The sequence below is a fragment of the Chamaea fasciata genome, unplaced genomic scaffold (genome assembly GCF_029207755.1).
Source record: "Chamaea fasciata isolate MVZ Bird 193981 ecotype frontalis unplaced genomic scaffold, bChaFas1.0.hap1 SCAF_7, whole genome shotgun sequence".
Taxonomy (NCBI): Eukaryota; Metazoa; Chordata; class Aves; order Passeriformes; family Sylviidae; genus Chamaea; species Chamaea fasciata.
Genome location: NW_027094092.1, coordinates 52,935,477 through 53,055,309, shown reverse-complemented (window position 1 = coordinate 53,055,309; position 119,833 = coordinate 52,935,477). Strand labels below are relative to the sequence as shown.

Sequence of the window (119,833 nt, the reverse complement as noted above, 5' to 3'; positions counted from 1 at the left end):
TGGCAACCTTTTCCATGGGCAACCTGTTTTTACGCCTCAGCCTCTTGCTCTTGCAGCAGAAGTGAGGCTGGAGGGTGCTCTGGAGCCAGGGGGGTGTTCAGTCCCCTTTGAGAAGAGACTGAAGCTTAGTTCTCAGCTTGGATGTCGTGCCAGCCTCAGTTAGTCACTATCAGGACTGGGGGTGCCTCCTCTTCTGCGTGGCACTTCCACACCTACAGCCTGGCTGTGAGGCATCCAGAAAATCCTCCAGCATAGCCAGTGTAACAGGTGCAATCAGCGTAACCACAAATTTCAATGCAGCACCGTGCTGATCCAGAGCTTTACTTCCAGGCTTTTGGTTTTTCATTTAGCAGCATGTCTATCTTTGGTTCAGTCCCAATTTAGGACTTGTTTTCATCCCCTGCCTTCCCTGAACTCTGCTGCTAGATCAATGAAACTCAGCTTTGCAATGAAATGTGGAATGCTACTGCTCCCAAGACAGAAAACTGGGAAAAGGCATCATCTGAGTGACAAAAAAAGGCAAGGATGAAACATTCTTTATTCTCACATGTTGTTGGAGGACAGAAGGGGAGGGTAAGGCAGAGGTAACAGTAAGTTAATGAGAAATGCTGGATGCTGGTTAAATAAACAGCATGTGTCTGTCCCTATAAACCTTGGCTCTCGTCCCCCTGCTTTATTTTTATCCTTGGTGAATGCTTTTGTCACTGCCTTTACTTCTACTGCTTTGCAAAGGTGGTTCCACATTTCCCCACTTCTTCAGCAGTATTAGCCAGACATAAGACCATTTTTTTCCTGGCTATTTTGCATCATGCAACACCCACCCTGGCAGACCCAGCTCATAATGCCAGCAGTAGACAGGAAATTGGAGAAGCATCTTTCATTTTTAAGCTACCCAAGTTATTTGGTGCACAAACCAGAGCTCAGCTCCCCTTTGCACACAGCAGAATTCTCCCCTGTGCCATCAGGATTCACCCGAAGTGCAGCTCTGACCTAAAAAGTGACCTTTAAAGACAAGATGCCTCTTGGCCAGCAGCTCTGGTCCCTGCTGTGAACTGTCACTGTTTTTGGGCTGGTTTCCCAGAGAAACAAGCCTCATGTAGCCACACATGGTGTGTGAGAGCTTGGGCTCGTGTAGGCTCAGTCTGTGCTTCCTGGAGCTGTGGAACCTGCAAGTGAGCTGATGGGTCAGAGAGAAACCTCCCTGCTTGTGCCCTGAGCAGAGCTCAGAGCAGGAATGAGCCCCTCCATGCAGCCCTCGTGGGCTCTGCAGCTTCAGTTGAAGAGCTGTTTATTCCAACAGACCGAGACAATATGGGAAACAGTGCACTGAGCTCCAGACTCAAATCCACACAAGCACGGGGCGCTTTGAAGTGGTGCTCACTGAGCTCCTCTTCTGCCACTGCTAAGCTCCCACCATGTCTCCCTTTTCACCTTCCACTATTCATTCCCATGTCCAAGTGGAGCTAAAGGACAACCAGGGAGAAAAATGGATGTGGTTTCCCACGGGAACACGGCCAGGACAAGCTTTTTCTCCCTGACAGCCCCAACATCAGGACAGCCCTGCCCCATCCATGAGCACCCAGAGGCCTTACAGCCCTTCACTGGGGTGTTCTGGGGATGTGCACCCTGCCCATCACTGCATGGGCCCAATAAAGAGCATTCTGGTGAGGTGGTCGATTCCCTAAGGAGAGGCCTGGAAAATTCCCTAAGGAGAGGCCTGAAAAACACCCAGGGACAGAAGTTCAGTCATCCAGAACTGATGACTCTTTTTCCCCCTATCCTAGGGCCTGCTCTACATTCTAGATCCATCACAGCCTTGACTTTAATTGAGCTAAGCCATCCTGCAGGTCTGGACTCACTTCAGCAACTGAACACTGAGGAGATCCCATTGCTCTTGCCATGCTTTGCACCAAGGACCAGCATGGAGATGCTTCCCATGAGAGCATTTGTACTCTTTCTCCAGCTAGAAAAGCACTCACAGATTTGGTCTGTAGAGACTCATGGAGCTCTGACACCAGAGCAGACTTAAAAAGGGACTGTCCCTTGAAGCAAGACTTAGCTCAGACGGGTTCAGCCAAGGCTTGTCTCTGGAGATAAGGAGCAAGCAACAAGTTTTGGAAGTCAAGGATAAAGAGGTTCATCAAGGGGTCAGTTAGATAAAACCACAAAAATATATTTGACCTAACAAAGTTCCTCTGGTGGCTGCTCCCAGATCACTGATGAGGAACAGAACTTCCCAACAGCAGAACTCTGCTTTCACTGCTCCCACTGCAGTCACACATGATGGGGTGAATCCTGTGCACGCCCCTCACAACTAACACTCCAGGAATTGCCTTGGGAGGCTCAGAAAAGGGCTCAGCAGGAGCCCATGGTTCTGGGACTGCAGAAAGGAGGGGATGAGACACAGGACTCCTTCACAGAACAAGCACGGAGGAGCCTGAAATAAACAGCTTCTCCATTCCCCCTTGCCAAGTCCAAACACCCCAGTGAAAAATATTAGTACCAGTTACTATTAATCCCACAACTGCAGAACTTGGATTACAATACAAGTGAAAGCTGGAGCAGAATATGTGATTTGAAAAAAGCTCCTGAGCAAATAAGGAAGTTTTACTTCTTGCCTACTTGAAGCACATGTGACATGATTTGTTTGAAGAATAAAATAGACTGCAGGCATGGAAAATGCCAGGCATAAAGCTTTAGAGAGTTACTAATACAGTGGAACATAAATGGCAAATGATCCCAGATTATTTTAGAAAAGCCTGCCTGCAATTTACAGCCTTGATTAGACTGATTACTAAAGGATGAACAGCAAAATAACTTCAGTAATTAAATTTCCGAAGAGGAAACCAAAGGTTCTTACTCGTAAAATGAGCTGCAAATGAATTTAAATATTCAATATGAATTTCGCCCTTCTCAGCACAAGAACATGCTGCCTGACATGGTCATTTTCTAGGAAAGGAGACTGAACAAGGCTTAATGAAGAAGTGAAAAAGGGCTTTGTAGCCCTATAGGTTTTCCATGGGGAAGGGAAAGCCCATTGGAACTACAGCTCAGAAAACAATACAACTTAATGGAAAAATAAACATATCATTAGGGTGTATTTCAAGTTGAAAAACAGTTTCCATCAATATCTTGTGGTCAGTTTTCCTCCATAATGCTTTTAAGTCAAAGTTGTCCGAGCGGATGGTAACACCGATAACCGATGTGAAATCGCAGGGAGGGAGTGATCCATGGAGCTCTTCTCGAAAAAATTCCAAGAGAATCCAAACAAGAGCTGTTTCTGCGTTTGGGAGACATCCTGTGGCCGCTGCAGACACTGCACCGACCCTCTGCAGCTCGCCCTGCCGTGCAGAAGGGACCGACCATCCATCCATCCATCCATCCATCCATCCATCCATCCATCCATCCATCCATCCATCCATCCATCCATCCATCCATCCATCCATCCATCCATCCCCACTGACATTTCAGGGGGTCCCCCCCGCCACCAGCCCCTGCTCCGCTGGGCACCACAGACACAGGACCACTGTAGCAATGCCTCCAAGCTCCTATCAGTGTGTTTTTCCCATCCATGTGGAAACACGTGTGAAAACACTTCATTTCACGCCTTTTGACTGTGTGAGCTGGGGGAGAAAATTATTCCATGCTTAGAAACTTTGCTGTTTGTTGCTGTTTGCGCTGAGGTATTGGTAAGAGGCACCTCTAAGCAAACAGGATTTTACCTCGAGACAGGCAAATGATTGTAACACCAGTCGAGTTTTACTTTCTGAATTTGCAACCCCATATGTTTTAACAGAATTATTTTCGTGGTGAGGTATTTTGTTATCTGATTTTATTCACCTAATACATTCAATGTGATCAGTAACTACAAGGAAACACAAACTGTACAAATATTTTGGTTTTTTGCCCTGAATTTTTAAAGGATGTTAAATTATAACATAAGGGTATAAATGGAATGAGAACTGCAACGTTTCTATGCCTTGAAATTCCATGCTGTGGTTCCCACAGCAACCATAACCATGGCCACTTCTCATGGGTTTTACATCCGAGTCTGAGCACGCCGTTCCAATTGCTCAACATACATAAGCAAAAACCAAGCAAAAGTTCTCTTTCCCCGGTGCAATAAACATCTACCTGCTAAGTCACAACCACTACAAGGTGTTAATGGCACTCGTAGGTGAAGGTGAACTCCCAGCAGCTGACAATTAATGCCCTAAATAAATGTGGCTTCTGTGCAGAGATACTTGTAGGATTCAAAGTGCTGGTATTGACACTCTTCTGATTTCTGTTATTGCTGGAACAAGAACCTGCTGTTTGTACCAAAGGTTAAAGCATTCTTAGAAGGCTAAAAGAGAACAGTTAAGGGTCTTTCAAATCCTTTTGTTTCGAATACCAAACTGTTTCAACTTCAGAAGCACTCAGTGGTCAAGAGACTGCTCCTCCATGGTTTTGCTTATTTTATCCAGCCCCTTTGCTTGTAGGCAGTGGCAGAAACAGGAACATGAAAACCATCAAGTTATCCAAGTAAGTTTACTGGTTTGCCCTTTCCTGCTCTCAAGTTTGCCAGAAGTAAGGAGCATGCACAGACAACAATTCCTATATCCCCCTTGTTCTTGGTTTTCCTTAAGCATTTGCTGCTGTTGCAATGCAGGACTCCGATTGGTCTCGGGTATGAAAAAGCTGAACTTCTAAAAAATTATTAATTTCTTTAGGTAGAGCTTAATCCAAAGCTCACGCCCTTTCCTGCTGGATCACAGTTTATTCTCTGAAGTGATGGAGTAAGTGTCAGTTGTGAAATCAATGAAATAATTCACTGCTACTGGAGGGGAAAAATTCCAGTCAAAGGTGGAATTTTCAAAACTCCACTTCATCAGAATGTCAAATCAGAAGTTTAATTGGCAGCACCGATGACCTGTAATAACATGACCCTGTCTTTACTGGAAAGCTCCAGGACTTTTCTATGAAAACTTACAGAAATGAGTCTGGATGGACAATTACATGTCTACATATTTAAAATTATATGTTAATCCACAGTGGCAACCGCTTTCCAAAACTGTATTTATTTCTGAACATCGGCAGTGTAAATTAGAACCCAAAATTTTACATTAGTATGATCCCCCCTCCCCAGATGGCAGAAATACCATCAGCTACTGAAATTCTCTAAATATTTACCACTTCAGGTTACTAAGAAAAGATGTGGTCTTGGATAGCACAGCAAGAAACACCCAACCAGCCCCCTCTGAAATACAAAGTGACACTGGCTGGAGGGGCCTCTGCCCACACCCAGGGGTACCTGGGCCCTTTGGGGACAGTGACAACCCTGACAGAGTGGGTTCCAGCCCAGGGGGCTGGGCACACCCTGCTGCTCCAGACCAGGGCTGCACAGAGAGCAGCTCTCTGGCTTGGCTGCAGGCCTAATTAAATTGCAATCCACAACGTGGTCTGTGACACAGCAGCTGTGGGAAACACTGATTAAAAGCCTCTACACATTATCCCAATGGGCCCACGTATAGCTGAGCTTTTAACTGAACTGGAGAGAGCTCTTATTTAAATTCCAGATATGCCACAGTCTTTCCATATGACTGGGAGAAATACTGAACCCTACACTTCATTTTTGCAACATAAATGGATGGATACTAATTCTATATTTTTGTAAGTAATCTAATTTATCTTGACATAAACTTCTGCAATAAAAAAAATAGGATACAGTATCTTGCTATATTTGATCATGAAGCCCCGCTGTTATGCAAGAAAAAAAAGCTAAACCTTGCCCAGGCTTGAACAGAAGTAGTGTGCAGAACACTTAGCTCAGCAGGACTAGCTGTTCCTCCAGCCTACCTCTCTATGCTTCTTCTCAACATGGTCAAGGATCTCAGGTCTTGTAAAGAGATCAAATAAATTGAAGTGTTTCAGAAATCCTAAGTACAGGGAAGGTTTGCATAAGAAAGAGTGTATCTGAACTTGTTCCTGCTCAGTGTTCATTGTTTTATGTATGTATCTTTAAATGCTTTTATTTAATTAAGTAAAACCCCGCAACCCAAACTCTTAATACAGTTTTCTCTGCCAGATCCAGCGATCTAAAGACACCTTCAGGTTTCAGTGATGCAAACCTTCAGTCATGAGCCCATTACAATCAACTCCCAACACAGCACTTGGACCACACATTCCTGGACACCAGTCATGTCATTAAATAAAAACACTTCTCAGTTGCTGTTCACGTGTCTCAAAACACTGAGACCTGCTGCTGCCGCCTCACCACACACGGACCTCTGATTATTTTTAAAACTTGTCCCTGAAGGTGAGAAAAACCAGCTATGGTTCTGCAGAGTCCCATCAGCAGTGGTGCCTGCAAACCTACAGAGATTCCCAAGAAATATGAATAGGTAAAAAGCCTGTTTTGGAGAAGCAGTTTATCTTTGGTTCAGAGAGCTGAAGAAAGAATTTTTCTTCCCAGGCAGCAACCAGAGGCTTGAACACCAAGCGTGCAGGGTGCTAAATATTCCCACAACTCAGTAATTTTACAAGGCATTTGGGAAGGAAGCTGTTAAAAATCTTCTGATTATAATAAGTGATTTTTTTTAATACCTCAAATAAAGATTTACTCTGAAAGAACCTCTTGAGAACACTTTAAGAAAAAATACCAAAGTACAAATTTTAAATATCCGAAGTATGATACTGGTGCACTTTTTAGAAACACTTACATACTTAACAGGTGAAGTAGGAAGAGAGTATTTCAGAAAACATTTAATATGAAACCTTTTGGAACTTCCATCGAATACAGATTTACATAATTTATCAGAACACTTTTTCAGTTCAGACAACAAAGTGCACTGCCAGGTGAAAAAAATACATTTGGAGGAGTGCTTAAAACGTAGGGAGTGAAAGGATAGGTGACCATTCACCTGAGAAAGTACAATGACTGCCCTGAAATGTCTTATTGCTATTACAAAATGGAGTTTTCATGGAAAAAACCCATACTGAGCAGCACAGGCATGGGCAGAGCACTGAAAGCCAACTGAACTCCGGCAGCACCTGGAGTTCTCAAGCCATGGCATGATACAGAATATACAGAGAATAAAATGCAAATTCAGGAATATTTACTACATTTAACAACTATGATTACCCTTTAAACTAGCATAATCAATATCAATGCTTAGGGGGAAAGAGAGGGGAAGTCTGCTGCCTTCACAGACTACGGATCACAAGAGCTAACTTGCAAAATATTAAGGACTTTGCATTTTCACCTCGGGTCAAATCTGAACTGTGTACTATGAGTAACTATTAGCTCACTGCAAATTTAAAATGCAAATTTAGGCTCCAGTTTAAAGCACATGTTAAGTACATGCGTAAGTGCTTCACTGAAATATAACCACAAAACATTAATACAAAAGGTCAAGTAGATAATGCAGGGTATTATCTACACAAGTCCTCGATGAAATAAACTGAGTATCGGTAGGAAACAACGCATGAAGAAGAAATCTCTTCATTTTCTAGTTTGCAAAATCAAATCCGCTTCACGGCTGTGATGGTTACAAAGTGGGGGCAATCCCAGAGCAGCTGCATGTCCTACCCACAGCTAGCTGGCCATCCGAGTTCATCGGGGCAGGCTCCACACTGCACGGGACAGGGGACAGTGACTCCCTCGGCAGCACGGCCGGAGACACTGGCACAGAGCCATCCGAAGCAACGCAACCGGAGCCAAGGGGAAGCACGCTGGAAGAGAACTGCAAGGAAAAGCTTCAGCTCCTCCTGCCTATGGCTGTGGTTTAGCAAGCTGGATGTTTGGACAGAGGAGATCAGTAGTCAATTTGATTGCCACTTTTGGGTTTCAACGCTGAGGGGTGCCCAGGTGAGGGACGGCACTGCCCAACGTGCAGCAAGGCCTCGGAACCACTTGGACGTGGCTTGTGGCAGAGAATGGCCATGGTTTGAGTCCCTTTGTGCTTTGTATCAGCCTGACCTAGTCTAACTGGCAAACCCGCTCTCAAAGAAAACCACTACTCAGCAATTAGCACCTCCTTTTACACTGCCTCATTCCCTAGAGGAACAACAGAGAAATGTTCTTAGCTGCGATCAATACTCATAAGCCAAAAGGACAAAGGTACAGTTTAGCAGAAGCTGCAGAAGAATGGAAGCATTTACCAAAATATTAATGCACAAATTAACTACATTATTAAAATTTGATTCAGACTTAAATAATAAATAGGTGGGCAAAATATAATGCAAGACTTACTCAGTAAAAGTGAATTTTTAATCATCTCATGAGATCTACTTAGAAAACAGGACTAATCATGTTCACAACCATAAATCCAAACCCTTCACACACGTTTTTTTTCTTAACACAGCAGTGAACTGTAAACCTGTGTTTACTGGTTATCGCTTCAGTCATTTTAAATATTAACTCAAGTGTTTCCTCCTTGGCCATTTCAATTTTTAGCACCAAAATTAGCCCAAAAAAGAGGTACTGGTACAGCTCAATGTTGTAAATGAATTGTTTACATATAATACTTTATATATTATACACACATACTGTACATTCACACATCCACACAAACAGGAGGCATATTTAAATGAATATATTCTGTGTTTCAATTTGTTGTCAAAGACTTAGGAGCAATGGAAATAAAGCAGAAGGGGTAATATTTTACATAGTAGGCAACTTTAATGCTGTAGTGCACTTATAAAAAAGTCCAACTCTCCCTCCCAGCTCAGCAGCTTTTTTTTAATATCACTATTCAGAAGGATGCAGAAGTTATTGCCTAAATGTTATTCTATACATTTCCATCGGAATTCTCAAAAACACTTTAAATTGCTAACTAATTTACAACTTAACTATTTTTTCTTGTTACAGCTTTAACTCATTGGCAATTTTGGAAGCAATGTTTTTGAAAGCTATGGATGTTCCCGATATCCGCTTAAAGCGAACTCCATTCAGGGACAGTCTTGGCAGTTTACACACCTCCATCTCCCACTGTACAAGGTTTTCCGCGTGCCCATCTCCATGGACACAGAAAAGCAAGAAACGCTCTCTTTGTTCATAGTCACAATTATTGGCATCCAGGACCTTTCGTATTTCCCTCATCATGTCATTGGGATCCATGGAGCTGGTGGTTTTCATGCTCCAGGTAAAACGCAGCGACCGAGGCTTGGCTTCCTTGTTCTCGTCCTTCTGATCCACAGCTACATTGCGGCTGAAAGACAGGAATTTCGGAGTGAGCAGGGCCAGCCACCCTCCCCGGGGGCCACGTTAGTGAAGCTGACACTCAACGCACACCACCAGGAATAGAGCAGCGCTGGAGGCTCCGGCAGTGCCAAGCCCCGCTCCCCCAGCTGCTGTACACACACACAGTCAGGGGAAAGCTGTAGCTGCTGGGGCTGGAACGAAGGTATGGCACCAGGTGTGACACAACTGGCACTCACTGGATTCAGGAGCATGGGGGCAATGACCTTCTGGGGGCAGAACAACATGCAGCACCTACGACTTGATTTTAAGGCAGCTTCTGCTCAAAACTGTACTCTGGGGGCATGTGGGCAGCTGAAACACCAGCTCTGTACTAGAAGTTTCTGGAACATAGAAAGAACAGCGCCCTGTGACAGGAGGGTGCTCAGCCCAGGCCATGGGAGGTGCCCACTCACAGGGAATGGGGCGAGCCCAGCCACAAAGGTGCTGGGGGCTCCTCTGCACCTCCCTCCTGGGCAGCAGCCGGGAAAGCAAGCCCAGGGAGGGCCCGTGGAGCCCTAGAGCAGCTGGCTGCAAGCAGAAGGAAGGACAGAAGGATCAGGGTCACCCACCTGCTGCCCAGGGTCAACATGAGCCCCCAGACCTGGGCTGGCTCAGTTACACTCCGGCCTTCCTGCGCTGGGGTGAGTTTGAGAGGATCCCTAGGGACACACCATGCTGCAGGCTCTGGGCTTGCCTCAGAGAGGAGATGCCTCCTCCTAAGTTGGTCAGAAATTCTTTTAACTATCAACCACTGACAGAGGTAAAGTGATGAAATCTTCCGCAGCTACAAGCTCTGCAGTTAAGTGCCTCTGGGGGGGGATGTGCGTAAGGAGAGCTGGAAGTCACTATTAGACACCTCTTCAACACAGTTTGTAACGATGGTGAGAGGGCACCATTATTATCACTATTATCACATTTAAGAGATGAAGTACAAAATATTGAGGGTGTGTTTCCCAAATCTGCAACTTTTTTTTTTTTTTTTTTAAATAAAAAAGGCTTTTCTTTTGGTATGGATAAGTGAAGTTAAACAGGACAAAGGAAAGAAAGAAAGAAATGTTCCAGAAATTTCTAGTTTGCAATCATTCTTCTTAAATTAAAATCAGTAGTCATGCAGCTAAAGAATAAGGAACTACATTTGGACTTCCAGGGACAAAATACAGATTTGCTTTGTGAGACACTGTCATTCACCTTTTCAAATTTAATTAAATATATTGACTGTGATGCTTAACTATTTTCTGAAAATAGCTAACCTAACTGACCCCAACCATGCAGTTTAGGTCTCATGTTAAGCCTCCATATTAAGCCAAGCTGCTCTTTGAAATAGATGGCAATGGTTACATCACGTTTTATTTCTACTACCATTAAGCAGGCAATTATGAAAAAGTTAAATAAAAAGTGATAGCAAGGCCACAACTAAATAAATATATTTCTCAAATATAACCTATTTCATAATTCTCCTATTAAAAGATCTCTTGTGACTGTGAGAGTCGTAAGACTATGCAATGTGATTTGTCAGATGTTATAAAATTCATCACACAAATTAAAGAGTATTCTGTTTTAAGGTTTTAATTTAATAGGACTGTAAACGGCCAAGGAAGACCCCAACCTTTATTCAATGCTCATTTTATTTTTGGAAACTTTTTCTTCTTGAAAACAGTTGGCAAAATCAGCAGTTTGATAATTTCTAATATTTTTTTTTGATATGCTGATTTTGGAAGAAGAGTAAAACATGAAAAATATTTAACTACCTGTGATTTTGGAGATGAGAAATATCTTATCACCTTTCAGTGGTTATTCCACACATTTGCAGCCTCACTAGATACCACTTGTCTACACATCTACACAACAACAGCAAATTACAATGACTAAAATGCAAAAAAAAGAAAAACCACACAAGGGAAAAGGCAACAGGAAAGATGAAAGTTTAGAACCAACTCAGTCAGTGCTTTAATAGCTGTTTTGCAGACAGAAATGCTTCTTTGTTTAGTTCCAATGACTTACATGAAACAAAAGCTGCTGCCTGAAGCCACTACGCCACATAATCAAGGGGAGAAAGGTTCAAACTCACCTAAGTAACATTTTAAACAAAAATTTTACCCTCACCTTGAGCCCTCAAATCTCCCGTTCCTCTCATATTCAGTCGGGAGCCTCAATGAAAAGAATGCAGAAGCAAAAGGAAGTGGGAAAGAGAAGACAAATCTTACACTACAATATATAATATCTGAGTAGTTACTAAAAGATACTGCAATCATACCAAAGGTGTGTTCAAATACAAAACAACAAAGATGTAAAGAACATGGTAGCTGAGGCCAAACTCAGAATGTACCATATTGTCAAACTAAATGGAAGTCTATAAACTAGTGTTTAAACTGGCCATAACTAATTTTAACAGTATATGTTTATATATTAAATCTGTAGAACTCACTGAATAAATCTGAAGTTCTAAAAGCAGAAAATGTGAAACTAAAGTTACAAAGCATATTCAAGTGACTGTATTACTTACTAAGTATCTCCCAGAAGAGAAATAACTCCCAAATATTTTTAGGCTAATGTTATTTAACAGTTTTATCTGGAATAAAGTATATATATGAAAAAATCCCCATGACTATTTACAGACAAGTCTGATGACCTTGTGTACTTGCATGCTCATCAGATCTGAGGAGTTCAAACACTACCAAAATACCTTATGAAAAAGAAGAAGGTGCATATACATTTTAACAGAACTTTAAGAGTAAATCCAAGGTTTCCCAAGCTGTGATAATTCCATGCTATTAATTCCCACACTGATGGATCTTCTCCACCCAAGAACAAGCTTAAGCTTTCTGTCTTCTTGCAGCGCTTAAGGCTACATTGCTGGTCACTACCACCTATTGAAAGCCCAGGATCAAGAAGAATTAAGGGGAAAATTATCTTTCTCTACTTTCCCACTGTTGAAGGAGGATGGTTCAATGTATCAGCATTAACTCTGCTCAGAGGGATGCTGCCTGTACACTGCTCTCATCCATACTAAGGCAGTACATGGCTTCCCTGAGTAACACAAACACAGCAGTTTGGGTGGCAGGTGTCTAGGGACAGGAATGTAAGACAGTAACCTTATTTTCTGATGCAGAGTGGAGTGGTATTTATATCAGGGTGTGTGGGGTGTTACAAGGCGTGATTTCCTCCTTTCCTTCCTTCTGAGAGCTGTGGTGAGGGATCAGCCTTGCAAGGTGACTCTGGCAGTCCCTGTCACAGGGGACCAGGAGCTGTCCTGGCACTGAGGGGCAGGGAGGCAGCACTGGCTGCCTGGGCCACAGAACCAGCCCAAATTCAACTCAGGTGCTACTGCAAAGCAGCTGAAGTGAACAGGGTGCAAAGCTGCTTAGCTGAGAGCTGCTGGTCATGGCAGCATCTGATCAGAACTCTGCTCTCTTAGGTACCACAGCTCACGGTACAACAGGGACAGTGGCACTGGCAAATGAACCGCTGCCACAAGCAAAAAAAGATACAGAAAAAATGAGAAGACGACAATTGGAAATTCCAGCGCAGAGTGGGCGTTTTTTGTAGTTATTTTCATGAGATCTCATGCCACTTATCTATGGTGGATGTAAGAGAAGGTGGAAAAAGATTTTTCATGCTTGTATGTACAGAGTCCACGAAGTCATCCTCTGAGATGGCTCTACAGGACCAAAAAAGGGGTAGGTAGAAACCACCACAGGTACCAACTGAACAGATCTTCCCCTTTCAGATGATTGTTTTACTGGGCAAAGCAATCAACAAGTTAGAAAACACTCCTCAACTGAAAAATTAAGAGTACTTAAACTTCAAAGAGCCTTCTGTGTTCCTAAGAAGTGGAAGAGCTGCAAACATTTACAGATTTTTGTTGGGGTTTTTTGTGTTTTGTTTTGAAACTTGCCAAAGGTTGTAGAAAATGGGAGCACAACCAGTTTCCCCAACAATGAATAGCCTTACTGTTGCTGGAATCTGACCAGAAAAGTCTGTAAGGAAAAATCCCTAATGAAGTTCTGACACACTTATCAGTTTGAAATAAAGCCAAAGTGTTCAGTTTGTAAACCACTGTACTCTAAATCTAAGAAAGGTCGTTATTTAGAATATACCTGCCACCTTGAAATAATAAACACTCTCATGGAAGCCTCTTGGAAAATCCTCACTTTGCTCAGTTTTTCCATGCATCAACGTTCCATTCATTGAGCTGGAGGAACTGCATAGAGTGACACAACCTCAAATGTTTGCCACCATGCCAAGCTTAGGAGAGCTGTGCCAGTCTCCCAAGGTGCTCCTTCCTTTATGACAGACAGGGTTATGGTCCAGCTCTACAGCCCAGCACTGCTGCTCTGGGAACAGGCACTTACTGTACTGCCAGGATTGTTTTGGTTGGGGCTTGTGAGTCAGATGCAGCCCCGAGGCCTTTTCACTTGCTAATACAATCTTCACTTCTGTGCAAGTTTATGCTCTAAATTTTCTGCTTCTGCTTGTGTTTTACATAAACTGATTTTATGGACCAAGATGCTTCTTGGTCTTGAGAATGGAACAAATACACAGACAAGTTCTGTTCTCATTTGTCATGCCATGCCTATACATTATATACCTTATGGTTTATGAAGAGCTTTCACAAATCGGATTGTTTCCACACAATCTGTCCCAAATTATGCTGTGTTTCCTGTTCTTTACATCTTTGTATGCTGTTTTAAATATTCAAGTAAACACAAAGAAAACTGTCTAAAAAGATACTGAAAATCAACAAAAAGTGCAAGATGATAAAATAAGATCAATTTATGGAAATGAAGAAATGATGCTGCAATAAAATCCAGAACATTGAGTCATTTTTTGCTGTCAGAAAAAAAAAAAAAAAGTTAAGACTTCCACAAAATGCAGATTGGCAAAGACAGTGCATAGTACAAGATATATATATATATACTCACACATATATATATATTTGATAACTCTGTGTACTGAGTACAATATTAAAACTCAGCAGTTTACAAGGTGTGACTGATTATCTACTTTCATTCAGCTCCCTAGAATGGATGTTGGTACAGTATGTATATGTGCTACTGGGTTACTGTAGTTATTTCAGAATCACAAAGACGGAGAGCTCAGGTAGGATTCATAGCAAATACAGCCAGGAGAAACTGTCAAAAGCCCCAGCATTTTCAGTTCTTGTACCTACATACAGGTCAGGTATGGAGGGACACCACGCATATTTAAAACAGAAAGCACACTGGTCCTGTGCAGGTCATGTAAGATTTTACAATTTCTTATTCAAAAAGATGTATTCGTGGAAGCTGTAGTAGATATTTCCACCATGGTCTAAGACTCCTGGCCTCAAGTCAAAGGTAATTTTTAAAAAATTACCTGAATTCTCAAATTTAAACAGTAACCTTCTTGTTTAAAACTGTACTCATGTTAGCATTTCCCATCTTTCTTCAGAACAAATGTAGATGCGTCCAGCTGTGGAGGGTTGCACAGATCACAACCCTTTGTTTTAGAAGTGGGCTGCACCCCACAGCTCAGGATGCACTGGGTTAAAGCCACTGTCACTGCTCAGTTCCAGCTGTATGTTGAGTTGGATGGTTTCTTTCCTTACCTAAGTTGTTGCATTTTCTCAAGTCAGCTGTGACAATGCCAGCCAAGCCAACCAGTTCCAAACATGGACATGTTTGAAAGAGCACTGATTATTATCACCATGGCATGGATGCTCAGTTAATCAGGTAGGCTACCTTTAGTCTCTCACTGTACATAATAAATCCACATTTAGGCAGCAATTTACATATGTCAGGACTCCCTAATCTAAGCATTTCCTTGAATTGGTCTAACTCCAAATTACAGCCACATGCATAGCCTTATATTCTGAAGGTTAGAACAGATGCCTGGTTTTTGGCCTCATCTCCTTGAGTTTGATCAGTAGTAGTAAACTGGAAGTAACACTCTTGAAGAAGTTCCAAAATGTAGTACAACTAAACAGGCTATTACAAAACTACTGGAAAATTTACCTGCACATCAAAACTGTGTAAGCGATTTTCATGAATCACAGTGGATTAATGAGAAATATAGCAGCTTGTTTCATTCCCAAATTGCAAAACTAAATGCAATCCTTTGGCTTGAAATGTGAATCAGACATCTGAGCTTTTCCCTTTTGTTGATAAATTTGCATAAATGTTGTACTTTTTGTTTATAACTGAAGTGCTCTATTTGCACTTCAGCTGCAATTCACTTCAACAAATGCACCCCATTTTAACATAAATACACAGCTATTGAATGTTCATTCAATCTTCCACACAAAACTGTTCAAGTCACAACTCTGCTCAGCTGCAGGCAATACTTCAAACCCTTTTTTCTCTTCAGTATCATAAAACAGAGAGATAATATAAATTTAACATTACTTACCTTTATTTGCTTGTAACCTTATGTTTTGTTTATACTTTCATCACTGTTATCAAACACCTCATTCTTCAAACATAAGCATGCTAAGTGTATTAGTACAGAGAACAGAATTACTTTGGCACTACCAACTCTATCAAAGAAAGAAGAATTCACAAGGCATGCTTAGCATCTTGTTATACAACACAGATGGTGCCACAGATTCTTAGGTATCATCATGAGTTAATGGATTTATTCTATGCTTTCCTCTGAAGAAAGAAAGTATTTAGTTCTCAGCAGGAAGTTTAGTTTTCAGAAAACCAAGGCTAGAAAAGCCAAATCTTTTGTTAATTGCAGGAGCCACTTTTTTTTTTAAATATAAACAAATCCTACCTTTTGATAAACCTGAATGACATGTTTCTAAAAGAAATTAAGCCAAAATAATAATTAACAAAAAATTTTGTACAAAATAAATTGAAAAAGGCATTTAGAGCGAAACATGCAAAAATATCTCATTTTAAATACACAATTACACTTCAATACATTCTCAGATTAGGCAGATGATTTAGGGGCTGAAGAGTCAAACTCCTGGAACTGCTACTTTCAATTTTTTCTGGGAAATATGTAACCAGTATTTATTCTGAATTAAAAAAATGTACTGGTGTCAAAACACTTTAAAACTCAAAATCTGCAAGGTCAGGTAAAAATATGTTTGGATTTTCTTTGTATATTTACCATAGAAAGCAAAAATCAGTAACTCTGCTCTAATTTTATCTTGAATATCTTCAGAGTTAGGTTCCTTCCTTTCTTCATAACATTAGGTCAACCATGTTGTGCCAAAAACTGCCTTAAATATTTAGCAATTTTAGTGTCGGAAGCTGTAACAATTGCCTACACCAGAACATAAGTAGCTCATAACCAAAAGAATTCTGATTCCCCATAGAGAATGCTACAATAAATTAATGAGTAATAAGGTTTAAACTTTTTATTTAACAGGAAGAAACATAACCATGTCCTTCAGTGGCACTATCCACCTCGTCAGTAGTTTGTACAGCACTGAATATAACAGAGCCCCAGCTGCAAGAGATCCTCCAAGAGCAAACAAATCATGTGTAACTGTGCTATTGTCTTACAACTTCATGTTATTTAACCAAGTCCAGATGGAATTTAAACTACTGTCAAAAGTCGTAGGGAAAGACCTCTTCAAGAAAACCACACTGCACTGCAAAAGTTGAAACTCTGAGGTAATCATAGAAGTTTGAATGCTGCCTAAACAACTGAGTGAAAAGTTTGCATGTTCACAGTTTGAACGTCCACATTTGGAACGTCAAATGGAAAATTAAGTAAGGATATTACAAACAAAAGTACAGAAAGAATAATGTGCCAAAAGGATGTGGCTGATTAAGACTTCATTTGACATAAAGCAGATGGCTTAACACTTAAAAAATATTCAAATTAAACTTCTCTCTCTCTCAACATAAAAAGAAAGGGAAAAAACCCAAACCAAATTTCCTAAGGCACAGTGTTTCCCAGAGAAGTGTTACCTGGCAGAGAACTGAGCAAATTAAAGGATTTATCAAAGGCTAGACTGTCATGTTCTTGTTTTGCAAAGAAGCAACTTCTACATTTTAAAATAAATTTTCCATTTGCGAAAAACTGGAGTCTGGCTTAGCATTATTTTGTAGGAATGTGAGATGGCAAAGGGGATACTGAGAGGGAGGCATCTATAGTCATAGAAATAGACAGGAAGGAAATGGCTTGCTGCTGACGTGGTATAAGCTTAAAACAAAAGCTAGCAGGCCAAGATCAGAGTGATCTTGTCCAAAAAACTTCACCTGATAAGGAGTGTACAAAAGCTTGATGATTATCTTAAAGCGAAGACAAACAAGCCCTCAATTCTGCAAATGCAAGTAGTGGAGATGAATGGTCTGAAGTATGTGGTATGGGAACTGACAGGTTTTAAATACAGAAGGAAAAACCAATTTTCAGTTTTAGAGTTTGCAGTAACTAATCTAAATCATACGTGGTTTTGAAACTAAAAGTTCAGTTAGAATAAAAATTTTGAGTGCAGGAGCAAGACCTGCTGAAGCTTGGCTTTGGCTAGACCACCACACCTTCACAACCTAACATAAAATCTGCACATGAACTAAAGGCCGAAGTAGAAATAGATTTTTCAGGGTTTGACCAGACTCCTGACTAAACTGAAACCCTAATACTGCCATTATTTTAAGATGGCCTGTGACAGCACTACTGCCAACAGAAGCTTTTGTCTCCTGCCCCTACCCTTTCACCTGTGGTATTTCTATTTCTGTGTTGGCAGCTGGAAACACTGATGGACTAAGTGACTGGGAAACAAAACCTGAGCTTAAACAAAACCTGAGCTTCTAATGCTACATCAAATACCTAGGCTGCGATTCTAGTTTATGCCATCTACTGATGGACTATGCAGCCACTGAGCAGCTTTTCAACCAAGCTGAAATGTTTCACCTCTGCAGCATTCATACCTCAGACATGAGGCTGAAGAACACAGAAGAAACAGCACAGACAAAATTGTCTCATATTTAATCCCATTTGACTCAACTCCCCAAACCAAATGGCTTCTGTAACTAAAACAGAACTATGAAAAAAATCGTAAGCACCTGCATTTTAAGTTGCAAAACTTAAGCCAACGATCAGTGAACGTGGACAAAACCACCTAAGCAATGAGGTACTTCTACTATAAAAAGGAACAGAAGACAGAAATGCTGCACTAGCATTTTAAGAGGCTTACCTTCTGGTTAGTTTGGAAGTGAGTTTGCTGAAGAGGTTAGTGGAGCCCCGGGTGCGGGTCTGCGAGAGCGGCGTGGCCTCGTGGGACAGGCTGGGCGAGGCGGGCGGGCCGTTGTAGGTGGCGGTGCGGCGCTCGCGCAGCTGCCCGTGGAACGTGCTCCGGCTGGCCGTTCCTCTGGGGAAACGAATACGGTCAGGGGTGGTCGCACTGCTAATGTTGTGGGTTGAAGCAACGGGAGTTCTCTGATCGGGAATAGTGCTAGGGCAGAAAACAAACAAAATAAAAAAAAAAACAATGCTAGAACGCCTTCACACGGGCACTGCGGCTCAGCAGGAAACACAAAACACTACGTTCTACAGTAAAGCATAAGCAGACACTTTTATATAGGCCAAGGTTGGAAATACCAACGTTATTACAGCACTGTATGGAATCAAAACTTGTAAGAAGTTAGGATTAAGAGGCTGCCGAAACAGAAACCTACATAGGCAGAAAAGTGCAACAGGAGTATCCTGGAAAAGACCAGATCAACCAGGCCTACAATGTTTCACTGAGAAGACAGATAAAAGAATAGACCGGTAAAGTTTCCTCCCAGGAAAGAGAATAGGTAACTTTAATGTCTCTCCCTCCACATTCTGTACATACATCTTTGAAAGTCTTGCTAATTTGGAAGTATCCTACACAAAATTCTCTACAAGCGAACCGCTCCAAGTAGCGAAGTCCTTCAGGATACACAGTTAAAGTCTCCCACAAACTTTGACAATAGGGAATGTCCAATATTCCTAACAATAGGAAAAAATTAAGGTTCACTATTGCAGGATTATGTCACAGACAGCCTGACACACCACAAGACAAATGTAAACAAGACTAAAAAAATGAGGAAACACACATCTTGTGGGCAAAATATACTAGAACAATCTAGGACTAAAATTCCACAGCACAAAGTTAAGAAGCAGTGGGTATAAGTTAGTGTCACAACGATTTCTGGTTCTTACATAGGCCTGAAGTTATCTGCGCCATTGTCTATTGGAGGCAACATCATCTTCGTGTGCACAGAGGCTGACATGGACATCGACTTCTGATGTCGCAGCCGAACACTGGAGAAGGATGTGGTACAAACTGAAGCAGGGCTAGCTGCGTAAGCGAACATTTCTGTCAGGCTGTGAGGGGGTTTGGGTTCAGGCAGAGGCAGAAAGAAGAGCATGATGGACCAACAACAAACTACTGCATAGAAAAAAAAAGCAAACTTTTCCTTCTATTAACTGGTTTATCAAAGAACACGAACTCTAACAGCCCTTCTCTTGTATGTAAACAGCAGTAACTACCCTACACTCCCCTTAGAAAGCATCCTTACTTACATGGCACTGGACATCTGTAAGTGACCATGCTCTTACCATTAGCATTAGTTTGCAATGATACCCTCCTTGATGTACAGAACCTGAGTAACTCAGAATTCTATGCCAAAGCTCTATGATAAAGCACTGATGTAACCTGTATTGCTCTTAACAGTAAACAATACATTAAAACCCCCACCAAATGCACTTTCCAAAAGACTCACGATAGCTCCATTACTACAGCGAAATCCTGTTTTCAGAATGCATCAGTGTTAAAAGAAATTAGTGAAATTTGGGCAAGCTGTCAAATCTACATCAGATAACCGAGAGAACTTCACAGATACAATCAAAATCAAAGATACCATGATCTTTAACAACTCCAGAGAGGCCAAAAGAAAAAGGCTGCTAATAATGAACCTGTACAAGTAGTAGGCACTGAGCATGCCTGCTGTTCTCTGAAGAAAGAAGAATGACTGTTGAAGAGCACCTTTGTATTGCTTTGATCATGAACATTAAATTCTCCAAATTACCATTCAGGCTTTGAAGGAAAGTATAGAGCACCATCTTGGCAGAATAGCCAGTAAGCTGCCAGCTGTACAGTATGTTCAAATAGGAGCATAAAATGTATTTATTTCGGCCAAAATACTCTTTGCAGCCTTCACATTATCTAGTAATGATAAGGATAGGAGAAAAGTGAGAAACCACAAGATGCTCTGGGCCTTTCAGACTACACCACCATATCATTCATCTGAAGATTGCTTTAAAAGTAAGACAGCTGTAATTCAGAAATTTTGCTGGAGGTTAAGAAATCAGTAATTCTCAGTGACAGTTTCGTGACACTGCATGTTCTCTTCCACGTTACTTCATGGTTACACACACAAACTCAAGTCCTGTTACAGAATTCTGGTACATCAGACTCTGGAGAGGAACATGCTAGTGCAGCTACAAGTGTCAGCTCACCCACTTCTCAGGCTTGGCTCCCAAAGCACCAGTACAAACCACCACGTGGCTCAGACATCTCAACTGCTACCTAAAATGCTTAGCAAAACATACTTGGTTTTGGTTTGTTTTTAACTTTTCAGCATCTGAAAAACTTCATCTGAGTCACGCATGCATCGCAACAATGCTGAATCCCTCAGGATGACAACTTCAAGCACTACTTACAATGAAGCCTTCAACACAGGCCCAGCATTCACATTATCCCAGGGTTTTAAGGAATGGTAAGAAAATGAACATTTATTTCAAAACTAATACCCTGAAGTCACAGTCACTGGTCACTAGTCTCTCAAGCTCTTCCAGCTCCTTTCCTCTATATTTACTGCGAAAGACAAAGAATCTAGTTTGACAACACAAGACCCAAGTTTTTAGTCACCTGCCTCCAAATACGTGACATCTAAAGGTATCAATAAGGGACCTTCTCTTCCTCTGATGCTTTGCTAGAAATCAGCTTCCTTGGATTACTAGCCTGGAAACACAGAACAGGAAACTAACTATCCACAATTAGTGCCAAGGCTTATTAAAAATCTGAAGCTGTTGTAAATCATTTGTGTTACAAATGATTTAAAGCAATTGCCTATCATTATGAAGAGTGTTTCATGAGTCCCCAAGTGCGTTAATTAATGCTCAGGCTTTGGAGGAAAGCCAACAGAGTCGTCTCCAGCAGAATGCCTGTGTCAGCCACACAATGTGTTAATGCAGAGATGGGGGACTTAGAACTCTTTGCTTCTATCAGTCTCACATGGGTCTTTAAGACTACTTTCTCCAACATCAGATCTAGTCACTACTGATGTTTTAAAGTTTTCATACTTTCAGAAATAGTGCTTTCTCAGAATTCAATGTGCAAAATAAAAGCAGAATAAGCAATGTTTTAACACTTTCTCTACAGAAAAAAATAGATATTTTAAATGTGTGCATCTTGCCTTTTACAGTAAGTCTCCCAAGTTTTCACTGCGCCACAGCCAGTATCTGACTAGCTATGGAAAATCTAAAATCCAATCTGTAACAAACCATTTACAGCAATTACTCCTGCCTGTAATATTTGCCACTGACAGATACTTCAAAAGCACAGAAGTAATTTTTAACTAAACCTTAGATATATACAAAGCCAGGGTTCAACTTCAGATCTTGCTTTACAGAAGAAAAAAGAACAAGTTTCTAGAGTTACTTTCTGCCAAGCTGAGAGTACAATAACATTAAAGATTAATTCTGAAGAGCCAGCCACATCAATAGCCATGTTGATTTTTCCTGCATTAAAGGTCCCTGCATTTCATGTGACCAGTCAATGCTTTACCCAGTTACAGCAACCAAATACATTCAGATGTAAATTCTGAATTCCGTGCCAAATCACAGCAATTCTGAAACTGTGCCAAAATGAACATGCAATTTAGTATTGAAGCATTTCAGACAATAAGTCTCCAACTGTAATACAATTAGCAATGCATTCTCGTTATCTTTTCTCTTTCTAACCCTCTATAAAAAGTAACGAATATAGTAATCAAAAAATGCATGATAAAAGCTATAAAGACATTTTTTACCTGTGCAAATATAAATTCTCAGACATTTCAAATGACCCAAATAAGGCAAGTTTGTAGAGAGAGCAAATTATGTTTAAATATTATATTGACAATAAAAGGTAAATTACACAAGGATAACCAATTATGAATATAAAACACAACTAACATAGTTGTCCAGTGCTACTCAATCTTAACTTTGAGTTTAAGGTCTACATGTGACATAAGTTTCCTGAGAAACTCAAAGCTGGGGAAATAAAATTACTTCAAAAGACAGCTCTTTATGAGTATGAACTTACTCCCAAATTAAGGCAACATCTAAATCTCAAGCATTCCTAGTAAACAATAACAGCTTTAAAAATTTAATAAAGAAATTTTAGACAAGATATTGGTTTAGGGATGAATAAAAATGGTAATAAACCCAGTAATAAAAAAATTATCAAAACCACTATGGACAGAAAGATTCATTTTTTCAAGGAGTGTTTGGAAAGAAAAAAGCTATTAACATACCTAATCAGAGAAAGGATGGCGAGGTTTAACCTAAACAACTTGATAACAACAAGGAGTAACCAATGAAGGCTCAGACAGACACACTAAGAGACAGTACCAAAGAGCTGTGCTGTACTTCACAAGACAGGGGACTGCAGGCCCAGCTGGCCAACTAGAATTTTGGCAGTCTTCAAAAACTTATACTTGACTCTTTCCTTAATCACTTTCCATTTGCAGAAAGCTAGGAGGAAGAGACAGGGTCAAAATAATGTTCTTTATGCCTAGGCTTCAGGAATCAAACAGGGAATAGACAGGCTTTCCATTCAACATCACAATTCCTCATCAACTGCCAAAGGGAGGAAAAAAAATTCTGCAAAAAATGCCAGATCTTCTGCCAATTTCAACACAAGTTAGAAAACAGGTATTTTCTTCCCACCCTTTACAAAATATCATAATACTAGAAAAGGCTGGAGAAAGCATAGTAGAGGGGTACACATTCCTTTCAGTACCTTGCCAGGAGTGCTCTCCTGGCAAGGGTTAACTACTTAATTGTTACCAGCTTTCGACAGCAGTAAAATTCTGAGGAGAAGAAGAGCGGGAAATTAAAACACCTCAGCCAGCCAGGAAATTTGGTGGTATTCCTCCCAACTGCTACTCTACACCTGATATCTATGTTCACTATAATATTTCTGACAGCTCTTCTCAGTCTTCACAGGATGGCAGTAGATGTGACCACATTGCCAAGACATACCATGGTTAGCTCCAGTTCCACTGCATGCTTTACTCAGGATTTCATTAGGCAAATTAAAAAGAAATTTGTTATTCCTCCGACCGTTTTCACTCAGAATATGAAGATACCCTGAGGAGGGAAGTAGCTGAGTTCTGTAAATCCTGGGAAACAATTATACTGCCACAGTATCAGCAGGGAACACTCTTAGTCCAAGACAATGGCCGATCACCATTTCATTTTTGCTTAGAAAAAACTGCCTTCTCCCTGAGACTTTGCAGCAAAATTGGTATTTCAAATAATCCCAGTGAAGCAGAGTTTAGAGTGAAATGTAAAAAGAGAATGGCTCAAGAAAGATGGACTTTGTAGTCTGACACTAAACAAGGCTCTTCTGCAAGGATATGCTGTTTGGCCACAGATTTCACAACAGATTTAAGATGAAGGCTGCTACAAATATTTCATGCATTTAAACAGAAATTAGAAACTTCCTTTTACATTCTAAGTACAAAGATTATAAAATTAAATATAGGAAAAAACCCCAAGCCCCAACATACTTACAGGTGCTCCATAACCAAAGATCTGTACTCACCTTTTGTTAAGAATTACATTAGAATATCATTTATTTTTAAATTAGGCATTAATTTTTTTTTGGAAAGGTGAAGACAAGGGACATACACCATAGGAAGACATTTCATATACCTGTTCTCCTTGCCATTTTGTATCACTGAATGCCTATCAGCAGTGGTTCTTTCACTACAAACATATGTGTTGCGCCGTGTCATTGCTCCAGGGGTAGTATTATTCTACAATTAAAAAACATAGGTTTGTTATTCCCCACAGAAGGCTTTTCTGACGTTAGTCTGCATATAATTGAAGGCTTTTTACTTAATGCTAGTTCTACGCAGTTCTAAAACTTACAATAATTAAGTAACTTCATATATAAACTCCATCTAGTATTTGCAAGGAATAATGCAATCAGAAAAAATAATTCTAACAAGCTGTTCTTGTATTTCATATTGATGGCTCAAAATTAATATTCCTTAAAGTTTTTAATTACAAATGCTCTGAATTACAAATTCTGAGTATACACAGTATTCTTCTACATCTGGATAGCCTTTGTAGCCTATTTTTGAAATACTTTACCACTTGTAGCTTGGAGAATTTTCCTTTAAGTTAAAATCATACCCTTAAACAAGATAGGAAAAGCAAAGACTTAACAAACAAATGTGGTAAAATTCAGTGGGAAGGTAAACATGGACTTTAAAATATTAAGATACTATGAAACACTAGACAAGTTTTAAAAACAGGGAATAATAAGAGACAAATTGCAGAGAATTTTAGTAAGACATTTTTAAAAATACACATTTAAATACAAGCATAGTACATTGAGGACAAGAGAACCAGGGGAACTTAAACTACAGACCTTACTTTAGAGGGGAGAAAAGAAATAGAATTACTTTGCCTCTGTCTTTACAGAGAAAGAGGGTGGAGATATGCCCAAGTTGGCGGTCAATTTTCCAGGAACGACTGAGAAGCTATAGGTAATTCACAGATAACAGAATTATAAAAAGTTAGATGCAATTACTGTAGGAAAAGCACGGTGGTCCAGACAAACATGCACCCCCAGGTTGTAGAGGAAGTAAAAGCTGGCAAGCCTTTGTATTTTTTCTCCCCACCCCAAGAACAAAACACAGGAAACTGCAAATGGTTGGAAAAGTGGAAAAAAACCTTTAAAAGTTTTCTTTAAAGAAAAGGATCACGGGGCAAAGCAGGAAGCAAAAAAGGCTATAAACTTCAAACATCACTGCTGGGGAAAGTCTTGGAGGAGGCCAGCTCAAGGGAATGACTGGTCAGCACCTGGATAAGCACATGTTGAGTAAGGAGGGCCACTAAGAATCAGGCAGGGGACTTCATGCTCAACTAACCTTTTGGAGCTCTTTGAAGAATTATGCTATGACGGACAAGGGAAACTCAGCGGATTTTAAAAATAGCATTAAGAAAAGGTTTCGCATAAACGGTCACAGGAGAGAGTCATGGCAAGAAGGATTAAAAAAAAAAAAGAAAGGAAAAACTAGTTCAAGCACAAAAGCAGAGTAGCCAAACCTTTTTTGTTTCCGAACCTGAAATAAAACTGTTAAAGTGGAGCATTCTCAATAACTAGCAAAAGCTCCTCCAGTGCCTTAAGGCAAAATATCTGCTATCTAGGAAGTCTCAAGCAACACGTTCCCTGAGCTATTTAACCATGAAGCCATCTTGTCTAAGAGACTGCTGACTTGTTTGTTACGCATCTTTTCACGCAAATGTACAAATTAAAATGCAACAGTGAAGTGCACAACCTCCTGGTGTTAAAAAGTACACAGACAAAGGGTGTTTTAGATCAGCAGAACAATTAATTAACTTGTAAGATGCATGCAGCTGTCTGAAGGGTTCTCAAGTATACTTCGCTAAATATTCCTTAGGGATAAGCATGTACCAAGTATCAGCAGAAGCCTTCCTGGCCCTTTCCTTGTACTTTATTCCTTACACATCCCTTGTCTTCATCTATGTTTGTTTATTTATTAAAAAAACCCGAACTGATTCTTCTACTTTCCTCTGGCATTTCTCACTGTACAAACTCCCTTCTCTTTACTAAGCTTGCCAGCAATGAAAGCTGTGCACCAAAGGTGAGGTTTTGTTTATTTGCTGTTGGGAGGTCACACTGTGCACGACACTTCATGGAGGCCTCACAAACAAATGGTACAGTGAAATATTGCTTATTAGTGTTTGCAGATCATTTTGTTCTGTGTTCTGAACATTCTAGGGGATGAAGCACCTAAAATATCCAACACTGGTCTTCTGGTGGGGAAACAAGCACAATAATCAGTGGCTTCCTTCTTTCCACCTGCTCCTTTTGAACATGAAATGTTGGTTTCCTTTGAGAAAACACCACATAACATTACAGTGTAATGTCATGTTGCACATCTGGAAAGACAAGACTGCTATCTCTGTGCTGGATCAGATTTCTAAGACTGTGCACTTTCAGTTTTGGCAGCAGACAAGTTTTGGTATCCATATCTGAAATTTGAGGACCGCAAGGACACGCTTTCCCAGCTCATTCTGAAATGCAGAGATGGAAGCTTCAGTATACATTTTTTCCTGTTTGACTCAGATTTCAGAGGTCAGGGGAAGAGATTTAAGCATTACAAGGTTTCAAATTTCAGTTTCGGCAAGAATAGTCTTGGTATTGGGGCCTTTACACTTTCTACTGTACGACCTTTCACGATTCATCAAGGAAACTCTTCAGCTGTGACTTTTTTGTTCAGCCAATCCACAGCCTGTTAATCTCTGGACATGACTAAATAGCACAGGTGCACAGCACGGAGACTAGTGTGAGCAGCATCCCACTCCCTGATGGAATGACAACCCCTAGGATCAGGGTTAGCTGCCCAAGTTCATCTTCATGGCATTGTCTGCCTTCTTTGCAGGAGGAGAGGACACACCAAAAGGACATGTTGGGACTTGTGAGCACATGCACAAGGTCCAATGACAGCACAAAGTATGAATCTGTGGTACAGAGTCCACCTCTTCTCCTAGACAGTCTTGTGTGCACTGCTCAGGCAGGCGATTTCCCTTTAACAGACACCACTGATGAAACACTTCCAAAAAAAACTTCTGACTTACAACAGTGAACCAATCTATTGAGTTAAGAGCACTAGTACGGTATTTGGTCCCAGATGGTTTTCCAAATCTACCACCTATTCTTCTCTTCCAGTTTTCTTAAAGCTATTTTAAGGGTTCTGGGGTGGCTTTGTTACAACATTGAGGAAAAAATCCAGTTCTAACAAACAAACAAACAAGGAATTATTAAAACACAGATATATCAGTTCCTGCTAACTATCCAACAGCTGTAGCAGGTTTTCATCAGTAATCCGGTATTTGCCCAAATAGCTTGAAGATTTTTGATGTGTACTTGTTCAGCTTGCAGAACCATTTGGTTTACAAGAGTTTAAACACTCTGTCAACTTTAGAAGTACAGCTTGGAGCCCCTCACTCCAGTCCCAGACTTAGCTATCTGCTCTATAAGCACAACTCTTATCCTCAAGTGCATGCTTTTAAGCTTTATTATTTAATAAGAGTAGCACACTACTGATTAAGGGTCTCCAGCAAGGACTGGTTCTACTGCTTTTGCTGTTCTGTCAAAATAATAATTGTTTTTATAGGGTATTTTTCCATCTCTTCAGTGTTTTTTTATTGTATTACAGATTTCAGGACTTCAGTGCTCAGTAAAACAGAAACTGTCTTCACCTCAAACTGTTTTCAACCTCAGGACAATATGGTAACTCCAATAATTTTTTTCCTTCTAGATGCATGCCAACACTGTAAGAAACAGAACTCCCTACTCAGCTGCAGAAAATGAGTAAAACGTCAGTGCTTCCCTTCATTCCCAACAGCCAGAAAGCCAAAGTGTCATCTTTTGCAGAGGGGAAAAAATGGAAATTAAAAAAAAAAAAAAAAAAAAAAAAAAGAGTTTGAACTGTCTGGTGTGAAGAGCTATAAACAGAGACAATTTTAAACACTAATTATTGAGTGACAACATAAGTCTGATTTCCTGTTCACCACCTGGTATCACTGCTAGTAAGAGATCAGCTGGATCAGTTGCACACTGAGTCAGGGAAGCAACATATGGTTATGAGCTGAAATTTTATTTCAGGTACAGTAGTAAGAATTTTGGAAAAAGCCTCCTGGAATAAATCTCCAATATTTGGGAGTGGCACAGAATAGCAGATGAAAAGACACTGAATGTAAAGTATGTTGTAACTGTGACACAAATCTTTTGAATAAGGCACCATACAACTGAACGTAGGACAAAACCGATTTGATTATCCTACCATTTTGAGATTAAATAGCTAAGGACTGTCTTTTAAGAGAAAAACAAATCTGAATGGCTTCTGGACTTACCAAGAACAAAAGGAAAATGTGGAGGACCACAAAAATCAAAAAAGGGTCCCCCCAAAATCCTGAGTTCTTGTTCACATTTATGTATAACAGCTGCTACAGTAGAAGATGTGTTTTTCCAAGGAAACTCTTGGGCTGATATCCTTGAGCCAAGTCACTACTAGCCACTGAGCCAACTGACAATACAGGGCAAATAAAGTAAAACAAGTTTCATTTCACTTCTTTTGCTTCAGACTGTCAAAAAACTACAGCTCAGGAAGTTATGTTCTCATTTGTTGTAAGTAATGGTGCTGAGTATTATGACCAAATAAATATGACAGCTTTGTGGGATAAGTTTTAAAAAAAAATTCTGTTCCAAGTTGAACAAGTTGAATAAAGGACTGAGAATTCTTTTCTTCTGAAAAGAAGGAAGTTTTTCAATACAAAATCCTGAAGTTTTAAAAATTAAATGTCGCAAGACTGAAGCATTATGTGAAAACGAATTTCCAACTTTGCCTCTGTGGGAGGAACCATGGAGAGCACAAGTTAAAGCGAAAATGAACAAAGGATTTTCTTTCTTTTGGCACACTGCCTTATTGCTAAACACGTACATCCACTACTTCTGCTCTTTGTATGTTTTTCTTGTTGTTGTTGTGATTTAGAGGCAGGTGGGGGAAGCCCACAAGGACAAAGCCAGGCACACTGCTTTTGAATACAGGCTGAAATACATCTTTGAAGGGTTTTTAGAACTACATTTCTTTGATAATCTTAACAACATAACTATAACTTAAAATAGCGTGTTTGAGGACAAAGATTAGGTGGCTCCTTATACACATGAAACTACAGAACAGGAAAACAAAAATAGAGATTTCATTCTTCTGTACAGATGCCACAGAGGAGTGGTTGGTGATATCAGGAGTAACAAAACTACCTTTTTTCCTTGTTTTACTTTTTTTTTGATACCCAAATCATGTCTGTTTACCAAGAGGTACTAATGCTAATTATAAATACTGACTACTTCAAGACTATTAAGAGGTCACTTGAATAGCTGACACTGCAAGGGAAAAAATACCTACATTTACTCTTGATAAATGAAAAGTAAAATCAGCACCACCGATTTATCACAGGTTTAACTTTTTTATGTCTCAAACAATTAATGGTTTTGATAAATAAATGTTTCTACTTACACTAGGGACAGCCGAACTTTTCTTACGTTCAGGAATATCAGCCTTATTGGGATTGCTGGCATTTCCAAGCATTGGGCTAGCTGGTGCAATTCCTCTTCCTGCAACAGCACTACTACTGGATTTTCTTGACTGAATTCCTTCCTCTTTGAGGTCACTGTCTGTAGTACTAGTCTGGCTTCTTTTGGGATATGCCACTACTGAGGGGATGGATGGTCCAGCTTCAAAAAACAAACCAAAGAAACAGGAAAAGGATTTTTCTTCTCTGAAGTTCAGCAACTATTTTTTATCACAATGGAAATGTATTCACACATGAGAACCAACATAGTTAACACTGGGAATCAGGGTTGCAAAAAGATAATTAAATTATTGAAATAGATGTATTTCAGGAAACAGTAGAACATTGTGAAAAGCAAAAACCCTGCAAAGTGAAGGTACCACTTGATTTCCATGAAAGTTTCAAGAATTTCACTAAGGTTTCTCATTTGGCTTGCTAGAAAAACCTTTTAGGGTCATCTTAAGGACACTTAACAAGTAACTGACTCACTCAAAGCAGGATTGTTTTCTGACATCTCACTTACACCCCTGAAGAGAATACATCAAGTTACATCAAGTTCTTAGTCAAGCATTTTAACAAGAATTAATCAAAAAGTGTATGTATGTATGTATATACACAGACTAAAGAATACATATAAATATATAAACATATAAATTTATAATATGTAGCTAAAACATGTTTTGTAAGTATCAAAGACGCCAGTAATTGGCATCTCAGAAGGCTCCCCAAGGAAAGCAACCTCTGAATGCAGAGAATGTAGGCCTAAACTGGGATTCCTTTCGTGAGTTAAGTGTCTGAGCAGGAGGATGCTTAAGACATTTAGAAAATCCTAATCTACTCCATTGCACTCTCATTAAGTAGAAGAGTTGTAAGTTTGTTAGAGTCATTGTTCTTTGGAAATGGAATTCCTGCAGGACAACCAAGTGACACTGCCCTCAGGAAACAGGAAACCAAAAATACTGGCAAACTGACACTTCTTCAAGTTTTAGACACAAGCTGACCTACTAGTGTCAAAAGAAAACAAAAGCTGAACAGACATACAAGAGCATGGGGGAGGAGTGCTGTGCTTTTCATGAAAAAGGGGGTTGCAACATTCTCTTCAATTTGTGTAACAAGACTTTGCCAACACAGTCAGGAATGTAAGGGACAACACAAGGCAGAACAAGAGAATTAGGTTGGTGTATTCAGGGTTCCTCTAAAAGCCCTTTTGAAGGCTTTATAACAAAACCAATTAAAAAATCAGTTATTCACTAAAATATTTAACCACCATGCTGTGAACTATGCTGTTGTCATCCTCCTTACACTTGGGGGATGGAGATAAATTCAGAAACCGAGCAGAACTGGAAGCCACTGTACTCTGCAATACTGAAAATGAGAAATGCTCACCGTGATCACTGTACCGCCGCTGTTTCTGGCTAGAAGATATGCTTCTCTGAACTTTGTGATGAGGAGATTGTCCAGTGCTATTATTAAGATCACTACTTGGCCTAACTTTGGCAAGTGAAAGATTGCTGCTGGAGCTTGAATCACTTGCATCCAACTACAATACAAATGAGAGTATTAAAACAAGGAGTTCAGACAAAACAAATTAAAACATCCACTGCGTTCTGGGAGCAGGAACAGGGAGGTGGAAGATGGCTCTGCTACATGGGAAATCAGTGATGGCATGGGCAGTTGCTTAGAGGTCCCTCCTTCTTTAAGGTTGTTGTACAACTGTCTTAGGTAAAACTCAGTGGAATTTGCAGCTCCTCAAAGGATAATCAGTAAAGAAAATCCATTTGTCCTTTCAGAACTCTCCCCTCAGAGTTCTCCAAGACTTCAACAGGAAGAGAGGATACACTTTGTAGAAGCCACCACACCGACTCCCCAGCAGAGGAACCAAGAGCAGCTTACTGATGCTGAGCCCTCTCAGCATCACATGGAAAGGTAATCAACAATGCAGGAACTTTTTCAGGTTGTTCTGTCCTGCTCCATGGTTCTCTTAAAATAGTTACAGCTGGCATATTCAGATCTGACCTCCTAGACTAGCCAGGATAGTAACAGATACAAAATCTTGCAGAGGAGTAACTGCAGAGCAAAGAGGACAGTTCTGGAGAGCCTAAAGGCAAGAGTTTACTGGCTCAGAATCAGGTGAGAACAAATCTGATTAATATGGACTGCTGATGAGTAGAACAACATGACTTTAAGTGCAATGGATTTTAGTGCAGGAATGCAATGCCTACAGTAACTGACTTAATTTTTGCTTCTAACTCTGCTAAGGACACTTTCTGATTTGCTTCATTGCAGTTTTAAGAATGGTACTTACCTCTGATGACTTCCTTCCTAGCAGTAAGTATGTAGCTGTGATTTCATCATACTTCATTTTACTAAGGGATTCTTGAATTTCTTCTTGAGAATATCCCATTCCTACCATAATATCTAAAACCAAGCAGACATTCTGTAAGTAACTGAAAGTCTGATGTTCAGGCCGGCTGAGTGTTCAAGAGAAAAGATAGAACATTTAAAGAATTAAAACAAAGTATTCATTTTGAGAACATAAACCTGATCAAGTATCAGTTTTAAAGGATTAGTTATTTTTTCCAAATATCAAACAGAGTGGTGGTGGAGAAAAAAAACCCCTCCCACATCATGCAAACAGTATCATACTCCGGAAAGTACTCAATTACCTATTCTTTTCTGGTCCGAGATGTCTAGTTCTGGTTCAACAAATGGTTTAAGTTCATCCTCCTCATGCCCTGCATTGATCCACCTGTCCTTCATAATTTGCTATGGTAAAAAAAAAAAAAAATGTTAGCACTGTACACTTAGCAGCAAAGAAAACAAGCTGAGAGAAGAACGACTTCTTTATGGAACAACTACTAAGGTCTTCCCTAGTTTTTGTTTTCCAGAATATTTCCGGCACCTATTGCATTGCTCCAGTGAGGAGCACCAACTATGCACGTCAAGCCAAGCTTCTCCCCAGTCAGCTGCATTCTAGCTCACAGCTGAGAGCCAAAAGCCTGCAACACAGACCAGGAGCGGTGTGACAACTTTGACAGGTCTTGGAATTCCAAGTTCCACCAACAGAAGTCCATGGAAGCCCTGTTTTGGTCTTTACTCCTCCATGATGATACAAAAGGCAGGCAAAAGGCAACCACAGCAGCCAATATCTCCAATTCACAACTGAAAATGTGGAAAACAACGTGGTGGATCATCCATTAATGGAGGAATCCACAAGCTAGTCACCATGAAAAGCAGTATGAAATAGAAAGTGTAGTGACACATTGATTCTGAAAGTAACTGGAGTCAGGTGTGTTACAACCCCAGTAAACAGTATCTTTGAATCACCATGTGCTTTCATCAACAATCCCACCTACAAAGACCACTCCAAATATGCATAGGAGTAGCATGGAAATAACAGGTCACAGCTCAAAAATGCAGTTTGCAAAATATGCTGAACTTCGGATGCACCTCATTTTTGCAATTACCTCTAGAGTGCCTCTTTTTGTTGGGTTTAGCACCAGGAAACGTTTGAGGAGGTTTTCACAGTCTGTGGACATGTAGAAAGGAATCCTGTATTTTCCCCTTAGCACTCTTTCTCTAAGTTCCTTGGTTACAGAACAAGAACATACAGTAAGTTGACAGCAAGTCACTTAAAATATTAGATAAAATATTAGATATACACGGACAACACAGTCTACAAAAAGTTACCTTTAAGTTCTGTCCATCGAAGGGAAGAGATCCACTCACAAGAGTATAAAGAATAACACCTAAACTCCACACATCTACTTCAGGTCCATCGTATTTCTTCCCTTGAAAGAGCTCTGGAGCAGCATATGGTGGGCTGCCACAAAAGGTGTCCAGTTTATTTCCAACTGTAAACTCATTGCTAAAACCAAAGTCAGCTATTTTAATGTTCATATCTGCATCTAGCAATAGATTTTCAGCCTGGAAGAGAAAGAATGGTTTGTAAGATGAATAAAATACTTGATTCAGAATGCTATTGTTTGCTTTTACTCATTCTTAAAAGGCAAGAAGCTGGAATACCCGTTAACATTCCCTTCCTTCCAAGGTCTTTAGGTACGCTTTAGTCAATCATTAGCATATCCTGTTTTAAAAATCTCTGTACAACAGCTTCAGACTATGGGACCTGTTTAACTACCTGAAAACTTGTTACCATCTGTTTTTCTCCACAGAAATGTATCTTACATTTTGATCTATTCAGATGAAAATAAGATATAGTCTCACTATCCATACATGATAGCATGTGGTATTCTTGCAGTAGTTTGGTAATAAACATAACCTTTAAAGTGTTTTCAAGTGTTCTTTTTTTTTAGTGGGGGTATTGTTTTTTGCCTTTTTTAAGTTACAAAGCTATGACAAGTTGACCAAATTACGTAGCAATACTATTAATATACAAGGCACAGTTTAAAGAAGAGATACGCTGTTTCATGCCAAGCTACAAAGAAGCCATACTTCAGTTTCATTATCACTACTGGTAATTAATTCTGTTCAACATCAACTCTTGTCATATCTCTATCAAACTACCACTTATTTAAAAAAAAAAAAAAATTTCAGCTAACAGTGACTTGCATCAGATCGGAATGTGACCACCGGGGGAGAGGTTATCTTTCAGCAGCCATTAAATGTTTGCATTTAAAAGCCTTATAAATCCTCTTCCTTTTATTTAAAATTATTCTAAGCTGCAAATATTTCTCAAAACTTGCTACAACGTATGTAAATAAATAAATCAGAAAGCTCAGTGTAAACTGTATTTTATAAACAATAAATGTTGCACCCACAGGTACAGAAGGTGACACACACACTGCACACACTTTCTCCTACTCACCTTGAGATCTCTATGAACAATATGCTTTTGATGGCAATACTGCACTGCAGATACTATCTGGATAGAAAACAAGCCAAATTATGTAAGTGACATCTCAAAGAAGCAGTAGCTTTAATCAAAGATTTCAACACTTATTACTGAAGTTGACCTAAGTTATCCAGTCAGACCTACATCACCAACTCCTACAGTGACCAGCGACCATTCGGGAAAAAGCTGCTGAATAACTTCGATGTTATTTGATCTATTTGCTTTCTCCTATACTTGAACGAGGATTTTGTTTTTCCTGTGGGGCTAATTATAGACCAGTAGAAGCAATGACTTTCAGAAAGGTTACTGAAGTATTTCCATTCCAGTACAGTATACAGCTATAAAAGCTTTCCTCCTAGTCTGAGGTTTTCCAGGCCCTATGCAAAGGTGATTTTACACGCCATGCCAGATAGAAAAGGGTAAGAAATGGGCTTTGGTTACTTGAGAAACTACTGGGAAACAGCCTGTTTGTCAAAATTTATGCAATGAGAAGCAACTATGCATCTGACAGAGATCTGCTGTCTAAGTGCATATGGTTTAGTGTACTTTGTATACCACAGCAAGCTCAATGGAAAAACTCTCTTATGTCCCTCAAGCGTAATGGAATAATTTCTTCCATCATAATTTCCAAACATCATAAAGTTTTTCCTGCTTTATACAGCAACAATATAAGCTATTTACACAGTGCAGTGTCATAGTACATTGCTTCTTAAGAGTTTTAAGCACTGCTGCAAACTTCACATGTATGGAAAAGCTGGATAAAATATTATTCTTACATGACCACAAATGCAGTTAAATGCATTTTGTCATACATGCATGGTCAGGTTAAGGCAGAAGTTATGACTTCTTAAAATAAGTGGAACTGCATGTAAAAATAGTAACTACATTTTAAAAAATGTATTTTCAGTTTTCATTTAAGAGTAAGAAGACTTCCCTGGCAGCAAGATGAGGCAGCATAACTGTTACAAGAAAATCACTCGTGATCACATCACCAGTTTAGTGTAAGGATCCTCCTGTACTGGTAAAGAGCAAGGGTTCTCTCCCTCAGCATTTAGAGCACATGAAAGGTATTGGTAGGTTCTTGGTAGGCCAAATAACTGAGGCACCACTAAGTTTTGTATTTGAAGCATAAGCACCAAAGTGATCTTTGTGTCCTGTAATATTGAATGGTGGAAAGTTGAAGTACTATTTCCATTCCCTACACCTTCTTTTTGGTTTTGCTTTTTCCTTTCTGTACTGGTTCCCTCTTTCAGACTCCAAGTTCAGCTTTTCACATTACTGAAACTGCCAAAGTGCTCCCATGCCACCACTTGTCCCATCCTTTTGGTTTCCCTTCCCTTTCTCTCTGCTACCATTACCTCAGCACCAGTCACAAAGTCACTCTGCAAGCGCTTCCAATGCTGACAGCATGACAAACACCTCAGGTTTTATTCAGGATTGCAGAGACACAGCACTATTACCACTCACTCCTGAACTGCTTTATTGTGACTGCCTAAGAGCGGAAGGTTGAGCAGATGATCAATCAGTAATTTCCTTTGGAGACGCTTTTGAACTCCTCTGCATTGCAACAGGATGGCACAGAGACTGCAGAAGTCAGTCCAATCCACATGAAGTGAAATAATGCAATGTGTAGGACATTAATAATTGAAGAAGAGCAGTCTTAACTGAATGAAAAATAGCACAAAGCATGGCTACACCAGACTGAAACCCTTGTCTTCCACCTTCCATCACTGTTTCCAAAGGCAGCTCCCTCACTTCCTAACCTTCTTGTGTGAGGAATTTTCGGACACTTGGCAGGTGAAGAGAAGAGGGGGAAAAGCATCTGAGCTTTTTGCTAGAAGTAACAATAGGGGCATTGAAAAACTTTTCTAAAGAGTGACTCAATAAATCTGTTTCAATACAGGTTTTGAAGAAGTTCTCTCTAGGCAGAAGAACCATTCTCTAAAAGGATTAAATGACAAAAGGATAAATGATCTCTCAAGGCCCCTTCCACACTGCTAAGAGCATTCTGTTGCTTTACTGGAACACACCAATAAGATGTATTTTGTGGATTTTATGATTTTCTAAGATCTGTCCTAACACCTACCAGCATTAAGAATTCTAAACTGCTTCAGCAGGGAAACAGCAACAAGACCGAAAAAGGCCAGATCTTATTACTTGCAGAAAAGAGAGGGAATTAGTACACACAAGTTTAAGGAGACTTGCTGCTCTGCATCGGACTTTTCTGTGGAAAAAGGATGAAACTGAACCAGAACTGCCTGGAAGTCTGTAATGGGGAAGAAGAGTAAGGTGACATTAAGAAGGCAAAACATTCTCAATTTGAATTTCTCACACATGTCTTCACAATAGGAGTTTGAAATGGAGAACTCTATAGCATGATTGTATTTTTAGATTTTGTACCTTCTCCTTTGTTCCTTGTCAAGTGCAACTGGAATAATATGGTTACTGTCTTTTTATGATTACTGCTAAAAACCTAACATATGCTTAACAAAATGGACTAAAAAACAGTTTTATCTTTAACAAGCAAAGAAGGGAGAATTACTAAATTCTGCTCTTTGCCTGCTAGAGAGGAAGTGTCTCCTCAGAAAAAACACAAGTGTTTGATCCAGAAATCACATCGACTGAAAGAAGAAACATGATCTGAAAACAAGATACAATACGGCCTATTGTAAGAACTAATCTCAATACCACGGCACAACTGTTTCTTCAGTTTAGAAAGAGCCACTGTCTGCTAAAACAGTTAACAAATTAAAAAAAAAAGAAGACTATTTTGTCATAAGTCTCCATCTAACAGAGAACAGCTGCACTGCATCAGATAAAAGGTCTGCAGAGTGCATTCTTCCTCCAACAATGACCAAAAGCGATACAAAGCTATTCCGGGACTACAGTAAGGTGAAATGAATAGTTTTATGACCTGTGAACCCAGCAAGATATAGTTTCCTTGTTTCCTTTGACACTGTCCTTCAGCCTGAGCTTTAGCATCTAATAAATTGCCAAGCTCTCATCAAAGTTACCTGACTTTCATCCAGCATGATTGCTTTTCTCTCTAGCAAAGCCCAATCAGCTTGTGCTACAGTTTCTCTCCTCTGCTTATTTCTAGGGTTCTCTCTTTTTCCCAGGAACTGAGGTTTTTGAAGCTTTCAAGAACCTCTCTTCTTTGAGATCAAGGTCCTCCAAAAAACTGGTTGAGCTCAGCAGCTAGGAAATCAGCTGTGGGGGGAGGACAGAGCACAGCTGTCCTGGTGACAGCATTTATTCTACTGAAATATAAAAAAAACCCCAACAAACCAGCTCAAAAAATCATCAAGCTGAGAGTACACAAACCCAATTCTTGATGGGTCAAATACCAAGCTCAGAAGGTAACTCCCTTTTAAATTCTTTTCCTCCACATTTCTTTTCTAAAATGAAACTACATTTATCCTGTACTACCCACATTATCCCATAAAATTAAGCACTAAGTGTACCTGTAAAACATGTTTGACCTGTTTCTGTAAGTTTTCACTTAAAGGGGAGTAAAATTAGAATTTTAGGGAAAAAAAAGGTATTTATTGATGAAACATGCAATTTTAATGTAATGAAACATGTAATTTTAATGCAAGATCTTTTTCTACATAGCTACAGATGAAAGAAATTGAGGACTGAGAGCAGAGAGTCAATCAGTAGAAGTTTCCAATATTCACATCTGAGAAGAGAACAGTCAATCCTCTCAAGTTACTCTGAAGCTCTTCAGGTGACATTACAAAGGCAACAGCCAGGGATTTAGAAGAGATGGCTGAAGTGGGAACGACTGTTTCACATCCCACCACTTCTACTCCCAACACAGCACAGAAGCATAAACCAGAAACCCTCCATCACAAAGGAAAGCACTCTACCTACCAGAATATGAAAGTGAAGGCAGCAGCTTAAAAAAGGTATGTAAGACTTTGCTGAAGAATAAGGAAAATTTTCCCTACTGTCAAGCTGTATAACTCCAGTAATCACAAATGACTACTGGGGAGATACAGTCTACAGCTGCTTTTGGGTTGTTTTATTTGTGTGGTGGTGGTGGTTTTGGTGTGGTTTTTTTTCCCCAAAAAAGATAAAAAAGGGTAAATACAAGATTTAATAAGATGAGAGAAAACAAAGCAAAATCATTAATTCAGTTCCTGAAAGTCTCGTATCTTATACTGAATTTCTTTTATGTATGGCTACGCTTAAGAAGTGAAACCATCAGAGCTTCCCCTTTCATTCAAAAAACCACTCTTGTTCCTACTCATTATTTTCAAGTGTCATTAAGCTGGAGCATAATTTTGACATTTATTATTTTTCACAACATTACCGAGGCTTTCTAAGTGACCAAAGGGAATAGGCATTTACAAACTTCAGCACAAGAACAGAAAACAAGTGTGTAAGACTGGTCAGATCTGAAACTCTAGATGCTACAAGAGCAGACATTTGGATTTAAATTAGTTATGCAAAAATATCTGGATATGTTCAGTACTGCTTTACCGTAGAATGGAAATGCTTCTGCAGATCGATGAAATTCCAACATCTTGGTAGGGCTAGCTTATTCATCATAAAGAAAGCTAAACTAACAAGTTCGAAATGACTTTTCTGTGACTTTTTAGAACAACTATTAAACAGTATCTTCTCATGTAAGCAGATGAATGTGAATGGATTCCTATCACATGCCCCATCTGCATTTTGAAACTGGCCCATTTGTAGCCTGTTACATTTGAACAACTTCCAAAATGTTACAGACCTGCTGAGCTAAGGACGTATGAAATCAGCCCAGAGGAAATGCATTTTGGAATGGAATACAATTCCAAACCAAGCAGTCTCTGTGCTCTGGCACTCCTGGACATCCTGGCACTCAGCACTAAGGAAACCAGCACCACTGAACAGACTACTGACTCCTTCAAAATACTGCTGTGACCTAAGTTTTTTCTTATTCAGAGCTACAGGCCCACAACATGCTGAACACTGCTGTAAGTCAAATGCAAAGGACAGCTGTTTTACTCATTTCAGCATTAAAAACAGGGGTGAGGGGAAAGCTGACATATAGGAATGTTATACATACCTGTCTAAATTTAGCTCTAGCCTCCTTTTCCTTCATTCTTCCATGTGCAACCAGATAGTCAAACACCTCCCCTACAATTCAATAATGAGACACATTAATGCCAATTTCAGAATGTAGAGATTCCTCTCCAGCAGTTGCCCACAGCAGCTTCACTGAAATGACTGTACTTCAAGTTTATGATTACAGGACAGCTCAAGAGAACAAGGCACAACTGCTGTGCAATTTACTACACCATCATCTCCTTTACAAGAAAATAATGAGTGACTGGATATACACAAAGGAAACCATTTCCTTCCAATTACTTAGGATAGAAACTGAGCAGCATATTTCTGGTTTGTATACAAAGATGACATCTACCCCTTCACAGACTCTCTCACAAGAGTTTCTTTTGCTTCAGAAAAAAAATAAAGCTTCATATATAAGAACAGTTGATGATATTTGTAAATGCTGTCATATCAACACTAAAAATTTTAATTTGTGCATGTGTATAAAATGGTTCTAAACAAAATCAGAAACCTTAGCTTTAACCTAGGCTTGGAAGGAGGTATCCACAAGGAGGGTCACAAGAATGAGCATAGCAGGACACACTGATATAATCCCTCACAGAGACATCATACCTGTACAATACACTGAACAAGCTCAATGTTGTATGGCTGTGGATGACTAAAGATTACTGAAGATCTCTACTGTGTTTCAGTTTTTCCCCTCTTTAATCAATGCAGTCATTTTAGAGCATGTCAATACAGACTACAATGTTTGAACTGTAGGTGCAGGCCACTGGCCCATTAAATACTGACATGTTTGTGAAGGCATGGGAGATTTTCTTTACTAAAAACCAACAGTCAAGTACATAAAAACTACAAACACAGAATAATAACACAGCTCTTAAAAGTCCTCACTAGTATGCAAAACCCATAAAAACTTCAGAAGTGGTTCAAATATTTAAACATTTCCTACTGAGCAAGGAAACATGGTTTTGTAGACAGCCACCTCACAAGGGAAGAGCTGAGTAATATCATATTTATTTTTTAAAAAGATGCAACTCCACCAGATTGCAATAAAAAAAAGGAGTCACACAGCAGGAAAAGCAACAACTGAGCCATCTGAGGGAATGTCAGGACTTCTTACAAAATAGTCTTCTATCTGCAGTCTATATTCCTTAATACTCAATTCAGCTAACTCTCTCAGCTGTACTTGACAGCTGTTTCTGAAAAACCTTGAAGCAGCAAACCTGAACACATCATTATTCAGGGAAAAAGACACCAGGGAAAGAATGATCCCCAATTTATGTGAAGCATTGCAGCTGTAGCAATAACGTCTTTCATCCTGCAGCCAGAGTTCATGTGCATCATGATGACCTCTACCTTGATAAAGAGAAAATAAGGAAACTGATGCCTGCCACTGTGATTACCAGCCATTCCTGTCTTGCAGAGCATGGCATATCAAAAGGTATTGCTCTTGGCCTTTTATACCAGTACAGTACTTACCTCTCCCTTATCACCCTAGGCAAGGTCCTCACTCCTTTAGAGAACCACTGGCCTTTCTACCTCCTAGAAGCCAATCACTAGATGGCAATAAGACTTCACTTTTAAGTCTAGTACTAACAAACAACACAGAGATATCACCCCAAACACCTGTACTACTCAGTGTTTTAATGGCAAAATACCCATACTGTTCCTGTTTAAGCAAATCTTGGCTGAGCATTTAGGAAGCTGCTGGAAGAAAACACAGGTGGGCAGAGAATCCTGCTTTATTTGTAGCAATTGATTAAACTTCACACAACCTAATGTTGGAGTCTGAATTCAATGCTGATTTTCCCTGAAAAAAGTCTATCTCCTTCCTAAACCTAAAGAAAAGCTTCAACTGCTTGAGATTCCCAGATGCTGGTGCTCAAGGGTAACACTGACAAGCTGAGTGATATTAAGTTCTAGCCAGCAAGGAGTAACTTAAGCCTGAATACCTTAATTCTGGCTCTAGTGAAAATATCTGACACTGCATGATGTGCATTTTTCTATCCCCTTTACAATCAGGAAGAGCATGTAAGCTCCTCCTAAAATGGCATAAGGCTAAGCCTAGCAATTCTTGACAGTAGAAGGCCTGTGATTAAGATACGTAAGACGTCATCAACATCTAAAAACAGAAGTTGCAGTGCTCATGCTTTTGAAAGCAACAGTTAAAGAAACACAGAAATGTTCCATCCAAACAGGATTTTACCAAATATCTTATACAAAACAGGACACCAGAGGTAGAGATCTGAATACAATAAATTGAGAACATTAGTATTTGTCATGGGCAGGAACAATCAGTAGCCAAGAAAAGATTCCCAATTAATTTGAGTTGTGAATAAAAAGCAAATGTTACTAAGTTGTAGTAAGTTTAGACGCTGGTTTTACAAGTTACATTTATTATTTATGTTAACCAAACAAGTCCCAGTGAATATTAAAGATTTTGCTTAATATTTTACACTACCTTGACATAAATATTTGCTGAAAAAGAAAGCAAAACTTTCAAGAAAACAAGTGCTTTCTCTCTCTTGGCAATTTGCTTACGTGTGTCACTGCAGCAAAGAGATACTTACCCCCACTTGCATATTCCATTATTAAGTAGAGAGTTTTTTCAGTTTCAATGACTTCAAATAGCTTCACTAGAAAAGAAAGACATTTAGTCATCAGTCAAGTAGCTGTGGAATTATTATGTTAACTCCCCCCAGAATTCTGTGAGAGAAAAATACCCAAATTGTTTGCCTGCCACTTGATGATATCAGACTATTTACTCGAAAGAAGTTTTTTCTGTTGAATGTTCCTATGTAGAGAATACTGTAACACATTCGGTCAGCTCATACAGAACAACATATTCTCAAGAAACAATATTTTGCTTCTGTTACATGGGAACATAATTAAACTAAGCAGGACATGCACAGATTTGAGCATCAGCAATAGCCACACACGTGCACTGAACTGACACATGTAGTGACAAATCAGTTACCAGTCTGCTGACAGGCCCATAGGAGTACCACATTATTTAAATATACAAACTTGAAAAAATTCTTGACCACTTCTTGGTTTTGGTGTACATGCTAATTTTTTATGAGCGTCTGAATTCAGTCAAAAATCAATACTATACTCAAAAGGAGCAAATCTATCAGTCAGCTATGCAAATAACAGTTCTGTGCAAAGGGACCAAAATGTTTATTTCTTTTTTAAACACACTGTTCTGAAATAGCATTTATTACTGCTATCTTAGAGTAAATTCACACTCTAGTGCAAAATAATCTTTTTAACTCACACCACAGCAATCTTAACGGTGAAAAAGCTAAAACTTCTCCAGAGATGGAAATTATGTGAAAGAAACAAGATACCTATATTTGGATGATTTAAGATCTTCATTATTCTTACTTCTCTAAAGAGCTGAAATAAACATAAAACATGAAATAAATTAAGGAAATCATTAACAAACAGCAGATCTCCTTAAAGACTTTGATATACTTATTTAAACACACAGGGCAAACATTAGCATTTCAATGAAATAAGCATGTTCATGATGTTCATGAAGTAAGCACTTATTAAAGGGAAGAGTTCAATGCCTGCTTAACACCCCTCCCTAACAAACCAACCCTCAAAAACACCCAGGACGGACTCTGGACAACTCAGGAAAGAAGTGACCTTAGCCCTGTGGTTTGCAGACTTTTGGGGTCAGAAAACAATTGTGAGCCCATGCAGCTTCAGGCTGACTAGTACATCTCACACATCTTTCACTGCTTCCACAAAACGTACAATTCCAAACTTCCGTGAATCCCCGGCAGAACATCTCTAGAAGACCACTGCAGCATGTTACTGGTATGAATTCAGCATTCTTCAGTACTTTGCTAAAGCCCAGGAATTACTGTGCTACAACAGCAGATCACAGGTGAAAAATCAGCTGCGCTATATTGTGCAAAAATCATGTTATCCAACTACACCAGCAAGGAGCAAGTTCTAAGGAGAGAAGAGAAGACAAGGCCAGCCCTGAGCCCCTCAGAAGCATTCCTGCAAGGCAACTGAGGCACAGCAGCATCCAGTCCTGGGTCTGCCAGCACAGCTCCACTGACTCACTTCCAGACACAGCCTCAGGCCTGCCTGGACAGCGCAACACACTGAATGAACTTGCCAAAATTAACAGGGTAGAACACAAACGGTGTTTTCCTGACCCCATCGTGCTGCTTCTCTTTATGCAAGCGCTGGTGTTAACCCTGACTGACACACAAGGTCCAGGAATTTTTAAACTGAAAACTCTCACAAAATTCACAACTCCCTCGTATAAAAGCATTCCATCTCTAGTCCACCCCAGCAGGATGGGACAACTGACCATTTCAAGCTGCAGGATGGCATTAATCGTGGTGTAAATCCAAAGACAAGTGTACTGATTGTAAGGATATTGTCACATTTCATGTCCTGTCTGTCCCTCCCCCACAAACAATACTTGTGTGAAGTGAGCTTTGCTTGACTATTTCTGAAAACTTCAACTTTGCCTGCCACAAAGAACAAATTCCGTCCTTCTGCAACTGAATGAAAATATGGAGTGACATTTAACAAAGCAGAAATAAAAGCAGAGTCATGAATGAACAGTTAATAATTATTTTCACCTCTCAAAACTCTTCTGCAAAACATACGTAATATACACATAAATTCCTAACTGTAGTATAAAAAATGCCACAGGTGGTGTTATTGCAATATAAAACATTACTTTGAAAAAAGCTGGCAAATCGCAGATTAATTAGAAGCAGTTCCAAGATAAAATATTAGTACAAAAAACTTGAAGCACAAATACTCTTGCATGTAAAAAAACAAAGAATTCTCTTTTTATGCACTACATTACACAGCAGTCAAGTGTGTAGCTCTTCTCCCTCTGCAGCTCACCCATGCGAGCCCAAGACTACAGAGGGCTGATATTCTTCAGTATCAATTATTTTCTAACAGCATGCTTCAAAAAGTGGGAGTAATCAAGAGGTTTTATTAGAAACATAAGACAAATTTCTACAGGATTATCAGTAACCTAAGATCATACTGAATCAGATCATACTGAACTTCATGTAAAGAGACTGAGGCAAAATAGAAGTCCACAGCTCCAAAAGAATGCAGACACAGGAAAAAAACCCCAAGAGCTTTGTAGATAATTACAGTAAGGAAAAAAAAGTGCTGCTGGAAGATTTGGCTCAGGTCGGATTTCAGATAAAATGAAGAAATTTGTCTACACATTTGAAGAATATGTCTACACATACTGGTAACAACCCAAAAACTTGTAGGTGTATTTACTCAATAAAAGCAAGAAAAGGTTAAACTTTGTAATAAAAAAAAGAATAAGTGAAACACTAGAAAAAAACAGAAAACAACTAAAGAGTTGACAAAACAAAATCCTTACGCCTTTGTGATTTTTAATAAAAGAAAATTAAGGGGTGGGTTTTAAATAAATGAACAGGACAAATTCACAATTTGGAAACCGGTTTTCCTAACCATTCTCTGCTTTCTGATATTTCAGAATCACAGAATTTCCGCAAATGCCAACATCTGGGGAGCAATCCTCACTGCACTGCCTAGGGGATCTTCTCCCTGCTACAGCCACAACTGGGATTGGCACATTAGCTGAACATACAGAAAAAACAAACAATTTTACAAATGCTTTTAACTATCTTGTTATCCACGTCTGTGCCTGACACTTTGCTAGATGACAAGCTGCTTAAATGAAATCACGATTGATTGATCAAGTAAATTATTGGCCACGCAAAATAGTTTCAAAACCTTTACGTGCACATTTTCTTTATCCTCGAGAGAGGTGAAATTACCTTCTTTTCTTTTTTAAACTATGTTATTTCTGGAGCTTTTTCATATGTAATTAGACAGGGTAGACTACATCATCTCTCTCTTGATCATCAGGAATTTAAAAGCAGTTGAATCTATAGCTATTTTTTTCTTGCTTTTCATTCATTTCAGCTAAACTGGCATATAATATATTCTGAATACTCCATTAATACTTTTAATCACAGCTTATATAACTGAAAGCCTCTTATGAGTTTTTACAATTTCAAAGAGAGTTCGCTTAATTCACTCTTAATTGATATCTGATATCTTCCACCCCCAATACCCAGATAAAGTCTGCTGGGTCAAACTCTCAGCAAAACACTGGTCCACCAAATGACCACTCTGCTTTACTAACCCGAATGAAGCATGTCAAAAAGCAGCTTCTGCAGTATGAGCCATTTGTTCAAGTGGGTGACTAGGAACAAGCTCTTTCAAAAAACAGACTATTTCTGTCTCAGAGGAAATTAAAAATAAAAATACTTGAGAATAGGATACAACCACCACCAAAGTGTAATTTTAGTTAGATAAATGCACTTCAGATTGTGCACCCTTAGTCAGTTTATCTATGTCGCATTTTGCCTGCAAATGCCTGACATTGTAATATGTATTAGAGTCTATTTCTTATAGAGGAATAAAATAAAACATCATACAACTTTCCCAAAGTATGCTGGATAAAGGTTTTACAGATTTCATTTCCCCCAAAATATTATGTGTATCAGCTTCTAGGAAACGATGTAGTAACTATCATCACACAAAAATACTCACTGCAAACAGCCAGGTATTATAAACTTCATACCTCTGAGGTTCCCTGCCCACAGGAACACAGAACAAGGTGTAATATCAGAAAATGTAACATGAAGGTTCTCAATACAGAAAATTATTTTCTTAGTTTCAGGAACTCACTTGTCATAGTTAAACTATAAAGGCAGACTGTCATGGGTTTTGTATCTAAACCAAGACACAGACAAACAACTGAAAACAGTTCTCAGCAGTTCAATTTCTAATACTGAGATTAAAAACTACTCCCAGCTTGTTGAACAGCTCATTTTCCGTCAACAGGAGCTCTACAAATGTTTCCAGGCAAAGACAAACATCCTTAGTCTGCCAAACAAATGGCTTTCAGCTTTGTTGTGGTCTGGTCCTTTGAGTGTAAGCCATGTCAGATACAGGAAAAGAATGCCATTTAATTAATGCTGTGAGCCAAAAAAATTGAATAAAAAAACCCCAATAAACCAGCAATGGAAGCTGGTTCTTTTAGGCTAATTCTGTCTGAACACAGCAAAAGACAGACTAGAAGTGCTCCTGCAGTAACTACCACAAGACTGTAACAAATGATTTTTAAAAATACTGAAAAAGTTTGCTAAAAAGTGAGTCAGTGCCAGCTGCAAAGCACCAACCTCTCCTGGGCACCTTCTCCCTTAAAGGAGGAGGCTTTTCACAGGATGTTGACCCAAGCCAGCTCAAGCCTGACCTGTGTTTAGGCTTCTCCTGGTAACTGCTCACTGAAATATGTCCTACATCTAATAAAGAGCCTCAAGCAAAAAGTCTTTACACAATACAAGTTTGCCTCAAACTAAGCACAACTTGAAAACAGAAAGGGATACTCAGTACAAACAGAAAAGCCTGAGCATTTATAATTCTCATCCTTTTTTTGCAGTTCTTAAAACACTGATTGACCCATGGTCAGAAAGGACATGAAACATGTTAAAATTGATGTTTAAGAACACTTAAATGCTTTAACAATAAGTACTGCTCAAGTAAGTGGCAAAACATCTGCACATAATGAACAAAAATATTTGGCTGAGGAGCCAAGTTCTAAAACAGGAAAACGAGAAGTGATTTAGTGCTATTACACAGACTTGCTAAAAAAACCCTTGCATATAATGGCATAGCTAACTCAAAAGAAAAAAAAAACCCAAACAATTTTATTTTTTGTCTAGGAGGAAGTGAACTCCATAGCATCAGCACTTGTTTGCAGTAAGACCAATATCCACTGGAACTGCGTACGCAAGTCCATTTGTGGAGAACAGCGACTATGACTAACACCACCAGCATGGGAAAAAACCTCTAAGAATTCCCTTTTCTTTCAAAGCAGGGAAGTACCAGTTACAGCTTCCTCTTCACTAAGCAAGAGCAGCAGAGCAGTAATTAGGTCCTAAAACAGCAGTAAAGAGTGGCTGCATGTGGCTGCCACAGAACTTCCTCAGCAGCAGACGAGAAACGCGATCCCTCCGAAGAGCTGGGCTGCTGAGTGTCAGCGTCGAGCTGTCAGGGCTGCAGCGAGGGCATACCAAGAATTACCGCTCCGGAAAGCAAAGCAAGTCCTTAACAAGGTTAACTTCTTCCTGGCAGCTGAAGTATCGATGTGGAAGATGGAACACAAAGAAATCAGAACTGGCAGCCTTTAATCACCATTTGTTTCCCCACCTAAGGATGACTCGGGCATGCAGCTACACCGCAGCTGAGACGCTGTACACCACACCCTCTTCTGGGCACGGCCCTTCCCTCCCCACCATACCTCAAATATTTTATCTCTCTCTGCAGAAGTGCAAGATCAGAAGCACTTCCATCTCAGCTTCCCCCACATCCACAGGTCGCGTGTGCAGTTGCTCCAAAGGCGCCGAGGCTGCGGCACTGCCGGCAGTGCAGGGGGGAAGGGGGCAAAGGCTTGCAAAACAAAAAGCCTTGGTCAGGCAAAGCTGGCGAGCAGTATGTTGTGTATTCACCCTGCTTCCTGGCAAGCAGGCATTTAATTTTAATAAAACTGCCTCCAGTTTTTGAATTGAAAACGGACACATCTTGCTAAGTCCTTTCCGTGGTTGTATAACAAATGAGCTTAGAGAGGAGAGCACATTAGCAATTTCACTCCACAAATTTGATCTGATATCTACTCTCTGCTGTTTGGCACTATTCTTCCAGACTCCTAGTTAAGAAATCCAGTGGTTCACAAGATCATACTACAAATCACACTTCATAATCTAATTTTATAGATTGTAAATAAAAATTAAATTACAACAGAGATGGAGCCATGAGTGGACACTGAGCTGGCTCAAACTCGGTAATCAAAGGTCCATCACGCACACTTGCAGCTTGTGGCTTTACCAACTGAACGCCTGTGACTTGTAAAAGGTTTGTATTGTACCCTGATATGAGCTCAAACTGGCATTAGAGCCCAATCTCAAATAATACCATTTGAAGGATTATGGTTTTACATTTGTAATTAAAAACATTGCCTCTTTCCTTCTCTCTGACCATTCTTCCCACGCCCTGATGGTTCCCCTTTTTATCACACAGCTTTTGTTTCGCTTTCAAGTGCTTCAAGCATTCAACCATTTTTATTTAGGTATTCCAAGTTGCAATCTGCCACAGAAATCAACTTTATCTAATCCATCATATTACCTAATTTGCACTTCATTTTCACCCTCCTTACCCAGAAATCACCAATAACCTCAGGACTAAACTGAGAAAAAATCTGAGAAAAATGGAACCAGATTATCTACTTTTACCCCATCTATAGAGTCATACAAAACTGCTACCTGCTCAGATGACAAAGCCTTTCTTCTACAGGCTATTCTTTGCCTCTCAACAAAACCATAAAATGTAAGAACTTGTATGTTTTTCCAATTTACTTTTGCACCACTAATCTTGATAAAAAATCTAGTCATATGATCTTTTTAGTATTTGCATAAAATACAAAGGTGTATATTCTCCAGTTTACTCTAGTTACTCTCTTTCATTTTGCTTGCAGGTAAATTCTGCATATTCTCTTGTTCAAACAGAAATATTTCAAGGGGGGTTTTATCAAAGTACTCAAAAGTAAACAGAAATCCTTTGACTGCAGCACTTAAAAGGACAGAGTTAGAGAAGTCCCAAGTAAAAGGAACATTTAAATGTACTTCCTGCACGGACTCCCAAACAGACTGGGCTGCTTAATGAAAGAGCAGGGTTTATCACTCTGTACTAAAAAGATAAGGTGGTACAACTCTAACAGCACATTAAACATTCAGAGCTACAGGGAAGAAACCAGAATAGCCATGGCCCAATTTGTTTCATACAACTGCATCAACTTCTCCTGCTGCAAACTACATAAAGGCACATATCCTGCCTGGCCTTCAGTCCACAGGCAGCATTTTCAAGGCCACTTTAAGAGGACAGAACATAAGTTTTGCATTTCTAAGTTTAACAAAGTGACTGGCACAAAGGAGACATGGGGGCATGACACCAAACCACAGACGTCCTCTCTACAGAGTCAGCTCTGCTTGGGAGACAAAGGATGTGGCAAATACCACAGTTTTCTCAGTTTACAGCTCCATACGAGTTCAGCTTGAACAACTGCAGGGTTGTCAAAAATATCTGTTACAAAACCAGTTATTAAATACAGTAGTCAGACGTGTGCTAAGGTATGTAATGCTTCAGATTCTCCAGCACAGGCATTCAGGGTTAATGGAAGGAGGTGGGGAAGTGAACAAGTTATAATACAGTTGAAAGATTAAATGTAAAAACATACCTTTTGCAGACTAGTTGGGTTCAGCTGTGTTTTGTCAATTATTTTTATGGCAACCTAAAGAAAGAGTTCATGATCAGTATCTTCCATAGGAACAATGCCATGTTATTACAACATGCTCAAATCCAGTAACAGAAATGGAAAACATGAAAATTACACAAAAAACGCTTAAGTTCCTTCTGCAAATTATGTACTTGTATTTAAACTAGAAGCAGGAGTGGGAAAACCCTGATATTTTAAGGATGAGAAGCTTTATTAAGATGAGAAGCTTGCTGAGTCTTTGACTTGACATTAAGACCATCACAGTCATGACAGTGGAAGCTCCAACTGTGCCCCGATAGAGAGCAGTGTGCCTACAGATAATATTTACACAGTATGATTACACAACAGATTACACAGTAGTGACTGGGCACTGGCAGTTTCTAAATGCAGAGATTTCAGAGCATATTGAAAGCATTTCCACACAAATTTGGCAAGAACTAAGTTCATCTTTGGAAATTCACTAAATATTTGTGTCAGTTTGCTCCCTGATGGGTATTAAAAAAAAGTATTACTTGGGAATCAACAAAAACAAGTTGGCTGTAGTACAATACTTTGGGTAAGTACGTTCCTTTAGTTAATCTCCTCTTTTCAGTAAATGCTGCACAGAAACAGTAAAGAAAAAAATAAAAAATTCACATAACGAGCAACAGAGAAATTCCATACCATGCTAGCTAGTCAGAACCTGAAGATTTGAAGCAGTGAATACGCAACAGAAATTTCAGTGCAATGCAGTTTGGATATTGGATGAGGTAGAACAAGAAATGAGAATCGTTCTAGAATTACATGCCAACTGGTATCTTTCCTTTCTAAATTAGAGACTAAACATACCAGAAGTAGTTCTGTGGAAGGAGATGGTGCCTCTCAAAGAGGCAAGATGCTGCAACTCAGCTGATTATACCACCTCACTGGTGCAAAGCAAAGGCTTTCAACTCCACTTCAATTTTTGGCTCAAACAGTAGATGCTGCTGCTTCCCATGCCACAGCTCCCATTTCCCTGCTTCACTTTGTGCTATCTTTGTCACCTCATTAACTTGGGGTTGTCAACATACGGAATAAAGAATATCTTACATCAAAGCCAATTTATATCCCTACATTCAAGTGCAAAAACACAGGGATGGACTGTCACGATGGAGAGGGTAAGAGGGGAACAGTGTTCAATGCTTGGGTGCATCATGGAATTACATAATGGATATGGTGTTTTCTGAAACTGATATTCAAGATTTATTTTGAGCTCTTCTAGATGCAAGATACGATGAGACATGACTGAGAAGCCATCTAAGAATGCTCTTACTTTGGGGACTGTTTTCTTCTAAGGCAAGCTATTGAAATTAAGGATCACTATCTCCCGAGGCAAAATTCCATTGCAAAACCTTGAGAAATCACTTTAAAAATATAAACAAGAGAGAAAAACATTAAGCAATAGGTATTTTTATATTAGCAGCTGTGTACGAAACCAAGGAAGATTTTTATCTCTACTTTTATGCCTGTTGTGCATACTTTGTAACAATAGTTCAAAGTCATTAGCTTCCTGCAATCTCTTTTAATTCCATGCTGGATGTAGTGACCACTGCCTTTGTCAACAGCAGAAAACGTTATTTGAAAGCAACCTGGTGCCGCAAGACTACTCCTTGGTATGCACACTCCACTCAGAAAAGGTTGCATTTGTGTTCTGGGCTGTACCACTCTGGTCAATATTTAAAAGATGTAAACTTTTTTCAACCCACCAAGTCCTAAGGTATCATGTTACTGCAAAACCAGCTCACCTCAGTGTGCACTCGGTGCCAGATGACCAGAAAGGTCTCTGACACTGTCAAAGAAATTCAGACCTGGAGATACAGGGAAGGTACAGACCTCAGTTTTCCAAAAGACAGACTCTCAGGCCTGTTCAGTGCACTAATTATAGCCTTAAAGGCAGGATGAATTTAGAGAACTTCTATCCACATGAACACTGAGAGTACAGGGTGTAAACATGGACTGTGAGAGCTTGAACCCACCATCAGAACAGGGAACAACTTCAGGTGCTTTGATAAAGTCTCCAAATCACAGGCAAAGGCAGCCTGCCCTAGAGAATAGTTCTGACAAGCCCGGAAAGTTAAATGGAGAATTTTCTAAGTACAGTTAATAAAACATTAAATTGCCTTTCAAAGCAGAAACTCTGCTCTCTTTACATAAAGTGCATTTGGAATGGTTTCATGTACTGTGAGCTAGGTCCAGTGCTGGAAAAATCCAAGTCAACCTACACTATTATATCACTGCCATGATATTCTGTGTGAAATCATTAACAGAATTAAAACTGAGTTGGCTTTCACCATTCACAATAATGCCACTTAAAACATTCCTCCTACGTGATTTGAATAAGAGAGTTGAAGAAATCAGAAGTTGGGGCACTGAGCAAATTGGCCAAACTGCTACTATTCAGAATGTTTTCACCCTCTTAAATTTCACTTTTTCCAAGAGAAGAACAGAAAGAAGATGACAATAGATTCCTTGGAGTCAGACTTGGATTCTGAAAGAATTCAGCCTCACTGGGAAACTTCAGCTCCCTGGCTATTAACTGAACACATCTTTAATGAACAGAAGGGTCCAAAATAATTTTGGCCACCTCAGTAACAGCAGAAGGTAGTTTTATCTTTATGATTCATTTTGGCAAGTATGGAAAACTTGTCAGAGTAAACACCCTTTGATAAAACTACAACAGAAAATACATGGATTGCAAAGAATTAGGAGAAGCAGATTGACAGTGAAGACTTGTGGTTTCAAAAGGGAAGACAGACTACAAATAACACTCTCCCAGACCGAGGTTCAAGAAGGATGGTGTGTCCAAGCACCAGCTCTAATGCAGTGAAGCTAACCTCTGGCTATACACTCCTTGCAAGACAATTCAACCCCCTCAAGTTAGGCTGATGTTCTGATAATCCCCTGAAGGGCTAAACATTTCTTCCTTTCTGGAATTTGAAGATGGGCTCTCATCATGCATCCTGCAGACACACTAAAGATGGGAATGAAAAAGTGTCCTGGAACTTATTTCAGTTGGAAACATGAAATTTTTATCTCAAGCAATAGGAAAATTCCCAGGGAAGGACTCCAGATGCAAGGAGATGAGCAGCTACCCTAAAAGAATGCTTAAAGAAACATCTCCTCCTCCCAGGAAGTGACAGAAAAGTGCTGATCTGCTTTGGGATTTGGAAGCTCCTCAGCACAGAGATATAAAGAAGGAATTGCCATAAAGTGAAACTGACATGGTCACTTAAAAGGGCGTTCAGAACAGAGACACAGATGACAAGGAAAAGATAAGTGGGGTTCAAGAACAGCAAGAACACAGTAGAGATGAAAACTCACTTAAGTGTAACTCCCTAAACTAAGCATTTAGTTTAGGTTTTGGTACATAAGATGGAGAAAAGAACAGGAACAAAGACAGGACAGGCAGCAGGAGCAAGTGTGTAAAGCAGGAAATCACAAATTTAGAAAGTTAAGTGCCATCTGGCTGAGGCCAGACTGAGAATATGACCCTGGTATTCTTATGAGAAGCAGGTTTTTAAAGGAGAAAGAAAAAAAAAGCATTCTTGCACCACAGGTTCCTAGCATCTACCAAGAACAGCAGAGCAGGGTTTAGAAATGAGCAGACAATTTTTTTTTTCCCAATTAATCATAAAATTCATTGACTCAAAACTGGCAGGGAAAAAGCAAGGAAACAGAAGGTTTAAATGCAATTTTTTAGTATTTTCCTACAGTTAACTGTACTCTATGGAAACACATGAGATATTACTACCTGGACTATTGAAAAGCCTCATCTAGGAGGCTGCATGGAAATTTTTCAACTCAATAAGCTGAAAAGAGAGTTGTGGGTTTGTTTTTTTGGTTTGGTTTGGTTTTTTTGGTTGTGTTTTTTTTTTTTTTTTTTCCTAAAAAAGATGGCTAAAGAGATATTAGGTTGGAAATAAATGAGTAAGAGTTTTTCAAGGACAAGATTTTGGGACCAATCTTGTTTAATATCTGTATCAGTGGCCTTGGCACAGGATGTCAAACCATAATGATTAAGTCTGTTGCAGGAGTTAAGAGGCACCATCAAATACAATGGAAAACCAATTTAAACAACCTTGGAGATGAGTTAGCAATGAAACTGAGATTCAACATACAAGGTTGGTGCTGTTGCTGATCACAAGCAAAACACATCAATTTAACAGCCATGAGAAAAGCTAGCACAGTCTGAAGATTGATCAGATAAATACTTCTGTAAGGGCAAGGGTGAAGTAATGACACTGGGGAAATTGCTATCCAGAATATTAGAAACAAATTTGGTCACAGACATCTAAAATTATCAACACTGTAGAGTTTATTTAGCAAGAAAAGAATTACTCATCTCCCTCTTAAGAAAAAAAAAAGTTTTAAAAGTTTAAAATATCTTGAAGATATTCCTATAAAATTAGTTTAATTGTTCCCTTCTAAGGAATCACACTCATTCCAATGGTCACAACTCAGAAAGTATTTATGCTCTGAATTGATTGAACGACATCAATTCCATGAGTGGAAGAAACTTAGTACTTGAACCTTTCCAAATTCAGCCAAAAATTTTACACTGTCCCCTTTATTTGTTGAAATTTCAAACCAAAATTGTGAACCAGAGGTCAACACAGTTATCTGCAAGTAAAGGAAAATGTACTTCACTTTTTGCTAAGTGTGACATGTATCTATCTCCAAGTTCTCTACCTATAATAATAGCAAAGAAATACTTACCAAGCACTTGCATATCCCATCTAAATATCAGTAAAAGGAGCAGGGAACTTAAGTGGAAAGTAATTAACCAAAAACTTTCTCTACAAATGAGAACCAACTTTAACAACAGAAGCCAGGGGGAACTGTCAGCCAAAAAAGAAAGAAATCCATCTCAACAGCTCTTGCAAAACTATGTTCCCTCTCTCCTTCCCTCTGTTCCCGCAACTGAACTTCGTATTAGCTCAGAAAAGAGAAATTCCCTTAAAGCCTCTGTAAAAGTCCTTGCTGGTATCAGCAAACATTTACTTCATCAGACAGGTTTAGCAAGAAAAGGTCAGCAAGGTGCTTCTCCCTCTTTCTGTACTTCAGAGTTGCTTTTAATAAAACAGCACCAAGGAACACCTTCTTGTAACAAGCAGAAAGGACTATAGCTCACCAACTCAGAACCACCATTAAGTGCAAGTGATTAATCACATTGCAAAGGCATGCAGAAACTAAATATGGAGCTGAGTTCGACTCCAAGAAGAGAGGGAAGAGAAAGCTTGTCTAGTCTATACTACACACAGTGAGCAAGCTGTCACTGACACACAGACTATCTCTGAACAAACTAAAGCATCTTCCTAAAGCCACCCAGCACTGCAGACACCCTCGGATGATCCACCCTAGGATCCCTGGGAGATACATTGCTTCAGCAAGAAAACACTGCATTTGGGCTACTTGGAACATAATTAAGACAACATTTAGTTCTCATGCCCAACTTTGCCTTCAATACAATCCTGCAGTATAGAGACACTAAGGGGCAGTCTTTCCACCAAGCTTATTTAATTGCTGTATATTGATCTGTTCTTAGAAAATGGAGGATTTATCCAAGAATATTAGTAGCAAATTTTAATATAATTCAGCTGGACAGAGACTTGTCAAAAAAAACAAATTTAAGAAACCATTTCCAAGAGAAATTGCTCTGTAATTGTTACTAAAAAAATAGTTTTCAATTTCTGCTTTTTTCTACATCGGCGGCAATATCTCTAGTAAAACGTGCTCTATGTTCACTGCCTTAGATGATGCTATTCCAGGAGAACCCTCACACCTACAGCAACTCACTGCTGGTTACACCCATACCACTTTACCTCTCTGCCAGTTAGGATGTGCCTTGCCAGTTTCACTTTTGCAAAGTTCCCCTTTCCAATCGTCTTAAGGAGTCTGTAATTTCCAATATGCGGCTGCTCATCAGCACAGGAGGCTATGGAGTTCCTGCAACGAGCTCCAGAGCGCCCAGTTCGAGAGGAAACTTCCTGCCGTCCTTCTCCATGGGACGTGTGCTGCAACAAAAACACACAAGGGTAAGGCTGAGGAATGAAGACAAAATACATCAATGATGAGATGCATACAACATTCAAAAACATCAGCAATGCCTTTGAAGAAACCTTCAAAGGATCCGACTGAAACTGCATGTTCACGCTGAACTTTGTTCTGATGGGGGCAATAAAGTGGTGCCCAGTTCTGGTAAAGACAGTGGAACATCACCTGCACTGCAGCAACAGTAGAGCATTTTTAAGTAACTTAAATGGACTGCCAGATCAGGTACAAAACATGGAGGTGTTTGATATTATTTCCCATTTGCATTACTGTGCATAACTAGTGCAGGAAAGCCTTTGGAAAGGAAACACAAATACAGATTTTCCAAGAGCACAAACTGTTAACCATCACTGGACAACTCATACTAATAAAATAAAAAAAGGGTTTTTTTTCTTTCCTGTGGTACTGAACTTCTGTTCCCACAGATCCACATGACTGAAAATACCCAGGATGACCTGAAGAACAAGGGAAGAAATCTTACCTAATGTACTGAAACCTTGAATATTGATAGGCTGAAAGCCAGTTACAGAGATCTGAGACACTGTCTGCAATCTTTCAAGCTCCTTTCACTCTCATTTCCCTGAACAGCTACTAATTGCAAAAATGGTTATATATTATCTATAACAGTATTTACTCATTAGATCACATGGTTAAGACTAAAGTATTTTTTTATTTCCTGATAGCCTGTTTATGAAAGTGCAGGTGACCTCTTACGTTCTTAAATCGTGGCTGAGGTCCACACACTAACCACACTAATTAAAGTATTAGTCAGGAATGTTTAGGGGCCTCCAAATGTGGAGCAAATATCTGGCTCCACCAAAGATGACACACTAAATTCATAGTCATCACAGAAACCCCAGATCTTGCTCTTCTACTATTACTCCTCTTGCTGAAACCCACTGGGGACAACCAAGAAACTGGCATACAGCAACATTCAGTCTGAAAATCACTGTAGTGTGAGGATGAGATCATTCCTCAAGAGCTAACAACCACAGTACAGGCACAAATGAACAAATCCATGCTTGCATGACACTTGGCAAGTTTCACTTGCCTGATGTAACCTTGTGATCATATACTCTCACATCTGAGGTTCCTTGATTTGTTGAGTACAACAGCTGTGATCAAATTATTTTTTAAAACACATTCCTTTCATTTAAGAAATGCTACTGAGAGGAATCTATGGCAACTCCTGGAAAATTGTTTTAAAAGTTACTATTTTAAAAATCACACAATGTTTTAGTATCAGTTTGGCTTTAGCTTCTCCTTACTGCTTGGCTACTGCATTGCCACAAGATTTGCACTTCCCATAGAGGTACTTAATTTCTCTGATCACAATACCCTTTCACTTTGGTAAATGATATGTATATTGAGCTCCCTAAACAGGCTGCTGTAGGAATGATTAAAGACAAGGAAACATTTCCTGTACTTCTGTTGAGAACCCTCCTCTATTTTTCTAACATCTTTTCGTGGAGTTCATGAACCTACCATGCCAAGAGTAAGTGTAGCAGGACTAAACAGAGGCTGCATCTTCTTTTCAACACCCCACTGATTTCACAGGGGCAGAACTAACCCTCTTTGACCACTCAACACCAACCCTGATTTTTACTGCTTCTCATTCCTGGATCCTTACATGCACGATCACATTTGGCTGAAGTGAAATGCAAAGTTTCCTTTCATGCAGAATATCAAGTGTTCCTGATGAGTGGCCCATCCTGCCCTATTTCATAGTCTAGCAATGCTATCACCGTTTTCAGGAGCAAGAGAACATGTTTTTTTCCAAACCACTAATAATTGGCACATGAACAAGAAGCACACTCATAACAATGTCCAGTAAAAACTCAAGGCTTGATATTAATTCAGTGTTCTCAGTAATATCTTGAGACCTACAACAACTGGGTAAGTGTTTATCAATCAGTAATTCTCCAGGAGAGGAAGGATGAGCAGTCAACTGCTGTTCCTTCAGTCAACTGAAAGAACTACTAAAGCCAGTGAAATCCTATATTAACAATTTCAGTATTTTGCCTGTCCTTACTGTCGGGCTGGTGCTGATTGTTCAGGCCATCTTAGCCATCTCTGTGTGTACTGCCACAGCAATGCCAATCCTCTGTATTTCTCTAAACTCTGACTTCTAACAAACCTTGCAACACACAATGCAGAGAACTTCTCTGTCAGCTCCTTTCGTACCTTTTAGTGTCAAATTATTCAGACCAGCTAGAAAAAAGCAGCAACCGCTGATGCTAGATGCTAACACCCTCCTACATTGCTACCCACGGTGGTGATCAGGGACCAGGATGTTCTGTACAGGGGCATAAGGATATTTCTTGGATATATTAGACGAAGGTTCATTTCAGTTCAAGTACAGCATCCCAGGAATACAACTGTATTACTTACACTGCACTTCACTGAGCTGATAACTTTCCCGAGAAAAAGAAGTGTATCAGAAGTATTTAAACTACAGCCCTTCCACACCTGGGCACTCAGCACAAGCTGGCTTCAGTAGGAGCCAGGCTGCCTCCCAGCAGGGCTTGTTAGCTTAGGCTCTCCAGCAGACAGATTCAACAACTTGAATTCAACAGCTTTTGAACCACACAGCTGATTCTGAAAACAGTAGTTGTGCTGCCTTGTGCTTGAACTAAAACACTGTTAGTCCTGAGCTAGCCTAAGAAGCACCTGAGATGTGGGCATCAGGTACTACATACTCCCAAGCCAGAGAACAGGCTAGTCAAAACTGATCTAACTCATACCCTACTTCACATAAGCACTATCACATAAAAGAAAAATTCTGTTATACTAACAAATTCTATTCCACATAGTAAACCACCCAGTTAACATGTCTTGAGAGCTTCACTGTTCTCTTGCTGAGAAATTACTTTTTGTGTCCTATAATGTTTTCATGCTTCTTAGCATGAATTGCATTTAAAGGGCGGAATTAAGAGCTGTGAACTCATTTGGACCAGGGTTGATAAACTGAACACAATCTCCTTGTATGGAGGTTTGCATTTCCACCCCAACCCAGATAATTTCTTTTCAAGAATATGACCTTTTTCAGCTGTGGGTTTGAAGTATCAAGCTGTGCGTTCCTAAGCAGTTCAGTTCTCTCCAACCGATTTGCTTAAAGCCATGTTTCACTCTGCAGAAATCCAGCCATTTGCAACCATATCTAATTTGGACTATATTCCACTTTACATAAATAAATCTATCAGCAAGTCCTTCCTCTGTCAGTTACATTATTACACTGAACAGACAACAAGCTTTCTAAAAACCACGGAAAACAGATTGTCCATTTCAACATGGATTTTCTTTTGCATATGGAAATGAAGAGCATAAACTCAAAACTGAGTGAAAGTGTTTCTCCCAACCTAGTAATTTTCAAGAAGCCATGATAGGCAGATGGAAAGCTAAATGGTGTAGGCAAAAAGCAAAATATAGGTGGTCCAATAAAAGCTCAAATCACGCACTGGCTTGTATAGCATCAGGCTGTGCTCAAGTACTTCCCAGGGCAGTTTCCTCAGCAAACAGATTAACAGTGCCAATCTCAGAGAAATGGCAATAGCATCCTCTGCTCTCCAAATTGAGATGCAGGTAATTTGTCTTTTCCCTCAAATCTGCAGATTTTGCCTCCCTCACCACACTGACCCTGCCAAAACTGTTCAATTTCAGCCTTCTTTTCCAGGTCCACATTTACATGGTTTCAAGAAGATACAATATTCGTCTTAAAAACATGAGATTTAAAATCAGCATGTGCTTATTTGTAATAAGTTTCCATACATTGTGGTAGGTAAGTTGTATTTCCTGGAGGTGCTTTCTGAGTAAGAATAACACTTGCTAATGAACTCACCATGGCTGAGTGATTCCCAAAATATCTGCGTTCATGTAAAGCAAGACCATTACACAGTAGAGGGAAACTGAGGCAAGGAGATTGGGTACTTTGTGCAACTTCAGGTTTGACAGTCACCACCTCTTTTAAAAGAAAAGTCTCCTGAAATCCACTCATGACAAAAAAGCACTTTCTTCCATATCCTGGCATGCATCAGGTTGCATTTAAAAATCTTTTAGGTACTTTAAACATTGGTTCTTTTTTTCCACTATCCATTTTCAAGCTAACAGGACAACCTTTGTCATTAAAAAAACCCCAAAACAAAACATTGTCCTCCTTCCCTCAGCCCCACCCTATTATTACTCAACCCAGAAGGAAATGAAGTAAAACATCTCCATTTGTGAGAGACCTTACTGCAAGGGAGGAACTGAACCCGAGACCAACTATATTTGGAACACAACATAAAACCCACCTTTTCGCAAAAGCCTTCCCCCAATGATGAGCCGACATCCTTTCATAGCCAGATAATGATTAGCATGAAGAGAAAGAAAAAAAAGAAAAGGAAAAAAAGTAAAAAAGCAAATGAAGTATGAGGGTGTCAACAACTGAAATCTTTTTGGCAGATGTTAGTTTTATCCAGTATCTGTATGGTTTCAGGTATCTTAACATTCAGAGCATTAGAAAACACACACAGGGCAGGAGATGACCAGCAGCAAAATTCTTGAACTGCTTAAGAAGGTGCCAAAAGTTGAGGAAAAACCTGAAAGAAACAGAATCTGATATCCATTTGAAGAGCTGAAAAACAGTAAGAAATCAGAATATCCAAGACCTGCAAAAATCCATGTTTAATTACAGTAAATAGAAAAATCTTTCTGAAATGGGGGGGACAAATGGCATCAATTTTCAAAAAGTATTTATTCAATTAAATAGTGAGAACTAGCTTATCATCAGCAAAATGAATAAAATTTAATCTTACTGCAGTCTCCAGGAATGTTTATTATCTTAGTTGTTACCTCACCTCTGCATGAAATACTACAAAGTGATGTAGAATTTCTTGGAAAGCTGTCAGACCAGTAACAATCATGACAGTCTCATTTCATTCAGCTTTTTTAATTGTAGTATGAAAAAATTGTACTTAAAGCCTATACCTTATAATGTTAATAATGTAAGCATTCCAGGACATGAACATTTGAGACACTAAATTGCTTTGTTACCTTAACCTGGGCACACAATATATAAATACATGGTAATTTCTGGCCGTGCACTTCCCACTAGCACTCTCATTTACAGAAAAACTTAACAGAAAACATACCATCGCTTTTTTTTTTAAAAAAAAAACAACTCAAAAATAATTTAAATCAAATATGCAAAGACAAAATTTCACTGCCACCCTTCCCAACAATGTGTTGTATTTTATTTCCCACTCTCATTAACATCTTGAAGAACAGACAGACTGCTGAGTACTACTCAGTGTAAGAGCAAAAAGGTAGCCCTAAGGATATGCACAGAAGTAGCACCTTACTGAGCACAGATATCCCTGAAACAGCACAGCAGGGCATCCTGCAACTGCTGACAAAGGAATTCTACTGGAAAGTCAAAACAGAGACTTATGTTTCTGGCAGCCACCAAAGGGTGTCACAGCAAACACTCAACCACAATTGTTTACATATTGTTTATATAATCCCAGAGTTATTGCTCTGGGATTCCCCCTAAATCACAAACATTGTAAAATATGATGTTATTTTCCTAGATTATAAAACAGGAATGCATCAGGTGAAGATATCCTATACTTGTCCTGATTTTACTTCCCTCCTACCAGTGACCAAGGCACAAATCAGGATATGGAGTGAGGTCGATTTTGTCAGACCCAGTATGCATATGTTGATGTTTGCATAACCAATTATTTGGTTCCAACACGTATAATTAAAAGGCAGTTTTTAGACTAGCTTGCTCCATAATCAATCTTAAGGGTAAACAGTCACAGCTTCCATCTCTCAAAATTTTAAAGGGTCTCCTACGAAGAAAAATGCTATCCACCTAAAGTGGCACTGAAGTTATCAACCCATGAGGGCAGATTTATTCACTGAAGTGGGCGACAGCCCAACCATTATGGATGTTGTGAGTGAGTGGAACAACTAAAAGGGTCAGAATTCATCAAGGAAGATAAGCAAACCTTCTAGAAATATAATATAGATGTTAAGGGAGAGAAAACACTAATTGTGTTGCTTCCATTGTCAAAAGGGGAAGATTTCACTGCGCATTTCTCAGCCTGTCATAGTGTTCATTCATGTAATTGGTATGACATTCATGAAAACGAGTGGCTATTTTAATTAGGTCAGATCTGTCAAACCACTGGATTAAAGGGGGAACCTATAGAGTAAACAGCCTTTAGCACATGGAAGCTATACCTCTGACACACATTCCTAACTCCTCCACACCTCAGTGGGGAAGGCAAAATAGAAGAAAAAAAACCAAAACAAGAGTAACACTCAGGACACAGCAGATCCAGCTCAAAGTGAGCACAGCAAACCTACACTGGGCAGCCTGATGGAGCAGGGACACGCAACAGTCTCACCTGGCAGAGGGAACACTGCTACCCAAAGCAACACTTGCACACTCCTAATTCTGGCTACTGACCAGCAGTGGGAATTGCAGTGGGAATTGCTAGTGACAAGTGCAGCACTGCCCTGAAGACCAGAGTGGGGAAGTGCTGACAGCAAAGCACTAACAGTCCTCAGCAAAGGGAGGATGCTCCCCCGGCAGACATACAGGGTCTGGCTCAAGAGTCCTCCCATGTAAAATCACTACAGCCTCTGCAATGTGTTTGGCAGTATTTGGTTCATGGTCTATACAGCATATGAAAGAGAGTGAATCTGTAATTCCATGATTAGCACTGAACAACACAACAGTGAAGAAATCCTGCTTATATAATCAAAAAGATAAGTCTGGTGCCAGTTAGAAAAGCTCTTTAAAAGCTCTTTTGTTGCTTCACATTATCAAGATCTGACATTCATCGTATCTTTCCAGCCAAAGTTCCTTTACTGCTGATTAAAATGGATATTTATTGACATCAGCCTGGGGAATAATAGCTAAAGAGCCAACCATATTCTATTCTTCATCAACAATACTGCCAACTAAGTTGTTTCCAGAATCATCACTGTCAGTAATTACATGCTAAACAAAAACGAAAAAAACCAACCACCTCACAGTTGGTTTTCAAAAACCACATTGAGCTTGCAGATAGAAAACTTTGCTTAGGCTTTAATCCTGCAGGAACGAATTTTATCTGAAAGTCAATTTCTGTTTATATGTATATGTATATATATATATACATATTGAGCTCAGCAACTTGCTGCTTTATGGGCCAAGAATTCCTCTTAACCCAAGGGTTTCATCCTTATCACAGGTGTACTCAGTATCTTTCAGGTTTGTATTTTAAGAGCAGTATGCACCTATTTATCATATGCTCTAAGAATTTTAGTGGCAGATGATCTCCACGCTAAGCAGAGCCAACCTTGATATGCCATGAGCCTAAAAAAAAAAGTGACCTCCATTTTTGATCTGGCTGACACCCATGAGGCAGCATTACTTGACTGAGGAGAAGAGGAAGTTGCAGACACATGCTACTTATATATCATATGAAATGGAGATTGGGAGAGACAAATGCCTCCACTCTTTGAATTCCTTTGACTTGAGTCACCTGAGACATGTTGTCAACAGGAACTGTCCGCTTACATCAACATGAATATATCTTTAGGCTAGAACTAAAATGGAGAATCGAGCAGGTAAGGATACCAGGTGAGTGGGTAACAAAAGCTAGGAAGAAGTCTATGAAGTTCAGTGTACTAAATATTGTATTTCTTCTCATTTATTTTCTTTCAGCAATTCCTGTAGTTGTGTTGTGTTTTTCAGACTGCTACCTCAAAGGTCACAACATTAAGTCACATTTGGTGATGCTAACGAATTAAGTCCATGTAACATTTTCTGGAGTAAGGTCCTGCAACCTAATTTTTCTGAGTTACTGAAATAATGAAAAAAGACAGGGAAAAAAAGTTTATTTCCAGGAACAAAACATCCCAAATTACACTGTTGTAAATATGCATCTCTTTTTGTAGTTCTGGCACAACTCAAGTTACCCTAGCCTTAGGGTGCCTTGCTATGACTGGCTTAATTCAAACCAAAACAAAAACACTAGGAAGCATTTCTAACCTTCCCCCACCAGAACTGGACATTCTGTTTGCAGTCACAGAATGGGGATAACCCCACTTTTCTTAAGGGCTTCCACCAGTGGGATCAGAGCTGAGCAGACTCGTCACGCAGCCCCACGGTAATTAGTGCTGGCACAAACCGCGGGCGGGAAGAGGCACCCGAGGCTGATGCCCCCAGCAGCCTCCCATCAGTGCGAGCTGATGGAAACCAACTGATTAAACACCACAGCACAGGCAGCTCACCACAGCTAAGAATTAAATGCCTCACTGTAAAAATGTGAAAATACCAGCAGCTGGTGACTTGCAATGTCATGCAGCCTCACCAGGTATTTTCTGAGTACACAGTACCAGGCATATCAGGCATCAGCGTTTTTTGGTTTTTTTTTTTTCTCTGGGGAATTTAGGCACAAAAACATCCTAGTGAATTCTTAAAATATTTTTTATTTCTGGTTATTTTGCCACCTTCACCTGATTTAATTCAAACCAGAACATTTATTACAACTGGTGAAAAATATGGAATTGTGTAGATGGTCCTGTAGAAGAAAATCTATCAGAACTCTTGGCCACGGGAACGCTTCCCTCGTCGGTCCCATCTTTAAAAAAACCCACAGGATTTTATGCTACGGAAGAAAGCATTCCAATTACAGATCTATCTGTAATAGGAGAAGACTGATAAATAATATATAGAACAATGCAAGCTTGCATATTGTCTGCAAATGCACTAATGCATTTCATAGTTAATTGGTAATAAACCAAGGCATACTGCACTAACTTTCCCAGTATCTTAAAATACATTTTTGTACCTAACCCTGCCTTTACCAGATCTTTTTAAATAAAAAAGGGTGGTACTTCTGCTGCACAGAATCCTTTTGTGCAAGCACAGTTGCCATCATGCTGGCATTTTTCAATAGCAATTTTTTCACATTAGGCACAGTCATGGAGATAAGAGTATATTTTAGTCTTGCTTTTCCTCAAATTACGTAAATTTTTAATTCAGATTGCCCTGCAGAACCAACACATTCAAAACAGTTACCCTTTTTTCCTGCAAAAAAACACAGCTGTGCAATGAATACAGAGGTTTTAATTAAACTATTTAATCCAAGATTTTTCTTTTCTATTTCATGCTGTTAAAAAAAGTAATCTTCCAACCTCCATACCACCTGTATTTCCTTGTTTCTATCTATAGTTTGCTATCATCTTCCCACTCTTTGAATATTTTTTTTTAATGAATAGTTGTTCTACTCCTCACAATCTTGCTCCTTCTGCTCCTATTTCTTTGTCACTGGTTGTCTTCCATCCTGCCATATGCACATTCCTCTGTGACTCCTCTCATCTTTTGTTTTCCACCTTCTATCTTCCTTTCCCACTGTGTTTCCACACTCTATTCTCCTCCATCTTCTCTCCCTTCCTTCTCATCACTAGTAGAACAGGTTTACTCTTTCTTCTGTCATCTAAAGTCCTTCTGTGTCTATCCTGTCTCCCAGATTTGCATGAAGGAGGTCTCTGCTGTGCCTGTTGCTTTCTTTCTCACATGCAGGACATATTTCTGAAAAAGACAGAGAAGATCTGATCCTGTCCTGGACTTCTGTCCCCCAAGCAGCTGGCAGCCACTGCTGCACAAGACATGGCCAGAGAGGAGCTGCTCTGTCTCTGCAGTGAGGAGCCAGCTCATCTCAGGCCAACAGCCAGCTTCCAACTGTCCAAGTGTGAAGTTCCTATGATCACAGATCATCTGGGATGCCTTTCCTCTCAAAACCAGGTGACTCGGAGCCAAATTCTTTAATCTCAAAGGCACTAAAGGCTTGGTAGCTCTGAGTAGCTTTTGGGGAAAGTCACTGTGACAGTATTTCCATTTCACCACGTCTTGATAAGAAGCCTTAGGGAAAAAAAATAAAAATCAAGTACTGGCAATTACACTTTTTTATTCAACAGGACCTGCCAACCACTGAATGTGGTTAACTGCAAGCACAGACAATGATAATTTACACTCACTGTCATTCTGGAGGCTAACTTCATTTTCAAAACTGCAAGTATAGGCATGGATAAGCTATGATCAGCACACTTCAACCAGATTCAACACCAGCCAAGCCTTTGTCAGCAGTGGTAACCTTCCAAGCAGAGAGAAGGCATTAATGGGGTCCACAACCATGGCCCAAAGGCTAGCTGAATACCTTGGCACCTCCTAAGCCTCTTCAAAGAGTCCTCTGAATATTAACTAATTAGACTTTTCTTATGTGAAAGAGAATGAATCAAGGCTCGATTTACCTGCCAACAAAACACACCCAGATTTGGGGTAGAACAGTTAGCTGAAGTACCAAAATTACTGCATTTGGCATTAAGAAAGAGACCTAGCATTCACAGCTGTGGGGGTAATTCAGACAGACTAAATGTCAGATTTAAATTTAGTTTTTAAGCAAGGCATAACAGAATAGAATTTGGTAAATTTCTAGATAGCCGATGGCCAAAACATCAGAGAGCTTCCTGAGGAATGTGGTATTGTACGTGGTGGTGGGGGGCTTGGCTCACTGGATCTGGCAAATACTTAATCACTACCCTGTCAATATCACTATCTACAGGTATTTCTGTGGACACCAGCACAGAATACAGAAATTTAAAAATATGCCTTATTCTAAACCTAAGGCAATTCATCTGCAAACAAGACAATCCATGTACATCAAATTATGAAGATAACTGAACAGAAGTGTTAGACCAATATTTTGAAGTGAGAACAAGGTGCCTTAAGTGGAAGACATGTAAAAATCTAACTTCAACTGCTAGAACATACAGCTTGTGAATAATTATGTTTCCTAGAGCACATATTAAGTCTTTCCACTGTTAAGTTATCCACAGTAGAGTTTGAATTAATTGGGGAATCTGATCTGAACACTTCCTAAAATGATTTACTATGTGGCCTCCATACACTCACATGGAGCTTGAAAACCCTAGTCAGGTTTGGTATAGACTAAAACAATCATCCAAATAAACTCTGCACAGTATTTTGGAGAGTATGTTTCAACTTCAACTCTCCCCATGGCATAGGAAGGGCTGCATAATATTTTAATTATTTTCTTCCACAAGACAGGAAGCTCATTGAGATTTTACAACCAAATATGCTTAGTTGGCTTTTTGCTCAATACAGCCCTTAGCCTGCAGGTTGCATGTAGTGCTAAAACAAATAAAGATCACAGAAGTTAGAAGTGCCTATTATGTCAATAAAATCTAAATCCCTAGTAATGCAGTAATTGTTCCATGCAGCATGTTTTCTAATGCTTTGTCTGGTCTTGTTTTAAACAATGGGGCTACCATCACTTTTCTAGGACTATTTATGGTCTGGAACAATCCAACAGTTTTTCCTGATCTTTAACCAAAGTTTCCACCTTTTATGCCAGCCCAAAATATAAGAAGCCCTAAAAAAAAAAAAAAAAAAAAAAAAAAAAAGGAAAAAAAAAGAGGCAAGTTTCCTCCATCAAGCTTAGCGTCTATCTTGTAAAGAATCTATCAGATAGCCCTTACAAAAAGCTGAATACAAAGTTCACCGATCAACTCATTTTAGACTACAGTGAGTGACAACTCCCTTCTGTTTATCATCTGGGGACATGTCAGAGCCCATGCAGAAAATGGTTAGACACGATACAGAAGGATCAAGTAAGTTCTAACTCAAGAGAAACACATTTTCTATCTGCAGAAAGGGAGTCTCCTACCGAGCTTCAGCTTCGTTTGCTGCTGTATGTTCATGTGATAGGACTACTTTCCGTTTTTTTGTTTTTTCTTCCTTTAGCATACGACCTTTGTAACTGACTTAATCTTGTAAATAAAGTGTCAATTCCTAAACCTTGTCTTTGTCAAGGTAAAAAAGAAAAAAAAAAAGAGGGGGTATTCGTTGTGAAGGGAACAGGCTCCCTTGCGCGAAGGATAATTCCAATAAAGAAACCCTTTTAATGTCATCTGAACAGGTGACTTGCCTAACAGCGTCACTACCATCGAGAACCCTGCAAATTAAGCAGGGAAGAGGCCTATTATCTAGGTCACCTAGCCCACCCCTAGCCAAGCTGAATTATTCCCATCTGTTTACCAGAGGTTTATTTGGGTGCTTTAGCAGTAAGTTTGCATTTCAGGAGAAGGCAACAGCCCCCCAGAGCTCCCCTCCCCACCGTGGATTCCCGTTACGGACATAACCAACCCGATCCTCGCCACCCTGCGACACTCAAATAGTAAAGGGGGAATTAAACAGTGGACACAGGGCTTGGGAAGGGGAGGGATGCCCGCAGACGCCACGGAGCCGGCGAACCGTGCTGTGGAGGGGTTAAAAAAACAATCAGTTCAGAATAAATCGGCAATTTGGGCAGCGTACAGGCGGCGGGCGGCTGCTGACAGCGCCCCGCGGGGCGATGCCCCCGCGGCGGGGCCGGGCGCGGCGCGGTGCGGCGGGTCCCCCGCGGCCGCGGTACTCACGTTCTCCGTGTCGCGCTCGTTCACCGTGGGCAATGGAGTCCGAGTGGACATTTTCCCTCACTCGGGCGGCCGCGGCGGCGGCGCGCACAGACACACACACGGGCCCCGGGCTGCGCGTCTGCTCCGAGATGGTGGTCGCAGGGAGCCACCATGAAGGACGAGGTGGCTGGCGGGGGGCGGCGTCGCGTCGGTGCCCCCCCACTAGATCCTCCTCGGGGAGCGGAGCGGCCTCGCCCCCTCCGAGTCCTTCGGGCTCATCCTACAGCCGGGGTCCGCAGGGGTCAGCAGCGGGGAGGGGGCCGCCTCATCCAGCGGGGAGGGGATGGAGCCGAGGGAAGGGATGGAGCCGGGGAAAGGGAGGCGGCGAGGGAGCGGCTCAGGGGGGGAGGGGGTGAGCGCAGGGCGGGCGGGAGGAGGCGGCAACGGGGCGCCGCGCAGCCCGGCTTCTCTCCGCTGCCGCCGGGGCACGGCTAGCGCAGGCCCGCCGCCCGGGGGGCTGCCCTCTCCTTCCCCCGCCGCGGCCCCGCTTCACCGTGCCGCCGCTCGCATCGCGGCCCGCCCCAGGCTCCGAGAAGGCCGGCGCCCCGCGGGCTGCGGACGCTCGGTGGGTGCCCGCCCGCCGCTCCCTCCCTGCCTGCCCCCCGCCCGCCCCGCCGCCGCTCCCGGACGAGGCAAGATGGCCGCGCTGCTCCTCCGCGCCAGCCCAGCGCCGACATGAACCGGAAGGTCCCGCCCCCCGCCCGGCGTGTGCGGGGGCCTCGGGGCCGGGACCGGCCCTGCCCTCCCGGGGACCGGCCCTGCCCTCCGTGCCGCCCCGCGTCCTCCGGGCACCGGCCCCTGCCCTCCCGGGGACCGGCCCTGCCCTCCGTGCCGCCCCGCGTCCTCCGGGCACCGGCCCCTGCCCTCCCGGGGACCGGCCCTGCCCTCTGTGCCGCCGGCTCCGCGTCCTCCGAGGATCGGAGCGGCCCCGGAGCGGCGCAGCTTGGAGCGGGGTTCGCCTTTATGAGACCCCACCTGGAGCACTGCGTACAGTTCTGGTGTCCTCGGTACAAGGAGGACATGGAACTGTTGGAGCAAGATCAGAGGGGACCTCGAAGTTGTTAAGAGGACTAGAGCATTTCCCCTTCAAAGATCGAGAAAGTTGGGGCTGTTCAGCCTGGAGAGGAGAAGGTTGTGTGGGGAACTCCGCAACCTTCCAGTGTCTGAGAGGGGCTACAGGGAGGCTAGAGGGGGATGCTCTGTCAGGAGCTGTAGTGATAGGACAAACACTAATGGGTACAGATTGAAAGAGGGAAAAATTAGATTAGATACTAGCGAGAAATTTTTTTACCATGAGGGTGGTGAGGCACTAGAACAGGTTTCGCAGAGAAACTGTGGATGCCCCATCCCTGGAAGTGTTGAAGCCCAGCCTGGATGGGGCTCTGAGCAACCTGCTCTAGTGGGAGATGTCCCTGCCTATGGCAGGGGGGTGGCACTGGGTTTTTCCATCCCCCTAACAGTCTCTGATTCTATGATTCCACCAAGAGGCTCTTAGGGAGCTGCGGCCCTCCTGGGGAGGAGATGCAGTATGAGGTGGGGTGGGGAGCTCAGGCTTTGGGGCAGAGGGGATGGTGCTGCAGAGTGCCTGGAGAAATGGCAGATCTCCCTACAGAGCCAGCCCTTAGCTAGGGAAGGGGACAGACCCCACTGCCCACTCACAGCCAGGGGAAGGGACACAGGCATGGGTAGTCCAGCAATGGTCATCCGTGTTCAGGGTTCTGTCCTTGGGCCATCTGCCAAAGCATGTCCTTGCTTTTCTTGGGCTTTCCCAGCCCAGAGGATGGTGTGTGTTGCAGAAGGGAGCTCACACCTGGCAGGGATCTGAGGCTGGTGTTGGCAGATCTCGCCTGGTGCCATCAGATACCCATACAGTGTCACAGCACTGCATTTTCATACCAGCTTGATGCTTGCCTCATTTGCTGAAGAAGCGTGGAAGCCTGGGCTATCAAAACATTCTTTGCATATCCAGTAGTTACTCTGCACAATCCTTTTAAAGTCTATAAAGAAGATCTTGGTATAGTCACGAGTAGGTCTAATTATGAATGAAAAACAAGAAAGAGGAATAACTTCTGTATATTCAGTATGTAGGTGGTTTAAACCCAAACCTATTTCTGTTTGGTTTTTATTTCTTTTAACAGAAAAAAATATGAACTTCTGTAGGAAAAAAAATGCTGGGTCTGGTGGGATTTGTAGAAACTTGGCATATCTGCAGATCTGGCAGCCTAGCAGTAACATTTTGTATTTCTTAAGTGGAGTTTCTCTGACAAACTTTATGGCTCTCATATATATTTGCCAGCTCAGCCCTGAAATCCATCCTACCATGTAGGTGGTATTTCCCTTGGTTTTAGAGACACGAGCAAGGAAAGATGGCCTTTGAATGCCACTGAATAAAATTGTATGTCTGTTACTTCGTCATCAGGACTACAGAATGCTGCACAACATCTGACCTGCAGATTTTCCTTCCTAGCTCTCTCATTTAGCTGATGTCTTGCTCTATATTAATGACAGGAATTTTGGATTTCAGGACTCACCCCTTGTGCAAATGTTTGTATTTCTGTGAGTACATGCACATCCATGTGTGTATTTGTTCAGACAATACACACTCAGACTGGAGCCACTCTCCCTGGGAAGCAGGCAGGACCCTTTCCACAGAGCAGGGAGTGGGATTTGTCTATATCTAACCTGTGAAGGTCAGTCACAAAGTCTAAACCAAAGCCAGGAAATGTATCCAGATCTCCTGACTCTGCTTTTGCCACAGGGCTGCTGGTTCATCTTTTTCTTTTTGGTTGCCAGTAGAATGTGTTCTTTATGACATGTTTGTAAAAAATTGTAATTGAGTTTTGACAGAGTCAGAAGAAGGGCAAAAATTGGGCAGAGGTTTCTTTGGGTTGTCACCCAGCCTAGTGCTCTCACTCTGCACTCGTGGGCACTCCAGCCAGCATGGGAAGGCTGAGCTGCCCACGTTGGAGCGGTTGGCAGAGTGTGAGATGTACACGTAATGCTGTTTGCACCTAGGAGTGTGCCTGTCCTGATCTGTGGAAGTGCTGTGCACAGGCATGAAGAAGCATTAAACTTAGCATTGTGTTTTACGTACTTGCATTTCTGCTCCGTGGAAGCAGTAGTCACTCTGATGAAATCTGAAGTATACAATGGTAGATAGTCAGATGAAATTCCTGGGCCTGTTGATACAGTAGGAGTTCCACTATTGCCCTTGAAAAAGACCACATTTAATACTTGCAGTCGAAATTTAAAGGGGCTGGGGAAGGGGCACAGGGAGCAGGGCAGCTGTGGGGGATGACTGTATCTTTCAGAGTTCCGTTTTTGATTGGCGAAGGGATTTTGAAGAAAGAACTTCTGAAGAAGTGCTTGAGACCACAAAAATAACAGTAGCTGATTTTGCTATTTTATTGCCATTAAATGACAGCATTGATTAGAGCTGGTTTTACTGTGTAGCAAAACTTGCACAGGGAATGACAAATTGCATAGCAGATACTTTCTTCTACATTTCATTGTTACTATATTTTGCTTCTCCCATTTAAACAGAAGAGTTGATTTCAAAATGTATTCATGTTCTTCTTAGAAATTGGGCCACAAAAAAAAAAAAAAAAGCTGATTGTATGAGTTTCATCTTTCTTTGTTGTCCATAAATATTTTGTGTATTATCAGGTACTACTTAAACCGCATTCACAAGTCAGAAGGTGATTTCTTTTCCTGTATAAAGGTTTTGAAAACTCAGAAAGCAGTCTGATAATCCTATCATACTTTCTGGTTCTTGTGCTATCACTAGTCATAGTGGCAGTGATTTTGTAAGGGGGACTTAGATGATAATGTTTGTATATTGCCAGAATAGCCTGCAATTTGTGTTTTGAGCTGTACTGGCTACAATGCTAGCAGTTGTAAAAACTTGGTTTTGGCAGTAGAGCTGGAGAATATGACTCAAAAACATACAGGAAGCAGATTCTGCTAGTTAGGGTGCCTTTTTTTATGTCATGCATTTGGCTGCCACCTCACAGAAAACAGTAAAACACAGAATGACATCACTATGGTGAAGAATTTAGAATTTTTTCTTCTGGACCTTAAAACCCACACTAAGAATCTCTTAGCATTGCACTGCACAGAGTAGACCCCAACAGCATTTGCAGTCAGAGCGAAAAATGTTGGACTTGATTACAATTGCTGGACAAAACATAAGGATTAAGTTTAATGTATTCATATGCACAGGTTTTGAGTCTTAATTCTGGTAGAAGGATTACAAATGCAGAACTGACTGAGGAATTTGTATTCCACTCACCACTCTTTAAAGGCTGAGGACTGAAAGACATAAGTTGGTAGAGACAAGTAGAGAATCAGCTAATGTAATTGTTATAGGTGCTTTGTTGTGTTCTGCAGCTATGACAGTGCTTACCAGCTGGGAATCTGCCCAGGTATTAAATCATTTTAGTTTATACAAAAATATCAGTTTAGATTGATAGTCATTAACCCATGACTAATAGTCCATGCTCAATTATGATGAGGCCCAAGTGCAACCTGCTGCAAGGCCAGAATAAAATGTGATGTTGACAACAGAGTAAACATGGAAAGGGAAAAGATCTGCCTTCTCTGCTTCATGTCAAGCAGAGACTAAGATCTGAGAGGTGGGAGAAGATATTGCATGTGTTAACTTCTCCCTTTAGTCCATACAAGTGCCTGGGGACAGCAGAGTGACCATGGCACTGCAGCTGCCCTGCCTTCCTCAGGTGAGGAGAGGTTCAGGCACTGGGCTTCAGCTGTAGGCAAACAGGAGCAAACAGTGGTGGTTCCTGAACTGCACACCTCATTTAATTCCCCTCCTGTAGGGTCAGGCATGCTGTGCTGTGCCTGCAGAGCCATGTGGTGTGGTGCAAGACACGTGAATCTTCATGATAGGATCACTATCAAGTGCCTGAACTGCACTAACTCCACTGCCACTTGACACAAATGCCTGTATGGATCATAGCTCCAGGACAGAGTCACAGTGCTGCGGAGAGCCAGGTGAAGGCATTGCTCTCGTGGGTTGGCTCAAGGTCGCTGTTTAGAGAAGTAGAGGATTGATAATACCTCCTTAGCTGTCCATGACCCTGATGTCATGTGGGTTACAAAGGCAATGCAAAGGACGAGTAGCCAGTTGGTGGTGATGCTAGCTCTGAATTTGACTATGTTTGCATCTAAAATAGGCGTTTTATAGCAAGCCTCTTCCATCCCTAGCACATGAGCCCACCAAAGCAACATCCTAGATGCTTTGCCATCTAAATCAGGTGTGTTACTGTGCCTCCTATGCCATTTCATGTGTTCTTGATACTGAATTAGTGACTCTATTCACAATGATGAGAAAAGAATAGATGACTCCTGAACATGTCATGGTTTCAAGTTCTGGTTAAGAATTGGTGTGCCCAAGCAATAGTGGGAAATAATTGTTTTGAAGCAGCAAGATAAATTCCAGGGCTTTTGAGTACAGGTTATCCTAAAAATTGGTATAGCCCACACTTGTTAAATCTACCTTGTTCATACAAGAGTGTGTGTCAAGGTCCAGACATGGGCTGAGCCTCAGTATTTTCTGAATGCACTTTAGGTGAAGACCCAGGTTGTTACTCATACAGTCTCCAAAGTTTTAGCAGAACCAAGCCCTGAAGTCTTGTGTTTGATTTGGATTGTATCTTTTATTTAAATATTACCAGAGGCAAGTAATCAGTGAGCAATTTAGGAAGACTGTCCATGTGATTGTTCCTCCTCGCTTTTAGAAACCTTTGCTTCTGTTCTGGATATGCCTGCTAATGACATCTTCCAGCTATGGGAACTTTCCTGGTTTTGTGTCATGGATGGTCAGACTTTTACTCCAAATCAGGACCTAGCTCAGCCTGCATCCATCTCCTTAAGAGACTAAAGACATTGAAGTCTTGGGGTCTGTTATCAAAAGGCATCCTATTCCAATTTGTAAGCAGTAGCATGGATGTTTTCTCTGATTCATCTCTACCTTATCCATTGATTTGTGCTGTGGATACCAGATGTGAACACGGTTTTTGGTTTTTCAAATCGTTAATAACATGAAACCCAAATACAGACATGACGTAGGTTATTTAGCTGATGCCATGGCCAAAGAACCCATTTGGCCCTTTCAGCTACTGTAGCTCTGAACTCTGGATCACACATTCAGCTGTGTTTCATGTGCCCTTTCCAGTATCTCTGACCCTTCCCTTCTATATAGTATCTCCTACATTGAAACTACCCTTTATTTTTATTTCTACAGGTGTGATTTTTGCCTTTGGTTGTACTCAAATGTGTATTGTTCATCTGAATGCAATTTTATAAACTGGTCTGCTGGTAGTGGTGACACATCCTTTAATTTTTACCTTTTTTCTCTGTCTTGGTGTCATCCACAAACCTTATCAGCAATCCTTTTCTTTCTTTACAGTTCTGGATATAATATCAGTTGGTGAAGATGAAGGACAAATTGTGCAGGGTTTTGGGACCGTATTGCATTTTCCTGATGTTAAAAATTTGTCGGTAAGTAATTGCCATCCTGAAAATTCACACAATGTGCAGGCCATCCAGGGTGTGAAAGGAAAAAATAAACAACTCTGGGAAAACACTGCTGATTAGTGGGGTCTGCCAGCAAGCAAAGGGAAGGGGTGCAAGGACTGAGGACTGAATACATGGTTGAGGTGGGACACTGAGCTGAAGGTCCCAGGCTGGCACCCATGCCCTGAGCACCCTTCCAGGAGCCCCGTGGTGGTGTCTCAGGGATGATTAGTTAGACAACCAATTTATATGTGTCATGTTGGCTTTGGATTGTTCCGGTTTCTTAATCACAATGTCTTGCTGCAACAAGTTGAAGGCCTTAAAGAAGTCCAAGTGTTTTACATCAGCTTTGTTACATTTATCACTCAACCTTACAATCCCCATGGTGAAAGATAACAAGTCAGTTTGAAAGGGTCTCTTTCCATAAACTCCTGTTGATTGGCATTAATGATATTTTCCTCCTTTGATTCTTTGTTAATCTAGATCCATATGAGTCATTCCATTATATTGCTGGGACTCGTGTCAGGAGACAGGCCTATAATTACTTAGATCTTTCTCTCTACCTTTTCCAAAACCTTTTCCAACATCTTCTTTTCTTTGGAGCTTCCCCACTGCCCAAAAAGTTACTGGATATCATAGGCATCTGTATTGCTGTGCTTATGTGTGGAAGGCAACCTTGGTAATTACGCAGACAAAGTCAGCGATATTATATGTGCTACTGAAACATGGGGGGGGGGGGGTGTTGAACAATGAATTAACTCTATAATCATAAACAACCTTTGCAAAAGCAAAGAAGAAATATTTTATTTGCATGTTTATCCTGAGTTTCTATATCACAACCTAGTGTTATGGCTGCAAAGGGTAGAAGATCAATGGCTTCAAACTGTATTGAGAAAATATCACATTAATGCTGTTTCCCCGGTCCTGATTATAATTCACATCACACAAGAACATAGAAACACTTTTGGAGGGAGAGGGGATGTTTTATCATGTAAGCATGGGACAGTTTTCAAGATGCATAGAAGAGCAGAATGAATCAGAAGGAATGCTTTAATATTATCAAAATGAAAAGCAGGAATTAAGACTATCATCATTTCAAATGTGCACAAAAAATAAACTCAAGTCCTTTATTCATCTGCATCTGTATTTATCTGAACAGGCATCTGAAGTTGCTGTAGAGGGCCAGGTTCCCCCTGGCTGCCCCTGCAGCCAGCCTGGCTGGTGCTTCCCAGTGGGAAAGATGTACTCCCAGCTCAGGCTTTGGAGGAACAGGACGTCTTTGTCCCAAAATAGTCAGGGCACCAGCTCTCCTTCTTCCTGGCCAAGAGTGCCTGTCACAGCTTAGCCTTTTTTCACTGATGACAATAAACGTTCTGGGATTAGGTCTGTGGTCTGTATGAATCACAGAGCTTTGTAGGACTTGCTTCAAGTGCCTGGCACTATATAACCATAATAAATGAATAGTCCCTGTTGGCAGTGAAGTCCATGCATGCTGCAGGTATTCTGAGCAGAGAAAATCAACTCTGTGGTATACAGCTGAAGAGTTTTCTCCACGTGTCATGGAGTTTCCCTTTGAATTAATTGCTTGGATTTTCTTTTCATGTTACACACCATCACATGATTTATAGGCAAGCATCTACCTGCAACTACATAGCATTAATCACCTTTCACTACTTTTATTCTCTTTTGCTCTTCTCTCTTTTATCCCAGTACTTCTCCTATGACTTGTTGGACCAAAGTTTCCTTTCACCATTCATAAAAATACCATTGGCTACAGCTGTGAGCTGCTCTGAGCAGGCAGAGCCCTGAGAACCCTCTTGCCTAGAGAGTGCTGCTTTTTGTGGGCTCTGCACCTCTCCCTTGCCCTCAGCGAATGCCCACTTTGCCACCTACCTTCTCCCTTAGCTAGTCTGTCAACAGAGCGATAATTCTTGCTGGCTGGATTTACCCCTGCAAATATAGGATCCCGTTGAGCTAATAAATACTTCCTGTCGTTGCCTGGGGTTGCCAACAGTAACATTCCCTTCCCCATTTATAGGAGATACTGAATATGGCATTGGTACTATTAACACCTTTAACATTTCTCCCATTAACATTTTCTGCCTGTAAAAGGATTTTCATATTTTCTGTTGGTTCTGGTTTTACTTGCTTTGGTGGCTACTGAATCATGAACCACCTGAACTTTGAGGAATCAGACCTTTAAATTTGTTTTAAACTTTTACAATAAATGTAGATTTTTCATTTGGCTTTGAAAAGCAAGATAAGATTGGAGAGACATGTGGGTGTATGACTCTGAATGCTTTAGGAACCTTTTATATTTACCCTTTTTTTGTCAGCAGCAATATGGAATCAAATACCCATGAAAAAGAGACACCGATAATTATTAATATAAGAACTTTTCTATAGGAAATAGGGAAATAAAAGAGGGAAGATTGAAAAAAGGGAAGATAACAGAATGGAGAGGATTTTGCAGGTTTTTAAAGATTCAGCATGATTGCTCCTGCTTTTCAAACAGCTTTTGCTGAAAGCACTTCTATATATCTACAGTAGCAGATGAAATGGTTTTAACCCCAGCAAGAAGGGACATGGGAGCAGTGCTGACTCCTGTTGCCTTGCCCCAGGAGGGGAAGGGAAGGATGGCTTTAGAGGAGCTGGGTGGGCTGTGGCAGGCTTCCCAGTGGGAGAGGAGGAAGGGAACACACGTGTGGACATGAATGAAGAAGTGACAGACTGGAAAGGCACATGGACCTGAGGGATGGGGAGAGAGCTAGCAGCTGGAAAAACATGCAGACACTATCCCTGAGAGTAAATCTGCTCTTCTCACAAAGAGGAATGAACTCAGAGGCTACATTAGGTCCCACACTGGGTGTGATCCAGGATGGTCTGAGTTCTTGTTTCCTCATCCCACTGGGCTTCAGTGAGGATTGCAGTTGGTTATTGTGTCCTGAGCCTCTAGGATACCCTTTAAGAGGAGGAAAACCATTTTGCCTTCTTATATGAGGAAGATGACCTCAAGGCCTCTTGTCTCCAGAAGGCACTGCTGAAGGTCAGAGGCATCACCTTTAGTCACCTGAGATCAAGCCTCGGCTCACCTGAGGCCAAAGTATGACTGCAGTGAGTTGGGCAAGGATGTTTGGAGGACATTGAAGGGCTCCTTTAGTGGGGCTGCCCATTAGAGGAAAACAGGTAGTTTCTGCTGGGCTACATTTGCCATTCACTGCCATGTCCTGTAGGCCTCTCCATGGCACTGTGCCATAGATTTCGGGACCTCTGGGCTTCTCTGGGAAGACCCAGCACAGACTGGGAGAGTACTGGGGAAATGCACTCTGTCCTTGAGAGACAGCGGTGTGGGGCAGGCACAACCAATGCTCCTTGCCAGTGCTGACAAATGCTCTGTAAGCATCCATACACACTCACACACACATTTATATTCCTCTGTGTCTGTATACATATAGCAGGAAATCTTCTGCTCCCCTCGTAACAGACCCTCCTGGTATCTCTAAGTGTGACACACACTCCCCTTGGGAGTCCACGGAGGCTGTAATGTCTAACAAAGTAGGATTTATCTCATTCTCTAACACCTAGGAAAAAGACTAATACTATTTTCTAAAGTGCTGCATTGTTTTTGGGTTCATCTATATTGCTTTTAATATTTTATGTATGTGAATATGATGTACTGCAATGAAAACACCCTTATATCTTTTTCTAGTAAGTGCGTCTTTCAAAACCAGAAATGATGTCAAATGATGGAGAGGAGCTCTGTGTCTGGAAGGCACAAGGAAATGCATAAAAGATGAAGGCCTATTTATGTTTCTCACACGCACGAAAAACCCTCCAACCAAAAAAGCAACCCACCTACATTAAAGAAACACTATTCAAGCTACAAAGAAAACCAGCCAGCATGTGGCCTCTCTGTACTTGCACATTAGGATCCAGGCTTTAATTACAGGACTTCATGCTGCCTTCCCAGAGGCCCCTGCACATGGGACCTGCACTGGGAGCAGAGCTGTGTGTGAGAGAGGAATCCCCTTTGCTGGGTTAGCTGGGTTACAAGCAGGTACCTCTACCAGGAGCAATATAAATGCATTATTAGCACAACAGAATGGGCTGATTTCCTCTATGCTCAGCAGTTAAGCTGCTTTAGGGCCCACACAGAGCTGCTTCAGGTATGTCTCCAAGCAGGATTGTGGCTCTGGTGTTGTTCTGCTGGTAGGAACCATCCATTTTGTGCATGGAGATGAACCTGGGTGGGGAGCCTTGAGGAAACAGTGAAATGGAAAACCTGCTGAGGCAGCTTTCCTTGGTTCCTCATGCCCCTGGAGTGGCTGGCTCTGTGACCTCAGCTCTCTGAAGGTCACTTGCACACATGCTCACATCTGTGGGGCTGCTCCTGAGTTCCAGCAAAGCACATGGGAGTCCCCAGCAGGCCCAGCTGGGGGGTGACATGGCCAGCAGCACAGCCAGAGTACAGAGGTCACCAGGGAGAAGTGTGATGGGATCCAACAGTGTGTTTGTCCCAGTGAAAGGCTGCCATCCACTAAGTGTCAACAGATGTGAGAAGTGGGACCAGAAGGTTTCAGCTGATGATGGAGGAGAAACACGGGTGGGAATATGTGATTCTTCCCAGACATTGCATGGGACACATCCTAATGGGGAGACGGGACTCCTCTTTCCTGCTGTCCCGTATCCTCTGTGGTCCACTCCTTCCTTTCCCCAAGCTTTTTATCCCAACTTGCCTCTCCTCACCTATCCCACCCCATCTCACACTTTCCCCCCTCTATTCCCAGGATGCCCACATCTCTTCTCTTTACCTCTTCATCCCAGAGCTTTCCCAAAAGGTCAGGGACAAAATATGTCATCTCCCAGCCTCACCCTTCCCAAACTACCTTGACCGAGATATCCTGGTGTGGCAGCCAGCTGGCACATGTAAGGCCAGCCCTGGTGGTTAGAGCCTGACAAAATATGCCTGAAACAGGTTTTAGAGAAAGAACCCTGTGCCATGGTGACAGCAGGCAGTGCTGCCAGTCAGCAGAGACATCCTGTGCCTGAGCAGCCTGCGAGGCTGGCAAAGGCAGGGCGTATTCCTGCAGGCTTGATTCCTGGTGGCCATGTGGTTGTAGCCATAGAACACGACTTGGGGATCATTCTGCCTTATTAATTGGGGAAAATAATTGGCTTGCTTCTCGTGAACGTCCTTCAACTCCAGCAGCACTGGGCTTCGTGGTGAGCTGGTTCTGGGAACCAATCCCTGCAGTTAGGAACAGACATTCCTGCTGAAGTCAGTGGCTTCTGCTTTCCATCAGGCAAGGTGCTGGCTCCAAAATTCCTTGCAATTGCCCTCTTTCCTGAGGAAGCTGAGTCCACGCATGGTTTTGTGGGCTTGTAAGTAATAGGTCACATAAATTCATTTTTTTGCTCTGCCTTTACTCTTTAGAAAGATGGAAGTTATTTTTTAAAAATAAAGCATTGCATATGCTGTATGTGGGAAGTGGTGATTTCTAGCTATGGACTGAGGGGGCAAAATTGTATAATTTATAACTGTATAATAAATAATGAGTCTGATGCCTGTGTTACTGTGATTTTATACAAGTCTAAAAGTGGAGTCCTGAAGCCAAGACTCAGCCCTAATATGTTATAACTCCATTGCAGAGCTACAAAACAGTGGAAAACAGATCCTTAGTTAAACAAGAAGAGTTTCTTTAACTTTATTTTTCAGTTCAGCTTATGAGCCAGGCTGTAAATCCATTGCATGATTCAAACCTATAACTTTTGCACCAGAAGATAGACTGAGGTAGGTGTGGAGTCCTGGATAGAAATCAAGGACTGGCAAAACGTCAGGAAAATACCTGCTCATCTGGACTGCCTCAGGGCAGCTACCCTCACTTGTCCCAGCTGATGAGCTGGCTCTGAAGTCACAAGGCAGCACCAAACCTGCAGCATGCTGTTCTTTGCCTCTGATTTCTTTGACAGACATGAGTGCAAGGCAGGATGAACTCCAAACTTTCTCAGCACTGTGAGTTCAGAGAAGCAGAGGTTGCTGCTGACTTGCCAATTCTCAGTCTTCCTCAAACATACCCACATTACTGTAACTCTGCTGCCTTGAGGGGCGGAGATGTTTGAGCTGGATTCATGGCACATGCATTCGAACACAGAATATGGGCAGGGTGAAAATCCAAACCAAACAACAGCCACGCAAAATGCCGAGGTACAGCTCTCCAGATGATACTGTGTCCAACAAGTATAGACTCCAGCAACTGCAGACTCTGAATAGGGGGGAATGTGAGGCCTTCTGCTCGGTGCTGCTGGAGATGCTGTCCCAGGAGATGGCAAAACATGGCAGACTGGACCTGTCTGCAAGGAGCCCAGGACAGACTGCTCCCCGGTACACAGGCACAGCCCCTCTCCTTCACAGCCTCTCACACTGAGACAGAGACACATGCAATTTGCCCCCATGGGCTTATCCATCTGACATCCTTGGGATGTTCTGTCCCCACCCACTGCTGGGAATATTGTTCCCACTTCCAATGCAGCTGCCCCTGGGTGCTTGCACCCCTCACTGCCTCTTGCTATGCCCACACATCCACCGCGAGATCCAGAAGCTCCTCAAAGGCCTGATCCTCCTTTTGTGCCAGAGGGACAGTCAGTATCTCCACTGCTGGCTCCAAAGTCTATCCTGAGGTTTCCATGCTTAAACAAGAAAAACTCAGGCTCCTTCACTGCAGGAAGAAGGCTCCCTGGACAGGGGAAGAAGATATCCCTATTCTTGTTCTCCTATCAATGAACCCTTTTATTACAAGTACTTACTAACAGACCTTTCACTACAGCACACAACAGGGAAAACCACAGGTTTGGATGCCAACCAGAAATTTTCTAGTTTCATGAATTTCACACTTTTCATCTCTCTGACCATCCCTCCAGTTGCAGGACCAACACTGCAGCAGGACTCCTTTGTCTCCATGTGTGAGAGAGATGGGATGGTCCTTCAGGGGGTTTGCCTTTCCCTGGGAAGGCAGATTTTTAGAGTCATGGCTGCCCATCCCTGCAGCAGCTCCCCATCCCTGGGGCTGGCCACTGCGTGCTTTCCCAGTGAGGTTACACAACGGCTGTGGGGAACGGCGTGTTAGGACAAGGCATGTGAGTCACCAAAGGTACCGGAGTCTTACATAACCCCAGCATACATTTTTGGAGTATACTTCATCTGAAGGGGTTGTCAGGAGCCCTGACTAAAGTGACAGCCTCGGAGGGGCAGGGCAGAAGAAAGCTAATACTTCTGTTCCTTTTCCTCCACTCCTGTATTTGATCCTCCTGGTAAGACCTTCTCCAGATCCAGGAGGTCTTGGTCAGTCAGAGGACCAGGGCAGTGCTGGTGTGTCCCATGATATGTGATGACATCTTCCCCAGGATGGGCTTCACTGTGGTGTTTTGGACAACCAAAAGAAGAAGAACCTCCAATCGACATAAACAGAATGAATTTACCTCTGAACACTCTGTCTTCTGATTCTGACTTCGCCTTCTTCTCTATCAGCTAAGCCCACATAACCCCATTTTTACCTCTGTGCACTTCTCTGAGCTGGTATCATGAGCCTTTCCTTGGATTTCCGCCATCCCATCTGTACAAGCTCTGGGTCTACTGGAGTACAGCAACAGCAGGGCTGACAAGGCATGTCTGAACCCCCATTGTACAGGATCTCAGCAGGATCTACAGGACAGAAGGACTTTGCTTGGTTCTTAATACGTCCTGCTCAAGGGCAAAGAGGAAAACAGCCCAGCTTCCAGCCTGGGAGTGGCACACTCAGGGGTGTAGTCTGGGAGAGTGTAGGTAGGGATCAGAAGAGTTTCCAAGTGATGGGGTTCTGATTGCTTTAACTGTGAACTGAATACATCTTCCAGTTCCCACATCAAGTCTCATGGTGCAGCCAATATTTCATGTTTCAGGTTCAACTAAAGTTTCATCAGACAGCTCTTCTGGCTCCGAGACAGACTCTTTAGGTAAATCCAGGACCAGAGGAGTGTGAAGGGTTATGGCATTAGCTTCTTGTGTAGGGGAGAAAGTGGCAAATGATTTGGATAATTTCTGCATAAACAAACAGTTAAGAAAGTCTTGGCTCCCTCCCAGCAGGGAAGGGGAACACTGCCTGTAGCCCGTATATTATGGACTCCCCTGATGGCTGAGGTTTTCTGCAGAGCAGCAGAGCATGGCTGCTGCGGAAGCAGAATCCAGGAATGATGACACGTGGACTGGGAAAAAAACGGGATCAGTTTGGACCTCCACTTCGCAGAGCAGTGTCCCCTGTGGACACCAGCGTGGGCTGGCATCTTTGCAGGGAAGCAGGGACTGGCCCCTGGCACAGGTTCCTCTTACCTTGCTGGGGTTTTCTGTCCATGGAAAAGTGTTTCAGGGTTGAGCTTGGAGGCTGCAGGTACCATGTAACGAATGGAACACATTCCCAGTGATGCCTCTTCCAGACAGGCCTAGGTCATTCTGGGGCACCCTGTGCAGCACCTTTTCCCCCACAATGCTCAAAGGCAGGAGGAGGCTGACAGCTGCCTCTCTCAGGTGAGAAACCCCTCTGCTTCAAGTCAAAAGGACCCAAAGATCTCCCACTCGCTTCAGTGCCATGAACTCAAGTTCCATACCTGCCTGTCTCCATATTTCACAAACACAGGCCAGCCCTGCAGGCACTCATTCTGGTGAGCCTGGAGGGGTCATGTGAAAGAATCATCAGCTTCCACAGCTGGAGGGAAATGATGCACTTGGCAGCACACCCACAGCTACAGAATGAATTGAGAGTGTGCACACCAGCACTGAGCACCCCTGCTTCCCTGGCCAGCCTGGGCTTGGGAAGAAGCAGGGCTGAGAACTGACAACTTCATCACTGTGATGGCTGGCAGGAGCCTGGGGCTGCCTGAGGCTCAGATGGCAAAGTGCCACTACACCAGATGGGGCTGGTTGCTGTGGCTATTGCCCCACACCACTGCTTGGCCAAGAAAACCCGTCAGAGGACTCAGCCCTTTGGGGTTTTGCAAATTTTGACAGCTCAAGGCGTGTCCCAAAAGAGGGCAGCCAGGTGCTCCTGCTGCAGAGCAAGGAGGGATGGCTCCAGAGGCAGGGCTCCTCTTCCCTGTGAAGCAGCTAATCTTAACTGGGTACATGAGTGTCAACAGGTGCCACGGAGGGAAGAGGGACAAGGGGATATTGGTGCAGCTGGAGGAAGTATTTATAGCTGCTTTTTTAAAAACCCTGTATAGATCACATCTCTGTTAACGTATGTAACACAATCGGGAACCTGAGCTTTTCATGATCCCATGGCTGCAGGATTTCCTGTGGAATCCTCTATGGGCCACAAAAACAAGCTAAAAATAAATGCATTAAAAAGAGACACAGACTGAAACATGTGCGTGCCCGTGCCTCCTCTCCGGCCAATGAACTGGATAGGGGCAATCAGGGCAGGGAAGGGGACAGCACCTGGAAAACCCTCCTGTAGTAACTCCTCTGGTGGGACACAGACCCCAAAGAGCTCCAGGCATGCGAAGGTGAGTGCATGCACTCTTGGCAGGGGTTTCAGGAGTCCCAAACACAAGCAGGAGTTATGGAAAAGTTATCCATCAGAAGAGAGCAGAAACAGGTCGGGATTCCCCCAGCTGGAAAGCAAACCTGGAGAGCCTGTCTCTCTCCTGTGCAGGCTGGTCCTCAGCTCCTTCCAGCAGCCACACCACCCCAGGCTCTGGAGAAGTAAACCTGCACATTTGGCACTCCCATGTATTTTAGGAAAAGATGCAGAAGTTGTATTTTCTTGTGCACTGAGAGATGGAAAAGACCTCCAGTTCATCCTTCACAGCTACTCAGCTCCTGTCAGGCTGGCCAGCAAAAGGCAAGAAGAGGGTTTTTGCACTGTTATGATGCTCACGGACCAGCCCCCACAGGTAGTCCCATCACTGCTCTGCAGTATCTCCCAAGCCCCCATTGGCAAAGTACCTTGACACCACCACATCCCCACAGCCAGGCCCTGGCACCAGCTCCATTTGGAATCACGGCTGAGATTGGATGCAGTTGAGCCCAGGAGGGAGCAGTGGGGAGCAGACAGGACCTGGAGATGGTGACAGCATCACCTAGCAGCTCAGCTTCTCACCCTCCCTTAGACTCCCCAGGGTACCAGGACACCTCCCCTGCTGTGGGCAAAGCCATCACCTTGCTGCTGCGGTCTGAATCACGAATTCCTGACAACTGCATTCACCGTGTAGGATCAGCCATTAACAGGATACATCAGTTAAGAGCTTGTTGGAGCTACAAAGGTGTTTGGAAAGCGGGTAGTGAGATTCCCTGCAGCGGAGCTGAGCCCGAGCTTCATACCCTGTAATTACCCCCGGCTATCGGGATTCGGTCGTTACATTCAGCGAATGCCCTGCAGGCAGCAGTGATGGAAGGTGGCTCTTTCTGCAGATCTATTCAGCCTCTGCCTTTCTTCCAGCACTGTCGTGCTGCACAGCAGCTTGCCTACCCTGCACACTCCCGGATGGATTTCTGTCAGGAACATGTGTCCTGCCTGCGTCCAGCCTGTGCTTTTTGTGGTGTCCCTCCACACAGAGGTGCTCCATTCCCTGTCCCGTCCAGGAGCTGCCTCTTGCAACCCACACAGAGGCAAAAGCATCCCCTACAGCATGGAGAGAGGGGAGATATTCTGGTACCTCCCTGGCCATATATCAAACCCTCTCTCTTGCTATGGGGGCAGGTAATGTGATTAGTAAGAAGGCACCTTAGTTGAGCTGCTTTGGCATATGTTCCCTTCCCCCAGCACTCTGCTATTAGCTGCCAGAGATGAAAAGCTGCGATGTGCAGAGAGACAGCTGGAGGTGTCAAAGATGTCACCTGCAAGCTGCTCTTTGTGGAGATGGGGATAGGATGGGAATGGGGATGGGTGAGAGCAACCAGCTGGAGGAACCAGAGCAGCCTCACGCTACAGGGGAATGGGGTTGGGGCCGCTCAGCCTTCTCCCACCCCGCGCCCACTCTGCATCCCCACCTCTGGCCCCACTCCTGCCTGCATCCCCAGCGCTGCAGGGGGATGGGCCTCCGGCGCTGTGGAAGTGCCTCCGTGTGGGAGGGAAAGGGGCTGCTGCAGCACCAGTGCTGAGGGGCTCTAAACGGATTTCCTGCTATCACCAGTAGAACTCCCTTCCCAATGGGGTGTCTTGTACAGAACGAGCTACAGATGTAAAGGCTGACCTGTTTTTAAATTTTTTGGGTGCTTTTTAAGCAGCACCCAGAGAAAAGAGGCAACCCATTGAGAGAGAAATTGTTTTAACCATTCTGTGCTGGGGGGAAAGAAGGTCTACAGGGATAAAGGCTGTTGGTGTCTACCTCTGTTCAGTGTTTGGAAGTCAGATTCTGTTAGCTTGGTCATTTCTGGATATGCGAACTAGAGAAAAGTAGGATAAGGTCCTTCATGTCTAGGCCAGCATCATCTCTCATCTTACATGCTTTAACCTCTCTGGCTTGGATATGTCCCCTGTTACAACATGTGCAGCCCTTCAAAGCACTTCTGCAAAGCTGCTTTTCCTGGCTTGTTGCTTTGTCAGGTTTTCTTTGTATCACTTCCCTGACTCTTCTTTCCTCCTTGCATCCAGGAAAAAGTGATCTGCCTTTTACAGGAAGGCCCTTTATAACATTTTTCACATCAAACCTAAAGTGCCAGTCAGAGACTGAGTGCTCCTTTGTGTCCCAGCAAACAATCTTCTTCCTGCAGAGATATTTCTTCCACACAAAAAGGTTCTTCCAAATACCCCATCTTTTTTTCAGGCCTTCCTAAATAACCCTCCATTAAATTTTAAATGTTAAGCAAATCTAGATACTTGCAAAGTCCCACCTGCTGCTGCAGCTGTGACCCTCCAGTGGGTCTGAACTACCCCTCAGCCCCATACATGGCTGCCCCCACACAGGCATGGCCTGTTTTGGGTTTTCCCCTCCTGCAGCGGTTCTGTGAGTCTTGAGTAGCCTCAGGAAGCTCCTTGAACCCATTTTGAAACCAAATCAGCCCAGTCTCTGCCATCATCCTTGTTGAATGTCCTGCTTTCTCAGCAACAAAACTGAGGTGAATCGACCCCAAAACACCCTCCCACCCAGGGCTGGGAGGCTCAGAACAGCACTCAAAAAAGCACAGTGCTATTAATACAGAGGGGAAGGGGAAGGGGAAAGGATTGTTTTTCAGAGATGGATTTGGGGTTGTTTGAATAAGAAAGGCTTACTTGGAGTCCATGTATGGCATCGTGGCTGCTGTGGAGGCAGACACATCAGTTAGACCTCTCCCTATCCCAGCTGGATGGACTAGACAGAATCCACTCCTCACAGGACTGTAAGACTGGGGTTATTTTTTCTGTAGAATTAACCATGAAAGCCCACAGCTTCTCTCTGTCCCTCAATAAAACCAAATTCCTATGACGCTGGAAACCTTGATTAACAGCCTGCTAGGAGATACAAATCCCCGGGGTCTTACTGTATGTCCAGAAGACACTGCTCCAGGGTAAACCTATGCTTCATTTTGCACTGCAAAAGAGAGAAAGAACTGAGCTATCTTCAAGGAAGCCTACAGATTCACAGAAAAAACTGGGGGGGGGGGGGGGGGGGAAAGGTAGTTTATTTGGAAGTCATTTTCTCTCAAGAAGTTCTGTCTGCATTTTTTATTAATGATACAACACCCTGGATGTGTCAAAAAAATATGAGAATACATTTCCTGGTGGGGAGCTCCAGCCTTGCAGAGTCAGGCAGTGCAGCTGGGCTGTCATTTGCTTCTTGGAATTTCATTTCCTAATCAACACATCCATGAAATGACTGTATTTTCAAAGCTTAGTTTCCAGAGCTGCTGTGATCAAAGACTGGGGAGGTAGGGGGAAAGCAGGGAGGGGGAACCTGCCATCCCCACAAGCAGCCCAGAGCAGAGAAATTACCTGCCTGAGAAAGCCTAAACAAAGGATGGTTTAAGGCCCTGACCTGGCTTTAGTGTTTCAGAGCCAAACAATAAGATAGGGATGCAGAGACCCAACTCTCATCATATTCCTGCTTTGGTGGAAAAAAAAAAATCTACTTCTTAGAAGCCTGGGGACCACCTTGAGATTTGCAGGATCTGGCTGTCCCCTTCTGGGGAGAGAGTGTGAGGGAGAGCCCTGGAGCAGAGAGGAGGGGCCTGCAGGGACGCTCCTGAGCCACCCTGTGCTGCTGAGGGTGACACCAGTCCCTGTCTTCACCCTATTCCTGCAAACAGCATCTATCACCAAGGTCCAGGATGATACCTCACCTGCCTTTTTGCCTTGGTGTCCAACTGCTCCCATGGAGAGGCTTGTGGCCACCCAGCCTTTCTGTGGGCATCTGGTCTTACAATTGTCAAGCAAGAGGAGCTCAAACACATTAAAATTGCCCCAGTCTGACCCAGGCAATTGGGTTTTTGTTTCTCTGACACCTGCAAGGCCATAAATTCACTTGTCTGGTAGTCACCTTAAAGTCCTCCCACAAGGAAGCTATGCTTGTCTTTGAGATATTTAGGAAGACTGGGAAAAAATAATTCTGTGAAAACACATAGACCCCTCTGATGTCTTCATTTATCAGGAAAAGTGGATGTGCACTCATTGATGATTTGCAGATGATTTTTGAGTAGTGGCTTCACCTGTCCTTTCACCCTGCCTGGAAGAGCTAAATGGATGCAGCCAGATGACAAGGGCAAGATTTTGGACAGTTCAACCTATACCAACCCATCCCACCACCCTGCACCACCTCCCTCACTGTCCAAGCAAAGCCAAGATGCTTAACCCTGCTTCCCAGGACCAGCCTGAGGCAGAATCGTGTGGGGAGCTCTCTCTTCCTGCACTGCTGATACTCTCGGCTGTTGTGCATTTCAGTTTTGCTGTGAGCCGTATGATCACAGAAAAGTAACATCAGAGGAAAATGAAAAAAAAAAAAAGGAGTCTCAGATTCACCCCATTGGACTGCTGAGCAGGAGCTGGACTGTGTTACCATCAGTTTTATTTTCTCTGTGGCTCCCTGGAGCTCTGGGTATGTCCGTGCTAACACAGCTCTTCAGAGGTGTTTAATTACAGCATCCTGGGTACCAGAAATGCAGATGGATGGGAGGCCATGGAGCTGCAGGGTGGTGCATGGTGAGTCACTGCTGCGTGAGAGCAGGGACCATCTTCTTCCCAGCACACATCCCGTGCTGGAGAAGGAAATCTGAACACCCAAGATCATGAGCAGGACAGAGCAGGCATCCATGCAGGCAAAGCAGCAACGGGCTGTGTGTGTGCAGGATCTCCTCACATGACATTTGGGTGAGTGCAGCTGGTGAAATGGCTCATTACAACACATGTAAATGGGAATGAGTCAGGTAACACACAGATATGGCGATGAGGTAGTTTGTTCCTGCAGGTAAAAGTGCTGCTGAGGGTAAGTAGGCTGCGTGTGGCCTGAATATTTTCCTCCAGTGGTGTCAAAGGTATCACTTTGCCCTGAAAGCACGTGCACTGAGATTACATGGAGCAGGGTTTTACGAGCATCCTGATGACACAGTTTGGAAAATATAAAAAAAGCAAGTTCTCCCTGAGAGTGACATGGATGTACCCATGGACCATGTGTGATGGAGAGGCAGCTGCAGCTCTCCCTCTCTCACTCAAATATTTTCTTGGCGGTACTTTCAATACAGCATTATTTTCACTGCCCTCATGCCCTTCCCCGTCACACAGCTCCCCACTTTTTCCTTCCAGAGAGACATCTCCATCACTGCAATGACTGAGCCAGCCTAGGGCAGAGGGTGACAAGGCAGCCACTGTGTCACCTCCCTGTCCCAAGGCTCCACACCACTCCTGGGGCCCTGCAGCAGGTGTGATCCCAGCAGGAGCAGGTGTGGAGCCAGGAACTCCCATCCAACACAAAGAATTTTGCACTTATTCCCCAAGAACGTGTATCAGACAAGATGAGCTACTGGATATTGGGAGGGAGAAGTCCAACCCTGGTAGATCGGTAGCCAGACAATATTCAGGAGGGTGAAAATTGGAAGGAGAAGGATTTTGGGTGTTTTTCTTTTTTTTTTTCTTTTTTTTTTTTTTTCTTAGTGTTTTTCTTTGCTTTCCTTTTTTTTTTTTTTCCTTTTAAATTTTTTTCCTCGACTTTTTTGTCTGTTTTGTTTTGTTTATATTTTTATTCTCTTTTCTCCCTTTCACTCCCCTCCGTGTCCGTCACCGCCTCGGCGCCGCTTCGGGCCGGGGCGGCGCCGCCGGCGCGCGGGCGCCCCCCGGCGGCCACCTTGCTTCGGGCGGCGCGGGGCCGGGGCCGCGGGGTGTCCCCGTCAGTGTCCCCCTCGCCGGGACACCGCATTCCCGGCACGTCGCATTCCCGGGACCCCGCATTCCCGGCACTGGGATCCCGCATTCCTGCCCCCCGCCCTCCCAGCACCCCGCATTCCCTCACTACCCCTCGCAGGCACGTCAGTGCCCGGCCCCATCTCCCCCAGCCTGACCCCGCAGTCCCCGCCACGATCCCGGCCACGATCCCTGCGCCCCACGCAGCCCTGCCCCGGCGAGAGTAGTGGATGCTCGGGGTCACTGGTGGCACCCAGGCCTTGCGGCGGGTCAAAATCTGCCCCTGTGCTCTCCCCATCCTGCCTGCCCTCCTGGGCTGTGTCCCAGCACGATGCTGAGGGAACGTGCACGTGTTACGGTGATGGGGGGAGCAAGGTCAGTCCCGGCTGGGATCCCTCCTGCAGCCTGGGGACGCTCCTGGGGAATGGGTCTTTGCCAATGTCATGAAACAGAATTTCGGAATGAAAAATAGGTCACAGAAAATTCCCAGCACTGGTGGCTTCTCTGTCAGTCCTCTGACAGCTACAGGCATCTCCCTGATAAACTCCAAACCCACCACTGCTGACCAGCCCTGGACCAGGCACAGGCTGTTTGACACCACAGCAGGGCAAGTCCCATGGAGCAGGAAAGGCAGGAGACCTTCCTTCCAGTTGCTCCTTGAGGTTATCAGGTCAGGCCCTGAACAGTCCCTGCTCTCTTTGACCAGAGCTGAGAATGGGTTCATGGGAAAGGGGAAAAATAGAGGAAGGAGCCTGTCATCACCCTCTGGCCTTCTGTGTGTAGGGCAGGTTGTGTCATGAGTGCAGCCGCTCCTTCCCCATCCTGCACACATCTGCAGGTTTTCCTGCAGAACAGGTTTTTTGGTATTAGTGATACCACTGCTTCTTTCTGTCTCTCAGTCCCACCCCACAGTGCTGAGGTGAAAAAAAAATGAACAAAGGCAGAGACAGTACCATAAAAGATGGTAAAAAAAAAAAAAAAAAGAAACTGCAGCAGTTAGTGCCTCGCATTAGTGAAGCTCCTCAGCTCCTCAGTGCACATCCCTGAACGCCCCCAGAAAGGCTCTCACAACAGACAGGTACCTGCTCTCCCACTTTTCCTCCCACCAGGAACACTCAGTTCCCCTTCAGTGATTCAGATAAAACCACCCTCTTGCCCAGGAAAAGCTTGTTGGTGTCACTGAACAGGAAGGCCTCACTGATCACCTCTCAATCCTCCCCACCCACACACCACAGCCACCTTCACTTCCTGGCTTCCCTCTCATCAACCTGGACCAGGATGGAGCCATGACTGTGGTGCTGAGCCTGTCTTCCTGTGTCTCTCCCCCAGCCCACACACTCCTGCCCTCTCCAAGGAACAGGTCTAGAGCAGATGTTTCACCCAGGCACACAAAGTTGGCCATGCAAAACTGAGAGCACTCCCAGGTCCACATGAGTGAGGAGGTTCCCGGAGGCTGGTTACCCATCTGCACAGCTCTGGGACTCCAGGAACATCTCTTGCTTCCTACAACACCTTTTTCCCCAGATCAAATGCGTTGCTCCTGTCTTCTGGCATCAGGATTAACCAGGAGCTGGTTAGGAGGACTCGTCACCCTTCCATCTCCTTGATTTTCAGCCAGCATGAGGAGTGCACAGTTGATTAATTCTCTATGTTACTGCATTTTCTGGTGGGTGTTTTTCACCCCTGGGCTCACCTTCAGCAAGCTGTGCTACTTGTTGAAACTTTGGCTCCTCCACTGACTGCTGAGTGAAGGTGTTGTTCTTCAGTCACCTCTGTTGAGTAAGATCCAACCTGCTTTCCTCATCCTTCCCCATTTCTGTACTGCATCACCTAAGCAGGGGTTTTGCTCTTTGGAGGTGGTGTGTTCCTGACAGCAGCCTGAGTGGCTGCAGCTACCACATTGTTCATCTTGTCTAAACTGTTTCTTGGGATTTTGATGAAGTCCACCAATAGTCAAAGTTGACTAGGTGTAGTTGTTGTGGTTGTTTTTTTTTTTTTTTATTCTCCTAAAAATTGCCCCTTCTGTATTCTGGACCTTTTATAGGCATCTTTCAGCAGAATAAATCAAAACTAAAATTTAGCCAATCGTGTTCATGGAGAAGGCATGGAGAATGCAAACTCTTGTACTAAATGCCAGCTGATAAATAAGAACCTAAGAGATTGTTCAAAATCCTGTTACTTCCTCCACACAGAACAGTGTTTTTCTGCCATTGGAGCTTTGCTCCTCTTTCCCATTTTGCCTGAGTGTGCTTGCCCACCATCCACAACCACCCCAAGTTCCACAGCACATCCTGCTGGAACCACCAGCTCCTCTGGCTTGCAATGGAGAATGGGAGCACAGGCTGAAGAAACAAAGGAGGCAGGAAGATGGAAGCTTTTAAATCCAGTTTTCCCAACCCCAGAGACTACCCTTAGTCTTTTCTTTTGGTATTTTACTTCTTTATTTAGTCTTTTCTTATGTGAACTACTCTGTTCACAATTTGTATTCCTGTGACTTTATCCATAAGCGTGATTATTAATTAATAAATAATTTATTAACAATTCCCTGACAAGACAGGGATGGGATTCTCCTGGGGAAGTATACTTTCCTCGTGCTTCTTTTAAAGATGTCAGATGACTACCTTAATTGCACTGCCTTAAAAGCCACACTCTATTGACGTCAATGCAGTTACCTGGGTTTTATTAATATCAGATAAATATAAAAAACAGTATCAAGCAAAAATTCACAGAGAATAACAAAACACCCACACAAACCTCCCGTTGAGTTGTTCCTGGTGGTGATACTTTCCTTATTAGGAATGTACGGCTGCAGTGCCTATGACTCTGTGCTCAGACCAGAGCTCTCCTCTGAATTGTCTCTTTTCTCCTTGAGAAAATGATGTGCAGAAAATGCCTCTAACGCCACAGCAATGAGATGAGATTAGCACCAGAAAAAACAGCTCCAGACTCAGAAAATATCAGGAATCTGGAAGCAGGAATAGGCTCTGCAACCCCTTTCCTCTCCTTGCAGGTGCAGGACTGCCTGTGTTCAAGCTCCAATGTGGTGGGTTGAGTAACCTTGGAGCTGAGTGACGTGGGAGGACCAGTGTGAGACAGTCCTGAGAGAAAATGTCTGGGGCCAAGACACCTTGGCACTTGGGCAGGGGCCTTGTAAAGCTTGTGCACCCCTACGGGCAGGTCTGTGCCCAGCCCTGTGCCTTGCTGGTTCCAGCCTTGCCTTCCTGACCCAGCTGCCTGGCTTCACTCCAAACCTGTCCTGTCACAGCTGATCTGTGTGGCCAGCACTGGAAGCTAATGCCATCCCATCCACAGGACACCCAGGACTGGTAATTCAGCCACAACAAAAAGCTTAAAGAGCCCTAACTATTGAATAAGCAATGACTTTGAAGCACATGCAAGTAGAAAAACCGATGTGCAGAAAAGATGATTTAGCATTCATTTGGTTTCCCTGACACCAGCTACAACAGGGAGTTCCCTCTGCTTACTGGCAAGGTTTGAGTGAATCCATTCCTTAGGTTCCTAATCCAAACTATTGAAGATGTTTTTTAATTTTGCTCTGAAAAAAAATGAGGAGTTTTAGAATTTTACTGAAAAAAAGCAGCATCACCTGGGTACTGGGGCCACGGCCTTGGTGGATGACAGCTGCAGCAGCTCTAAGGAAGCTGTGGAGATACCCTGGTGCTGGTCTGCACTAGGGAAGCAAGTGACATCCCGGGAAAGCTGCTTCCTCAGTGGCCCCAGAACATCTCCTCAGCAATTCCTGGTCAAGAGACAGATTCTGACACCTCTGAAGCAGCAAGATGATCATCTCCAAAATTAAAAACACAGCAGCCTGTCAAGCATGTAAGTAATCCCAACAGCTCCAACAACTTTATAAACCTTAAGCCGAAATTTAACCATGCAGTGTTTCACAGATAAGGCTTAAAAGAACATTGTTTTCAAGCTGCTTTTTTCTTTACTTCTGCATTTTCTGTTCCAGAACTTCACGGTTCAGTGGTGTTGCTGAATGCCAAGGAGTCAATCCTCAGCAACAGAACTCTGAAGATCTTTGGGACTAATTAGTTTGAGAAGAACAGTTTGGAAAGACTAATGGGGGTCAGCTACTTTTGTTCCATCTCTCCTTGCCATTTCTGTTCACTGCTTTCACTAGGAGCCCAGAGGTCCTGTGCTCTTCATTACAACTTTGTAGCTGCCCTCAAATTAAAGGACAGTTCATTACAGATCGCTACATTAACTACCTTTCAGAGGTACCTCTCCCTTTCAAACAGCAAGGTTCAGAACTTGCACAACTGGAAGATGCCCACATACTAAGCATTATTTATTGTAAACCAACTTTTTAAACTCTGCGGTTTGAGAGCAACAAATCAACCGAGCTGTTTGACTTGGGTGGACATGGGGATCTTCTGGCAGGCCTCTTACCCCAAGGAAGAGGGCAGATCTTGGAGTGGAGGAATGACAGCCTTGTGGTAATGCCTCTTGCAAGCAGCTGGGCAGAGATGACCTCTGGGGGAGCACCACATCACTGGCAAGGGAAGCCACTACCACAGCAAGGTAAAACAAAGGCATTGAGCACATTTCTGTGCCTACTGCAATCCCTTCAAATCACTTTTCCCATCTTTAGTCCTCGCCTCACTACAAGCCCAAGATGTGCACGCTCAGGAGCAAAGAGCACGCTTTTATCTAACACATATCCAACCGATGCAGATGAGGAGGCACTGGCCACTAATGACAACTTGTAGGTTCTAATGGATCAAAGAAAAACCAGGCAATTTTACTTCTTACATGCACAGCAAGAGTCAGAATTTCAAACCCCAGTTGAAGCTGCTGAGCCCCAAGCAGAGCTGGCAGCTGAGCAGCTCCTTGTCATGCAGGATGAAGAGAAGCTGCTGCCAGAGGCTGCCAAGTTGCAGCAAAGCTCTCAATCTTAGGCTCCTGCAAGGAGATGAAGGTTTGTAAAGCTGGGGCCAAGGGACCTGCCACGAGACCCTGCACCTGCCCTAGAGCAGTGTTCACACCGAAGTTTTCTAGCAGAGACACGGTACAGCACCAAATGAAGGGAATCACCCAACACTGTTCCCTTCCCGGGTGCCAGAAAGCTACCTTTGAAGCTTGGAGCAGATTTTATCTGAACTCTAAGTTGCCTTTTGAAGATGTACTTGTTATTTTTAACCATATAGCAGAGGCAATACGTTCAAAGGTCCATGAAACTTTTAAGTCAGACTTCATTCCCTAAAGAAATAGTCATACAACAAACACTCAATTTTTATGAGCTGGTGGAATCATCGGTTAATAATCTGAGACAGAAAGAGCAACATGAATGTGAAAACAGGGTCAGAAGTGTAACTCAGCACCATGAATTTCATAGTGGCAGCCTCAGCAGTTCTAGAAGCCTCCACCATGACTGAGATTACCACTCTGAGATACACTCACACTGATCCACCTGGGGGCTGCTACAGACAAGAACCATTCCCTGCCTGCTCCCACCATCTTTTACACCAAATCTACCATCCTATAGCTTTGCTATGACATCACCACTTCACTGACCCTGTGAAAAACTTTTTTTGGGTGGATTTATTTCCTAGTTTCCCTGCAGGAAGGAACAAGTATGTCTTGCTAGTCCTTACATCCTGGGAAAAAAAAAAAAAACAAACCAACAACTAAACACGCAGAGATTATCCCTATTGGTGGCAGCCTGTAATTGCCATCAAATCTGCCCTGAAAAATGGTACTTCACTGGTGTCACCATTCGGAGCAGCCAACACCACAAAAAACATACTTCAGACACAAACCTTCTGGTGACGAGAGTAACACTTACCAGGGTGTGCTCACAGCAGTTACACAAGGGAGGCATGTGCCTGCACCAGGAGGAACAGATGTCCTCTTGGGAGGGTACACAGGGATTAGTAATCCATCTTCCATGTTCCCATTATCATTACGCATTATAATGGACACTTTGGAAATACAAACCTGGTTTAAACCCAATGGAGAACAGATTTTCTTTTAGACAATAGAAGCCAGGAATAAACCTGTCTCTAAATTAAAATTTGTGGGTTTGTATTACAGCAATAAAACTCCACATAAGATAAAAGGGCACTTTGAAATGTTCCATGGCTTTACCCTATTGTTCTAGCTCTATCTGGCACAGCTGCTAGTGCCACCTGCAACACAAGACACTGAAGAACAGAACCTGCAGCTCAAGGCACCCCTGCTGTAATTATCCAAACACAATCTTTCCTTTTGTCCAAGTTCTGCCAGAAGCTGACTAAAAAGAGCAGCTCTCCATGCACTGCAGCCTTTATCTCCCAAAACTTCTCATACTGAATCCAAGAAGAAAACCCAAACCCCCTCTCAATTTTCTTGGCAGACAGCTGTGAAGGGCAACAAAAGCCCCACTCTTAATTCCTCCCTGGCCAAAGCCTTTCACATACCATGTCATACCAGGTTCCTGATTTTGATGGACCAATTTTTATTTATCCTGCGTCTCAAGGAAACTATTTCTCAACTGGCATTAAGGACACTCACTTCCAGAGAAAAGCAGGTGAACTTTGGGGACTTCTGCACTCAGGGTGCCACATCTCCTTCTCTGCCCCTCCCTTCCCCAGCTGAGGCTGGAGCTGGACACTGCTCAGCCTGTGCCATGGTGACACTGCACAGCTGGACCCATGGCAACAGCCAGCTCCTCAGGGGCAGCACACACCAACTGCTGCAGTACCAGCTCCTGCAGCTTTAATCCTGGATTTGGAGCTGTTGAAAACCACAGGAAAGGAAAAAACCCAAGCCAAAACCCAACTCATGTGGCGATTACTAACTGAAATTTGTTTAAAAAAACCCCAAGCCTCCAAAGACCAGAATATAGAGAGCTATCCTGTTTTAAGAAGTTGGCAGCTTCACACTGTTGATTACCCAACACCTGCTTCTTGCCCAGGTTTCAAATTTCCACTGTTGGCAGCATCTAGGGTTAATGTAGGGGTTTTTTTGGTCTCATTTAAGAGAGTGTCGCTGTGTGATCAGCTTTGCAAATTTCACTGAGCTGTGTAAATACTTACTTGGAAAAGCAATAAGGGGGTTGAGTCACAAATGAAGATTGACCAAAACCAAATCCTTTATTTCCACAACTGTATAAATGTGCTCCAAGTATGTGTCCAACACAAGTTAGAAAAACAAAATAGAACATGCCAGTTGCAAACTAGATCAGTTCACCGACGTGCTGACTCCTTGGTATTAGGCTTAGTTACACAAGACCAGTCACAGTAAAAAGATACATTTTAGAGTACAAAGTAGCAGGATGTTAAGCCATTTCAGCTGGTGCACATACAAGTCACACTTCTGGCAGAAAATGCAGAGAAGTTTGCATTACTATGCTGGAAGCTACGTTGCATCACTTTAAATGGCATCAATATCGATATCATCATCTTTACTGTTTGCAGGCTTCACAGTTTCAACTTTAGGTACACTGGCAGTTGTGGAATACACCACCTGTGGAGACAAGACACTTTTTTAGCTACAGCACCTTCTGCCACTAAGCCCTGGAGTCATTCCACCACCCAACCACCCTCCTTGACCATGGCCATGAACCCCTGCTTTGTAAGGCAGAGCTGTGCACGTGCAGCTGCAGGAAGCAGCACCTCCTACTCAGGAGCAGAATAACACAACACTGGGAGGAGAACAATCAACCAATTCCTGTGTAAAAACACTCCCAGCCACAGTCAGCTGGAGTGTAACCAACAGATTTTACCTAGGCATAAACTGTGAGGAAAATGTATGTGAGCTGCTACTGTGCAAGAGACTGTCACTCTAGAATGGTATCTTGGGCTACCCAGGTGCAATTGCATTACAGCGATCTCATGCAGACACCTGACAACAATTAGCAACACTTAAAGGAATGTAAATTGAGTGTTCCTCCCGTTCCCAACATGCACAGCAATACCCCAAGTAATCCATTTCAGAGGGCACCAGGACAAAGTTACAAGACTCAAGCATGCAGGAACAGTGCAGCCTTGGAGCTACTGACAGTAAATGAGCCTTTCCTACCTCTATGTTTTCATCTTCATCCTCTTCTTCATTACCAGAAGATTCTTCTTCAGCTTCCTTTAGCCATTTAATAAATGGTTCTGCTTTAACACGGATTTCTTTGGCAAGGTCCTTTGAAACATATTTCTTTGAGGCCTGAAAAACAGACTTTGAGTGAACACTGAAGGCATTTACATCAGATTGTACCCAAATACTGCCTAAACTGCAACTCTGATTTCACCCACAGCCTTCCACAGCCCATCTTTGTGAAGGAGGCTTCTCACTGCACAAACTACACCACAATGGAGAAGCCAGATATAATAGGGTACTGTTGTGGTTTAGAGCAAATTCGAAAAGAAAATGTTTGGGATACAGGTAGCATAAAGTCACCCCAGGACAGCTAACTTCAGATATTTAATTGCTACAGCCCATTACATACTGCCCTTTACCTTTTCTGCCCAGCCAAGGATGACTTCTTCTTCCAGGAGATCTGCATCATACATTTCCTTCAAAATATGTGGTATTTTTGAAATAAGCTGAGACTGATGCATAGCTACCACACACTCGAAGCCATGGAGAAGGTACCTCTGAGCTTTTTTGTTGTTGTGGCAGAACTAGAATTGAGATAAAACCAGAAGGGATTGAATGAGCTTTTTTATTCTCTCAACTGAATAGAGAGCAAAAGCAGCTCTGAGATTGCAAAATTTACAGTAATTCATGCTATCCTACCCAGCAATTCCCCCTAGCTCAGGGGAAGTTTAAAACACTACAAAAAGTCCTTCCCCATAGCAACAAGCAACTGCCACAAAAAACTCCAAACAGTTGTCAGCATGAGTGCAGAAGAGATGGCTTACACGAAGGAAGTGACGTCTGTATTTTCTGATTTGTTCACGAATCTTTTCATCAAAAAGTACTTCAGTGAGAACAAGTGGGCCCATAGCCTTTACATCCAGTCTCTCTGCTTCTGCTACAATGTCTTTGTCAGAAGTATCGATGACACCTTCTTCCTTCTTTTTCTACAGGGAAACACATACAGAGAGAAAAATTTTAATGCCACTTGAGGTTTGCATTAATGCCCTTTGCAGTCATCCCTTCCCAGCACTGGTAGAACCAGTACTTTGCAATAGCTTGAGCAAGTTCCTCTTAGTTTCCTTACAAACATTGTGTACAATTACAGTTGAGAGATTACATCAAGCCAACAACCAAAGAATAGTTACCTTTACAAAATCAAATAGTAAGTTGACTCTCTCCTCTATAGTTCTTTCCAGGTCTTCACTAAGTGTGAGGTTCTTAGCATGGTCACTGATTTCATCCATTCTACGCCTCTGGGCTTCTTCTGTTGTGTCCTCACCCCAGTCATCATCATCCTCCTCCTCCTACAATACAAAACCAAAACAAGAGATCCACACAATATTACTGCAGGCTTAGTATTACGTGAGGATAGAAATGATACAGACTTGACAGCATTTCTCTAAAACTAAAGAAACGTTTACAGTACAATTTGCAAGTCAAAGATCATAGAGAAAGTGCAAACGCAGGGAAATAAGTAATGGACGCTGGACCCAATTCTACAGCCCACTGTAGGGCTACTTGAACTGCAGTTCTACCACTCTACCTAGTACACAGGAGACAATCCAAGTGCCTGTAAAGGAGTGATAAAGGATAGGCAGCTTTCACTTAGCAAGGAGCACAAATGCTGGTACTGATGAGCTGATAAAGCTGCTACAGAGGAAAATCACAGACCCTTCCATTCCAGCTTTAAGTTCTGGATACAGTAAGACTTTTATGTTGACCAGCAAGGAATGCCAGTGATTTCAAAGGTTTAAATCTGAGCAACGCACCACACACCCTTATCTCCCCACTTTCCCTTCTACTTACCACAACCTGTGGAGGAGTAATCTCCTCTGGTGGTGGGGGTGGAAGTGTCTCATTGCTGGACACAGAACCATTCTCTTTGTCCTTGCCTTTTCTGTTCTTCTTCTCCTTTTCTTTCTTTCCTGTACCAGTGTCACCACTTTCTGCAAGTGAATTTTAATGTTTTGTTCTATGAACTAGAGCAAACTAGGAAGTCCCTGCACCTCTGCCAAATCCCCAAGCGGGTTTGGATGCTTTCATTAGCTGCAAATCATGGGTAGTACCCATCCCCAGAAATATTCAGGGAAGATGTACATTTGGTGGGGAAACCCCCAGCTGCAGTCAAAGTCTTGTTTGTCACCAAGATTGTCCAAGTCTATATAACAGGTGACCTCACAAAGCAGAGACCCCTGGAATAGGTTAGACTTTTCTATTCTAGCAAGCTTAAATTGCAGCAGGCAACTAGATGCTTACTACAGAGTGTTGCTTGCACGGATTACAGTTCATGTTTACTACAGTTTTCACTTCCTACTCTCACATTTCATGCTGACCTAAAGGAACAACTGCCATGAGCTACAGCTAACTACCTTCCTTCCTTGTAAGTTTTGCCCTGCACAGGCAAATCCAGCTTTTAACAAACAGCTCTACTTGGGAAGGACACATTGTAAGAAGAAAAGACATTACCAGCACAGCTCCTTTATCTTGATCCCCAAACATACTCTAGGAGCATGCTGGTGCCTTTTTACACCACCATTAAATGTGAGCTATTTGTTTTTCTACTTCCATAACATCACTAATAGAGAAGTTCTCTTTAACCCCAGAAGTAAGGAAAGGCACTTACCAGGTGGGTTTTTGAGAATGAACGTGCAGAGTTTATGGTTTGTGTCAAGCATGCCTCGATAGCCACAGGCTTTGCAAGAGTTACCTATAGTTTGTTTCTTAGGATTGACATGCTGTTAAGAGAGAACAACCCCTAGTTAATTTACCACTTACAGAACAACTCCATTAAAGCCTAAACCTGATGTCTACATTATCATCTCCAAATGATTAAGGCAGAGCTTTAAATACTTTGCATCACCCTTTAAAGTTTAGATGTAGCAATTTATCCCAGAAGTTATGAACTATCAGAGATGTAAAACCTTTCCAAAGCGTGCAAGAATGTGTACTTGATTTTCTGTTCATAGATACTCAAGTCCGCTTTTAACTTAGAACCACTTCCACAAACATCTAACATAGTGTTTCCATAGCGTCACTGTTAATGCAGACAGAGAGCACTCACCAGATCAGTTTCAGGATTCTCACACTCAGGACAGAGAACAAATTTTTTAATGAATCCATCCAACATGTCTTGCAGCTTATTCGCCTCATGAGATCCATTGACAATGTAACGGTCATTCTTAACATCAAACTGGGTCTGTGCTCCCAGCTCACAACCAAAAAATTTGGTAGGATCTGTAAAGGAAGAATTACAGCTACTATCACATTCATATCTTTGTTGTGATTCTTAAACAGCAAGTAAATAGGCTACTGTTTCTTTTTGTCCATTTTTTAATCCTGAGATAATCACATTTCTCACAAATCTTTAAGGAAGAGTATTAATGCCTTATTTGCTAATTAACACTACCACTTCAAACACAAAAGCATTAGAAAACGCTGTGTCATTCCACACTACTACTTACACGTTGGAGGCCGATTAAGCGCCTTTGCAACGTCAACCATGTTGACTATAACCGTCTTTATTCCATTTCCTTTGCCCTCCACCTAAAGAAGACAAACCATGTTTTAAAGTTAAATGCTTGCAATAGCCAAACCCAGCGTGCATTTCCCATTTAACTACATCAAAGTTCTGCTTTGAAGTGATTCTCCTTCCAAGACCAATGTGCACTTAGTGCACTGGACACCCTCCCTGCCCTGAGTGGCCAAGCATTATCATGACCCCTCTTTTCCCTGCTGGGAGAACCAGATATGGGAGAACTCTCCCTGCTTACAGCTGCTCAGGAAGTTACCTTGGCAATCAGACGGGGCATTTTGTAGCGATAGAACTGATCTGAAACACTGCGGTTGACGTTGACAGACATTTTGCCTTATTAGTAGCTTTATCAATAAGATGAAGAGATCTTTGATTGCAGTTTTTTGGTATCTTCTGTCTGGAGAAGACGGGATGACATAAACGACTGCAAGAGTTCTCGGTCTCTGACATGAAAAAATTTTCGCCACTGAGGCTGTAAGGTTCTTGCTTGTATGCTATGTTTCCCCAATACAGGTACCAGTGGCTGCGCAACAGCTCTGCAAGTGTTAACAAACAGAAAAAAAAATTAAGTTTAGCTTAATGTACATCAGTCCACTCCTGCTACAAAGCTATGGAAGGGATTATTATATCTACGGTGACAAAAAGGGAAAAGTACATTTGTTAAGCTATGGCTTTCTTCCACCTATGGAACTGAAATCCAGCCTTGGCTTGTACTGCAAAGGAACTTTTCTTTAACTGCACCACAAAGCTTTCCACCCTCTCTTACTACCCTAAAACCACTGAACAGCTTACAACTACTTTTTTATATAATTAGCTTCAGCAGGAGTACTGCGATCACTAAGGAAGGACACACTCCTTGATTTATTATGCAGACCAGTGACTAGCACCACAATGGTCATGTGGTAGGGTTTCAGGCTGAAGGGCACAAGAAATCAGGAGAAAGATTTGGAAATCCATTTCAAACTCCACATCATAGCATGAACCTATTACAGAAACTGAAGTCTGCCAAAATGTTGAGAAATTTAAGTAAGATGAAGCACCAACAATCTGTAGCCCAACATAGTTTTTACATGGCTTACCAGTGTTTGGATCGGAGTGGAAAAGAGTTGAAAATTACGTAATTCTCTCTCACTTATGGATTCTCAGAGCAGCTTCTGTTGAGTTCTGACTTAACAATAAGCCTGATAAAGTCTGACAGAAGTTGCTTCACTTGTAGAAAGCCTAGCAATGCAGAGGTACAGAGCAGTGCAGCAGCTCTTCCAGTTGATTTTTTTCTTGGGGGAAGGGAGGAGGGGGAGGAGGGGGAAGGAGGATGAATCCTATTATTAACGTTGCCTTGAGCAGTATTTACATATTTAAATTAACACGTGCCCCTATAATCAGATCTAAGAGTACTTAAGCCACAACTGGTTGACTACACAGGCAACCCTGACTACAGAGCATGGCTATTCTGACACGTCATCATGTTGTTATCGTTAATGATAGATGCGTTGACACATTAAAAAAGCCTTCTTAGTATTTATGCGTGTCTATGGTGCAACATATTCGAGTCCTTCTGGTCAGGTTTACACCTTCTTTACACAATAGAACACGCCTTGCGTTCTACATTAGCCCTGATACAATTTTACCCTTCCTCAGCAAAAAGTACACCGCGGACTCTGTTTTAAACACACCATTTCCTTCCCCAGGATGTCTAAAAAGAGCCACCACGTAACCTGACCACGGGTTTGCAGAAAGTGCTGACGAAGCAGCTCTCCCGGTGACCGAGCTCTCAGAAGGAGCGTACCGTTTTTCCCCTCCTTTCAGAGCGCAGCATTTGTCCGCTGCAGGCTGAAGCTCCCTCTCCTGGTCCCTACGACACCTCATCCCAAGCACCACCCCCCTACACGCCGTGCACGGAGGAGAGAGCGGGACGGCAGACCGACTCCCTGCCGCACAGCGCCGCGTCCCCGCCCCGCTCGCGGTGAGTCATAAATGCAGCAATTAAGCACTGAGTCAGCGCTGGGAGCCACGGGGGAGTCACCCCCGGCCGCGCATGCGCCGCGCCGCGGGCCGGGGCAGCTCCACCGCCCCCCCCAGCCCGGGCCGCCCCCCGAGTGTCCCCCGGGGCCGCCCCTCGGGAGCGGGGGCCGAGCGCCCCCCCCCGCGGCCGGTGGGAACTGCGCCACTGCCCCCCCCGGCCACGGCGCGGGAGGCACGGCCCCGCCGCCGCCATCTTGTCTCGTCGCATGGCGGCGGCGAAATGGATATAAGTAAATAACTAAAAACAGAAAAGAAAGCCTCCCCCTACCCAAAACACAAACAATAACCCCACAGCTGAAGGTCTACGGCTTTTAGAGTCGAACCCTATTGTGCCTTTTAATGCTGTTTGTTTCCCTTCCCCCGGCATTGCCTCTCTTCCCCCCTCCCTCCGTCAAAGTCCCGGACGCTTCGTTACACAAAACCTCTGCAAATATCCACCGTTCACCGGCAGCGTGAGGCCCCAGCCCAGCCCAAACCACCCGCCCGCCCCCCCAACCTCACCTCGCTGCCCTCATTCGCCCGAGCCCACTACTAATACTCACCGTTTTCGTCCAATAAAGACATAAACCCAACGCTGCTCGCCCCGGGCTGCGACGAAGCCGATTGTGAGAGGAGAACAGGGCCGAGGGGGCGCTTATATCCAGACGGAGAGGGAGGCGGAGGCGGACGCCGCAGCCTCCGGGTCCCGGCGTCCTGGGGCGGGCGGTATCACCAGGGAGAGCGGTGCCGGGTAATCTGCGGACAAGACACAATCAGGAGCATCGTTAGCGGCGGCACCTGTGAGGGAAAGGGAGGAGAAGGAGGGGGGAGAAGAGGGAAGGGGGGAGGGAGAGGCGGCGAGAGGCGCGCAGCTGAGGCAGGAGGGGCCGGCGGACGGGACCCGGCAATGGCTGCCCGGTACTCACCTCTAGAATGTTCTCGCTCCGACTGAACAACGCCAGAGCTGGGATCAATCAGCCAGCGGCGCGCCCCGCCCCCCACCATCGCCATTGGCTCATCGCTCACCTTGCAGCGAAGCTATTGGCTAAAACCTTGCCGCTCCTCTCGCCTATTGGCAAAAGCCACCATCAATCAAGGCTTTGCCTCCCTCCCCCGTGCCCTCCCCCGCCAGTGCCCCAAAGGACATCGCGTCTACAGCGACCGAGTCTCGCGAGAGAGCGCGGGGCGGGGGGGCCGGGGCTGAGCGGGCCCGGCCGGGTCGGGCCCGGGCTGAGGGGCCGGTGCGGCGGGGCCGGTGCGGCGGGGCCGGTGCGGCGGGGCCGGGACCGAGGGGCCGGGGCTGAGGGGCCGGCGGGGCCTGAGGCCGCTCCCGGTTTCCTCCGGCCCCTCCGGTGTGCCCGGACACTGCCCCGGGGAGCGAGCTACTTCCTGGAGGGCAGTGACCGAGCGCTTGACATCTCAGCAACTATGTTACAAGTAATAATACAAATAATTTAAAGCAATTAAGTTGCTGAATAAGTTGTGTTTTTCCGGCACAGCCGGCTTTCGGGGTGTGGGAGAGAGCCTGTTATTTAACTTCAGTGTCTTAAAGGCTCAGCGTTGGGCGGCTCTGGGCGCTTGGGCTGCCTTACAAAGGATGACACAAGTGTCATATGCATGTACTCTGTTCTTAGTGGAAAATGTTACCAGCCCTATTGCCAGTTGAATTGGGACCCTGAATGAAATGCATGTCTAGATTTATTTTCACGTAAAAAGCAGAAAAGTTGCATCCTTTCTTCCCTGTTACTCTTTACCATCTTCTTCCGTCTACACTCCTCCAGTAGCACAGGTATTATATGGTTTGGGTATTTTAGAGTGTCAATAACGTTCAAGTGGCAAGGAAATTTTTCCTGACTTTATGAATTGTGTGGGTAACCAGCTCTCTTACCCCTATAAACACTCCCTAGCAGAGCAATGCTCCTCAGTTCCTGTCACTGTCATACTGAGTAATGTTGTAAAGCTTCTTGATGGCTCTGTGGGAGTACAGAGGAAAAGAGAGGGAGCGACAATAAAACTAGTAGTGACATTAAATGATGTTATATACTCTAAGTCTCTTCCTGCCTGAGCTTAGTTTAGACACATGGTTTTCCTGGCTGACTTTGATATCACATTGATGTGGTCAGAGGAGATGTCCCTCCTGTTGAAGCTTGAAGGACATATTGAACATTTTTGGTCTGATATGTAGAGCTGCACACAAAGAAGGTGGCTGATAAGTGAGGTTTTCCTAGAAGTCACAAAAGCAGGGCTATTGCCATTTCCAGTAACACACAGCAACAATAAAAAATTTTGTTTCCTCAGCTGGAGCAACCAGAGATAAATGTGCAGATCTTGGTGCTTTCTATCAAAACCCTCATTGTGGCAGCTGCCCTTGCTACATATCTCCTTTCAGTATATGGAATAGTTGGTCTTTCTAGCCAGGACAATGTTCTGAAAAGCATTGAGGAATGATTTGGGTTGGAAAATTAAAGACCATCTAGTTCTAACCCCTCACCATGGGCAGGGACACATTCCACCAGACCCACCACGTCCAATCTGGCCTTGGACACTTCCAGGGATGGAGGGTCCATCACACAAGTTTGTCTTGGACTTCACTATCAGCATTTGGAAAAGGTAAAAGTACTTCAGGATATTTTAAATGTCTCCTTGATAAATGCACAGCAACACTTTCTGAAATGAGAGAGAGTGTTAGGGCAAAATAAGGAAGCGTCTCCAAAGTATGTGTGGCTTGGCAGTCACCACCAGGGAAAAAAAGTCATAAAAAAGTGGGAGGCAAGAAAAGCAGAGCAAGAAATCCTTAGCTGAGAAACTATGTGGCACATGTAACTTGCTAAATGCCTCCTATTTGCGGCTTTAGCTCAGTGTTACAACACCTAGGGAGTTAATAAATTACCAATGAGCTGCTGGGAAAGAGACCCTGGATTTGATACTATTTGACATTAGGAATATTGACAATAGGAATCTGAACCCTTATGATTAATAGCATGAAGAAAGATAATTTTTAGACATAGTATATAAATTGACAAAAGTTAAAGAAGTACCTTTTACAGTGGTGTTTCTTCTGCAAAAAAGCATGTCTCGTCCAGGTGAAGTCACATGACATTCTCCTGTATTATGCAAATCAGACTAAAATTGTGGATTATTGACTTCAAGGTGCCTAGTTGTTGATTTTTTTTCCTCAGCAGAAAATTCATTACTATTAAATGTAGGATCCCAAATATTTTTGCTGAACCTTAATATTTACAGTTTGTTCATTTTAATATTTTGTGATGGGGACAAAACAGAAAAATGTTTTCTCTCATCCCACTTTACAATGTCACAATTTCATGAATCCTGAAGTTCATAGTTCACTTTGCTTGTGTGACCTCAAAAATACAGACGGCTTGTGTACTTTGCATTTTATTGACAGAAACTCTGTAAGTTTTATGTATACTTTTGCAGATACAACATTTCAAATTACATTAGTAAGTCAGGTTTTGCAAATGGTTTCATGTCTGAGAATAGGAAATTTTCCACAGTTGAATTTAGGGTGCATTTCTTTATCACAGAATTGCTGAGTTCAGCCTTGAACAAACCAAGTTTGCTCTATGTTGCCTTAGCCAGTTTTTATTAGGAATAACCAAGAGTCAATGGCTGTGACAATGCAGCAAAATGAAAACTGTTGAAATTCTTCACGTAGTTAGAATCGTCACAATTTGGTTTGTAATCTGAACACTTACAATGTGTCCTTTTAATCCCCGCTTGGCAACTTGATGTCCTTCTGTGGTTTATTCATTGAGTTTGTCCTCTATCCGTTGTGCAGCTGGCTGCAAACATAACCCTAATTCAAGGCCCTCTTGGTAACCTTGGCCTTGAAGAATGTTTTGTCTCTGCTGTGATTGTAATCTCCCACTGACTGGGTCAGAGCTCTTATTTCCTCCAGCGCATGCAGGAACATCAGCACCTGAGTAAGGGATTCCTCCTCGTGCCGTCTTCAGGGCTTTGGCTGTAATTTCAGGAGATGGAAGGAGGGCCAAGCTTATCTATAGTTGTGTGGAACAGCAAAAGCCTTTCTTCGTATCTCAGCAATGTGTAGAGAAAGTTTAATTATTTACATATCAGGTTGGAATAGGTAACCTGTAGGGAAGGGTGGGTCCGAAATCCAACAGTATTGACACTAGACATTGATCAGTCAAAAGGGCAGAGGTTAATTTTGGTTTTACTGTTCATAGGAGCTTCATAGTAATTTCTGTCCATCATCTCACTGACCACCTTGGGGAGGTCCACTTTGTGAAGTGCTTTTCTTTCCCTGCTCTGTAGCACCATCATTTCTGTAGCTATTATTAGTAGCTCAGGAATTAGCAAACAGAGAAAACCATGAGAGCAAGTGTGTGATGTTGGACACACATATAGCCATTATTTATGGCAGTTATTTTTGTTACTTCTTTTAGTATGCAGAAATGCTAAAATCTCCCAGCTAGTGCTTGGGTCTGAGTGCCCTGAAAGGGCTCAGTGTCAGCTGACAGCATGAGCTCTGCCCCAGATCTGGTCTTGTCACCAGTGAGGTTGTCTGTACAGTCCCTCTTTCTCTTCCAGTGTATGTCTGTCTCTACAAGGGAGTCACCTCAGCAAGGAGAGGAAAATAGCTTCTCTGCCCAATATAAACCAGTGTTTGATAGCAGTGAACTCCCTGCCCTGGAGACTTATCTTTTCTCTCTGTGTCTCAGCACTAAGTGGAAATGCTGGTGATAGGAATCAGGGAAGCCAGGTTTTCTCAGTTTGTCCAGGTTCAGCTTTGGCTACAGGCCTAACTGGCAGCTGTTACCATTATCCAGCAGTTGCATGTCTGTGGTTGGCAAATCTGCCTGCTACATTTTTATGGTTCCTGAAAGAAGTGGATGTGGAAGATAAGGAGTCCCTGGGAATACAGCTTCCAGCTGAGAACATGCTGTCAAAGCTACCTGCCTGCTCATAATGCCCATTAGTAACCACTGCATTTACATTTCCCTGCTTCTTGTCACAGTCAAGCTTCAGAAATCAATATCTGCCTGTGAGTTAAGTTAAATCTCTCTTCCAGCAGCATTTTAGCAATTTGCACTTCCATTTTGTTAAAAGAATTGCTCAGGCCCTCGCAGCTGTTGTGCTTTGCCAACACCTCCACACATTAATCCTCCTTGCTTTTTCTTTGGCTTCTGATGGTCTGGCAACCAGTGCTGTGATTAGCAGTGCAGACTTCCCAGCAGATGTTAATTCTAAGTAGTAAGAAATAGTAATGAGTACTTAGAGCTACCTTTTGGTTTTCTACTTTTCCTAAGGGAAAAAGTGTGGTAGCCCCTGGTATACAAAGCCTATCTCCAAACATCCTCCCAGCCTGGGGACACCCTGGAGATCTTAAGTGCTCTCACAGTCCCTCTCCTTTGAGCCAAAATGTGGCTGCTGATCTTGTTTCTAGGGATCTGCACTGCTGGGTGCAGGAAGTTCTGCTCATCTGTTCTGCCCATTAGAGGAGTTTCTTTGCTGTAGAACGATAGAAAGGCATTGCTGGGAGAGCTGAGATTTGGAGGCAGGATTGAGGCCCACACAGGGATGAAGTCTGTGCTTCTGCTGGCAGATCTAGGAAGAGGATAAAGCATCCCTGCTGCTTGTGCTGAAAGGAAAGGAAAAGCCAGGTTTGAAGGCAAAGGAAAATTTTGTGTTCTCCAAAACCTTTGAAGGTGCTGTTTGGCTGGTAGGGCAATGCTGTGCATTTGGAAAAAAACACATCACAGAAAATATTTTTTTCTCCTAAATCTGATTTTAAATCCCTAGGAGTTGCCTCTCTTGCAACATTGAAGGTATTTTACAGGGAACTACAGGTCCTAGAGGATAATGTTGAAATTGTACATCATGGTTGAGAATTTGCTACTTGTTTGGTATGTTTTACCAGCAGTTTGAGTACAGCTGGTGCCAGCTTCTTAATAAAAACACAGGGATTACCTTTTGTAATGAAGCAAATAATACATGACTGCCATGCAGTGCCAAAGGCTTTGAATGCTCTGGTGGTTTGCAGCTCAAATATTTATATTGCTAAAGTAAATTATTTGCCAAACTGCAAAACAAAGCAGGGGGAGTGGTCCTTAAATAGGAAAACAGAGGCAGAAATTTTGTCCTATGGTTTGCATATGCCAAGTGTTATGTATGCTTGGGGTATTACACAGACTAGTAGCAATATTAAATAGCTAATAACACACATGGTTTTCCAAGAGTGCTGTCATAAATTAAGCCTGGTTTTGGCCCGTGGGGATCCTTTGACACCTAATAAAAGCTGACTCGAAGCACTAATGATGTCTCACTCTACCTGTGAATGTCACTGTGTTTGGAATTACACAGGGGGTTCAGGAACAAATAAATGGTGCTGAAGACACAGGCAGGTGCATACTCGTAAACAAACACACTCACTACCATTGCAAAAATCTTGTTTGTTTAAGAAAAGAAGCCAAAAAGTATCCTTGAATATGAATCTGGGTCAAAAATGGTGTTGACTGTAAAGTCTAGCATGATTTTATTGACCTAATGTAGACTTTTGGTTTTGAGAATGACCCAGGAGACACTGAAGGGAAAACTTTTGTACAAGGATTTTACTGCCTTGAGTTGCTTCCAAAATCAGTTTTTCGAAAGTCTTAAGACACACAGTTGGGCCAGTGAAGGCTCAAAGGCATAATGTGGGGTGAATTTTCCCTTGAATCTCAAGGGTGTTATTTGAAGGGGAAAAAAAAAAAAAAAATCTTAGGCACATTGGTTATTTTTGAGCTTTTTACTTGGGATAGTCTTAGGACACAAGCTTTCCTGAAACAGGCCTTTTCATAGAGTCGAAGGGATCTAAAATAAATGCTGATGATAACATGATTTGTGGCTACCATGCTCATCTGGGAAGCTGTGGCACCCACAACTTAATTACATTATGTGGTAGCTGTGAACATTTTGACACTGTAATTCTTTCAGAACTTGATTTTAGGATTCCAAAATGATTGTGTGCATGTGAGAGATCACATGTATAAAGCATTATTTGGCACTTAGTCTAATTTATACTTGTTTCACCAGTGTCCCTACAATGCCTTTCTCTTAAGCCTTATTTGCAAAAGCAATTTGAAGCACAGTAGCATTATTGCTTCAGTGCCTGATGAGATGTCTGAATAAGCTGCAACTTGTTGTTGTACTGTTCTCCATGGATTTTGTATCTTCTCTGTCTTCTGTGCAATAAATGACACAAAACAGGACTTCCTAAAGTTCCTCACAACCACTCCAAGCTCTAAAAGAGGAGCTACTCAAAAATATGCTGGCCGCTTTCAGTGTTGTTTGCTGCATCTTATCCACAGTTAGTTTTTAATCATTCTCATGAATGATTTACTGTTCCCTTTCTATCATGTTACTTTTTCATTGTTGCCTCCAGCAGACAAAAAGCTTTCAAAGGGTTCTTTAGGGCTTAATGTATTGTTTGTCCTAGATATTTGGCATGACTTATTCAGAAATGTGTAATAAATACACAACTCCTCTCATTTCTGATTGTTTGCATATCTAAAACATATCCTTGTCCTAACCCTTGTGAAGAAAACTAACTCTATCTGAGCTGAAACCATCACAGGCATTTGGCAGAGTAATGGATGACCAGATGATGGATGAATAGTCTCTTCTACATGAAGTTAGGAAGGGTGTGTGGATGCAGGTGGAATCTAGAAGGTCATGTGTAATGTGTATAATACTTCTGTCTTCAAAGACATATGCTTATAAATGGTTATTTTTTGTAAGTAGATATCCAATTCTTTTGATTGGTTGCAGCTAATGTGGCTAAAGAAAGCCTTTACTTTCCCTGCTTACCTTTTTTTTTTTTCTTTTTATTTTTTTCTTCCCTGCTGCACAGAGGCAAGAAGTACTGTGACAAGGGATTTTGATAGTTTAGTCTATCTGCTTTGAAGGTAAGTCTCTGTGTGGGTCTATGTGCTCTGAAGGATGTTTACTAGTAGGCATTTGATAGAACTTTTTATTTTATAGATAATGAATTGTGAATCTCAGTGCCACTGCTGCTCCCATGGAGACTTACAGTAAACAGCTGAGTCATACAGAAATTTGAAGCCTCAAATTTCTTCTCTCACAGATGTGATGGAGCCCCACCGAGTCAGAGAGTCCTGAGCTACTGAGTTCTGCAACCTGAAAAATATTTGGGTGGACAGGAGGGTGAACAGCTTGTCCCCTGCACCTTGTCCAGCTCTGTGCTAACTCTGGTGCTCAGAAGGCATATTCTGGGGTGTGTGCAGGCAGATTGCACATCCTGGAGCAGCAGGGAATCAGGCAAAGTTGTGGTGGGCTGCCAAGTCCCAGCTTGCTGGCCAGGTTATCTGACAGTCAGCACAAACTTGCTATAGAGTGAGGTCTTCTCTCTTCACTCAGATCTTCTCTTACCCTAGCAAAGGTCTTAAAGGCAGCACTGTAGCTGACTTTGGGTTCTGGCAGATTCACCTGATTTTTGCCTGTTTACCTATCATGCTCCTGATCTGAAAACAGTGTTGTGTTTCCTGATTGTAACATATTCAGTATACCTCCTGAGAGATCTCTGGGAGACGTGATGAGTGTTGGGGAGGTCTGTCTTGCTACATCTGTGGACTCTGCACAGGGATATTGCACAAAAGGCTGTGTAATATATTCTTCCAAAGTCCTGCTAATGAGAACACATGAAGCAAAGGCGAGTTAGCAGTCATGGGTTTCCCACAGCGGTCTCTTTCATAACTGATAACTGATGGCTGCTTCTCAACAAATACATAAAAAATATCAGATACAACAAAGTCAGAGTCTGAAGCCTGTACTCAGGACCAGCTAAACTTCAGCCATTTGCTCTGACCACTTTTGAAAGCTTGGCATGCATTGCCTGCATGGGAGAGCTGTGCCAGAGCTGTGAAAAACCATGTATGTCTTAACTTGTGTTCTGTGTCTTTTATCTTGTCCATTTCCCACTGGCACTGACTGCACTTAAAGCTTTTTAGAGGATCTGTCATTGTGCTGTCCATGCTGCTAAGGATGAACAGACAGTATTCTGTTCTTAAATCCTGCTTTGGAAATCTCCTCATATTTTGTCCCTAGAAGAAACTTCTGGTTTGTTTATTTTGATTTGTCCTTTGGCTGTGGCTGGATGCCCAGTCATGGGCCAGAATCAAACTGGCTGACTACCAACACAGGGTAATTTGGAGCTCCTTGTAAGCGACTTCATTTTGGCCGTGCCTCTGCAGCATTTCCCAGAGCCAGTCATCTGTGCTTCAGCTGATCTGGGTGCAAGCTGAACTCTGACTTGCCTGGCTGAGCCTGCCAAGAAAAGCATTAGCTAAGCAGAAACAGTGTGTGGCTGGGGGCAAAGGTGAGCATGCATTAAGTATCCACATCTTGATACTAAAAGGATACAGCTACTATCTAAACAGGGTAGAGGGCATCGGGCAGACACACAGCCGCCTGAGGTGACCCAGGAGTGCACACCACGTCGCTTGCTGAGAAAGGCCTCTTTGTCTCCCTGCATTATGCCTGCCCATTTTGAGTGAGATGCAAAACAAATGCAAGAAAACAAACTCTATGTCCTTGATGACATTCTTCTGTTTCTTGGCATTGGTTTGTTGTGCTTAGAAAGGCCTTGAATGTGTCAGACCATAGTGTGTATCTCATGCCCAGGCAAAACAGAGATATTTGTACAGCTGGACTGAAGGTCCCCTCTCCCTTACATCCTGTCTAGGGTGTGGAGAGGGTGTCTGAATGGTGGGGCATCAGGTGAGAGACAGGATACAGATACTCAAGTTCTTCATCTGTGTTTAGGGAGGAGTGAAGTGCAAAGGTGGGGAGGAGACACTTAACCATCACCTACCCCTTTATCACCAGCTGTTGTCTGCCTGTATTTATATTGCTTCCCTCTTCCCATTTAGATTACAGCTTGACCAGTGTGACCTGGATTTTCACACCTTATTTTGAACACAGATAACACAAGTCTTGCTTTGGTTGAAGCCCTGCTATGTCCATGAGAATCTCTCAAAGAGGCAGGAGACTGTTTCTTATCTGTTTCAGAGGGATAGTCTTACCAAAGTTCTTGTACTTCACCTGGTTATGTGCAGTTCCTTTTTGTTGTGACAAGGCTTTACCACTTTGGCTATAGAAAACATGATAAAATAGACTTCACTTAGAGTTATAACTGGTTTTCTTCTCAGATTGTCTTTCATATCTATTTCTACACTGACAAAATGGTCAGACTGTGGACCTAGAAGTTGTAAGACTGAATGTGAGAGATACCTGTTCTGTGTTTCCCTGAGCTTTGACAGCATTCAGAAGTTTGGATGTACATCCTGATTTCTGTAATTACCAAATGCCTGTTTGGCAAATAGTTTACTTGAATGACACGTCCCATATCTGTATGCACCTCGACACTGTTTGGTGGGGCTGTTTTGCAGGAAGAGATAGCTTCCTGCTCCTGCAGTGGGTTCAGATCCAGCCAAGAGCCATGTTGGGTGCTGGCCTGAGGTAGCAAAGTCCTATAGCAGTCCTGGCTGCTGTTAGAGAAAGGCAATTCTAGCAAAGTAAATGCTTATTTCTCTTAGCTGTCCCGTACTTTGGTGTCTGGTAGTGACAACCTCTGAGCCCATTGGCGTGACAGTAGCTTTGGTCGCTTTTGGAAATTTGGGACTATATGGACTCAAAACCTCTGCCTTTTTATGAGAAGGCTGAGATAAGCCCCACATTTGAGCTCCAATCTTGTGTCTTACACAGGAAAATTCCCACTTCCATTAACTAGGTAGCTTTAAAAGTTAAACAGAAAGACTCTTCAGACACTCTTCTTTCTTTGTTACTCTCATGTTTGTTCTCATTTCAGCCCCCTAAGGGGAAAACCAAATGTCATTTGCAGTTCACTGCTGTGTATTACATTTATTGCCCCTGTCTTGCTCTCTTTCGGAGCATGAACCCAACCAACCAACTTCTTATCAGTTTGACAGGCTGTGACTGTTGTCCTGGTGACCAGTGTAGTTGCACTATCATCATGTACAGAAGGCACAGAAAGAGATGCTTCAATGTGTGTGTGTAGTTTTGCATGCACATGAAATGCCAGGAAGTCACTGGGATACGTGAAGATAAGATCCAAATCATGGGCTATGTATGTGAAAGATGAAGCAAAAGCAAAACAGAGGAGCACGGGAAGTTAATAGCTGTAGGAGAAGAAATGGGGCTGTGTGTAGGAGTAGCAAATGCTCTGCTCTTCTCAACATCTGATCTATGTACACGTAATTCAGTGCAGTTGTATTTGAGAGATACTTGCCTGCCAGCCTGCTGTCTTTTTCTACCCACTCCGTTTCTCCCATTTCTTGCTTAGGTTTATGGACATGAGAAAGAATAATGTTAGTAACACTTATGAGTCATGTTTTCCAACCAGACACACCATGCTTAACCCATTCATACACATGTCCTTGTACAGTGTCAACTCCAGTTCACCAATTACTCACATGAATCAATCAGACTGATTTTTGCCGTGCCCTGTCACAGATTATCTCCTAGGTGCTAAAAGAAAGCCCTGCTTTGAGTAGCATATGATCCAAATGGATGCCAAGGCAAGACAGATGGAAAGAGATGGGTAAGGGAGCACAAAGAAATAGTGAGACATCGTTACTCAGCACATAGGCAACAGTGTCAGCACACCAGCTGCCTAATGCTTGGGACAGCTTTTGCAGGCTACGTGGTGTGTTCTTGTTTTAGTGTTGGCTGGTTCATGTAAATATCGTCAGCTTTCAGCCATTGAAGAAAATGTGGGATGGGGTAACTGAGATAAAACAGATCCTGGCTTGTACAGGCTATGTGATATTCAGGGGATAAGAATTTACTCAGGTCTTCTACAGGTGAAAGGATTGTAGGAAACCTGCCAGTTTCTGTCCTGAGTGGGGACAGCTTTAACCTCCTGGGGTGAAAGTGGGGCACAGCCCAGGGGCTTGTGTTCCATGCGTGGTGCCATGGCGTTGTAGCTGCGGTTGCTATGGGGAGGGAGTGTCTGGTTAATCCCCAACCCAGCTAATCTTCCATAGCTAATTGAGAATTGAATACATTTTGTTTACTGTAAGATCTGGGCTTTCTGAACACTCATTACCAAGTATAACTCCACAGTCAGCAACTGAGTTCTGCACTAGATGCAAAATCATGGGAAGACATGTATGATCTGCTGCCTGTCTTGTTTTGCTTGTATATCTATGCCCCCAGCATTGCCCTTGCCTGGGTTTGCTTATCTGTGTCCTCCAGAGGCCTTGCAGCAGATAGGATGCTCTGCTAGACCCGCCAGATCTCTGTTCACATCTGTGTGCTCCAAACAGCCGGTGTGGGGGAGTATTTCGTTGGGACACGTTGCAGGCAGGAGCTGATGCAGCAGATCTGTCTCCTCCAAGGAAATGCTTCAGGGCAGGCTGTGTTTTGGGGGTGGTCAGCAGGGGGAAGGGAAAGGTCTGTGAACAATATTAGTCAGACCCTGTGCCAGGACTCCTGGTGGGATGTGCCACATCTTCTGGCTGAAGGATCAGAGCTCTGAGGACTAAAAAGGAGAAGTTTAAATATGTTATGGGATTGAGCTTCTGTCATGTAAAATTCATGGTGCTGGCAGGCCATTTTTAATAAATAATTACCCTCTCTGAAGAAGACACAATGTCTTCTTTTAATGCTTGTAAAAAAAGAAAAAAGAAAGGAAAAAAGGGATATTTAAAGAATTAATCTGATGTATTTTTGAACTTGCTCTCACGCAGCTTTGTACTGGAATGATACATGAATGTCCCCACGAGTAAAGGTAGCAGTGAGGGGAACATCACTTTGGTAAGAGGAGGAGACGAATGGTGTTTTCTGTTTAGCAGGAATAGAGGAGTTGCATTTCTCACTTCTGCAACACCTTCAGCTTCTGGGATGGCTCTGTGACCTTCAAAGACATCATGCATGGTGCTTGTGGGACACAGAGCAGGCCTGCACCAGCTCTCCTGTTACAGCACAGCTGATAACCCAGCTCCCATTACACCTTTCCTTCTGTTTTTTGTCGGCCTGTGCCTATTGTCCTGCACTCATTAGTACTTCTTCGGTTACCAAGATCAGACTGTTTTCCTTTGGGTTGCTCATGACTTTCATGGGTGTTGTGAATACAGAAATTTCTAAGGGACTTGTGAAAATCCTGTGTACCTTGAGCTGGTAAAACATGATTATGTAGACCTTCCTTTGTAACATGAGTTCTTCCTCTTAAGGGAAGCCAGATAAATGAAGAAGAAGCTATTGTTTGTTGTTGTTACAAAATGCTCTTAAGCTAAATGGGACTCTGGCACCAGCCACTAACTGCATAATTTCAGGAGTGTAACTGAAATGACTGGAAATCAATCTGGTTTTGCTGCTAATGAGTGAAATGAATAATTGTTGCTTTCAGTTCTTTTTTAAGGCAGTATTAGCTTGCTGGTTTAGACAATAAGATAGAGAAAGCATGTGTCAGTGACTGATTAAGTGTATGTGAATTAACTGATTCTTCCCCCAGAATATGGTTACAGAAAATTCAGTACAACACCACATGTGAGATGTTGCAGTTTATAGGTAGCAGAAGTGATCTGTGTGAGTATTATATGAGGGATGGAGAAAAAAAAATTGGAAAATATGGGGTATAAGAAGTTGTCTTCATAATGTTTGTCCCAAACCAGTGGTTTCCCTGGGACCAATATTAGAAATATGTGGCATATCAATGTTAGATGATGACGTAGTGAAGCATGGCTAAGCCTTTAGCCAGCTTGTATCAACCAGGTTGTTCCAGCTTTTAGAATATGTCCCATGTTCTTAAAACACCCCTGAGCATGCCTGAGTATCATTCGTCCTTTCTTGTCTTAGACAGAGTTGAGTTCCCATGTTATGCCATGTGTAACAGGGCTTGTCCTTTCCCTGTTCATTTGTGCTGCTTCTGTTTGCAGGAGAACCTGCTGTTGCCTGCCCTGTGTGGAAGATGATGTTTGTGTAACTCCATCTGCAGTCTGTACCTGATGCTCTGTGGCAGAATGGTCTTGCTGGAGAAAGAAATGTTACTTAGTGTTGGGAAGGTGAGTTGGATCTGCTCCAGTTGTCTTTGCCTGTGTTGCTTCTTTTGAAGTTCTTGTTTCCTTTTCCAGGTACCTGGATGGTACCAGTTGTTACCTAAGGAAAGCAGGATGCTTGGGGTGGGAGCTTCAGGGCTTGAGATCAATGTCAAACGACATATGAAAGCAACTTCAATGAATTTCAGTGTCTGCAATGTGTTGGTGGATTGCCAAAGAGGCACTTGAGACCCCAAAAGGGCCCTTATTCTGAGACAGTAGGTCTTGGGCAAGAGACAGAGGCAGAAAAGGTGTCAGCAAACACCAGACTCTCCCAACCAGCTCAGCCTCTTCCCTTTTTCTGTGGCGGGAGAAGATTGTCCCCATGCTTTTGGCCTCTCAGCAGCACATTCTGATGTTCCTTGTGCAGCTTTGAAACCAAGAACCAGAGGTGTTTCCCAGCTGTACAGAAGCTCTGGGCTGGTGGTGATGTTCTGGGGAGGTGGGTAAAGAAGATTCTGTGTGGAACTTCCCTCCTGCTGAGGTGACTCACCCTAACAAGCAACTTTTGCTGGTTCCATTGCACAATCTGCAGCCCATCATGGCTGGGAGTCATCAGTCATACAGCTGACCCTGTGCCCTTACAGATCATATACATCTGGGTTTTTTTGTGTGAGTGGAAAGTCAGAAGACCTGTGGGCCTGGAGATGGGTTCCTGACATTCTTTGTTGTGGTTAATTTCTGGAAATTTAGGATGTGGTTCATCTGTTCTCACATACACATATCAGTGCCTGAGCTACCCATTCTAAATTCTTTCTGCGGCTGATGAAGAGGATGAGCCAGTGCTGGTGTGCTGCTTGACAGGCCTATTTTAGAAATCTGCATTCACTTGAGAGGAAGGACACTGCCTACTGCTGTGTCTTTTTTCTGCTTATAGAAACAATCTGGATTATCCACAAAGATGTACATTTCTTCACACTGGCCATGCAGTTAATGAAAAGACTCACCTCCTCAGAACTTGGATAGTCTGATGACTTAAGGACTGGGCAAAACCTATGGACTACCCAGATAGGCCAGGTGAAAGCCGGGCAAATAGAGATCTGGACACAGAAGGTCCTGGCCATAGGGGCCCCTGGCTTGTTTGTCAGGGTTGTGACCACAAACATTTTGCAGGATTTTGTTTTGGACTTGTTTTGCTTGTGCCAAGGAGATAAGAAGAGCTCTCATGAAATAAACTTGAATCTCTGAAAAAGTTTTATGTTCACTGAACTGGGGTCTCCTGCTGACTTTTGTCTGATTGTTGAGGTTTTGGGTATACCCTTTCAGAAGTTGTGAAGTTATGCCTTTTCTATTATCCATCCAATTCTGCCTGATTCCTCATCTCCCGTGACCTCCGGCATCTTTTCTGCTCCATATCCTCATACCTTGTTACCTGTGTCACTATCTTGCTTTTTCATATTCTCTCTGTGCTCTTGTCTGGTTTCATTTGCTCACTGCCTGTGCTTTGTTTCACTGACTGCCAAGGCATGCAATCTTCAAGGTCTCTCAATAGTCTGAATTTGCCTTTTAAAAAGAGGCCAAAGATCTCAGCAACCTACCCAAAGAAGTATGAAAACAAACCACCCCAAACAAGACAGACAGGAAAATATACAGTGGATCTTTCTCTGTGTTCATAAATAAAAGTCAGACAATCACATGCTTTTCTAAAAATAACACCCATAGCAAGTGTTTTGGTAGGAATAATACTGACCTAGTTTGCATGTTGCCCACATGCAAAAAAAAAAAAAAAAAAAAAAAAAAAAAAAAAAAAAAAAAAAAAGTTGGAGAGGAAAATCCACTGCCTGACAGGGTATTTGCATTTG

At 42.6% G+C, this 119,833-nt stretch overlaps 2 protein-coding genes, 1 long non-coding RNA gene and 1 other non-coding gene across 17 annotated transcripts; 1 reads left to right on the top strand and 3 right to left on the bottom strand.

Moving 5' to 3' along the window:
• Nucleotides 1-6,729: 6,729 nt before the first annotated feature.
• Nucleotides 6,730-69,076, bottom strand: MARK3 (microtubule affinity regulating kinase 3). 12 transcript variants are annotated; one of them, XM_066188879.1, is made up of 20 exons: nucleotides 68,407-69,076; nucleotides 60,219-60,257; nucleotides 55,701-55,892; nucleotides 49,822-49,875; nucleotides 42,839-42,887; nucleotides 42,059-42,124; nucleotides 39,481-39,551; nucleotides 34,395-34,451; nucleotides 33,257-33,493; nucleotides 33,034-33,153; nucleotides 32,233-32,332; nucleotides 31,872-31,984; nucleotides 30,953-31,106; nucleotides 29,512-29,729; nucleotides 24,110-24,213; nucleotides 19,346-19,510; nucleotides 18,354-18,527; nucleotides 15,977-16,003; nucleotides 11,327-11,371; nucleotides 6,730-9,191 (listed from the first exon to the last, which is right to left on the bottom strand). In XM_066188879.1, exons 1-20 carry the CDS (start codon nucleotides 68,455-68,457, stop codon nucleotides 8,846-8,848), a joined length of 2,382 nt encoding a protein of 793 aa, XP_066044976.1. In that variant the 5' UTR covers nucleotides 68,458-69,076; the 3' UTR covers nucleotides 6,730-8,845. The 12 variants fall into 12 exon arrangements, with proteins under 12 accessions (XP_066044976.1, XP_066044970.1, XP_066044974.1 ...); XM_066188873.1 differs by having other exon boundaries at nucleotides 18,354-18,611; nucleotides 68,407-69,075; XM_066188877.1 differs by lacking the exon at nucleotides 11,327-11,371 and having other exon boundaries at nucleotides 18,354-18,611; nucleotides 68,407-69,075.
• A 28,319-nt stretch (nucleotides 69,077-97,395) lies between these two features.
• On the bottom strand, nucleotides 97,396-104,919 carry EIF5 (eukaryotic translation initiation factor 5). 3 transcript variants are annotated; one of them, XM_066188871.1, is made up of 12 exons: nucleotides 104,859-104,919; nucleotides 104,496-104,688; nucleotides 102,188-102,467; nucleotides 101,861-101,942; nucleotides 101,461-101,633; nucleotides 101,023-101,134; nucleotides 100,206-100,345; nucleotides 99,545-99,703; nucleotides 99,182-99,343; nucleotides 98,777-98,941; nucleotides 98,349-98,483; nucleotides 97,396-97,793 (listed from the first exon to the last, which is right to left on the bottom strand). In XM_066188871.1, the coding sequence occupies exons 3-12, from the start codon at nucleotides 102,257-102,259 to the stop codon at nucleotides 97,701-97,703; spliced, it is 1,293 nt and encodes a 430-aa protein (XP_066044968.1). In that variant the 5' UTR covers nucleotides 102,260-102,467; nucleotides 104,496-104,688; nucleotides 104,859-104,919; the 3' UTR covers nucleotides 97,396-97,700. The 3 variants fall into 3 exon arrangements, with proteins under 3 accessions (XP_066044968.1, XP_066044967.1, XP_066044969.1); XM_066188870.1 differs by lacking the exon at nucleotides 104,859-104,919 and having other exon boundaries at nucleotides 104,496-104,764; XM_066188872.1 differs by lacking the exons at nucleotides 104,496-104,688; nucleotides 104,859-104,919 and adding an exon at nucleotides 103,011-103,183.
• LOC136292911 (small nucleolar RNA SNORA28) lies at nucleotides 100,547-100,670 on the bottom strand. The gene has a single exon (XR_010721994.1). It is a non-coding gene; the product is annotated as a small nucleolar RNA SNORA28 (small nucleolar RNA).
• LOC136292738 (uncharacterized) lies at nucleotides 103,829-117,992 on the top strand. The gene is made up of 3 exons (XR_010721953.1): nucleotides 103,829-103,894; nucleotides 111,806-111,860; nucleotides 117,873-117,992. It is a non-coding gene; the product is annotated as an uncharacterized lncRNA (long non-coding RNA).
• Nucleotides 117,993-119,833: the final 1,841 nt, after the last annotated feature.

Excerpts from the sequence above, each read along its gene's own strand:
- MARK3 (XM_066188873.1), bottom strand. The coding sequence starts at position 68,457 with ATGTCCACTCGGACTCCATTGCCCACGGTGAACGAGCGCGACACGGAG. Across the intron at positions 42,125-42,838 it reads CTTAAATCATCCAAATATAG|TGAAGCTATTTGAAGTCATT; the intron begins GTATCTTGTTTC and ends TTTCTTTTCTAG. Across the intron at positions 33,494-34,394 it reads TTGTTCATAGAGATCTCAAG|GCTGAAAATCTATTGCTAGA; the intron begins GTGAGTAGGAGA and ends TTTCTCTTCCAG.
- EIF5 (XM_066188871.1), bottom strand. The coding sequence starts at position 102,259 with ATGTCTGTCAACGTCAACCGCAGTGTTTCAGATCAGTTCTATCGCTAC. Across the intron at positions 101,135-101,460 it reads AGAATCCTGAAACTGATCTG|CATGTCAATCCTAAGAAACA; the intron begins GTGAGTGCTCTC and ends CTCTCTTAACAG. Across the intron at positions 99,704-100,205 it reads TTACTCCTCCACAGGTTGTG|GAGGAGGAGGATGATGATGA; the intron begins GTAAGTAGAAGG and ends TTTGTATTGTAG.